The following is a 143863-nucleotide window of genomic DNA, read 5'->3' on the forward strand; positions in this document are numbered from 1 at the left end:
CCGAGCCCAGGTGGGAACTGGCGCTGTGCTACTGTGAGGAGAGTGAGCCCAGAGAAACTAAAACTGTCAAGACCCCTCCACCCCCTAGCACATGACAGCTTTTTTTTTCCAAAACAAGGTGTCTCGGAACTCACTCTGTAGACAGGTAGGCCTTGAACTCACAGACATCCATGCATCTGTCTCTGCCTCCTGAGTGCTGGGATTAAAGGTGTGCGCCACCACGTCCAGTGAAAGCTTTTTTTATGTTCTAGATGCTCCTGCCAATCCAGGCTACTTTCTAGGACCAGGGTGAAGACACAGCACATTTGATTCCCAGTGCCTATTACGTGAGGCGAAACCAATATTGAAATCAAGATGGCTCAGTCGTTAAGTGTGTAACTGCTCTCCAAGAGTCAGTTCCCAGAACCACACCGGGCAACTCACATCTGCATGCAACTCTAGCTCCCTCCCGCGGTCTTGTGACCTCTGACCTTCTAGAGCACCTGCACGCATGCGCACATACCTACAGATGCATCATAAACATGAAAAATAAATCTCAAAAAAAAAAATGGAAAATATACAGAAGACCTGGGGAGTAGCACACAGATAACAAAACTCATCTCCAGAATTCCAAAAGGATTGTATTGTATTAAAGCAAAGAAAAAAATGTATTTTCATTTTTTTGTTGTTTGTTTATTTGTTTTTGGGTTCAAACTCAGGGTTTGGTGTGTGTTAGCAAGCACTCTGAGCAAAAACCTGAGCCTAGGACGGGAGGAGGGGAGGAGTTCTTATTTATTCGTTTTCAAATTGTGTTTAAAGTCCTGGGAGACCTGATGACTGCTTCTCTCAGGGAGAGCCCAGGGACTAAGGAACAGAATTTGGGGGCAATACTGTCTATTGTATATCTTACAAAATTCTGAATTTAAATCTATTAAGCAGAAGCAAGTACCCCCACCCCACCCCACATTCAAAAGGAGGCGTCAGGCAAGTCCTGCAGTCTGTCTGGATGTGGTCTGAGATTGGACCACACACAGATCTGAAGTTGAGTTCTTCCACTCAGTTCAGCTTGATAAAGACATCCTGGCCTTCAATGAGCCTGGGCTCTCTTTTTTTAATCTTTATTTAATTAGCCATTTCAGTTTTTTCCTGCTACTGAAGATTGAACTTGGGCCCTCGTGTCTGCTAGGCAAGCAGTCTACCACTGAGCCATGTACCCCACCAAAACCTGAGCTGTCTATGTGCGCATGGTTCTAAGCCCGCAAAAAAAAGGAAAAGCCAAGGAAGCATTTGGGAGAGGACTGTGGTGAGAAGCTACAGTTCCCCTCCTCCACCGTGCAATCTGTAGATTCATTTCCAGGCCAAGAGCTGCTCCTGGCCAGCAAGCCAGGAACATTTGCATATTTTATCGGGGCCAAGACAGCCCGCAGGCAGCCCCTGGCCCAGGCCACAGTGAACGCTTTAGCACTGTGACTGAGCCACAGCGGGGAGATAGGGCTGTGCAGAACTACGGACGGGACGCTAAGCATTCGTGTAGCTGAAGAGCTGAATGAACAGGAGGCACCAGCTTGGGTGGGTGACAGAATGACCAAAGTTGTCACAGGTTGCCCTGAGAAGCATCTGCTGCCCTCTGGAGCAGAATGACCTAGCTGCGGCTTTTATTCTTGTGCCTTTTTACACAAAAGACTGAAGTACAGCTGCTACACGTGCGTCTGCAGAGAAGACACGGGGGCTACGGGAAGGCTTCCGTCATCTACCACCTACGGAAGCTACCTAGCCCGGCCGCTACATCATACCAGCCTTGTCTGCCACCTTGTGGTTAAATGTCACCTCTGCATTTAGTGACAACAGGTAAGGACCTTGTTCTCTATCCCACAGAAAGCTGGTTTAATGCTCTTGAATACCGATGAGTACAAGTCCATTTTGGACTCCCCAAGGAGTGTAAACTACAACCAGGGTGGTACCTGTGGGAGAGGCCTGTGTCCCCGGGTGGGAGACCCATCGGGCGCCCAGGTGAAGTCAGAGAGCGCAGACTACAGTGAGATGAAGTCTCCTCTTGCCAGATCAGGAAATTCTTTTACAATCTCTTGAATTCTTGGAAGATCTTGACACACCCAGGGGCTATCCCATCTGGATCAAGCCCCTAAAATAGAGTAGGGGAAACCCCATGCAGCGAGGAGCAGGGTGTAAGATCTCTCGCTACCAGCTGATTCTATACAACAGTTCTAGGGTAAACGTATCCCAACAGCAAGCAGCTCTTTTAAAGTGTGAGGACACACACACACACACACACACACACACACACACACACACTTGACAATTAAGCCAAACTGGGCTGGACTATGGGCCTTGATGCTCTGTCTGGAGACTGTGAAAGTTAACATGACTCTTCGTCATTCCCCCAGCAGGGCGGAGCTATATGAAGATTAGGTGAATCCTAGCACAGAATAAACCCCCTAAAGAGTGGCCAGCAGCTTCAGGATGACTTCCTTGCTTTTAAGATGGGGTCATAACAACCATTAAGTTAGCTGGGGAATAGATGTTCTGTATTCATTAAAATGTTCCTGGTCCTTGCCTAATCCTTCAGCCACAGCCCACACTTGGGCTATTTGCTACCCTGCCTTTCCACAACCTCCCATCCTACAGAGCAGTGGAATAATTGAACATTGCCGTCTTAAGGAAGCCTACAGGACCACCATTCCTCTAGAAGGTGACATTCCTACTCAAGGCCACCAAGCTCTACTCCACAGTACCTGGGGACCCTCACTCCCCAGGATCAGGCTTTGGTCTGGAGGCTGCTGCTCCCTCAGCCTTCTCTACTGCTGTTTCCTTGAAGTGGCATAGCAGAGACTTGAGGCCAGAGCATGAGGGGCACCGGTACTCATTGCTTGGGGAGCCCTTGGCCATCTAAGGGGGACCTACTAGGAAGGCACAGGACCCCCTGGAGAGGCAGAGCCTGGAGACTCCACCTCAGCCTCTAGGAAAGCACACCCCAGCCTCCACACAGGTCAACCAGGCCAAGATGGGGTAGACTGTTAATGAGACCTCCTATTTCTTCCAGTTACTCTGTGAGTGCCCTCTAAGGATGGTCTCTGCAAGGAAGGCTGTGGGCACACCACAAACTCACGCAGTGAATACCCAGGAAGCACCATCTCCCTTATCCAGCTGGGGTCCTAATCATGTATGTGTGTATGTGTGGTATATATATATATTCATATGTGTGTATATGATATATACATGAACATACACATACATGTATGTATATGTGAGTATGTTCATGTATGTATATATACATGTGTGTATATATGTATGTTCATGTATGTTATATATAGTTTCATATATATGTACTTATTTTTTAATGTGGGACTTGCTGTGATGCTCAGATTGGCCTTGAACGTCTAGGCTGAAACAGTCCTGCTTTAGCTTCATGAGTAGTTGGGACTTCAGACTTATGGCCACTGCGCCCCGTTATATGCATCTGGGCTTTACTTTAATGATTCTTCTCTTGCCATTTAACTTTAAGGGCCTTGGATTCTCACAAAGGGGAAGGGGGGGGAGAGAAGCAGCTGTCTGTAAGTATTTACAGATGACGGTGTGTGGGGTGCCCAGCCCAGGCTGGCCTAGAACATGAGACAATCCTCCTGCCTCACTCTCTTGAGTGCTGGGCTCACAGTGTGAGCTACCATACCCAGCTCTGAGCTCTTCTTGCTAAGCTCCAGAGTAGAGTTGGCTTTTGCCTCTAATCCCAAGATGGCCTTGGACTTCAGAAAGACCTGGAAAGAAAGGCTAAACCTCACTCTGGGCTGAAGACAGCACAGAGCCTACCGTTCGCATCCGGTGGCTTAGACTGTTTTGCTGCATTGAAGAGGGAAGATAGGCAGGAATTTGAGATCCTCCTGCCTCAGCCGAGTTCTGGGGTGAATTGTGGACGATTGCACTGTGCTAGCATGCTCATTTGACCATTTGTGGGACTTGTTTGTACTGTAGTACTGTGTAACCACACATTGCCTGGAGTCATCTACTTTGCCCCCTTTTGGCCCAATTCACGTTGTTTCTGATGGCCTTCTAGAGGATGTAGCTCAGTTGGTAGATCCAAGCCCTGGGTTCGAGTCCCAGTGAGACATAAAACCGGGTGTGGTGGCACATGCCTGTAATCTTTGCACTGGGGAGATGGAAACAGGAAAATCAAAATTCAAAGGTCATCTTTGGCTACATAGCAAGTTCAAGGCTGCACAGGATGCTTGCCTCAAAAAAAAAAAAAAAGACAAAACAAAAACAAACAAAAGAAAAGAAAGGATGTGTGTGTAATGAGTCAACTCTTGGCCTCCGTTTATGAAAACAAGGGCGAAGGAAACCCCTTGGCTCTGGTGCGCTCCTACCCCAGCTCAGAAAAATCCAACAAACTCATTGGCTTTGCAAAGGATTCTACTATTTCTGAACTTCTAACTCTAAAATCCCCATAAAAAGTGATGTAGTAGCCTGGTGTGGTGATACACACCTTTATTCCCAGCATTTAGGAGGCAGAGATGGAGCTCTGTGAGTCGGGGGCTATCCTGGGCTATCCTGAGTCCCAAGCTAGGCAGATCTATCTAGGTAGACCTTGTCTTGTTTAAAAAACAAACAAAAAAAAAAAACCAAACCAACAAAAAGGATGAGAATAAAGCAGGGGTGGGGTGGGGGTGGGGAGGGCACAGCATGGAAGGAACAGAGCGAGGGTCGCATGGTGCTGAGCTGTTCTCCAGGGCTATGGTACAATAGTCTTAAGCACTGTTCTCACTGAGACTAAACAAACCAGAGGCTGCCGGCTCACCAAGACCTACTTCCTTTGTTTACTGAACACACTTTCCTACCCCACAAAGGTCTTACCACCTCTGGGGATTCTGTGAAGTCCTGACCTGCCTCTTTTGGATTGTCCAGGGCAGTTCTGGGCTCGCTGGGGCTGGGGCAGTCTCTGCAGCTTGTCCCAACCCTCTCTGCCTTTGCTGGACACAATGTAACTTACTTTTTTTTTCTTTCTTTTTTTTTTTTTTTTGCTTAGAAAAACCCTCAATTACCTGCAATCAGATCAGAGAGATGGCTGAAAACCAAAAAGCAGATGTAGAAATGTCAATATCAGGATCTGGGGAAGGAGATCTTGGCTGCCAGGAGTTCCAGAATCAATCTGTCTTTAAATAGACTAAAAGCAGTTCTGAACTGAAAACCTCCAAGAAGACGTCATTGTGAAATGGGACAGGGTTTAGACACAGCTCAGGTTTGTCTCCAGGAACGGCTGTTCCCGACCCAGCAGCAGAAGGCCATATACTTGAGTCCTTTGACCCTCTGAGACTGCATGTAGAAAGGCCATTAGAGAGGTTTGGTCGGGCCACTGTTTTCCTGTGTTATACAACGAGCTACATATGGTGAACCACGTCTGTAACTCCCAGCTCGGATCCCTTATCTACATAATGAGTTATATGATGCTAGCTAGGCTATACACTGCCTCCCTCTCCTTTCCCCTCCCCCCTCCCCTGTCTAGCATAATATCTGACGCATAATGACACTTAATTCACTTTTGTTGGAAGAAAAGATAGTGACATGCAGATGAACAACACAAGGAATACTTTACGTGTCTGTTCCAGTCTGGGGAGTGAGACTCCCTGTGCCGATCTGAAGCTACTGGCATCACGAAAAGAAATGGTATCAGCTCTCATAAGCCAGCCCCAGTCAGTCCTAGCTCACCACTGAAAACACAAGACTGAGTGTTCCAAAAGTGTGACTTAGTGGGAAAGCTGGCACCTGGGTTATTAGATTCCTTGAAAAGCTAAACAGAGTTATCATATGGCCAACGGTTCCACTCCTACTTATTTATTACCAGAGAACAGAGAACAGGCACTCAGGCAGGTATTCATTAGATGTTCTTTATAGGACTGTGCACATTAGCCAAAAAGTAGAGAACCCAAATAGATGTATAGGATGCGGAGTTGCCTCCGTAGTTAAGAGCAGGCACCGCCCCTCGGGTGGACCTGAATTTGGTTCCCAGTACCAGGGGATCTGAAGTGTCTGACACCTGCACATACCGACACACAGATACATACACATAACTAAATATACGTCTTGGCCAGGCGGTGGCAGCACATGTTCTTAATCCCAGCACTCAGGAGTCAGAGGCAGGCAGGTCTTTGTGAGTTGGAGCCAGCCTGGTCTCCAGACCATGTGTGGGAATTGAATCTGGATCCTCTGTAAGGACAGCACATGCTCTGAACCACTGAGCCACCTCTCTAGCCCCTGAAATTATAGCTCAAAGGACACATCTGCCTTCTTCAAAAGTAAGTGCTGGAGGAAGGGATGGGGCACCAATCATCTTACGTGAATGTGGCAGATTGTTGGACAGCCACACATTCCTTTCACACTGGTGTACCCACGTGAACATGCCTGCTGCGGTTTCTCACCAGCAGACAGAGCCCACATTCGTTGAATCTTAAATCTAGCCTAGTTTCATCAGCAGCGTATAGTAAGAAGTAAGATATGGGTTTACTCCAGAGCCTGGGTCTCACAGCTTCCCTTTTGGGAAGGATGCCTTTGACTGTATAATCAGCTGGTCTGGCTTGTTGTAGACACAATATGTATGTATAACATATATGTTAGAAGTTTCTCATAACGTGTAGGAAGTCACATAGTGTCAGATGTATAGTCCTTCCCATTAATACTCAAAACACAGTTTCCCCTACCCATTGCTGGCTCCTGATCAATAGTCACTTACCCTCTGGTCCCGTCGGCCTCCCTGTAAGTCATAGGGACAAAGATAGAATGTCATTAGCAAGTCAACTTGGCTGGGCATGGTGGTGCATACCTGTAATCCCAGCACTCGGGAGGCAGAGGCAGGCAGACCTCTGAGAGTTCCGGGCCAGCCAGGTCTGCATAGTGAAGACCCTCTCTCAAAAATAAATAAACAAACCTACTTCAGACCTAGCTGTGGAACCCTGGGCAAGTCATAGATGCCAGTATGTAACACTGCATTTCTTCCCATCTGATGGAGTGATTAATAACAAACGCATGACATGAGCGCACACACACAAATAAACATAATAAAAAGAAATTTGAAAAAAGAAGCACCTGTTATGGTGTTATGGTAGCAGTCTGCTGGCCCTGAGTGTTATAGTTATATCACTAAAACTTTGTTATATAGCTTTGTTTCTTCTTCTTTCTCTTCTTTCCTTTCCTTTTTCTTTTGTGTTATTGTTGTCATTTTGCTTTGTTGTTTTTTTTGTTTGGTTGGTTTTTTTCTCGAGAAAAGTTCTTCTGTGTAACAAGCCCTGACTGTCCTAGTCTTGATTTACCAGGCTGGCCTAGAACTCAGAGAGACCTACCTGTCTCTGCCTCTGCTGGGATTAAAGGCGCGTGCCACCACGAACAGCCTTGTTTTTGTTTTTTTTTTAACAGTCTCACTATGGATGACCTTGAACTCAGAGAAGTTCATTGTTTCTGACTCTTGAGTGCTGGGATGGAGGCGTGCTGCCACCAGGCCTCCCTAATTATAACTAATTTTAAGCCTTTCCTAATATCAGCTTCTCCTGAACGGCTCTCCCAGAATCAGTCCTTCTGAGTTCGAGTTTCAAACAAGATAACAAAGTCTACTGACCACATTCAAGTGCATACTCTTTCTTTCTTTCCCCCTCCTTTTCTGCCTCTCTCCCTCTCTCCCTCCCTCCTCCCCTCCTTTCTCTCCCTCTCTCCCTCTCTCCCTCCCTCCCTCCCCCCTCCTTCCTTTCTTCCTTTCTAAGTTTTGAAGACATCTGGGGAGATAGCTCAGCTGGTAGAGCACTTGCTCAGCTGCAGCAGGCCTGGGTTTGCTCCTCAGAACCACAAAAAAAGAAATAAATTTTGGCTCATGGTTTTGGTTCAAAGCTACAGAGCCTTGTGTGATGAGGGCCTTTCTCCTGGCAGCGTCGTTAAGAGGACACAGGGCATCGCATGACAACATCTAAGGAGCGCACACATATGGGAGAGCGTGCACAGGAAGCAGCCGCTTTTGGAGGCTTGATAGCTCACTTACAGAGTTGTAGAACTAACTCTAGAACCTAATGATTTCAGTCACCCTGAAAAGAGCCTCATGCCATTAGCAGTCACTCCATGGTCCTGCTCCCCGACCCTGGGCAGCCTCTAATCTTCTTTCCCTGTCTAGATATTTGTCTTTGCTGAATAATTCATCCTAGCATCCTTAGAATCTGTGGTCTTTTGCATGACGCCTAGTCGTGTACCAGTACTTTATCTCTTCTATTGTCAAACACTATTCTACTGTATGTACATACCAAATTCTGTTTATCCGCTCCTATTTAAATTGTTTCTTCTCACTAAGATGAGTAATGCCGCTATGAACATCTGTGTACATGTTTTCTTGTGAATCTGTTTTCCTTTCTCCTGAAGAGATGCCCACAAGTAAACCTGCTGCCTCACATATTAGCACTGTGGTTAACATTTTAAGAATTTTATGGCACATGGATTATATTTTAATAATGCCATTACAAGAGAAAAGCAGGGAAGGAAGAAAAACTCCTAAAAATCCTGGTGGTCATTTGGAGTAGCTCTGCATTCTTTAAATTCCTAGAATAAACAAATTATTTTCCTAAATAGGAAATAATAACTTTGTATCTCATTGGAAATACCTGGAAACCACAGGTCTAAAGCTCTCAGCTCCTACTGGACAGTTTTCAGAGGCCCGTGTGATCACAGGAGTGAAGCAGGCTACGTACCCACCTAGTTGGTGGGTGGCCTGTTCTAAAAACTGTAGATTCTTGCCAGCAGGCAGGATTTTCCAGACAAGGGCTGTCTCCCACTATTTGGTGGAGTCCTCTGACATCTTCCCAAACAACTGGGAAATTGCAGCTACTAAAAAAAAAAAAAAAAAAAAAAAAAAGCAAGGGAGAGGACTGTGAGGAGAGAGCTCCTGAGAGCAAGGCAACCCTTGTTCTTTGGCTGCACGCTAGGGCCCCGATACTCAGAGGCACTTGGGCTTCCACCCCCCCACAGAACTTGAATGTGGAGGAATTGGAGTTCTCACAGGCTGAGCGTGGGGCTATGAAATGGTGCATTTCCACTGTAACGTTTGATAATTTCTTCTCCTAGGGCAGGATGGAATTAGACATCCTAGCACCCACCAACAGCATCAAATTAACAGCAGTATCAGAGAGCATCTCAGGACGCACTTGTGCATGCGACTCACCAAACTGAATCTGCAGCAAGGCTTAGCCACAGTTGACCTAAGCTCAGAACCCCACGGAGTCATTTTCCCCGAGGAAGGCAGCCAGAGCCTGCAGCTCAGAAGAGGAAAAAAAAAATCTCTGTGTATGCCGGGCAGTGGTGGCACACGCCTTTAATCCCAGCACTTGGGAGGCAGAGGCAGGCAGATTTCTGAGTTCGAGGCCAGCCTGGTCTACAAAGTGAGTGCCAGGACAGCCAGGGCTATACAGAGAAACCCTGTCTCAAAAAAAAAAAAAAAAAAAAAAAAATCTCTGTGTTGACAACCGTATTGGCGTCTCAACTGTGAGATTTACTGTTGATACTAGACTGTTACGTAATCTTACAACCAATACGTGTTTGGATTTCAGATCTACATTTGATAGACCATTTCCTGTATTATGCCTTGCTTGTATCTCTAATTGGAAGCAAGACCCAGACACCAACACAGGAGTGTGGCCGGAGACCATATGGTGTGGGGGGGCTTCCTGCTGCTTAAGATGATATGAGTCCTCACATTTCCCAAACCTGTCCATCTGCTATTTCATCTGCAGTTATGTCCACTGGAACTATTTCAACCAGCTTGCACTTACTTAGAAAAGCATATGTCTACATTTATGAAATGCAATTTAAATGAACTGGTTAAACGTGGCCGTGAGCCTTGAAAGAGAAACTTTCCGCAGAACAAAACCCAGCTATAAAGGAAGTTCTCACTGGGACTTCAGGGAAAGACTTGACAGACATGGAGAGACCACAGGGACAGGAATGACCGCACAGCCTGAGGAGGAACCAATGAGACACAAAGCTATAAATCAAATATGATATTATCAAAGAAATATTATCAAATACGTAAGTGTGCTGAACTCACTGATAACGACAGTCTACTGGGAACCAGAAGATACAGAGCTGTGGATTGAACAGATTAGGAACCAGTATTCCTGTATTTTACAAGCCTGGTCTACATACTAAGTTCCAGGATAGCCAGGACTGTTACATGGGCAAACTGTCTCAAAACCACCCACATAAATAAATAAATAAATAATTTCTTTAATGGCTTTAAATATTTATGTATGTATGTATGTATGTATGTATGTATGTATGTATGTATGTTTTCCCAGACAGGGTTTCTCTGTGAAACAGCCCTGACTGTCCTAGAGTTCTCTTTGTAGACCAAGCTGGCCACCAACTCACAGAGATCTGCCTGTCTCTGCCCTCTGAGTGCTGGGATTAAAGGAATGCACCACCATATCCAGCTTCATTTATTTTTATTTTATGTGCATGGTGTTTGGCCTACATGTATGTCTAAATGAGGGTGTAAGATCCCTGGAAGACAGGGATTGCAGACAGTTGTGAGCTGCCCTGTGGTTGCTGGGAATTGAACCCAGGTCCTCTAGGAAGAGCAGCCAGTGCTCTTAACTGCTGAGCCATCTCTCCAGCCCATAAAAATATATTGATTAGGTCTGGAGAGATGGCTCAGCAGTTAAGAGCACTGATTGATCTTCCAGAGGTCCTGAGTCCAATTCCCAGCAACCACATGGTGGCTCACAACCATCTGTAATAAGATCTGATGCCCTCTTATGGTATGTATGAAGACAGTGACAGTGTACTCAAATACATTATATGTGTGTGTGTGTGTGTGTGTGTGTGTGTGTGTGTGTATAATATTGTGTCTGTCCATGATGTGAGAGCACCTGTGGCGAGAAGAGAATAACCTCTGTGGATCTGGCTCTCCTTCAACTCTGGGACTGAGAACCTGACAGTCTTACGTGACAGCCACTTTTATCCACTGAGGCATCTTGTTGGAGTGATGAGAAAGAAAGACTTGGGCTGGTAAGATGGCTCAGTGGGTAAGAGCACCCGACTGCTCTTCCGAAGGTCCAGAGTTCAAATCCCAGCAACCACATGGTGGCTCATAACCATCCGTAATGAGATCTGGCGCCCTCTTCTGGAGTGTCTGAAGACAGCTACAGTGTACTTACATATAATCAATAAATAAATCTTAAAAAAAAAAAAGACTTACGTATTTTAACATTTATTTATTTTTATTTCATCTGCATGTATGTTTTGTCTACATGTATGTATTGCAACATGTATGTATCAGGTACCCTTGGAGGTCAGAAGTGGGTGTTTGTTAGTGAGTCATGAGTCACCATATGGATGCTTCCTGTCATTGACGGGATAATGGGAAGGCTACATCACTCCTGTGCCAGAAACACACACCCTAAATTCCTCCAGAAGGACACATCAACAACACATCAGAGACATTCTGTTCTTCAAAAGTACTGATTCCTTAAGACAGCCGAATGGTACAGTCTTCTCACTAAGAAGCCATGACTGCTGAAAGCGGTGTGTGGCCCCAGGAAAAGGGCCACCAGAAGACAGCTGTTAAATAAGGGTAAGGAGCTGGGAGTAGCTCAGGTTACAAGTGCCTACCTGGTATGTTGACCTCTAACACCACACACACACCACACACACACACACACACTCACACACACACACACACACACAGGTGAGGGAGGGGGAGGGGGAAGAGAGAGAAAAATGAGAGAGAGGGAGAGAGAGAGAAAGAGAGAGGGAGAAAGGGAGAGAGGGAGAGGAAGAGAGGGAGGGAGGGAAGGAGGAAGAGAGAAAGAGAAAGGGGAGAGGAAGGGAGGGAGGGAGGGAGGGAGGGAGAAAGAGAAGGAGAGGGAAGGAGGGGGAGGAGAGAGAGAGAGGCAATAGGGAGGGGAGCTAGGCATGTAGCTCAGTGTGGGTAGATTTCCTAGCTCGCTCATGTAGTTCAGTGAGGTTAGACTTCCTAGCCTGCCTGAGGTGCCGTGTTTGGTCCCTACACAGCAAGAAAGAAATATGCAATAAAGGCCAAGTGTAGCGGCATATACCTGTGATCCCAGCACTTGGGAAGCTGCAGCAGGCAGATCTCTGTGAGTTTGAGGCCAGCCTGGCCTACAGAGAGTGAGTTCCAGGACAGCCAGGGCTACACAGAGAAACCTTGTCTCAAAAAAAAAAAAAAAAAAGAAAAAGAAAAAAAAAAAGGCAGCTTGAGTCAGGCATAGAGGCTGCCACAGTGGACCTCTGTGCTCCCACAAGAAGCCTTTCACAAAGTTCTAGCTGACCACAGGCCCACAAGCCACCCAGCCAGCCAACCGTGGGCTGAAGCCTAAGTCGTCATCAGCCGAGATCTGTCCCTCCTTGAACCAGTTGTCTCGGGTGTTTATCCCAGCGACGAGCAACCCAACAAACACGATGCTTAGAGCAGAAAGGTGACACCAGAGGCACTAGTAGCTGCCAGAACGCTACCAAGCTAATAAAGAAAGGACGAGAAGACTGCCCTCTAGAGGACAGAGTGGACCAAGAAGACAAAAACATACAAATTAGTCATATTGAAGAACACTCCCTAATAAAACTGCCAGACTCAGCCTGTTCACCACAACGAAAGCCACTGGCCAACAACTTCCCCGGAGGTTCGATTAGCATTTATCTCTTACTCTTTTGTTAGTTTTGATTGTTCTGTTTGTAACGTGTGTGCTAGTGTTGGTGTGTGCATGTCATGGTGTGCAAGTGAAGGCCAGAAGACAATTTTTTTTTAATTAACTTACTTATTTTATGTATGAGTACACTGTCACTGTCTTCAGACACACCAGAAGAGGGCATCTGATCCAGTTACGGATGGTTGTGAGCCACCATGTGGTTGCTGGGAATTGAACTCAGGACCTTGGGAAGAGTAGTCAGTGCTCTTACCCACTGAGCCATCTCTCCAGCCCAGAAGGCAACTTTTGAAAGTCAGTTCTCTCCTATCATGGGTTCTGGGGGTCAAGTCAGGTTTGCTTGGTCCCTGTGACCCTAGATCTTAAATAGAACAGAACCAATGATCTTCAGAAGCCTAAACCAAGTATTTAATGTTGGTCAGGGCATGGTGGGATAGTGGGATAGTGGCACATATCTATAATATGTGTATGTGTGGGTGTTCATGGAGGTGTGCGTGTGCATGTGTGTGTGTCCCCAGGGATTGAACTTGGGTTGTCAGGCTTGGCTGCAAGCTCCTTTACCTGCTTGAGCCATTTCACAGGCCCTACTGATAAGTCTTCCCTGCTTCTTCCTCAGTCTGTTCCCACCTCAGTAGCCTCAACACCAGCGACACGCTCACCCACCCCAGCCTCTCCCTCAGTTTCTAGCCCTGAACCTCCCTCAGCCTCTAGGATCCATGCCACCTTATTATTTTTACCTCTTTATCCCTTCCCGGCATCTGTACCTTTTCCTGTCTTGCTCATTAAATGCAGGCTCCTTCTTGGCCTCCATATTCCCTCCTCAAAACCTCTGAGAGAATTTTGTAGGTCCTGGGAGCTCTTTCAGACTCCACAGTCCCTCCTTAGTCCCAGACTTTGATTTGAAGTTCCCAGTGGCTTTACACTATGGTGTCCCTTGAAGGACAATATTAATAAGCCATGCCCACCTTTATATCCCATTCTGCTCTTGCTTCTTTAACTGGCTTCTCGTTTCTTGTCTATTTGCTGTTCTTTGCTGGAGAGTAATGCCTTTCAGTGACTCCTCGAACACTTAGAAAGTCGGTGTGTTAGAGTGTGTGTCTAGCATTCGTGAAGCTGACTCAGACCCTCAGCTTCCTGCATCTACTATCCCAGCTACAATGTCTGTTTCCCTGAAATCAAGAAGTGGAGGCTGGGGGAAGCAGACGTTCAAAATCGAGATGAACTGGAATACCTGAGATCTTGTGGTGCCGCTTCAGAGGCAGAGTCAAGTGAGGCAGGTAAGTCACCGTGAGTTTGAGGCCAGCCTCATCTACATCCTCAAAATAAGGATTTAATCCTAGAAGTTCTAATAAATCCCATCTATTCTCTGCTCTTTAATCATTATCTGACCTATCCCCAAAGAAAATTCTCGAAAGAAGTCTGTTTTCGTTTTCTCTCTCTCACTGTTACTCCCTCCTTTTTTTTTTTTTTTTTTTTTTGGTCTTTTTTGAGACAGGGTTTCTCAATTATGCAGCACTGACAGTCCCGGGAATCTCTATGGAGATTAATCTATGGGATTTGGGAATGTTTGCCACCACTACCGATGCAACTTTCCTTGGACCCATCTATTTATAGTTAAGTCCTCACGCCTAGCTCATCTGTAACTGCCCAGTCCACGCTTAGCCTCCATGTTACTAGCCCGTGCGACTTTAGAACCCAGGCCATGCGATTTCCCTGTGAAGCTTTCTTTCTCTCTCTGGTGCCACGTCTTGGCACTCTCATCCCGGCCTTACCGTACCCGTGGCTCCTCTGCTCCTCAGCCTCTTGGCTCTGTCTGCCTCGCTTCACCTCCAGTTGCTGCCGTCAACCAAAGCTTTTCTTCTCCCTTCTTAGCTCCCCGAGAGACTTTCACTCAGGTCCGTCCTAAAGCCTCCAGACCTCTCTCAAGCTCCGACTTCTCTCCTCTCTAGACTTATACATTTCAGTGCCTATAGACATTTCAATTTGGGTGTATAATGGACACCTCCTAATGAGTGTATCGGGAGTGCTTACATGCACGCACATGTGTGCACGCGCGCATACACACACACACACACACACACACACACCTGTTATCTCTCCCCTATATCAGTAAAAGTCAGACTAACCCACAAATGGCTCAAATGGAAAACCTGGAGGCTACCTTCAGCTCATGATACTATGCTAAAAGGAAATCTTTTCTCCAAAGCACGTACCACAGTCAATTCTTTTAAAAAAAATATTTACTGGGGGCTGGAGAGATGGCTCAGTGGTTAAGAGCACTGACTTCTCTTCCAGAGGTCCTGAGTTCAATTCCCAGCAACCACATGGTAGCTCACAACCATCTGTAATGAGATCCCATACCCTCTTCTTGTGTGTCTGAAGTCACACAAGACTTCATTATAAATATAATAAATAATAACATAATATAATAAATATTTATAAAAAGTATGTATTTAGTGTGTGTGAGTGTTTTGTCTGCATATATATATCCGGACCCAACAAGTGTGCAGTGCCCACGGAGGGACAAGAGTTGTAGATGTTTGGTGAGCAGCTGACATGTGGATTCTGGAAATTGAACCTGGGTCCTCTGGACGAATAGCCAGTGTTTGAAAGCTGAGTCATCTCTTCAGCTCTTCCAGTAAAGGAGAAAACTGACTCTTCAAGTTTTTCTCTGACCTTTAGTGCATGTATGACACATATATTTACACACACACACACACACACACACACACACACACACACACACACATGGGTTAAGGGCACTTGCTGAACCAGAGGCTCAGGTTCAATTCCTAGAACTGACAGGACAGCTCACAAGCATCTGTAACTCCAGTTCCAGGGCATCCCCTGCCCTCTTCTGGCCTCCATGAGCACTGCACACACATACATGGCTCAGAAACGTACCTGCAGGCAAACCACGGATACACATGCAATAATAATAAAATTAGAACAGCAACCAAGAAAAGAGTTGCAACGTGAGACACAGCAGTTAAATTCTCACAAAAAGAAAACCTCATGCAGAGGCTGGCGAAATGGCCTACTGGTTAAGAGCACTGACTGCTTTTCCAGAGGTCCTGAGTTCAATTCCCAACAACCACATGGTGGCTCACAACCATCTGTAATGGGATCCGATGCCCCCTTCTGGTGTGTCTGAAGACAGCGACAGTGTATGCATATAAGTAAAATAAATAAATCTTAAGAATACTTCATGGAATGTCGTCCTCCAAGGATAGGTACCGAGGGTCTCTGGTCCAGCCCAAAATGGCCAAAGTGTTACAGCTCTCAGAAGGGAAGCCCTTCGAAGGGCAGGTAGCCAGAGTCTTAGGTCTCACCCACTACTGTGGCAGTGCCAATGCCAGTGGCAGGGATGGCTGCATCAGAGGGAGCAGGGATATGAGCCCCAGCCTGCCTGCTGGGTCCAAGGTCCAAAGATGAATGCGTTGGGAGAGAAAACCCTTCCCCAAAGTGTTACAGTTCTGTAAAACAGCCACTCTCAGATGATTCTTGGTGAAATAGCGTGTGCACTTTATTCCATGAGGATAGGGACTTTATAAACATGGAGGAGTGGGGTGGGATCCAGGGGTAGGTTCCCACTGGCTCAATCTGAGATGCCAGTGATGCTCTTAGCATCATGGGCAAGGATACAGGTGTTTTCTCTATGTAATCTTTTCATGGTTAAGCAGGTAGGCAGGGAGTTGGCCCCAACCATTCTCAATTCTGAGTTTCTCAGGGTTTGGGGTCACTCACCCTTACCAGTTCTTCTGTCTAGTGCTATGCTCCACTTGCCCCCAGTGGAAGGTCACGGGAGTTCTTTTCTAATCGTTTCATTTGATGTGTGTGCCATTTGTGTGTATGCATAATGTTATTGTGCACCGTGTAAAGGTTATCCTTGTGTTATTCAAATGCCAATTTCTCTGCACTCATGTCTTGTTGCCATCTGGACACGGCACTGTAATGCTCATGTCGAAATCTCCTGTCTCAAGTTTGTGTAAACAATGCTCATCACTTATTCTTTGCCTTGTCAATAAGAGTTGGAAAAGCCAATAACTACTGGCAGCAGAGAGAATAGGGTTCGACTTCTGCCAGTCAGGGGAGGATGGAAGAAAAGCGGAAGAGAGAGATCCCAGAGAGACATCATGGGAGAACACACCAAAAGCCCAGAGTCAGACCAATACTAAAATGCAAGTATCTCGGGGATTGGGCTGGGAGGTAGCCACATTAGATTAGAGGAACAGGACGAATAATAATGCCCAGTCATTGTGCTTAAAGCTGAAGTAAAACCTTGGTTCCCTGTGTTGTTATTGGGGAACTAGCTAGGATAAAGAGAACAGCTGCTCTATTAATTTACCACATATATTTATATTTAAATTACCATTATATTTTCGGGAGGTTGTACCTGGATAGGTGAGTAGGTATCTCACTATCTTGTTGAGAAACAAATTTTCCCAGTGCCAGTTGTTTCTCTTGAGATTGGCTGTTTGGGATAAGGCACTATCGATAGGTTCATGAAGAATTAGGCAGCAGATATATATTTATATAAGATATAACAAATCACTGTGGCCAGCTGCCAAGTAGATCCGACATTAAAGTGTAGGAATTTCTGCTTTTACTTCTGGCCTTTGGATCCTCACATCAGATCTTCCTGATAGATCAGCAAGTTCAAATCCTGGACAAGGGAGGAAGATCATTGTAGGGAGTGACTTCAGAGCCTCGTGGGGGCTTTGTGGGGAGAGGGGACCTAGTTGGCGTTGCTCATCCACCATAGGTTCATAAGACTGTAAGTCACAGCCAGCTTGAGCAGGACTTTAGAGAGAATACAACTGCAGGTTGAAGACAGGGATGCAGGGCAGCACCACTTAGAAGTCGAAAGGATGGTGGGAGGCACTAAAGATAATGGTTTATATCTCTAAGATAATAACATCTGGAGCTTAGTGGCCTGGAGCCAGGAAGATACCAGTCATATCAGAAAGTTAAAGACACAAGGTCAAAGGGGATTATGCCAGTGACAGGACCCAGGAAAAGGAGCCTATGTGCCCTTCCATAAAAGCCTTCCAAGGTTCTCTTATTAAGACACATATCTGCTTGTCTCTTAACTGCTTCTTGGACTACTTCTGAATGATTGACACAGATGCAGAATTCTTCTCCTAGGAACGGACAGGTTCCTTTGGACTGTTGTAAAGATGTTGAGAGCATGACTGTTCTGTAGTACTACTGAGACAAAAAATGAATGGGGCTCTGACAGGTCCCGAGAGAGGCTGAGATGTGGGCTAGTCTCAGCTAATTTCATCAATATATTATAATGAGCATAACAAGCAGATTTGAGTTCAATTAATCTAGTCCCCACATCCAACCAAATGCCTTGCCACAATAAGAGGGATACCATATGAATAGTTCCTTTACATCAAGAAAAACCCAAAAGGTGAGCTGGGTGTGATCACCCACGCCTTTACGCCCAACAGTTGGGATGCAGAGGTTCAGGGATCTCTGTGAGTTTGGTCTACACAGTCAGTTTCAGACTACAGAATAAGACCCTGTCTCAAAAGAAGAATAAGCAAAGCTAGGCAGTAATGCAAACCATTAATCCCAGCACTCAGGAGGCAGAGGCAGAGGCAGGAGGATCTCGATGAGTTCAAGGCCAACGTGGTCTACAGAGTGAATTCCAGGATAGCCAGGGCTACATAGCAAAACCCTGTCTCAAAATAAAATAAAATAAAATAAAATAAAATACAGTAGCAAAAACTAAAAGAACCCATAAAACTCTTTCCAGATTAGGTTACCAAGCAACCCAGAGATGTTTTATTTTGAGAGCTTCACTTGATCTGAGTGATATTAGAAATAAAAGCCGGATCATTAGCAGACTGAAGGGATGGGGAAGCCCAAAATGAATAATATATTCCATGAGGGTAGTGGTTCCTGATAAGGCCTTTGCTCTTTTAGTAGGGAATTTCTCTGTCTACCTGGTCTGTGGGAATAACTACATGCTTGAGTCTCTTGCTCTTGGTTGGGGGCATCGTGAGGGAAATCTGTTTGCTAGTATCCCGCTGGCAGAGGTCTACTGCCTTGGTCAGGCTGTAGGAAGGGAAGGGGTGTGAACCCCACCCCCTAGGACTGGCCCCACATTCTGTGGCTCAAAGTCTAAGGAACTTGTGTGCCTGTGAAAAGAATTTAGAATTTGAGTGAGTGAGTGTCAGATCGCAAATGTATCTTTATGAAAATTGTTAAGGGATCCAGGGCTTGTTTTCAGGATTTTGTACCCCATTCCCCAGAAGTGGCAAAGCCCCATCTCAGCCTTTTAGGTATCCGAGGGTGTACTCAGGATGTGGGAGAGTGTATCCAGGAACTGAAGGCCCTCGGGGAGTGGAAGCTGAGGGGCTGCTTAGCCTGCTAATCTGCTTGGTTGTTGGTAGTTCCCGGAGAGATGCTAGAGCGCTTCCTTCAGTGCGTTTTGCATGGGTAAAGGCCAGACAGGATCTCAGGCCTACATGTTTAATTGGGATACAATGGGTAGTGACTAGGCCCTCTGTCTCCAGATGGCTGTGGGGATGTGGGTCATAGGTAAAATACAGACCGAATCTACAAATGTTCCACGCTTGCTTCCAGCTGCAGAGCCCTAGCGGAGGCAATTAGTTACGCCTTTTGAGGGGACATGGAATTATCCAGGAGTCCAGAGTTGAGGATCTCTGTGAGACTTCCTGTTGCATATGCCAGAAACCGTCCTCCAGGTCGATAGCCAGCTGCAGGTTTAAAAATCCTGTAGATCTGGTCTAGCCTGTTGCAGGAAGGTCAATCCTTTGTATTCTGGAGCATTCTATACCCTCAGCAATAGTGTTGTGCCAGGGAAATGTTAGTGATCCCCCAGAAAACAGACAGGAGCCGATCTGATACAACGCGCAGTAGGGTCTTTATTCTATTCCAGCTAGCTTGAGCTAGTCCCCCCACCCCCCAACTCACTGCCATCACACAGGGCAGTTTTGGTGGTGGTGGAACCCCGAATGTCTATCAGGGCAAGGCTTTATGGTAAGGGTAAGCAGCAAGCAGGGTATACGTGTGCAAGCATCTAATTGGAAAGCTACTCTGGCCTTTAACACAATTGACTGGTGCTGGGAGTCATATCATGAACTTAATTTTTGCTCTCCTCTGTATTGGTGGTGGTTAGGCAGGGGGTGGGCTTGTAATCTGGGAGTTTAGGTTTGTTAGGGGAATAACCTGGAGATGCTGGTCTTGTTGGGGGTGTAACCTGGAAACGCTGGTCTTGTTGGGGAGCAGCCTAGAGACTGGAGCTGGGCTCAGGTTTTGTTGGGGGACAACTTGGAAACTAATGCTAGGTACCAGCCTGTTAGTTTACCTGAGTTCAAACTTAGGTCAGGTTCTCTGAACTCGAGTCTGAATTTAAAAGATTTGGCGTCTCAGTCGGATCTGGAAGTAGGGCTGCAGGATTTACATTTTGGCAAGCTTTTCCCTGAAGCTGTGGAGTAAGAGGAGAGGATTTATTTATTTATTTATTTATTTATTTATTTATTTATTTATTTATTTATTTTGAGAGGATGGTATTTGTTGTCTGAGATCCAGTGGGAGACTCTCAAGCTGAGAAGCTCAAGGGCCTGGAGAGGTGTATGAACCACCGGGGTTGATTTAGAGGATCCCCGTCAAAGATGCATAGCCTCGAGTCAAGGGGGCAGCTCAGGCTCACATCTAATGAAAAGATAAAGAACTGGGTGCAGGGAGGACCCCAAGGTTTGGGTTAACCCTACAGTACTATTACCATTTCCTCATGGCCTCCCTAAGACCTCATGGAGGAATTTAGCTCATCAGGCTGAACTTGGAGATTCAGTATGCAAAATCCTGCTATGGCCGGAAATGTTCTCTGTTGCCTTTTGTGGTGGGGTCTCTATTGTTTTTTGTTTTTTGTTTTTTGTTTTTTGAGACAGGGTTTCTCTGTATCGCCCTGGCTGTCCTAGAACTCACTATGTAGACCAGGCTGGCCTCGAACTCAGAAATCTACCTGCGTCTGCCTCCCAAGTGCTGGGATTAAAAGGCGCCACCACACCTGGCTGGGGTCCCTATTGTTAAAGAGATTCTTTTCTGTGACTCCAAAGGCTCTTTGTGCCTACATAGTGTAAGTCCTGGGAACTGGACTTTTTATAGGGATATTTGGGCCTTTTTGAACATGAGACCCTACCTCCATGTGAGAGCAAGTTTTGAGGATTGGGGCTAGTGTTTTGACCTGAAGTGTGTCCATTTAGACTGCAGACTAATAAACCATTTAGACACTGAAAAAGGCTATGCTCAGGGGGAGTCTTGGAGGTGGGGGGGCGGGTCTCTAGCTAGGGCCTGTCTAAAATAGCAGGGACTCCTGAGAGCCCGGAGGTAAGGCATTGTTAGTAACCAGGGTGGACAGGGTCTGCTATGCAATGACAAATAGTGATGGTAGTCCTGGGTGGACAGGAATACAAATGAAAGCATCTAATATCAAGAACCAGGTGGGCCAGGCGTGGTGGCGCACACCTTTGATCCCAGCACTTGGGAGGCAGAGGCAGGCGAATTTCTGAGTTCGAGGCCAGCCTGGTCTACAAAGTGAGTTCCAGGACAACCAGGGCTGCACAGAGAAACCCTGTCTGGAAAAAAAAAAAAAACCAGATGGTGTGGGAGGATATCACCCCCAAAAGGTGTGAGGATTGGGGACTCGCTGGATCGGGGCCACAGCTTCATTCTTTGTTTCCAAATCTTGGGCTGTTCTCAAGGATGCACCCAATCCTAAATCCTTGGCATCCTTTATTGCCAAGACAGGGATGTTGCCTGGAGGGTTCCATGGGTGCAGTAGCCGAGTAGCCAGCCTGGAAGCCTTCCTTCAGGCTTTAAAGGATATGGAGGCCCTCAGGGAACAGTATCAGGATCTTTGAGGGCAATTGTGATGGTAATCACGGTAAGTGAGTGGTCAGGGATGGTGGTACCCAGACTTTGGGAGGAACACACTGGGTGACAGACGAGTCTTCAGTAGGCTCTGTGGAGAAGTGATCTGTTACAGAGCTGTGGTCCCTAGTATTATTAATTGGACAGAATTGAGAACCACCTGTGAGATGGGCCTCTAGCAAGGGGGTGGGTCTTGATTATATTAATTGAAATGGGAAGACCTACCCACAGTGGGCAACACCTTTCCCTGGCTGGGATCCCAGACTGTAAATGGAGAAGGGGAGTTGGGTAAGCTTTCATTGTTCTTGTCCTGAGTGCTTCAGAGAACTGACCAACCCACAATGTGTATATGCTTTGGTCCTATGTGTATTTTTTCCAGAGAGAGGGTTGGTAGCTTTCATCAGCTTTCTTGTGCGCGCCCGACTCGCCAGCAAGAACGATGCTGCAACAGGATCCTTCTGCACACGTTTATTGGGAGAGCTTGATTGTAGAGGCGAAGTGACCCCAACCCCAGAACTGGTGCTGCTTATATAGGCCTAGGAGAGGCGTGTCTCACACCCGGATTGGTTGTGCTTGGGTTATACTTTTCACCTCATTTGCATGCCTATATCTGATTGGTTAACTTGCCTCTCATCTGATTGGTTAATTTTGGTTAATTCTCAAAACCTCATCTTGGCAAAAGAACTTTACTGCCTATGTATGCGTGGTGGCCAGCGGAAGCCAGCGCCACCCTGCAACGGCACATGTGGCTTCCCACACAGCTTCTCAAAGAGTTTCTGAGACTTGGAAAAGAAATTGAGAGAAAGGAAGGAAGGAAGGAAGGAAGGAAGGAGGCTGGAGAGATAGTTCAGGGGTTAAGAGCACTGACTGCTCTTCCAGACTTCCTGAGTTTAATTCCCAGCAACCACATGGTGGCTCATAGCCATCTGTAATGTATCTGATGCCCTCTTCTGGTGTGTCTGAAGAGTGACAGTGTACTCATATATATAAAATACATAATTTTTTAAAAAAAATAGCTTTAAAAAATATGATGAAATAGCCAAGTGGTAGTGGTGCACACTTTAATCCCAGCACTCAGGAGGCAGAGAGATCTCTGTGAGTTGGAGGCCAGCCTGGTCAACAGAGTGAGTTCCAGAAGAAACCCTGTCTCAAAAAACTAAAGAAAGGAAGAAAGGAAGGAAGGAAGGAAGGAAGGAAGGAAGGAAGGAAGGAAGGAAGGAAGGAAGGTTTTGACACCAAACCTGAGTTAACCCCCAGTGCCAGCACAGTGAAAGAAGAGATGGCTAAGTTGTATTCTGTCCTCTACACAAGTGCCATGGTCTGCATGGGCACTGCTGTGTGTGTGTGTGGGGGCACACACATACACAAATAAATGTATAAAAATAAATATATTTTACTAGTTTATTGTCTATACTTCCCAATCCTTACAATGTAAACTCATAAGATCTGCGCTCTCTCTCTCGCTCTCTCTCTCTCTCTCTCTCTCTCTCTCGTTTTTCAAGAAAGAACCTCTCTATGCAGTTTAGGCTGTCCTGGAGCTTGCTTGCTATGTAGAGCAGGCTTGCCTCAAACTCCTGAGTGCTGGGATTTAATGTGTCACCATGCCCAGCCAACACGAAGGTTTTATGTTATTTAATGACCTGTATGTTTGAGTGTTTTTCCTGTGTGTATGTATATGCACCCTGTGTGTGCCTGGTCCCCTTGGAGCCAGAGGAAGGCACTGGACTTCCTGGAACTGGAGTTATGGGTGGTTATGAGTTACTACATGGGAACGGGAACTGTGTGTCCTCTACAAGAGCAGTAAGTGTTCTTAATCACGGAGACATCTCTCCAGCCCCAGTCTGAAGACTAGTCAGTGGCACAGGAAAGAAAGAAAAAAGGTGTCATTTACTCTTGGCAGGAAAAAAATTGTGAGAATATTAAAAATATTTTTCTTTGGGGATCTAGGGGGAAGGGGAAGACATGAGCAAAACATAGTACATGAAACAGAATTTTTTTTTTCCTGCTGGGTATGATGGCACAATGCTTTTAATCTCACCACTCAGCCTGCAGAGGCAGGCTGATCCCTGAGTTCAAATCATAGTGAGTTCCAGGCTAGCCAGGGTAACACAGTAAGTCCTGTCTCAACCAACCCAGTGACCAAACAACCAATCAATCAATAATTTCTCCTGTAGTGAGAGTTTTGGTTTCTTTAAAAACCCAGTTATGTTATGTGAATATTTTTGTTTTAATCCCAGGTGTGGGATGAGAGGCTGCTTCACAGCGTGGGTGATTAAGATTTGCCTCATGCTAGCTGCAGATAGTGTAATTCTGGGAAGGGTCTGTGGCCGTGGCTGCTCCCCCTGCTGCTTCTGGTTGTTGTTGTTGTTTGATGAAAAGAAGTTGGAGGTCTCCTGGTGATGAAGATTGGACTTGTCCCAAGGAGTCCACTGCCCCTAATCAACAGGATGTAGTTTAAGGAGATATATGTCCCATTTCCCCTTTAACTTTCTTTCTCTCCTACCTTGTGTTGAGAGGTTGGAAGTGTTGGGGTTCAGGAATCACCACACAAACCATACAGACATTGATCTCAATTAAGCAAGAATAGTTTATTGAATGCTCACCCCAAGACTGATCAATCAAGACCACAAAAAGGACTTAGAGCCTAAATGTGGCACCGGTCTGTCCTCAGGGAAGGCTTTTTATAGGAAAAAAAAAAAAAAAACAGGTTCAAAAGTTTAAATGCAAGGAGTGAAGTGGTACAATATTTTTGGCTAATTAGACAAAGTGTTATCAGATATCCTTTGAGCTGATTGGTCGTAGGTGAACTAAGACGGGTGGTGAGTAGGGGAATTTTTGAGAACATTGAGAGAATAGAGCATAAGTAATTCAACCGTAACTTTTTGGCTTATTAGTATTGTTCCTCAGTGACAGCTGTGGATGATTCCTTCTGGGAGGCAAAGTCTGAGAACCTGAACTTAATTTCACCTTAGGAGCAAAATGGAGGCTGAATACAAAATGGCTACAGTGATGTTAAAAGGAACAGGCCTCAACAGGAAGGAATTAGGGTTGAATAAGGGATGGAAGAGTGGTAGATATAAGAACCTAATAAATTAGTCCCCTGCAAAGCCAACATTACCCTATATTCTGCCACCATTTTCCTTAATTCCTAAGGGAAAAGGGTTAAGTTTTTTTTTTTTTTTTTTTTTTTTTTTTTTTTTTTTGAGACAGGGTTTCTCTGTATAGCCCTGGCTGTCCTGGAACTCACTCTGTAGACCAGGCTGGCCTTGAACTCAGAAATCTGCCTGCCTCTGCCTCCCAAGTGCTGGGATTAAAGGCGTGTGCCACCACGCCTGGCAATATTTTTTTTTTTAAGCTTTAGATCACATCACAAAGCCTGATCTTCCCAATACCAAATTTTATTCCAACAGATGCTGAAAAGACCAAGAACTCAGTCAAAATAAAGGAGACAATATTTATAGAAAAGGAATAAAAACAGCATTCAAATGTACTGAACTTCACTTATAGATAAATGCAAATTAAATCTATACCAAGATGCCATTTCTTTTTTCTCGTAACAGACTGACAAAGATCAATTTTGCTATTGAGTGCCAAGTTGCCACTCACAGGGGTTGTATCAGATTCCTCCCTAAGGCAATTTGGCGCTGGCTCACACAGTCACAACTGCGAGTCTTCCCACCCAGCAATCCTATACTTAGAGGAGTTCCCTGCAGACAACACTCCTGCATCAGACAGAATTTACATAGACGAGGAATCTACATCCACCTTGTCTGGAATGCAAAAGACCAAAAGCAACTGAAACATGAGCATGCAACAGATTAAACGACTTTGTTATATAGTGCTGGATACGAATAAAACAACCTCAAAATATGAATGTGTTAGATTACCTGCGGGGCTGTGGGTGTGTGGGAAGAGGGGGAAGGGAGAGAGCCTGCATCTGGCCAGAGTTCCGGTGCTCTGGATGGGCGGGCTCAGGAGGACTGCCAGATGCTTTCTATGCAGCCCCTGGTGGGTATCTGGATGTGTGAAGCCACTGACCCCACATGGTGGGGGTGGGGGGTGGGCAAGGGGCAGCCCCAGGGACAGCCCCTGTACCAGGTTCTTAGTCTCCAGCATCCCACGCTGGATATGGTGGAGGAGCTGAGAACAGAATAGGGGCCCCTGGGCGGCACTCAGCCATGGGGATAAGGGACAAGGGCAGAGGGAGAGAGGGGATGCTGGGTGGTTCCCACGCAGGCAAGTGTCTTTAGTCTGGGCCTTGATGAACAGAGACAGTCTATAGTTTTAGAGCATTATGGTAGAAAGGCAGGGGGAAAGAGAGAAGAGAGAGAGAGAGAGAGCAGCCATGGCCAAGAGGAGAGAAGGGGGAAGGGAAAAAGAGAAAAGGAGATAGAGAGTAAGAAAGGTGAAGGCCTAGAGAGAGGTAAACGTTTAGAGAGAGAAGGGGAAAGCTTAAGAGAGCGAGGTGGGGCCAAGCAGCCCCTCTTATAGTGGGCTTGTTATCTTGCTGTTGCTAGGTAACTGTGAGGGGGAGTTTAGCCAGAAGGCCAGAACATTGTGTACGTGACTACTAGCCCCTAGACTCTCCTGTGGGGGCTGTGGGGGTGGTAACTTTGACAGGAGCCAGGGGTCCAGGAGACACTGTCGAACGCCTACCATCCCATGTAGGTGGAAATTATCACCCATCAGGTACCACTGGGGTTTAAGACCTCAGTTCAACTGGAGACCAGGATGTCTGTGCATAGCCCATTGCCCCACAATTATCAAGTCCTCAAACTGGACTTTTATTTTTTAGACAATGTTTCATGCAACCCAGGCTGGCTTTATCCTCACTATGTAGCCAAGGATAGCCCAAAACTTCTATATTGTCCTGCTTCCACTTCCAAGTTCTGAAATTACAGGCATGTATTCCTGGCAGAAGAAGATTAAAAACAATAATGAGGAGGAACTGGCAAGGGTGGACACGCACATATCTAATCACAGCCACTGAGGAAGTGGAGGGAGACCAGTACATGACAACTCTAGGCACTCCAGCAAGATGTCTCATAAGAAAACATTTAAAACACCCAGGGAAGGAGTTACAGAGACAAAGTTCGTAGCTGTGATGAAAGGATGGACCATTTAGAGACTGCCGTATCCAGGGATCCATCCCATAATCAGCTTCTAAACGCTGACACCATTGCATACACTAGCAAGATTTTGCTGAAAGGACCCAAATATAGCTGTCTCTTGTGAGACGATGCCGGGGCCTAGCAAACACAGGAGTGGATGTTCACAGTCAGCTATTGGATGTATCACAGGGCTCCCAATGGAGAAGCTAGAGAAAGTACCCAAGGAGCTAAAGGGATCTGCAACCCTATTGTTGGAACAACATGATGAACTAACCAGAACCCCGGAGCTCTTGTCTCTAGCTGCATATGTATCGAAAGATGGCCTAGTCGGCCATCAATGGAAAGAGAGGCCCATTGGACTTGCAAACTTTATATGCCCCAATATAGGGGAATGCCAGGGCCAAAAGAATGGGAATGGGTGGGTAGGGAAGTGGGGGGCGCTATGGGGGACTTTTGGGATAGCATTGGAAATGTAATTGAGGAAAATATGTAATAAAAATATTAAAAATTAAAAAAAAAGAAAGCAAAAAAAAAAAACATTTAAAAAGGTTGAAAGTAGACGGTATCTGGTTTGCGTGGGGACCAGTGTTCAATCCTCATCAATGAAAATGAAGAAAGAGGGAGGAGGGGAGAGTGGTGGGGAGGGAGGGAAGGAGAGAGAGAAGGGATGGGGGGAGTAGGGGGAGGGAATGTATTGTAAACCAGTTCTGGGGTGTATCTCAGTGTTCCAGCACATGCTTAGTGTATACCAAGTCCTGGGGTTCTTTGCAACACACACATCCCAAATGAGTAAATGAGAAATGTCTGTTTCTAGAACTCTAAAACAGGTTTCTGGGGGGCGGGCGGCTGGAGAAATGGCTCAGTGGTTAAGAGCACTGGCTGCTCTTCCAGAGGTCCCGAGTTCAAATCCCAGAAACCACATGGTGGCTCACAACCATCTGTGATGGGATCTGGTGCCCTCTTCTGGCCTGCAGACGTACATGCAGGCGTGTGTGCAAATAAAGCATCATATGCGTAAGTAAATAAATCTTTAAAAAATAAAAGATTTCTGGGCTGATGATGTAGCTCAGTGGTAGGACACTTGCCTATGATGTGAGGGGCCCTAGGATCTTTCTCTAGCACCACAAAAGAAAAACAATAAAAAACAAAAACAAAAAAAACCCTAAGTAGCTGGGGATGGCCTCAGTGGTAGAATGCACGCCTAGCATCTGTAAGGTCCTGGGTTTGAACCCCAGCACAACCACTCCTTGGGCTGGAGCAATACCTCAGGCAGTAAAATGCTTGCCACACAACCTTAAGGACATGAGTTTGATCCTTAGCATCCACATATAAAAGCTGGTTGGGCTCCCACCTGTAGTTCCAGTACCAGGGAAGGAGAGATTGGTGTATCCCTGGGACTCGTTGGCCAGCCAGTTTAGTCATAATTGGAAGCTCTGGGTCCAATGAGAGACCTTGTCTCAAAAAGTTAAGGTGGAGGGCCTGGAAAGATGGCTCAGTGACTCAAGCCTGTGCAAGCCTGGTGTCATGGTTTGTATAAGCTCTGCCCAGGGAGTGGCAGTATTAGGAGGTGTGGCCCTGTTCGGGTATGTGTGTCAATGTGGGTGTGGGCTTTAAGACCGTCATCCTAGCTGCCTGGAAGTCAGTATTCTGCTAGCAGCCTTCAGATGAAGATGTAGAACTCTCAGCTCTTCCTGCGCCATGCCTGCCTGGATGCTGCCATGCTCCTACCTTGATGATAATGGACTGAACCTCTGAGCCAGCCCCACATAAATGTAGTCCTTATAAGACTTGCCTTGGGCTGGAGAGATGGCTCAACTGACTGTTCTTCTGACGGTCCTGAGTTCAAATCCCAGCAACCACCACATGGTGGCTCACAACCATCTGTAACAAGATCTGATGCCCTCTTCTGGAGTGTCTGAAGATATACAACTACAGTGTAGTTACATATAATAAATAAATAAATCTTTAAAAAAAAGTAAGACTTGCCTTGGTCGTGGTGTCTGTACCTGGTGACCCGAGTTTAATCTCTGTAAACAGGGAAGGAGAAAACCATTTCCTCAAAGTTGTCTTCTGATCTCCACACGTGTCGTGGCATGTGCGCACCTGCCCACATAATAATAATGAAAATAAACAATGTGGAAAGCTAAGGAGGAAGCCCCTGGTGTTGACCTCTAGCCTACACACACACACACATATGCATGCACACACACCAATCAGCAATCACAACAATACTCCCAGAGTTATACAACACGATCTGTCTCAAAACAACAACAACAACAACAACAACAACAACAAAGGCTGTCAAATCAGCTTTGGCTATGTCAGAGACAAGAAAGACTGTAAAGGAATCGACTAGGCACTCAGTTTGAGAAGTCAGGCAACAATAGAGAGCCCTCAAAGACAGTTAGATGCTTGGGAATAACACGGGATTGATACAGATGATATAGAAGAAATGACAAACTGGCAAAAATCAGTGTTGGAGCAGTGACCCAACAGAAAAATCCTCCATAAATACATAATTCAAATATGAGGCTTTAAAAAAATAAAAGCGAATAAGTGGGGTAGTACCTCAGGAGGAGACACCCAGGCTGCCCCTCCCCATCCCCATGTGACACAGGGCAGCAGACACCACTCTGAGGATCAAATATGTGGTGGAGAGGTGGGAGAGAAAAGCAGAGGAGTGCGTGCCCAGTGGAGAGAGGCAAAACTGGAGACTCAATGGTGGTGACAGTGAGCAAGGACAGGGGTCCACATGCTATCAATGCCCAGTAGGGTCAGCAAGGCAGTGTGCAACCAGCTTATGCATACACAGCTCAGCTCCTCCCCGAAACATGCCTCCTGACTGCCCAACATTGTCCTGGCTTAATGGAAGCCCAAGATGAAGAAAGGTTCACTTTCTGGATTGGACTTCCTGGATGGACCACCATGATTTGAATATGCTTGATCCAGGGAGTGGCACTCTTGGGAGTTGTAGGCTTGTTGGAAGAAATGTGTCACCATGGGGGTGGACTTTGAGACCCTCCTCCTAGCTGTGTGGGAGTCAGTCTTCTCCTGTTTGCCTTTGGAACAGATGTAGAACTCTCAGCTCCTCGGTATTCTTTGCTAACCTGTAGGCATAAATTTTTCCCAACCTACTTTAATAAGGCATTCAACCTCCCCTCTAGCCCAGCAGAGGTAGTGGAATAGGAAAGTTATTAGGGGAAAGAAAGGTAATACAGGGGAAGTAGACCTGTTTAGAAATAGTTCTTTGGAAATGAGTCCAATCTTCCTTGTCAGGATATCAGCAGGACAGCCCAGTAGCAAACACCAAGTACAAATCAGCAGCTGCAGTCCAGTCCACTGGGCAGACACAACATGCGAACCAGCAAGGGCAGTTTAATCCAGAAGAAACCACAAAGGTCACCAACTAGCCCAAAGTCTTGGAAGTGGCAAGAAGCTGCAGAAACCTCAGGAGAAGTTCTTTGTAGAGTTTGTCTCTATGGCGTAAGGTGAACCAATACATGTGTGTTGTTAGCAGAGCAAAGCAAACCAGCGCTCGAGCTCCCACTGTCTGTGGGGTCATATTTATACTCCTTCCAAACATCACACATCCTTTCACACGTCTACTTTAGCAAAACATTCTTTTCCCTGTGTGCCCCTGAAAGAAAGATGAAATTTCAAGACCTGTAAGCCATATAAAGTACTCAGAAATTGCTGGTTGGTTGTGAGCCTAGAGGCTGCCTGGGGCTAAGAAAAAAAGAAAAACAAACCCGGGCATGCCCTGTAGTTAAAACATTCCTGGGAACAGCTTGACCATAAGATAAAGAGGAATGTGAGGACATAACAGGGCTATCTGAACTGAGTCAACAACTCACAGAACTCTGACACCCTGCACACACATGTAATTTTTCTGCTGATGTTTGAATAAGCCAATAGTGTGTCGCAATGCTGAATTCCACACCCCTAAGCCCTTTACCCCATAAAAACCCCTAGCTTTCGAGCCTCGTGGCCGACATCCGTTATCTCCTGTGTGGGATGCATGTTGCTCCGGAACTCCGTTATTAAACTGCCTCATGTGATTACAGCAAGATGGATTCTCGTGTTTCTTTGGGTGCTCTCTCACTCCCAAGACTAGAGTGGGGGTCCCCGAAAAGGGGGTCTTACACCCCAGCAAAACATCATTTGATATAACTGACTTTCCAAAGAAACCAGAAGTTTCCACTTTTGGTGGTGTAGCAGAAATCAGAGGCCTTGAACCAGACCAACAAGTCATTGCAAGAAACATTTGCAAGTAGAGCTGTGTGGTCAAATCGAGATTCTCCAATGCCACCACAGCAATTTATTTTTATTTATATTTTATATTTTATTTTTTGAGTTGGTTGAGGTTACAAGGGTTGGGGGAGAAGATGGACAGACTGGGAAATGAGTGGGGTTGGGGTGCATCATGTGAAACTCTGAAAGAATCAATAAAAACAAATTACATTGTAAAAAGTCAAAGAATGTGATCTAGAAAGCAGGGGGATAAGGGAGGACTTCCAAGAGGATAATCTAAAGGATGATCACCACAAATCCGTGCAAGTCCATGGAGGGATCTAGGATAGAGAGCTACCACTGTATCAGGCTTCTATGTTCCTGAGACCAAATGCCTAGGAAAAGTAACTTGAGGGAGGGGAGATCCATTTGTCAGTGGGCTCATGAGTGTGGATAGACAGGCACTCATGAGCAGAGCAGTTCACATCATGACATCCGGGGAGCAGAAACGAGACAAAGACGGAAGAAACTGTAATAGCTGATGGACGTATCAAAATGTTCACGCTTACCACCAACAAGGAACACGCAAATGAAACCACCACCAGATCTCAGCTACAATCTTCTGATGGGCAAAAATTCGTTTCTTTAAATCAGGTCTTTTAAACTGGGTGTGGTGGTGTAGGTGTGAGTTAACCTGTAAGCCCCGCTTGCCCAAAGGCTGATGACTTCCTGGCATTCCTGGGGGTTTGTGAGATAACCAGCCACATGTTTTCGCTCCCCTCAACTGCACCGATGTACTTGATTGGACATCTGAGGTACGCAGGCGGGAAGTACGGCAGGATGGATGCCCGATTGGACCTGAACCAGTAGCCTTTGGGATTTGCCTTAACAAGCTTCGGCAAAACGTGACTTGCGGCAATTTTCTGGGAGTCTTGAAATGGTCTCTTGACTCTCAGGTTTAACAGTGGCTTACCTGTGTAATTCTAAACACCTGTGAGTCTGAGGTAGGCAAATCGTTAAGGATTGGGTCACATAGCAAGTTCTAGAACAGCCAGAGCTACACAGGAGAACTGTCCCAAATAAGTCAAGCTTTAGTGGAAGAAAAAAAAAAAAAAAAAAAAACCCACTGCAAATGGAGTCGAGCCCTCAGAAGAACAGGCTGGTGATGCCCTTAGTAAGGTATATGCTCTTCAATCTAACAGTTTTGGTCCTGGCTGTGCTGTTTTACAGTTCTAGAGACAGGCATTTCTCATTTACTCCTTTGGGATGTGTGTGCTGCAATGGACAGGCTAAGCACATCTGTGCTCTGGAGGTCTTCAAAGAGTCCCACATCAGACATGGCATGACCAGGAGTGCTGGAAGAGAAAACATCACTTCTAAATAGCGCTTTTAGAAGTAATTTATTTTTATTATATGTGCATTGGTGTTTTGCCTGCCTGTATGTCTGAAGGTGTCAGATCTTGGACGAATAGACAGCTGTGACCCGCCATGTGGTTGCTGGGAATTGAACCCAGGACCTCTGGAAGAGCAGTCAGTGCTCTTCACCTCTGAACCATCTCCCAGCCCTGGGAAACCATAATTTAAATTTACCCTTTTTATCTAACAGAAAACCAAGTAAGGTTTAATAACATTTACTAAATAGAGTGACACTGGTCTGCACCTTGGAACTTTTGGTCATACCCTGGAATAGGGGAGGCAGCCGTGACATCTACGCAGGGGTCCCTGAGAGCTTCTTCCAGGGAGAATTGTGTGTGCTTGTTCAAAATCCTGCCGTGTGGGTTACTTTTTGCCAGCGCATCAGGAACCTAGGAAGAAAGGCGCCTCTGCTGAGGGTTGGCTCCATCAGATTGGCCAGAAGGCGTGGCTATGGGATGCTTGCTTGATTGCTGGTTAGTTTGAGAGGGGCCCAGCCCACTGTGGGCAGATCCGCCTCTGGGCAGGTGGTTCTGGGAGGTATAAGAAACTCAGTTGACCAGCAGTGTTCTACCATGGTGCCTGCCCTGACTCTCTCTCTGATGGACGGGACTCATAAGCTAAATGAACCCCTTCCTCCCCTCGTTGCTTTGGTTACAGGTTTTCCACCCCCACCATCCACCCCCCACCCCACCCCCCACCCTGCAACGGAGAACTAACTAGAACAGCTTGCTTTTCTGTGTTCTAGACTTCATATTTGCTCCGATAAATGGATTTATGTTACTTTAACTTTCCGAATCTTGCAAAATAAATGAGAGGCTCGAGATGCCTGTATTGAAGCAAGCTGGCGATTAGAAATGATCCTGGGGAGTCACATCTTCCGTGCACTGAACTCTTCAGTTCAGTGACAGTCCAGTGGGAAGAGGGAATTGGCCGAGGAATGAGGACACCTTTTCAGGAGAAGCTACTCCAACGCGCGTTGTTCTTTTGTTTTGGGATAGGGCTGCCATGTGGAGTCCAGGCTGGCTTCAAACTCATGGCCCTGTGTCAGCCTCTGGAATTCTGGGGTTACAGACGGCCAGAAGCGCACATTTTGAAGACAGGTGCTTGGAAGTGTTATGATCTTTAAGTGACTCCATTTCTAGTAACAGTGTATGCGACATCTTTAAAACCGTAATCTCCTACCAGATGCGGTGGTCTTTGTAATCCTAGCATTTAGGAGACAGAGTCAGAAGGACTCTTAGCCTCATCCTTAGCCACATCGGGAGCTCAAGACCAACCTGGCAAGGCAGCCACGGACCAGTCCTGTCTCCACAGAATGAACAAAACAAGAACAAATCCTTACCTGCACATTTAAAAATCCCCTGGCTGTTCTTGCGGGTGACTCTTGTGGGTTTGATTCCCAGCACCCACACGGTGTTTACAAGTATTCATATCTCCAGTTCCAGGGCATCTGATGGGCTCTTCTGAACTCCCCTAGCACCGAGCATGGACACAGTGCACATGCATACATGCAGGTAAGACACTCACACATAAAATAAAAATGAACACATCTCATTTTAAAAAGTGTATGAAACAGAATTTCCAGAGCCACTAAAAATATTCCAAAAAAGTTTTCAGTGGGTTTCGAGTCTGCCAAAAATAAAAAATGCAGTACTTTGTGATTATTTTACAAAAACAACTGATAAACATCAGGAAAGATAGGAACTTATTCACCCAATTTCAATAAGAAGTATTCAAATATATAACTGAAAAATGACTAGTTTTATTGAGTGCAAAGCCATAGATTTGAAAATGGAGATAACAAATATTCATAAAAGCTGACATGCTGTAATAAACCTCTGTGTATCCATCATCCGGACTATTCACATCTCACCCACTGAAGACCATTCATCTTGACAGTCCCCAAACACAGGAAATAAAAAGAATTTAAAACCAAGAATTAAATGACTGCTATATAAAATGTAAAATCACTTTTGAAAAATAATGAATCTTTAGCACTGATAAACTGAGCACTTAAAAATGGCTGGGTTGCCGGGCAGTGGTGGTGCATGCCTTTCATCCCAGCACTTGGGAGGCAGAGGCAGGCAGATTTCTGAGTTCAAGGCCAGCCTGGTCCACAGAGTGGGTTCCAGGGCTAAACAGGGAAACCCTGTCTCCAAAAAAACCAAAAAAACCAAAAAAAAAAAAAAAGGCCGGGTTGGTAAACATTATCACTAAAATCAAAATTAAAAATTAAAAACAAGGGCTGGGGCTGGAGGGATGGCTTCGTGGTTATGAGTACTGGCTGTTCTTCCAGAGTATCTGATTCCCAGAACATATACAATGTCTCCCAACTCCCTTCAACTCCAGTGCCAAGGATCCAACATCCTCTTCTGACCTCCACAGGCACCAGGCACACACACAATGCACAGACATGGATGGAGATAATACCCATACTCATAAAGAAAAAAAATAGCACTAAAGGGGTAAAAGTGAGCTTGGCTCTCTAGCAAACAAACAAAAGCCATTGGTGTGGGGAGAGGCAGCAGAGACAAGCTGATCTTCAACCAGTCAACCAACCTAGCCAATTGGTGTGCTCCGAGCTCAGGGAGGGGCCCTATTTCAAAAATAAGCTGGGCAGCAGAGGAAATGGTTCAGTGGATAGGAGCACCCACAGAGAGACCACATTTGATTCTCAGCACCCGTCTGAGAGATGCGCACTTCTGTAGCTCCAGCGCCAGAGAACCCAATGTCTTTGTGGGCACTTGCTTACACCCACACCCAGATATGTACAATTCAAAATAAAACCTAACAAACCAAACCACAATAAGGTGGAGACCCAGAGAGGACGACACTCAGTATCAGTGTTTTGGGGCCTCTGTGCACATGTGCACAGTTACCAAAAAAACAAAATAAAAAAAAAAAAAAAGGACTCATGTGCACACTTGCCAACACACCTCCAAAAAGAAATATAAGTAATAAACATCTTTAAATGCTTTTTTTTATGGTGAACAGCTGGACTCAGTTGGTGATCCTATTTTGTCGGTAGCTTAAGGCCATACTAATCACAGCTATTGAATGTGCCTTACCTGCCTGTTCACTCTGATCACATCAGTGTCAGAGGAGTCTCACAGGCTGTTGGACCTGCGGGATATCGACCTTGACAAACACAACAGCTGCAGGTGCTGTCTTCTGTCTCGTTATCTCTCTGCTGCCTGAGGAACCCCATGATGGCGGAGCCTCGATGCCTGTTTTATTCCCAAAGGGCTCAGAGCTGTCCTCAGTCTTCCAACCCTTTTTACTTTCCTTTGGCTAAGACGGAATCTTTTTTCACTTTCATCGCCATCTTGGTGACCGTGATTTTTTAGTTTTTATTTTTTGTTGAGTTTTGGTACCATAAATAAGTAGATAAAAGATTCCATCTGTGGACTTACAGAGTGCCTTATCCACCATCATGGTATTCCACACAGTATTGCTTCTGGTACCAACTTCTGTCTTAGGGTTTTACTGCTGTGAACAGACACCATGACCAAGGAAATTATTATAAAGGCCAACATTTAATTGGGGCTGGTTTAGAGGTTCAGAGGTTCTGTCTATTATCATCAAGGGGGGAGCATGGCAGCGTCCAGGCAGGCATGGAGCAGAAGGAGCTGAGAGTTCTACCTCTTCATCTGAAGGCTGCTAGAAGATGGCTTCCATGTGGCTAGGAGGAGGGTCTTAAAGTCCCCACCCACCATGACACACTTCCTCCAACAAGGCCACACCTCCTAATTGTGCCACTCCTTGGGCCAAGCATATTCAAACCACCACACTCATGTGTTACCCATTTCATGTTTTATGAGTACCTTGGCTATGCTCATCCTGAAATCAGGATTCTCTTCTTAGAATCTCAAATGCTGGTGTCACATGTGTGGACCACAATGCCCCAACCGCACTTATTTTACTATGTTCTTATTTATTATTATTTCATGTATGGGTGCTTTGCCTGCATGCATGTCTGTATGCCACATGCATGCTTGGTGCCCACGTTGGTCAGAAGAGTGCTAGACTAAAGTCACAGACAATTATGAGCTGCCATATGGGTTCTGGGAAACAAACTTGGGTCCTCTGGAAGAACAGCAAGGGCTCCTAACCTCTGAGCCATCTCACCTGGCCCTGCACTTCTTTTTATGCATGTGTGTGGGGCACATGTCTGTGTGCAGCACACATCTGTAATAAAGCACTCTGGAGCTCTAGACCAATGACAGACCCTGTCTCAAAGGAGCTGGGTGGCATCCCTGAGGCCTCCTGAGGCTGTCCTCCAGCCTCCACATGTATTCACACATTTAGGCTAGTTCCATATACACATACACACAACAACAATGAGTTGAGGGGCTGGAGAGATGGCTCTGTCACTAAAGTGTCTGCTATACAGTCATGAAGACCTGAATTTGGACCCCTTGATACTCACATAAAACAAAACAAAACAAAAAGCCAAAACAATGTTGTAGCTTGTGACTGTAATCCCAGAGGCTGGGGGAGGTGGATACAGGAGGATTCCAGGGCTTGCTTGTCAGCCAATTTGGCCAATTGCTGAACTCCAGGTCCAGTGAGAGACTGCCTCAAAAACAAAACAAAACAAAAAACAAAGAACAAGCAACTGAGATAGACACCTGAGATTCATCTCTGGCCTTCATGCACACTCTCATGTGTTCCCAAACCCACAAAAGAATGAATTAAAGCACGATTTGGAAAACTAGAAAAATAACATTCATCAGCAGACTGGACCAACTAGGATATATGCACACATGTCCAAGCAACGGGGTGCTGATGTAGAAGTGTAACTGAATGGAGAGAGTGGCATGTTATCAACTTGAATAGATATTTTAAATAAATTTACATGAAAAATGCCCTTGAAGATGGAAAAGTACATGTAAAACTATGTGATACAGTGTTTATGGATATATAGGTATGGCAGGCATTCAGTAACTCACTGTTAAACAAAACAAAATAAAAAACCTTTCAGGAGGAAGGTGCGTACCAAATTCAGAAACATTGGAAGAAGCATTTCAAAATGTGTGTATGAAATGGCACACACACACACACACACACACACACACACACACACACACACACACACACAGAGTCTTTTTGACTCAGTGGTTGTTCTAGCTTCGTTTCTGTTGCCGTAATAAAACATCCTGGAAAAAAGACAACTTAGAGGAGAAAAGCTTATTTAAATCTCAGGACTCCAGAGTACAGTCCATCCAAGCAGGGGGCTCACAGCAGCATGAGTGAGAGACAGCTGGTCACATCATATCCACAGTTAAGAGCAGAGAGGAATGAATGTTTGCTTGCTTGTGCTCAACTCAGTTTTTCCTCTTAGATGGCTGCAGACCCCTGCCTAGGGAGTGGTGCTGCCCACAGTGGGCTTGGTTGGTCTTCCTCCATCAACTAACAAGCCCATCTCCGCACAGATGTGCCCACAGGCCAACCCGATTAATATGGTCCCTTATTAAGGACTCTTCCCAGGTGATGCAAGGAGGGTTTGACAGTTAAACTAATCAGAGTGGTACAGTGTAAATTTGACATTTACAAGTCTTAGAAACAAAAGGAAGAAATCAAAAGCACGTGACCAAAAATTATTAAGCAAATAAATATAGATAGGCTGTGTTTTTTTTTTTAAAGAGTGTGTTTCTGCCTGTCTGTTTGAGTAGAACCTCATGCATACCAAGAACAATGTACGATTGAGCTACATCCCTAGGCCCTCAGGTAAAAGTTTTTTAAAAAAAGATACAAAGTAAAGAAATAGAACACTTTCCTCAAGAGTAGATCTGTCCGTGACCTTTTCACATCCTTGTGGGTCTTCTCAGGCAGTCGATGCAAGTCCAGAACAAATACTCTTGGCTGATGTTTCAGCGTTCAGGTCCCAGTGTTCATCCTGGCTGGCTCACAGGATCTTTAACACCTTCAGGGGATCCAACTCCCTCTCTGGCCTCCATAGACACCCACCCCCACACATACACACATTTTTTTCTTTCATTATTTTATTTTTATAGTACCGGCCATCAAATCTACGAAAGCTAGGGTCTAGATCTGGGCAAGCACTCCACCACTGAGCGTAGCCCTCGAGTTTCCTCCTATAAGCTTTTGTTTCTTATTTGTTTATATGACTATTTTCTGACACACACCACTGATGCTTTTGTAGCGAGACAGTCAATCAGGGTATTCTTAATATTTAAGGTGTAGAGAGCCTGCATGGTTTGTAAGAAGCTTTTTCAAAAAAATGTTTGCAAGTAGCCATGCATGTATACAGAATGAGTGGGATCCTGGGTTCAAGCCCTTTTATGAAAGTAACAATTACAATACAGGGCTGGAGTGATGGCTCAGTGGTTAGGAACACAGGCCCCTGGTTGGATTCAAATTTCCAGGACCTACATAAGAGCTTACAATCCTCTGTAACTCCAGTTCCAAAGGACCCATTGCTCTATTCTAGCCTCTATGGATACCAGGAACAGGAACACATATGGTACACAGATATACATGCAGGTAAAACACTGTGGTGGTTTGAATATGCTTGGCCCATGGGAAGTGGCACTATTAGGTGTGGCCTTGTTGGGGAAAGTGTGTCACTATGTAGGCTGGCTTCGAGGGCTCCTAGTGCTCAAGCTCCTCCTGTTTGCCTTCGGATCAAGATGTAGAACTCTCCATGTTCTTCCAGTGCCATGTCTGCCTGCATGCTGCCATGCTCCCACCATGATGATAATGGTCGAATCTTCTACACTGTAAGCCAGCCCCAATGAAATATTGTCCTTTATAAGAGTTGTCTTGGCCGGGCGTGGTGGCCCGTGCCGTTAATCCCAGCACTCGGGAGGCAGAGGCAGGCGAATTTCTGAGTTCGAGGCCAGCTTGGTCTACAAAGTGAGTTCCAGGACAGCCAGGGATATGCAGAGAAACCCTGTCTTGAAAAACCAAAAAAAAAAAAAAAAAAAAGGAGAGTTGTCTTGGTCATGGTGTCTCTTCACAGCAATAAAACCCTAAGACAAACACCTATACAAATAAAATAAGTAAAACAATTAAAAAAAAATAAAAAGAATAATAAGTATTTGTGCATTTTATCAATACCAACTTCTCAATTTTCACTTCTTTTTATTTATTTATTTGAGCATGTTCCAAGGTTCAGGTATAGAAGTCAGAGGACAGCCAGTGTTCAGCTCATTCTCTCCTTCTGCCATGTGGACTCCAGCTATGAAGCTCAGGTCTTGGCCTCAGGTGCCTTTGCACACCGAGACATCTCACTTGCTCTGTTTTTCTTTTTCTTTTTTTCTTCTTTTAAAATATTTATTTATTTATTTACGTGAGTATACTGTAGCTGTACAGATGGCTGAGTGTGAGCGCCCGACTCGCCAGCAAGAAAGACGCCACAACAGGATCCTTCTGCACACGTTTATTGGGAGAGCTTGATTGCAGAGGCGAAAAGACCCCGAGCCCCAGAACTGGCGCTGCTTATCTAGGCCTAGGAGAGGCATGTCTACACCCGATTGGTTATGCTTTTAGTACCTCATTTGCATGCCTCGGGCCAGGCAGTGACTCGGCAAAAAACCTCTACTGCACATGCGCACATTGGTTGTTTACCCAAACTTATGGGTGGTGGCCAGCGGTAGCCAGCGCCATCTTGTAATGGCGTATGTGGCTTCCCACAGCTGAGAGCCTTCATGTGGTTGTTGGGAAATGAATTTTAGGACCTCTGTTCGCTTTGGTTGGCCCCTCTCACTCTGGTCAACCCCACTCTCTCTGGCCCAAAGATTTATTTATTATGATAAATAAGTACACCATAGCTGACTTCAGACATACCAGAAGAGGGCATGAGATTTCATTTCGGGTGGTTGTGAGCCACCATGTGGTTGCAGGGATTTGAACTCAGGACTTTCGGAAGAGCAATCAGTGCTCTTACCTGCTGAGTCTTCTCGACAGCCCTCTATTCCCTCCCCCCGCGATGAGATCCTGATTCATTGTTTCTGCTGTCTTCTAATTTCCGGAGATGGACTTCTGCCTCAGCCAACCCAGCAGCCTGAACTAAAGCTGATAGACACCTCACCCAACTCTGTTTGTTGATTCTGATGCTGTAATATGGTTACGGAAGAGGATACTGTTAGGTAGACTGGACAAAGGCATTCAAGACTCTGTGTTTGGGGCAGGAGAGATAGCTCAGGAGCTAAGAGTGTATCTTGCTCTTCCAGACGACGGAGTTCAGTTCCCAGTACCTACACTAAGTGTCTCATAACCAATGGTAATTTCAGCTTCAAGGATCCAATGCTGATAGATTCCTCAGGCACCCACACCCATATTCTCACACTAAAGAAAATCTTTTTTTAAAAGTCAGCTCTTTGAAACTACATCTGTGAGGTTTGTTTTCTTTTTCTTATTTTTAGGATTAGTCTTAGGTAGCTCAAGCTGGCCTTGATCCAATCCCCTGCCTTTACCTGCCAAGTGCTGGTACCATGGGCAGGCATCGTCATCATGCCCAGCTTCTGCTTTCCGAAAATAAAATGTCTGTATGTGGTACTCCCCTGACTTGAGAGCTCAACGTTGACCTCAAACGATGATGTGTAACTGAGGTGTCTCTCAGATGACTTACTGATAAAGACCCACTGTTAGTGGATTAGAAGAAGTGTATGTGGTTAAGACGTAGTTTGGTGTAAAAGCAAGGGCTCACCATGTGTGAGGGCCTAGATTCAACCTCAGCACCCAAAGAATAAGAAAGAGGTAACGGGGACATGAAAAAGGGTGAGCCTTTGGGGACCAACTCCTTTAATGCTGTCTTAGTCAGGGTTTCTATTCCTGCACAAACATCATGACCAAGAAGCAAGTTGGGGAGGAAAGGGTTTATTTAGCTTACACTTCCACGTAGCTGTTCATCACCAAAGAAAGAGGACTGGAACTCAAGCAGGTCAGGAAGCAGGAGCTGATGCAGAGGCCATGGAGGGATGCTACTTACTGGCTTGCTCAACTTGCTTTCTTATAGAACCCAAGACTACCAGCCCAATGATGGCACCACCCACAATGGGCTGGGCCCTTCCTCCTTGATCACTAAGAAAGTGCCTTACCACTGGATCTCATGGAGGCATTTCCTTACCTAAAGCTCCTTTCTCTGTGATAACTCCAGCTTGTTTCAAGTTGACGCACAAAACCAGCCAGTACAAATGCCATATTCTTTCCTTCCTTTCTTCCTTCCTGTCTGTCTGTCTTTCTCTTTCTTTTCTTCTTTTTCTCTCTTTTTTCTTTCTTTCTTTTTCTTCTTTCTTTCTTTCTTTCTTTCTTTCTTTCTTTCTTTCTTTCTTTCTTTTTTTTGAAATAGGGTCTCACTATGTAGCCCTGGCTGTCCTGGAACTCACTATGTAGACCAGGCTGGCCTCAAACTCAGAAATCCACCTGCCTCTGCCTCCCAACACTGGGATTAAATTCATGCAATGCCATAGTCTTAGCATCCAGAAGCCATGAGACTAAAACTTAAAAATTCTGTATTTCTACATTTGTATTCATGACATGCTATTTAGTGCCCATTCGTTTGCTTTATCTCAATACTAGTAAGAGTACAGAATTCTTTGAAGAGGCCCTTTACCACCCCCTCCCCCTCTCCTCTCATCTCTCTTGAATAGCTATTTAAGGCCTGTTGTTCCAGCTGCTGGGATCTCTAGAGGTACCCTAGCAAGCCTTTTCATAGTTTTCCGTCAGGCTGGGCTGGCCTCAGATCCTTGTTTGAGCCTCCCAAATGCTGAGGTTAGAGATGCTGCCATGCCTGGCAAACTTATTCATTTTTTGAAGAATGTTAAAATCCCCCTGGTGTTGCGAGGTAACTCCTGGATCCCTGAACTCTCCCTTCCCAGCCCCCAACACCCTTCAACAGGACAAATGAATGGCTTAGGGGTCCAGTCATACCTTCACCAAAACCTTATCTCAATTTGGGTACGGTGGTGCTAGTCTATAATCTCAACACTTGGGAGGTAGAGTCAGGAGGTTTACAAGCTCAAAGAAAAGAAATAGATAGAGTCCCAGGCAAGTCTGGATTACATAGCAAGACGCTGTCTTAATACCACTACCTCCACATAATCACCCATTTACTTCAGGGCTGGAGAGTTGACTCAGATGCTAAGAACACTGGCTGCTTTTCCAGAGGACCCTTGTTTGATTTCCAGCATTCACATGGTGGATCACAAACATCTGTGTTTCATGGGATCTGCCTACCCTTCTGGTCTCCCTAAGGGCATCAGGCACATCGGTATATAAACATAGATGCAGGCAAAACACCCATACACTTAGAATTATGTCACTAAAGTGTCGTTATTTCTGTTATTTCTTTAAAGACCTATTCCCATTGGACTGTTTGGCCTCTTAGGGAACTCAGATCTTTGAGCCACTCATCTTTGAATTGTCAGTCTGTAACAGTGTTGTGGTGAATGTATTCAGTAAGTATCCAGTGAAGCAAGCAGCCGGAGTAAAGGCCCCTGCACAGCCTCCCCCTCCTCCTCTGTAGTTTGGGTCTAGCCCACCTCAGGCCAGAGCTGGCATTCTGCTGGTAGAGCTCTGTCCCCTGTTAGGTTCTCTCTCATGGTGTGTCATTTCCTTACCCACCCACCCCCCCCTTTTTTTTTTTTTTTTTATAAATGTCATTGATGTTTTGCCTGCATGTATGTCTGTGTGAGGGTGCCAGATCCCCTGGAACTGACAGACAGTTGTGAGCTGCCACATGAGTGCTGGGAATTGAACTGGGTCCCTGGAAAAGCAGCCAGTGCTCTTATCAGCTGAGCCATCGCTCCAGTTTTCTTATCTTTTAATCGAACATAAAAGCATCTCCTCGCTGGGTTGTTGGGAAGATGGCAACAGATACTTCATGGGAACCTCTTAGCACAGTACCTGGCAGAGGACAGAACTTGTTCCTTGGGCTGGCTGTCATGTATCTACATGACACATGCTACAGTCATTTGGGAAGAGGGGAATTGAGAGAACGACCTCCTATAAGATTGGCCTGTGGGACATTTTCCTGATTAGTGATTGTCGTGGGAGAGTCCAATGTATTGTGGCTGATGCCATCCCTGGGCAGGTGTCTCCTAGATGGTGGAAGAAAGCAATCTGAGCAAGGCAAGCGGAGCAAGCCACTAAACAGCGATCTTCCAAGGCTCCTGCTTCCAGGTTCGGGCCTTGAGTTCCTGTGACTTCCCCTTAGTGATGGGGCGTGACCTGAGAGTGGAAGCTGAAATAAACCTTTTCTCTCCTAGTTGCTTTGGCCACGGTGTCTTATCTCAACAGAAACTTTAAGACAGTCCTCAAAGGTATACCTGTGGAAACACGGAAGCAATAATTAAAAGGAATGACTCCGAGGCTGCTTGTTTAACTGTTGAGAACCTACTATGTGTCTCTGTACAGAGATGAGTCAGGGAACGTTTTCTGAAATTTGGGTTTTCAGGGAAGGCGGCTTGGAATGGCAGTGACGGCGGTATGCCGGAACACAAGACTCAGTGGGGCATCCTGGCTTCGCATCCCACAAGAACCTGCCGGGCGCAGAGCAGAAGTGCTGGAATCCGTGGTGAGCAGACAGTCCTCTGAGCTCTCTGTCGCGTGGCTGACAATGACACTGAATCCGATCGTTGCCAACTATAACGAGCCGGTTCAAAACTCACCTGCCGGTGTTCCTGGGGGCTCACGCGACCACGCTTACACCAAGATGCGCTAGCTGCGAGGACATAAAGATACCCCAAACCGCGATCACAGCCCAGCGCGCAGGGGTGGAGGATCCCTCTCCGGGCATGCGCGCTGGCCCAGTGGCGCGGCCCGTCAGGCACTGCGGTAGGCACTCTCGGGTCCGGCAGGACCCTGTCCCCAGCATGGCGGCGCCCAGCGAAGTGGCCGCGGCAGTCCTCGGTGAAGGCGATGGCGGGGCTTTTGGATCCTGGCTTGACGGACGGTTGGAGGCGCTGGGAGTGGACCGAGCCGTTTACGCCGCTTACATTCTTGGCGTCCTACAGGAGGAGGAGGAGGAAGAGAAGCTGGACGCCCTGCAGGGTATCCTCTCTGCTTTCCTGGTGAGTAGAGTAGTCGGGACACATCCTATCAACCTCACGGAGAAATCTGGGGACCTCTTTCGTTACTTCACATCTCTCTTCTCCTTTTGCTGTCACGAAGGCTTAGTGGTTTCACCGGAAAGAAGCATAACTCTGAGGGAGAAGTGGGCTGCTGCTCCCTCGCCAGATTTTGGGTTGCAGGTGTACAGAGAGGACGGGATTCCCATATTCCGGGCAACAAGGCTCCCTGGGTGCCTTTGGATGTGCTAGAGAGTGTCCTGAAGCCATTAAGATGTGTAAATGGCAGTTCGATCATAAACGTCTAATAGTTGCATTTCTATGGTTTGCGATGTTCAGAGAGGGGAGTAAAATGTTTTTGAGATGTCTGCCCATTAGGGGGTAGTCTCAGGGCTGTCCCATGACAAAAGCCTGTGGGAAGATCCCTCTTGGCTCCAATTTCAGTAATTAGAGTCCTCAACTGGTAAGGTAAGGGAGATCTTTTCACGATGAGCAACCTTGGGAAATTCAGTAATTATTAATGTGTGTTGGGTGGGGCGGTACCCTGTGATGAAGATAGACTGGAAACAGATAAGGTATTTCCATGGAATGGTGGCTGGTGCACATCTTTAGTCCTAGCACTCAGGAGGCTGATCTCTGTGATTTTTCAAGGCCATCGTGGTCTACACAGAGAAACCCTGTCTCAAAACACAAAACAACCAAAAAGAAGCAGGTTCGTGGGTGGGGCACAAACCTTTAATCCCAGCTCTCAGGAGGCAGAGACTGGCCTTTGTGGTCTACTTAGTGAGTTCCTGGACAGCCGGGGCACAGAGAAACCCTGTCTCAAATACTCAAAAGCAGATTCGTCACAGTATGCTGTGATGTGATGCGTGTTTATAATCCCAGCCCTGCCAAGGTCAGCAAGTGGGTGGCCAACTTTGGGCTTGCCAAATGAGACCCTGGCAAACCAGAACAGGGAGACTCACTAATTTAGAAATTTGTAATTTAAAGCTGTATTTATGTATCAGTTGATCAAGACACCCACTTTTCTAATCTGATATTTGTGTGGAGTTCATCCCTCCCTGTTCTACTCCCAACGGAAACACTTAGATTATATGCGTAGATTAGATTCCCTACCTCTTTTGCCCTGGGATTGTCCTGTAGAGACTTCCTTTTTATTATAATTGAGTTGGGGGCTGGAAAGATGGCTCAGTAGTTGAGAGCACTTGTTGCTCTTACATTGGACCTGAGTTCCATTCCCAGCCCTCACACAGTGGCTCACAACCATTTGTAGTTCTAGTTTAAGGGGATTGGACAATCTGTTCTGACCTCCATGGGTAACAGGCACGTATGTGAAAGAAGTGCAAATCTAATAAATGAATACAATCTGCTCAAAAGTAAACTTTGCTGCATCTGCACTAAATACCAGAGAAACTGTTATCCTCCCACACGGTGGAGGTGTCTCTTGAAAACCAAAGTGCTACTGTGAAAGTCAACCCCCCATCAAAGGCTTTATTCTTTGATGTCTATCACAATGAGCAGGTTTGGAGAATGGGCTTATCTAGTGTCCTTAAAGTCAATATTCAGGGACTAGTAAGGAGAATCAAAAGGTATGGTGAGCATAGGTATAAATATGCATGTACATTCTTTTTTTTAAAAAAAATTATTAATTTTATGTGTATGAGTACACAGTAGCTGTCTTCAGACACACCAGAAGAGGGCATCGGATCCCATTACAGAGTGGTTGTGAGCTACCATGTGCTTGCTGGGAATTGAACTCAGGACCTGTGGAAGAACAGCCAGTGCTCTTAGCCACTGAGCCATCTCTCCAGCTCCTGGATGTACCTTCTTTATGTAAAGAAATGGAAGGTTTATTTTTTATTTTTTATTTTTTTTATTTTTTCAAATCCAAAAGTAATTTTGGGGGATGGGATACATGCTAGAGACGCTCACACTGAAGTTAAGTTCATTGAGAACATGCTGGAAATATGACACACTGACGCAGCTGTCCCTGATCCCACTGGCAAGAACCACTTGGTCTATAAATGGAAAAGAGCTAACACAGCTTGTGAGGAGCTCGGGGGTTCCGTGGGAATATAGCACAACCAATTCTGTCGTTTGACTCCAAACTTCAGATTATAAGAAGAAAGAATAAGAGGCAGGACTTTGGGGCTTTATTTGCAGCTGTGAGGTTCCTGGGGACTCCAGGAAGCAGTTGAGTTTGATACTTAGTGTTTTCCGCGGTGATGTTGATAGAGTCTGTAGCTGTTGCTAGCTAACAAGAAGCAAGTGCTTGCTCTAGACTCTTCATATGGATCGAGGCCAGCCTGGTCTACAGAGTGAGTTCCAGGACAGCCAGGGCTACACAGAGAAACCCTGTCTCCAAAATAACAAGAAAAAGAAGAAGAAACATCAAGAATTGTATTTGCTTTTATTTGCCTCTTGCATAAACTGCAGAAGACAAAATCATTTTAAGGATGTTCCACCCACCCCCGCATGTGCATGCACATGTATCAAATTCAGATATCATGTTTCATTTTTTCATAGTTTCCTGAAAGCCCATCTATATGTAAGCTATCTTTGGGGAAGAAATGCCAGGAACTGAATAGTGAGGCAGGAGTCCTGTTGGTGAAGCAACTGAGAACATTTCTCTACAGAGAGAAAAGGACCAAAGACTATGGTCTATATCCAATCCATCGTTCACAGTTCTGTTTGACTCCATGTCATGTCAGAGGCCCTTGACTTTTGTAGCAAATCTCATTCTTGGAGAAACAAATTAGATTCATTGTTGAGGATTATGAAGTTTGTTAGCAAGACTTTGAGGTACGATTCAAGGTAGTGTGCCCTCTGGAGTAAATAAAAGTTTCCCTACACCTTTTGTCTCTCCAGCAGGACCTGCAGTAGATGATCAACTCATGCATCATATATTATTTTTATTATTGATAGAACTATTTTCTCCTTGACACTGCTTGAAGTGTTTGGAGGAACAAAATAGACAGCCTATTGTGGAGTGCTGTTCTAGAAAGGAAAGCCTTACCACTTAGTAATCGTCCTGTGTTAGGACTTTAAGTAGTGAAGTCTAGCTAACATTGATTTAATCACAGACTCTTAGCTCTCGTCTTTGTACCTTGAACACGGCAGACCCTTAATGGGGGGCTAAAAGGAAATGATGAATGGGCTCCTTTGGATCAGGTGGGGAGACTGGAAGGACAAGCTGGCGTGTCCTCCGGGGCTGTCCTGCTTGCTTCTCCTTTCCTTATTTTAGGGCTGTTTTTCTGTGCTTGGTGGTGGTGGTGGCGGGTATTGTTGGACCAAAACTGTGTAGGGATGTTAGCATCCCTGCTAAAAAGATGAAGGGTGGGAGAAGGGATTTCCTGTTAATAAGTGAGTATCTGCACCAAGTTTGTGTTTTGACTCCTCACAGCTCCGTGGGAGATGGTGTGTAATTGTTAAGAGCTGGGCTGGGAATAGTGGTGTGTGTTAGTAATCCCAGCACTTGGGAGGCAAAGGCAGGAGGATTGCTGGAAGGTCAAGGCCAGCCTGGGCTACAGGGTATGACCCTGTAGCCACCAACGGCAGCAGGCATTTAACCCCAGTGTAGCCGGGCTTTGGCTACTTTGTGGGATCTTTTTTCTTCCGTCCTTTCAACCCCAAACACTAGGTAATGGAGAAGAAAGGAAAGAGATCCCTGACTAAAGTCAGGGGTTGGGAAGGCCGAGATGTCGCCCTTAGACTGCTTCCTGTTGATTAGGAGTGCTGAGTTCCTTGGGGCAAGTTTGATCTTTGCAGACAGAATATCTAATTTCTTATCCTTGTTTCTTCTTTGCACATGACAACTTCTTAACAAACCAAGACCAACAACAATCCACTACCTACCCTGCCTCCTGGGGACCCTTGCTTGCATTTATATACGCTCTGAAAAGTCCCCAGAATTCCAGACATCACAACAATTGCAGAAACTATCTGCACCTGGCAAAATCACACCCCTGCTAGAGCATGAGGCAAATCACAGTCAGCTGCTGTGGACAATCAGACGCAGCCCCACATCCCACAGCTGGGATTAAGACGAAAACATGTTCTTATAATATTCCTTTGTTTTCTAAAGAAACCAAAATTCCCACGAGACCCCGGTACTTGAAAGTCAGCCGTAAGAGGTTCATGGGCAACCTTATCTACTTAGCAAGCTAGCCTGGGCCACTAAAGCCAAAAAGATACCAAACCAACAAAACAAAACAAGGCTAGAATTTTGATTTCGGCAACAAGTTTTCCTCCAGAAAATTGAAGTTAGGCAAGGGAAAGGGGGAGACACTTTAGTAATCTATAACATGAAATGGAGACTATCATGAATAAAAATGTAATAATATAGTGTGCTTCAAAGATGTATATTTTAACTGTTTTCCCACAGGAAACTGCTAAGTAATGAATTAAGGCAATAATTAGATTGATTCTACAGTATGTACATAATATATGACCGACCAGTCAGTGATGTGGCTCAGCAGGTAAATGTGTTTTCTGCCAATCACTTACGTTGAATTCCTGAGACCCACATGGTAGGAGGAGGAATCCAACTCCCACAGTTGTCTCTGACTCCACAGGCACGCCATAGTGTTCACAACACACACACACACACCATGTATCACACACACCACGTATCACACACACCACACACATCACACACGAAACAAAAAACTAAACATTGTTTACTGTATCCTAAGAGCAGACAGTGGATACAATTATTAATTAAACAAACAAAGCATTTCCTTCTTTAAAATGAAAGGTGAAGGCTGGGTGGTGGTGGGGCACGCCTTTAATTCCAGCACTCTGGAGGCAGAGGCAGACAGATCTCTGTGAGTTTGAGTCCAGCCTGATCTACAGAGAGAGTTCCAGGATAGCCAGGGCTACACAGAGAAACCCCTGTCTCAAAAAAACATAAAATAAAATGGAGGATGAGGCAGGGCAGCGTGGGTAATCTGGACAGCAGGCGTGGGTTCTGGGACAGTCAAGATGGCTTCTGTGTCTGGAGCCTCCAATGAGATGCACTCTCGTCTGTCATCTGTGGCCCAGGTCCTTGCGCCAGTGGGGAGAGTGATGGCCTTCCTCGGGTTGCTGTTGTTTCTGGGGGCTTTTCAGGAAACTCACCGGCGTGCTTTCCAGGAAACTCACCGGCGTGCTTTCCAGGAAACTCACCGGCGTGCTTTTCAGGAAACTCACTGCGTGCTTTTCCTACCAGGAAGAAGAGTCTCTCCTGGACATCTGTAAGGAAATTGTGGAGCGATGGTCGGAAACACGGGATGTCACCACCAAAGTCAAAAAGGAAGGTAGAGTTGGCCTTACTTTTTAAAACACATTGATTCTTCTATGTATGCCTGTGCATGTGTGGTGTGTGTGTGTGGTGTATGTGTGGTGTGTGTATGTGTGTGTGCGTGTGGTGTATGTGTGCGTGTGTGTGGTATGTGTGTGGTGTGTGTGTGCGTATGTGTGGTGTGTGTGTGTGTGGTATGTGTGTGGTGTGTGTGTGTGATGTGTGTGTGTGGTGTGCATGTGTGTGTGTGTATGTGCATGTGTGGTGTGTGTGTGTGTGTGTGTGTGTGGTGTGTGTGTAGTATGTGTGTGGTATGTGTGTGGTGTGGTGTGTGTGTGTGTGTGTGGTGTGTGTGGTATGTGTGTGGTGTGTGTATGTGTGTGTGTGTGTGGTGTGTGTGGTGTGCGTATGTGTGGTGTGTGTGTGTGCCTGTGTGGTGTGTGTGTGTGTGCCTGTGTGGTGTGTGTGTGTGTGCCTGTGTGGTGTGTGTGTGTGTGTGTGTGTGTGTGTAGTATGTGTGTGGTATGTGTGTGCCTGTGTGGTGTGTGTGTGTGTGCCTGTGTGGTGTGTGTGGTATGTGTGTGGTGTGTGTATGTGTGTGGTGTGTGTATGTGTGTGTGTGTGTGGTGTGTGTGGTGTGTGTGTGTGTGTGTGTGTGTGCGCGTGTGTGTGTGTGCCTGTGTGGTGTGTGTGTGTGTGCCTGTGTGGTGTGTGTGTGTGTGCCTGTGTGGTGTGTGTGGTATGTGTGTGGTGTGTGTATGTGTGTGGTGTGTGTGTGTGCCTGTGTGTGTGTGTGCCTGTGTGGTGTGTGTGTGTGTGTGTGTGTGCGCGTGTGTGTGTGTGCGTGTGTGTGTGTGTGTGTATGTGCATGTGTGGTGTGTGTGGTGTGAGGGTCAGGACAACTTTGAGGATTTGGATCCGTGTTTCCACCTTGAGGAAATTCAGGTCATGAAGATGCCAGAGCTCCTGTACTCAGTAAGCCACCCCTGTGCTGCCCTCAGAGCCTCTGGTCCAATCTCCGGGGTCTTTGCCCGTCAGCTGTTAAGGGGCAAGGGTGTCATTTTCTTCTTTGGATATTCAATCTTCCTAAGATAATTTGCTTCAGTGAGTACCCAGATGTTCTCTTTAAAGTTTTAGCAATCCTGATTTCCTTTTATTCTTTGTCTTTCCAGTCCACCTGGACCACAGCCATCTTCCCTGTGCTGTGGGTGGGTTTTGGTTTCCTTTCCTTTCTTTTGTTGTTTTTTTTTGTTGTTGTTTTGTTTTGTTTTGTTTTGGAAACAAACTTTCTTTATACAGTTCAGGCTCGCTCAGCCTCCCAAGGGCTACAAGTGTGCACCACCATGCCTGCATCGTTTGCAATTGCTTTTGCTCGAACCCTCTGCCCCTAGTAGATTCGAGTCACATGTCTTGGGTCAGCTCTAGTCTTCTGGACTCCGGTGGTCAGTCTTGAAGGCTGGAGCCGTCGCCCACTGAGCTTCCACCGTTTTCATATTTTTCATTACATGGCATACATTATGTTTGAATTTCTACTTCATTTGGCTGAATCCTTTTCCTCTGAAAATGAAAGAGGAATGGGCTCACATGCTCATTAGGATGGTAAATTAGCAACAGAGAACTCAAAACACAGAAGCCAAACTTATAAAGAATCTAACTTAAATTATACAGCGTTGGTCCTCAGTCAGTATAATCGCATAATATACTTGGCTTGGGGCCCGGGTATTGGTTATTGCTGTTGTTTACCTGGAAATAAAAGCAAAGCTGGTTTGCATACACAGACACACAGACACACACAGGTTTGTTAATATTTTTTTTTACTTTTAATGTACATATGTTTGTCTGTGTGTGAGTGTGTGTGTGAGTGGAGGTGCCCACCAAAGCATCGGATCCCACCAAGCTGCAGTTACAGGGGACTGTGAGCCACCTGACAGGAGGGCTGGGAATTAAAACTCCAGTCCTTTGCCAGAACCACCTTGATTGAGAAGCAGGCACTGACTGGTAGTCTTAATCACGGAGCTGTCTCCAGCCCCCCCCCCCCCCCCCCGTGTTGGTGTTTGTAAAATGTTCCCCTAGGGGTGATGAGATGGTTTTAGCTTGGCGCTTGGTGCAGGAGCCGGGTGTCCGGAGTCCTATCCCTGGGATCCCATGAAGGAGGAAACTGTCTCCCCACAGTTGTCCTCTAGACTTCGGTGCACCTCCTCCCCAACAAATAAACATAATCTAAAATATTTTTCTAGAAGGCTTAAAGCCTAGCCTTCATAGCTTTTCCTTGACTCCTGAATGGCCGGGGTCCTCAGCTTTCAGGGCCCAGCAAATGTGAACAGAGCGGTTACTACCAACACTGACCACTAGGGGGCTTAGTGGTTTGGGAGCTTGTTTTCTCTTACCTGCTGCCCTTGTCTCTCTCTCCTTCCATCTGCCACACAGATGAGGTGCAGGCCATCGCCACCTTGATTGAGAAGCAGGCACAGATTGTGGTGAAGCCCAGGGTGGTTTCAGAAGAAGAGAAGCAGAGGAAAGCAGCCCTGCTGGCCCAGTATGCCGACGTGACAGACGAAGAGGAATATCCTTTTTGGAGGCTCAGCCCCGTTCCCTTGAGGCTCGTGCTGGGAATGTTGGACAGTTTATATCACCCCTGAGAAGTTGCAGTCCCGCTCTGTAGCCTAGTTTCCTCTTTCAAGATGGCAGCGGCCATGGGCCCTTGTGGGTTCCAGAAATGATGTTGGAATAGTTGACATGTGACTTCTAATTCAACACATAACTGTTCCAGATAGAATTAGGAAATACTGTAATTCCTTGCGCTTGAGGGACACTGTATTAGTTCCTCTTGTTTTGAGCCGGTACCCTCCACCATGGTGGGGAAAGCAGGGCAGCAGGCAGCAGCTGGTTGCATTACCTCCAGCAGGAAAGCAAAGGAAGACAATGCTGTTTTCAGCCTCCCTTTCCTTTTGATTCAGTTCAAGACTGTAACCCAAGGGAAGGCTGCCTCCCACATTCAGGCTTAGTCCAGCTAGACACTCTCACACAGGCATCCCAGAGGTTCGTGTCCGATGATTCTAAATCTCGTGCAAGACGGACCATCGTGGCTACTCTTATCCGTGCTGTAATGTCATACTTGCTTTCTGCCCAAAATAACTTTTTTTGAGACAGTCTCATTATGTAGATCAGGCTGCCCTCAAGCTCACAAAGATCTTCCTACCCCCATCTTCCACCACTGAGATTAAAGGCATCATAACCACGCCTGGCTTCCAAAACACCAGCTTTTAAACTATGAGTTCTCCTGAGGTTAAAACAGGGATCTCTGGGCTTTTTCTGAGTTTCTGATATAAAGTAGCCTTAAGATAAAGACCATGGGGTGGGGGTGGGGTGGGGTGGGGGGATAGGGGACTTTTGGGATAGCATTTGAAATGTAAATGAAGAAAATATCTAATAAAAAATTGGTTTTGGGAAAAGAAAAAAAAAAAAGATAGAGACCATGGATGATGTGGGCTTCTTGAAAGTTCCTGGAGGCTCTGAGAATCACACTGTGTGTGCCATGCAGCCGAGGTGGCTTTGAACTTGCTGTAAGAATGGCTGGCCTTGACCTCCTGATCTTCCTGCTTCCATCTCCTGCGTGCTGGTGGGAACTGTGCTGTTTCAGAATGTCTTGTCCCCGGCTATTAGGTAATGTCAGTGTGGCGGGCTTTGCAGACCACCTGACCCTTCTTCTTAGCCTCTAAGAAGATTTTAGAGAAGCTGCAGGCATTTCCTGCCATGTTAAGATTTTCAGAAATGAGTCTCGGCGATGCCCCATCCTCACTGCATCCAGCCTGCTTCGTACCCTTGTCGATGAAACACTTTTCACGCTTAGTCTGAGATGTGTGAAGGCCTTTTTTTCCCACCTGGTTTTCCTTAACGTCCCTCACTGAAGCAGATAAGAAAGATGATGCGGGTGCCTCAACAGCAAACGTCAGTTCTGACAGAAGTATCCTTCTCTTTGTCCATCCCTTGTGTTTCTCATGGCCCTCCTGGAGATCAGTTGTCATGTTGCTGTCACTGCTACAGGCTCCCTCTCACCAGGGAAGTCCTGTCCTGTCAGTATTGGGAGCCCTATGCCTAGCACAGCCATGGATAGCCAACTTAGCAAATACTCTACCCCCAAACCAAGTTAACACGGCCTAGGCTAGCCTCCAACGCGCTAGGGTGGCTAAGTTCCTGATCTCTGTCTCCACCTCAAGTACTCTGTTTAAAAGCATGTCCCACACCTAGCAAAGGAGGTGGCTTTTAAAATTAATTTGTATCATTTTCTTATTAATTTATTTTTTATTATGAGACAGGGTCTTACTAGATAGTCATGACTAAACTGGAACTATATAGACCAGGCTGGCCTGGAACCTACAGAGATCTGCCTGCCTCTGTCTCTTGAGTGCTATGATTAAAGGAATGCACCACCACACCTGGCTTCTTGTTGGGTTTTTGTTGAGGTTTGGTTTCTTTGTTTGTTTGTTTGTTTGGTTTGGTTTGGTTTTTTGAGACAGGAGTTTCTTTTAGTCCAGACTAAACTCAAACTGGCTATATTGGAGGCTGTCCTTTAAGGTATGAGCCATCATACCCAACTAGAGGGATATATATATATATATATATATATATATATATATATATTGATATTGCCTGGAACTCTGGTTGCCTGGGGGCTGTAGAAAAGTTTTAAATGTGAAGATTTTATCTTTATTCTTAAAAACCTTGTAATTGAAAAAAGAACAGAGGCTAAATTCTTGAAGCTGAAAATATAAAATATGTGTTGAGGAAGAAGGTCCCACTAACAGGTCACTCTGAGATGTTTCCTAAGCAGGTAAATGTAGAACTCCCCTTTGAAGTAAGAGGTTACAGTGCGCTATCAGGGATTATCTCAGGAATTCACTTGTGGCGTGACAGACTGACAGGAAGGCCTTGTGTATGCTTAGGCTAGTGCTCTTATTGTATAGCGTAAAGTAGAAAAGGTCATATTTTAAGAGTATAGAGGAGATTAATTGCCTAGTGCCTTTTTTGTTGTTGTTAAGTTTTTTTTTTGTTTGTTTTGTTTTTTTAGTGTTTTGTCTGCGTGTTATGCGTGTGCACCATATGTGTGCATGATGCCCCCAGAGACCAAAAGAGGATGGCAGATCCTTTGGAACTTGAGTTACAGATGGTTGTGCGCGCCACCATGTGGGTTCTGAGAATTGAACCCAGGTCCTCTGGAAGAGCAGCCAGTGTTCTTAACTGCTGACCCAGCCCCTGATATTTTATTTTGAAAGTTAAAAGAAATAAGGAATACATTTTTTGGCTGTTTTCTAACTTTTGTTAAACTCAGGAGTTTCGTGTTGACAGCATAACTTGGTTTTTCACTTAAACTTTAGGGAAAAGATCAAATTAAGGTTTATTTGTAAGAATAAACCTTAATTACTTCCAAGCATTTTTGTGGTCCAAGTGCATGGGCATTTTTTAAGCCACAGGGATACTCCTCCACTGATGTGCCCTAGGCTCCGCAGCAGTTATTTTGCCTTAGGCTATTTGGAGTGAGAATATTTTGTTTTTGTTTTTGGATCGACTTTATTTGCAAGTATAAACAGTATTTTTCAGATGTCCTTGTTAATGAACTTCATTTTTATAAAATATTCCAAAGTTCAGGCTTAGTTTTCCAAATGAGATTTTTTTTTTTAATCCAAGGAACATTTTAGGGTGAATTGTAACATTAAGACTTACAGTTAGGGCTGGCGAGATGGCTTAGTGGTTAAGAGCACTGACTGCTCTTCCAGAGGTCCTGAGTTCAATTCCCAGCAACCACATGGTGGCTCACAACCATTTATAATAAGATCTGATGCTCTCTTCTGTCTGAAGACAGCTACAATGCACTCACATAAATTAAAAAAACAAAACCAGTTAAGACCCTTACCATTAAACCAAAGATTGTTTGGTTTTTTTTTTTTTTTTAATGAGTGTTTTGCATGCATACTTGTGTACTTGTGCCTAATGTCTGGTGCCAACAGAGGCCAGAAGAGGGCACTGGATCTCCTGGAACTGGAGTTATGCATAGGAATGAGCCACTGTGGGTCTGAACCCAGGTCCTCTCTGTAAGAGCAAGTGCCTGTGACCACTGAGCCATCTCTAGTCCAAACCAAAGATGCTTCCCTGTACTAGGAATAGCTAGAGTGCATTTAGGACTCAGTGTGTAGAGACAGTCATCCAGACTGAGGAAGGAGCAAGATTATTGCCTACAGGACTTGGGCCTGAATCCCTTAACTCACTGGTAGCCTTGTTCCGAAACACCAACGTGGAAGATGTTCTCAATGCTCGGAAATTGGAGAGAGACTCACTTCGGGATGAGTCCCAGAGGAAGAAGGAACAGGACAAGCTGCAGAGGGAGAAGGACAAACTAGCCAAGCAGGAACGCAAGGAGAAGGAAAAGAAAAGGACACAGAGAGGCGAACGGAAGCGATAACCTTGGCCCACTCTGCTCCTTCCACCCATGAATTGTGTGTCTGTGTATTTAAGAGAACTGAGACTAATGTATTTTCCAAAATTTCCTAAGGCTTTCCCCCTTTGTTTACATGTTGAAAAGGAAAATCACAATCACTTGTAAATGTGCCATGTTTTGGTGGTGTGGGCAATCAATTATAGTTAGTATCTTTACCAAAGATCTGGAATTAGGGTAACCTTTCTATTTTAGTACTGAACTCCTGTGCCCTTCTTTTTTAAAAAGGTCTTCCCTCATTTTGTATATTTAGCCAGATACAGAAAGCTCACATCCTGAAGGAAACACGACCATCCATTCTGAGTTAAAAAAAAGTACAAATTACTTCTGAGGCAATATTTGCCCTAAAATATAGTGGGCTTTTGAGACTGGGTTTCATTCTGTAGCCCAGGCTAGCCTTGAACTTGTTACAATGTCCTTTTTTCTCAGCTTCAGGATTATGGACCTAAATCTCCACACCTGGCTTGTAACTATTTTGAAGCTGAAATAGCTAATGAAGGGCCCTACCTAGATCCAGATTTTCTGACATCAAATTAGGGAAGTGGAGGAAATTATTTGGAATGTGATCTAAGTTTTTTCTTTTTTTTAATGTGTCAACTTGGGCTCAGGCTATAGTTGTGTTGCGTGCCTGCTTAGCAGATACAAGGGCCTGGGACTGAGCCCCAGTATGGAAGAAAGACTTAACCTGTGGGAAAAACAATTATCTTTTTAAATAGAGAGCTATGTATTTTTCATGTAATCTGTGATTTCAAGAAGATGATTGGAGTATAAGGATATCATTTTGTTAGGTAGAGTTTTCTTTTTGTAATCTTGAGTTCCCTTGAATCCCCTCTTGATTTTCTATCTTGATTTATCCTGCAGGCATGTCCTACCTTTTGACATTGTGACTTGGCTTTGTTAAAAACTTGCAAAAAAAAAAAATCATGTTTTAAATGTTATGATTTTGTGTTAGGCTGAGTTTATAGCTGTCCTTGACCACGGGTTGGACACACCTGCAACATGAATAGTAAGACCTAATAATTCCTGTCTTAGAGAAAATGAAGGACTTACTCTTTTAGAGAAAAACACTGGAAATTTTGCTAACACAATACTTAAAAGTATATAGTTGGTGGTTAAGCTTATGAAATGAGTGAATGGAAAAACTGGGAGAGTAAAGGGTGAACAGAACTCTCCAAGTCGACTTCTGTCACAGCCACATCTAGTTGTAAACGAAGCCCTTCTTTACTTGACTATGGGCAACAGGTATCAAAAGCCTCAAGAGAACAATTTCTCTGATAAGATTATTTTATACCAGGGGTCAGAAGACTCCACTCACGGGCCAAGTTTGGCCCAGTCTTTTTTGTATGGGGCAAAAACTAAAAAGGTTTTTTACATTTTTAAGAGGTTATAAAAGGAAGACATTCATGACTGAGACCACATGTGGCCTATAAACCTACTGTTTGGAGAAAGTTTGTTGACTTTTGTAACATTAGCTGCCTTTGTGCAGAAGAAAAAAAACATGGTTAGGGAAAGGAGATCTGCTGCCTCTGTCCTACAACCATGGCATTGCAAAAATAACCACCTTTTCCTTTTTTTTAAATAAACTTTATTTAAGTCAGTGTCTTCTGTCTTGTTCTTTCCAACTCCTGGTGGAAAGGTGCTGTGGCTGGTCCCTTGGGAGTGGTCTTTATTGTCTGCTCGTGTAGTAGCACACTCTGCAAGTGGAGTGTCTTTTCCCTTAAATGTATAAATCCTTTCAAAGTTTTCTGTGAAGTAAAGATTAGCTCAAAGAAGTACCTTGGTTTTTGGAACATGAGTAAGTTGACTTTGAAGTTTTTGGAGGGACTAGTGGTTTTAGTCCTTTATTTTGTAATGGCTGTGAGCTCTGCAGAGAAACATATGACATGTCTTAGTAATCCTTACTTTAGGACTTGGATTCTCACCTTCATTTTGGCTTCTGAAGGAGTCAAGATTATATATATCCTTTCCTTAAGGGTCCTTGTTTCGATTTGCCAGTTTGTTTTTGTTTCTTTTCTTTTTTGAGACAGGATCTTGCATAGCCCAGGCTGCCTCCAGCTAGCTTTGTCACCTAGGCTTCCCTTGAATTTCTGATCTTCCTGCGCCTGCCTCCTAACCACTGGGATTATAGGCATGTGTCACCATACCCAGCTAATAGTCAATTCTTTTTTCTGGGACTCTATGTTATAGTGTACACCCAAGTAATGCTTAAATAAAAAAACAATCGGCTCATTAGGTTTTGGTAAAGTTATCCACTTAACAGATGCTAATTAATTTTTTAAACCAGAAATGTGCGAGGGCTGGTTTAAAATTGTGCCTTTTAGATTGAATTTTGGCCAAATGGGATTTTTTAAATTGTTTAAAGTAGTGGAGAGATGCTCAGCATGTGGCCCCAGAGGTTTGGTTCCCAGCACACACAGTGTGGCTCACAATTGTAACTCCAGTCCTAGGGTATCCGACCCCCTCTTCTGTCCTGTTTGGGCACAGCCATGCACATGGTGCACAGATGAATGTTAGTAAAATATTCATATACTTACTTTTAAATCTAAAAATTGAATTTTTTTTCCTTTGGGGTTTTTTTGTTTTGTTTTTTTGCATGCACTTCCATGCATAGCTAAAAATTAAAATTTTATTTTTATGTGTATGGGTATTTTGTCTGCATGTCTATGCAGTGCTATTGGAAGCCTGAAGAGGGCATGGATCCCTGGGACTGGAGGTACAGGTGACATGAGCCACCGTGTGGGTTCTGGGAATCAGCCTGGAACCAAACTCTCTGAAGAGTAGCCAGTGGCTACTCCTAAGTGCTGAGCCATCTCTCCAGCCCCTCAAATGGGATTTTAATCACAGTAGTAATTCCTCCAAAACTTTATTGTAACTATTTTATCCAAATGGAAAGGGTACTGGTAGAATGATGCCTCCATATAAATTTGTGTCTGGTGTCTACATGTTTGTGTGAATGTGCACATGCTGTATGGAAGCAAGGGGGAGATGTTGGGTGTCTTCCTTGAATCTCTTTCCACCTAATTTAGAAAACACTTCTTTTATTCTGTGTTTATATGTGCTTACTAACATGGAGACATATACATTACTCTTTTAAGGAAAAACAACCAAAATGAAAACGTAGGCTAGGTTGGCTGGGTGTGTAAAAGGATTCAGCTATTGGAGTTTGACCTCCAGAACCCACATGCTGTCAGGAGAAACAAAGTTATCCTCTGACCCCAACACCCACTGTAGTTTATGTGTGTGCATGTATACACACATTTTAAGAACTAAGAAAAACCACTGCCAGCCTGAGGTCCACATAACCAGTTACAGGACAGCTAGGGAAAAGAACCGTCTATACCAGTAGTTCTCAGGCTTCCTAATGCTGTGGCCCTTTAAAACAGTTAGTTCCTCATGCTCTGGTGAACCCCAGCCATAAAGTTATTTTGATTTTTACTTCATAACTGTACTTTGCTACTGTTATGAATTGTAATGTAGATATTTTTTAAGATAGAAGGTTGCTGAAGGGGCTGTGACCCACAGGTTGAGAACCACTATGGAAAAAGCCAATAAAGCAAAATTTCAAAGATCTTATTTGTAACAGAATAGCCCCAGCTGACCTTTAACTTCTGATCCTCCTGCCTCCACCTCCCAAGTTTCCCAAGTGTTAAATCTGTCTCATCCTGTATTACTGGCTAGCCTCAAAGATTTTTCTGGTCCTCCTGCCCTTTCCCCCTCTAATGCTGGGTTTACAGACACCACACTATTTTATACCATGCCCAGGAGCAACCCAGGGTCTCCTCCATACTCGAAGCATTCACCCAGTTGAGCTACATCCCCAGGCCAGAGTTTGTTTTTTTCTTAACTGATGGTATTTCACTGTGACCACTGTCCTGTAAAGGTCTCCCCAGAGTTTTTATTCAGCAATGGAAAGTATCATTTTGAAAGAAGGTCAGGTGGGATCTAAGTTTATCTGAATCACAATCATCTGTCAATATTCTTATGTATTAATAATGAAATTTAAATCAGGAAGGCTCTTAGCTAAATGAATTTCATGTGGTTTTCAGACATAAATACAATGTTAAAAATTAACACAAATGTAAAAAATGAAACTAAACATTTCCAACAAAGTAATTTATTTTTTCCTGAGAGACTAAATTCAGTACAATATTTGTTTTCATAACATTCAACATGTTTTATGTCAAACTTAACCACTTTCCATGCAGTGACTGTGGTGGGGTGGTCTATTTTATTTGACTACCCTCAGTGTAATTCATTTGATAGTTCTAAAGCTTATCAGTGATCAAAATGTTTCTCCCTACAGTTACTCCTGCATTCCCAATCAGTTTCTTCTGCACATCATCTAAAGAAAATTTATGTGGTGTGATTACACTCTTTTTAATACCAGGATTTCTAAAGCTAAGAAAAAAACACTAACATCAAAAACATCAGTGTTTCTAGTCAAGGATATTTCAATTAAATTTCATCAGTACATTATATTTTAGTTTAACTCATGCTAGAAACTTTAAAACCCGAGATCTTCTGAGTCACATAATACCAACATTTCATATTAATGAATTATTCAGGTTCTAATACAAAGATACTAAGTGATGAAAACAGAAAAAGCCAAGCTTTCAAGTGCTCTTTTAAAAAAATACAGAAGCAAACAAATGAACATAACTACACAAAATATACACTAACTAATTGAGAAACTAAACTAGTGAAAGATTAACCTAAAAATACATTTTAGAACTTCGTGATACCCTCATTAAAGACAGCAAACTAAGGGTATTAAAACAAGAGTCATTATTTTAGTTACTAGGCATCAAGTCTATAAGATCCAGATAAAGGAATGTTTTATTTTGATTCAATTTAAATACCTTAAAATTGGAAATATTTAATAATTGATAGTATAATTAAAATTTAAGGAATATACACTAATGATTTGAACAGGTTTTATATTCAGTAACTCGCATGGTTTCACACTGGCACTTTCATCACTAATTTAGGAGAATCAGATGCATTTCCCTCCATAGACTTAGGCACCAAGATTTCAAATTTATAAATATGGTAGTATTTTAAATATTAAATTTTTACATGAATATTGGGTTTATTATCCCTGTTTTCCTTTGTTTCCTAGGTATTATCCAGTTTTGTAAGGAAAATACTTTTAAATCACAATCAAAAACTTGTCTTGGTTACTAAACTGTAGCCATAATTGGGTTACAGTCACTTAGACTCATTATTTGGAATTATACTTACTAAGGCAGAACTAAATGAAACTTATCTCCTAGAAGAATTTCACATTTGCATTTACCTGCACTGAAGAATGGATTTAAGCAATTTTTAGCTGTAAGGGGATATTTTATAAAACAAACTTGCTATCTTTGACTACTCAGAACTCCTAGAATAATCAACTTTACCTTTGAGTTCCCTTTAAACTGTATCTGATTCATTCCAAGCAGATTTTTAAATAGAAGTTAGACTTCATTAAAGTATTAACTTTAAATCTGAAAGAAAATTAATGGACTGAAAGTTTGACAAGTTCATTAAAAATTTTAGCACATCTTGATACATTTACTTAACAGCTTTTAAACTCTTCCTTCTGCTGGCATTTCCTTAATGTTTACTTGTTTCACCTCTCTGGTTCATTGAATTGCTACTATTTATGCTTTCATGGACTTTCTCTTCACAGTTTACTAGATCTTGGAAAGCCTTTTCCATGTCAGCTTGGCCCGCTGTACTTGCTGTTTTGGGCAAGGTCATCTGCAGTGCACACCATAGGGTAGTGCGTGCTTTTCGAGTAGCTACACACATCTCTTTAATTGCTGTAGCAAGGGCAAACACATCTGTAAAATAAATAGGATTACTTATTATTATTCGCTTAAATACTCCTTACATTTAAGAAGCTCAGTGCTGTTGCTACCAAATGATCAAACATGATTTTTACAAAAATGGTGATAGCTAAGATAATGAAATACTTTGTTTTTCTTTTTAAATAGTTAAAGTATTGTTACTTTATCTTTGATTTGTATAGCAATAACTATGATTTGGTTTTAAAAAAAAGACTACATATATATAATTAAATGCATAAATTAACAATATACTTTGAGAATAAATAATGTGGTGATCATTTCTAATTTGTTCAGATAAGTGTTAATTTTAGAAATTCAATCTTTTAATTCCAGAATCTGATTTTATTAATATTCAAATTATTACACTACTGAATCAAAAGAGTTTGAATTAATGTTTGTACCTCTGTCATCTTGGCACCTAGGCACTCCTTGTCTTTGCCGATTTGAAGCATTAACAATTTCATCCTTTCTACGTGACTGTACAATGTGAATTGACTCCAAGTGTCTATCAAGAGCAGTAGAGATATTAGCATGAAGGGGAGAGCTTCGAAGACGTTCCATTTTGCCCAGTAAAGTCACAACCTGAGGGAAACATTTAAATTTTGATAAGGCAAACAAGTCTTTAATGAAGCATAATAGAGAACAACAATAATCATTCAATAAATAAATGGATGCTTACTATGTCCTAAGACTATGGTAGTGGAAAGAAAACTTCAAGGTCTTTATATATTTGTTTGTGTATGCTAATTCTAAAAGTTATAGTTGACTACTGAGAATAATAATGAAAAGATCTAATATTCAAACACATTTAAATCATTGACAGTGCTAAGATCTGGTATTGGGTTTTTGTCAATAGCCCATAAGCAGAATGCTGTTAGTAAAGATCACCTAAAGAAGGGTTTCAGCTAAAATCAGCGGGGCAGGATTAAGGATCACTCCTTAATCCCAGAACCTGGGAGAAAAAGACGGGGATCTCTATGAGTTCGAGGCCTGGTCCACATAGCAATTTCCAGACCAGCCAAAGCTTCATTGTGAGACCCTGACTCAAAAAGATGTTGAGTGGTGGGGGTTGCTGGAGAGCAGCAGTTAAGAGCACTTACTGCTCTTCCAGAGGTTCTGAGTTCAATTCCCAGCAACCACAAGGTAGCCCACAACCATCTGTAATGGGATCTGATGCCCTCTTCTGGTGTGTCTGAAGACAGTGACAGTGTATTCATAAGCATAAAATAAATAAATCTTTAAAAAAAAAAAAAGACATGAACTATTTTTGATTAATCCTGACCTCAACAAGTCTTCTTTCTGGGTCTCCAATATTTTCTTTTTGGCGATCAGAAATAGACCAAACTAAAAGATTTTTTTTTCCTAAGAGATTTTGTGTGTGTGCGTGCGTATGTATGTGTGATTGTGTGTCTTGTCTGTGTGTGTGTGTGTGCATGCCTGAAAAGACCTGAAGAGGGTATGAGAGGCTCTGAAGCTTAGTCATAGGCAGTTCTGCAGCCCACTGTGGGTATTGAGAACCAAACTCATGTTCTTTGGAGGAACAGTAAGCACTCAACCTCTGAGCCACACCTGTTAGTTTTAAGGAATCTATAATGCAGACAATAAAGATTTAAATTTACATTGAAATGATATAAATTATTATAAATGCCAAAACTGCTAATAAAAATCAGCAGTGATTTTAGTGCTGGGATTACAGGTGTACACCACCATACCTGGTATATATGGCAGTAGGGCTTTGTGTGTGCTAGACAAGCATTCTATCAACTGAGCTACATTATTTCCAGTCCCAGGAAAGTTCCCAATATTTTTGTTAATGAACTTTTAAGAGGATACCAGGGCTGGGGAGATGGATTACTGGATAAAGTGTGTGCCACACAAGTGCAAATACCAGAGTTCAGATTCCCAACACTCATGTAATCTTGGTAGTCTTCCTTGTAATCCCAATGCTCCAGAGGTAGAGACAGGATCCCTCGAGCTAACTGGCTAGCTACACTAGCCAAACTGGTGAGTTGTGGGTTCAAGTGAGAGATCCTGCCTCAATATATACATTGGAGAGTAAATAAGGAAAATAATACCAACCTCTGGCCTCTACAGGCATCTGCACACACATACATGTACACCCTCATGTGTGTGCCCACAGATGTAAAATACGCACACACACATACACCACACTCCCATGCACACGAAAAGCTAAAATGTCATTATATTAAATTCGTATGGGGAGTTATATTTAATATTCTCAACATGTTTCAAGATCTAACCAATGTAAATTAAAGAACTTTTTAATTAACTGACATGTGACTATCAAGTAAGATAAATAATTAGCACTGGGAACTAATTATTAACAAGTCTGTTCCAAGTGTTGAATATTTTCCTTCCTTTGTACACCAGTCAGATCCTTGAGGGCTAAGCAGATGAACAATAACAATAAAAAACATATGCAAAACTCCAGTGAGGTAAAAATTATATTTCTCAATAGGGGAGGGCCAAGAGGGTAATGGATTTTAATATCATATTTACAGCCAGGTGTGATGGCATATGTATGAAATGCCAGCATTTGATCAAGATTAAGGCCAGCCTCGGCTATATTAGTGAGTTTGAGGATAGTCTTAGGCTCAAAACAAACAAAAAATATAGTAAAATCACTTACATATAGCTGAAAAAATCTTTTGTGTGTATGTGCACATAGAAAGACACATAGCTAATGTTTTTTATCATGTGGAATCCAGATGTAAATGTATATACAACATCCAGATTAAATGTATATACAACAGAGGGAACAAGAGAAAGTAATGGGAGGTTAAGAGCCAAAGTATGGTGAAGAGTACTATCAAAATGCCATCACTTTTGGTTTTTATTTTTATTTTACAGTTTTAAAAAGAACTATTTTATAATCAGAGGATAATGTACAGGAGTTGATTCTCTCCTTCCACCCACCATGTGGCTCCTAGGAATCAAACTTAGGTTGTTAGCCTTGGCATTCAGCACCTTTACCCACTGAGCCATCTTTCATGCCTTTTAAAGCATTGTAAAATGTTGGTTTTAAAAGCATTCTTTCTATAGGGGGTTCCTTTGCCAATGTGTATTTGAAGAGAAATTCTTTAAATTACTAAAAATATTATGCTATGATGCTGGGAATGTAACTCAAGGCTTCATACATATTAAAAATTACTAAAAATATTATGCTATGATGCTGTGGATGTAACTCAAGGCTTCATACATGTTAAAGGTAAGTCTACCAGTGATTGATAACAATCTCTAGCCCACTCAAATTACTTATTAAATGACTATGGAACTATTTTTGTCTTTCCCCAATATTCAGAATAGTTAAAAGAACCAAACATAAATTTATTTGAGCTGTGTTGGGAGGTGGTTCAGTAACGGGCTAGCTGAGCAAGCATGAGAACCCGAGTTCAGATCCTCAGCACCCATGTTCAAAAATGAGCCAAACACAGTGATGTCCACTGTAATCCCGGGGCTGAGGAAGTGGAGATAAGAGGGTACCTAAGGCAGCTAGAAAGTTAGCCTAGATAAATCAGTGATCTCCAGGTTCCGTAAAACCCTGCCTAAAAAACTAAGGCAAAAAGCAATTGAGGAAGACCCTACTGTCCACCTGTGGCCTCTATGTGCACATACACACAAAAGATTTTTTTCAGCTATATGTAAGTGATTTTACTATATTTTTTGTTTGTTTTGAGCCAAAGACTATTCTCAAACTCACTAATATAGCCGAGGCTGGCCTTAATCTTGATCAAATGCTGGCATTTCATACATATGCCATCACACCTGGCTGTAAATATGATATTAAAATCCTTTACCACTCTAACTTACTGAAATTCTTTAAATTTTATATCAAGTAACTTTTAAAAGTCCATATTGGATGTTTTAACAGCTTACTCTGGCTTGTTCTCGAAGTTCATCCACAATTAACCGATCAACTCTAGATGGGTTGGAAGTCAGTCTTGGAATTGGAGTATTATTAGTACTGGATACTTTTTTTCCTGGATAATTCTTGGCAAGGGCTAATTCAGTCTGTGAAATATAATTTTTAGAGACTAAATTTTAAAAACATGATTCACCTGTGAATATTTTTTACAACTCTAAGAAATAGAATTTACTTGGTGTCAAAAGGCAACCAATATAAACCATATTTATAGCTAACTTAGAAAGTGAAAAACTGAAAAAAGGAAAATGACAACCACAGTACCATAATTTTTCTAATACTTATTATATTTACTTTAAAACTCTCCAACAATTTAATACTTAAGAAAAACTTCTGTAAACCAGTAAGGAAGAAAATCTAACTCATAGAAATTTTTTTTCCTAGTTTTTTTTGAGACAGGGTTTCTCTGTGTAGCCCTGGCTGTCCTGGAACTCACTCTGTAGACCAGGCTGGCCTCAAACTCAGAAATATGCCTGCCTCTGCCTCCCTAGTGCTGGGATCAAAGGTGTGTGCCACCAATGCCCGGCTTTCATAGGAACTTTTAAAAGAGAAAATAACAATTGATTCAAAACTCTAATCTTTCAATCTTTAAGTAACCTACTTAAGTCCTTTATAGCATTGAATTAAATACTGTACAGTATTTACAGAAAAATCCAGCTAGAAATATTCTTAGGCTGGGCAATGGAGGCTCGCACCTTTAACTCCAGCACTCAGGAGGCAGAGGCAGGAGGATCTCTGAGTTCAAGGTCAGCCTGGTCTACAGAGTATCATGACAGCCAGAGCTATTCAGAGAAGTCCTGTCTTGAAAAACCAAAAAAAGTACTCTTAAACCAAGCAAAGTAAACAAAGATAAATGGACGGAACACACTGTTACTTCTAAATGGATAATTCTGTGTTACCTTTTTTCTCTCCTTTTCCAATGCTCGCCATTGTTCATAGCACTCTTCTAGACGAATATGAAGCTCACTAGCTGGTCCACTACGGGTTTTAATTGGTCTTTGAAATCCAAAAGTTGGCACAAAACCAGAAAAGGAATTATCACCATACATCATGTCATTAAAATAAGGATATAAATGGCTTAAGTCATCATAAGAAAACAAATCATAGGAATCCAACAGTGGAACAACTGAGTGGCCAAATGGGTGGGTAGATCTTAGGGGAAACCCATTTGAACCAAGTTGTTGAAAACCCTGATTATGTCGTAAATCTCCCATCATATAATTATTAGAAAAGCATGAGGCCTGTGTGCGATTCACACGGCTATTAATATTGTTGTCTCCACTTCCTTGTCTGTGGCTATTAAAATGACCCTGTGACTCTAACAGATCTTGATATGTATTTTGAGGTAAGCCATCAAAATGCTTTGGAATGTCCTCAGGATCATAATGCCCACTCTGGGGCTTGGCTTGAAAATTATGTTTGTTTACATTTTCTATTATCCCATACTGTGAAGCTGAATAGCTATCACAAAATCCATTTGGCTGCTTTATTTTTTTCTCTGTAACCGATTCAAAGAGATTGTCTTCTCCAGTTTTTGTTAGTCCTTCCATGTGATTCACAGATTGAATTCTTTCTGCACCATTGTAACTAAAATCAAAACTAGAAAATGCTGAAGGGTTTTCTTGGCAATACTTCTGAAATAAGTTGCTATTTGAGGTTAAATTTGTAGATGAAAGTTGGGGAAAATCTGAAGAGTGGTTAGAACCTTTTGAAGCTGCACTTAAATGACTATTCAATTTCATCAAGTTACCTTGATTTCGATAAGGAATAGGAAGGTTATTTTTTGTTTGAACATTCATCCAAGTTGGTCTGTTTAAACTGATACCTCCTGAAGATGTTGCTGAATTTGAGAATAAATTCACTGATTTAAAATATTCAGAGTTTAGGGGGTCAGGCTTAGCAAACTGTTGCTTTTCAGAGACATTAGCAAAATCATTATTAGTTGGACAAGCTGTGTGAGGCTTTAGTCCATATTCTGATTTTAAGCCAAAATCAGCAGTGAATGCTGCTTCCTTTGCAAACTGTTTTTCTGTCAGATGTGGTGTTGTTTTTGGAAATGCAAAATTCTGCTGGTCAGGTATTGTCTCCTCCATTTTTTTCTGATTTGCTGGTTTAACTTGAAATAACTTCGTATAGGCATCTGCTTCCACAGTTGGTGTCTCAGGTGTGCCATTGGCTAACTTTTTACCATCTTGGACACTAAAATTTGAACATTTGTTAAGCTTTGCCTTATTAGGATGAGCATATTCTGGATATCTACAATAATCTGCATTTTCATTATATCTATTAAATTGGGAAAGAAATATCTCTGCCCTTTTATGCTGTAATGGTGTTTCAAGACCTTTAGTACATATTTTCTCTCTTCCATAGGCATAAGTATCAATTCCTGATTCTTTCATGATATCAGACAGGCCAGTCTGTGGTGTAAAGCAGTTTTTGACAAATGGATATTCTTGGAAAGTTGCCTTAACTGTATCATTTGTCTGAATATTGTAACAGTTAGAATGATCACTTCTTGAAAGGTACAACCATTGTTCTTCAAGGTCTAAACCAGTATATCCATGATAAAGTTCATCTATTTTTTGCTGTGGTGTGAGAGTACTATTATGCAAGTATTGCTTTTCCACTGCTGACACAGATTCACCACTATAAAACGCTTGCTGAGAGATAGATGTATCTATTGGCCTTTTGGTTTCTGTTAAGAGGTCATGGTGATCTACAAATCTGCTTGTGTTCATTGGCCAAACTGACTTTAAATTGGAGGAGCAGGTCCTAGAACAAGTAAACATATTTAATTACAATTTAAGTCTTAGAGACTATTTTCTCTGGAAACATTAGGAAAGAATAAAAAGAAAATCTCTTGCCCCACTTCACCATTCTCAAGTCTTTCCCAACCCTTATTTATAAACTGTTTCCAAACAAGTCAATTATATAAAATGTGCCATCTGCTGTAAGAGTTGTGTGCCAAATAAAGGTGACCACATATATATGATGGTGTTTTAAGATTACCAGTGGAATTGGAAAATTCCCTTTGCCATAGTGGCATAGCACAAAGCATTACTTATGTTTGTGGTATTTATATAAACATTATTACTGTACTGCCAATCCTTTAATAGTACAGGACACAGCTATGTGTAATATATAATATTAGGTGATGATAATGACTTACAAGGTTATACATTTACTGTAGTATATTTAAAGTTTTTAGATTTATTTTCATTATTATTAATTATGTCTATGTATATGTGTCTGTATGTGGGTATGTGCGTGTATGTCCAGTTCCCTCAGGGACCAAAAGCATTATATATGCTGGAGCTGGAGATACAAAAGGTTGTGAGCCATCTTACATGGATACTCAAAAATGAGCTTGGATTCTTTAAAGAATAGCAAATACTCTTAACCACTGAGCCATCTTTCCAGTCCCTGTATATTTTTATTGCCTGTTTATTTATTTTTAAATAAATTGTAAAATGGTCATTACACCAGCAGCAACCTTGTATATTCTTAAGGTTACACTGTCTCTCATTTCTCTCTGTCTTTTGTTGGTATATTTATAGACAGGGTCTTGGTATAAGTCAAAGTCAACCTCAAAACTTCAAACCCTCTAGGTAGCCAAGGATGTACTCCAACTCTGGATTGTACTACCTCAGTGAAACTGAGATTATAGACATGTGTACCCACTTGGAGCACTTTATGGCTACTGTGTCTTTTTGACTACATCAAGGAGTCACACTGAATGATTGGCCTATACCCTTAGCTTTGGGTAAGTACTATGTTCTCGACACTAAAATAGTGTAATGATGCATTTGTTGGAACCTGTCCCCATCATTAAGCAATGCATGACTATATGCATTTTAATTTTACTATCTTCACCACAGGTGAGTAACTTTAGGGTCTTACATGAATTGTTTATACTAAGCAAATAGTTTTTCCTTTGAATAGATTATTATATAATTCAAAAGTCTGTTGACCAAAATTTTTAATGAAAAAAGATGTGTTTTGCTTAAAATATTTTTGAAACTCAAGTATTTTAACTGGTTACACATGTATGGCATATTTTCTTATTAATAGGACACTTGGATAATATGGCTCCCACACCCAAATAAAACAATTAAAATATTTTAAAACCTCTACCACATGAATAAAATCCATATGTATTCCTGCAATGAGTTTTATCCTTCGAGGTCTAAGTTTAAAGCCTCTTATAACTTATGTTCCTTAAGCCAAACTTCAGGCTCATGAATTTAAGGGAAATAACTATGATTTATGCAAGAATTTTTTCAAATCAAAGTTCTTAAGCAAGTAAAACATTATACTGAATGTTCAAGTGTCTAGCAAGTACTTTAGCAAAATCAAGGCTCCTAGAAACAAATATTTGAAAATACCTATTAGCTTGTGATCCATTTTTAAATATAAATATTAAAAAACAAGGTAACCTATTAGCCTGTGATCCATTGTTAAATATAAATATAAAAAAAACAAGGTAACCTAGTATATGTCAATTAAAAGAGCTATAAAACACCATAAAGCTTATATACTAACCCTTCAGCAAAATATGGCTGTGACTTATCCTGTTCTTCCAAAATGTTAGACACGAGTCCATATAAGTCTGTTTCACTGCCATAGTCATTTCTTTCGGTCTGAATCCTAAAAATGAATATCATATATGAACTATCTTATTTATTAAAATATATCAATTTCTCCCTCCATATTCCATTCTTTTTTGTTTTTATTCCTTTTTCCTTTGTGGTGCTAAAGATCAAATCCAGGACCTCATGCACACTAGATAAGTGCTCTAACACTAAGCTACATTCCCACCCCCTTTATCATCTTTTCTGTAAGATACATCAATACTATACATCATTTCAAACAAAGGAAAGACAAGAACATTTTCTAATTTAGTATATTATCTATTATATAAATATTTCTCATTTCAAATCCTATACCTAGTTTACAAAATATGCTTACCTCTTATTTCTCTATAATGTATGCTATTGATTTAAAGTGACCAAGATATAAATTTCTGGCCAACAATGTCACAGAAATGCTTGGTACCACTCCTGAAAGCATGTCCAGTACATTTATGCATCATTCTAAATCTGTTCAATGTTTTTCATTTGTTATTTGAAAACCAAATGAAGCTAGAGTCATGGTAGTACACTCTTTTAGTACTAGCACTCAGGAGGCAGAGCAGGCAAATATCCATGACTTTGAGGTTAGCGTGGTCTATTCAGCAACTTTCAGGCCAGCCAAGGCTACAGAGTCAGACTGCCACAAAAACAAACAAACAAACACCAAACAAAAATAAAAACAAAAAACAGGAAGGAAGTAAGAAAAGAAAGCAAAGCAAAAATAAAACAACCACAAAACCATGAAACTGCTGTTGCTTTTAGGCCCTTGTATTAAATGTATTAAATATTGGATAAAATGATGAAATGGGATATGGACATCATAGACAGCATGGTAATTTTACAGTTGTTCATTAAATATAGTAGTTTATTGGCTATCCCTATATCATTGCAAAGCAGTGATTAAGCTGGAGTTTCATATCTCTGAAATGCTACACAGAAATTAATAGGATCTAATACGGCTGGGTGTGGTGGTGCACGCCTTTAATCCCAGCACTTGGGAGGCAGAGACAGGCGAATTTCTGAGTTCGAGGCCAGCCTGATCTACAGAGTGAGTTCCAGGACAGCCAGGGCTACACAGAGAAACCCTGTCTCAAAAAACCAAAAGGTTGAGGTATGAAAATTACTGTAAATTTGAGCCTAACCAGGGCTACACAATGCAATCCTGTCTTTAAAAGAGAAAAAAAACAAGGCCAGGCTCAGCAGACAGAGGCAGTCAGATCTCTGTGAGTTTGAGGCCAGCCTGGACTACAGAATGAGCTCTAGGACAATCAGGGCCTTCACGAGGAGAAAACAAACAAACAAACAAACAAAACAAACAAACAAAACCAACCAACCAACCAACAACAACAGAAAATTAGCCAGGCTTGGTGGTACATTCCTTTAATCCCAGCCCTTGAGAGACAGAAGACAGAAATAGATGGATCTCAGAGTTCAAGGTCAGCCTGGTTTACATAGTAAATTCCATGACAGTCAGAATTATGTTGAGACCAGACCCTATCTCAAAAAGCAAAAATCAATCAAACAAACTCTAAAACTGAGTTGTTTGAAGCCAGTTTAGGTAACCTGTCCGAAACAACAAAAGAAATCATTTTTTCTTATTTTCTTTCCAAAACTTCAGATTGTTGGAATATTTTAGAAATAAATAATTGAGAAAGGTAAATATTAGTAGCCATTTAGTTATCTGTTGAATGTATAATCATAATAAATATTAAAATTGTACTTTACAAGGGTATGTGACTTACCAAACTATACATTGAACAAACTACACCATCAAGTCTAATATCTTTCCACTATATAGTGTTAGTTCATTAAAGATTCAATATGAAATTTTCTTTGTATATAAAATCTAGAAAGTTTTCAATCTAATATTTGCCAAGCCACTAATAATTATCATTTTGGGAGAAGAGCCAGAGTGGTCAAAGTAAAGTTTTACTTCTCTTTAATACATATTTCTGTAAAGTTTGAATTTTTTCTGCTTTCCTTTTTTTGAGCCAGGGACTTACTATATATAACTCTAGCTGTCCTGGAACAATGTAGACCAGGCTGACCTTAATTCATAGAGATCTGCCTATCTCTGCCTCTAGAATGCTGGCATTGAAGGAGTGTGACCAGACTAAATTTTTTTCAATAGCATCTGTCAACTTCAGTTATTTTTGGAGAATTGTGTATTATATAGTCTAATACTTAATTACCCATAATTTTTAATTTTCAGTGTTTTTATTAGTAGGACTCAACAAATATGTTTCCTTATTAAACATACACCAAGCCTCCATTAATAGTTCCCTTATATGTAATTAAATGTAAACATCACTCTGAGTAAGCTTCTCTTCCTAACAGCTTTCTGTAATGTTTTATTTATACACATACATATGAATACCAGGCTGTCCTTGAACCCATACCAGCCCCGTTCTCTTTTAAATCCTCACTTGCAGTCCTTGGTATGTTATTATTGTCATAATCCTCTTTACTATATGACTATAAAGACAAGAATAATATTTACTATATTAATTCTATTTTCCCTATGTAAGAGAATATTTGACATGCAGTAAGCTCTTATTGTTTGCAGGGTAGAAAATACTTTAAAATATTTCAAATTGCATAAAACCTTGTTTTCTGTATAAGAAAAATTAGTGAAAACTTAAAGTTGGATAAAAATAGATCTATAGATTTTAATTTTATTTCTGCATGAATGCTATCTCTGTATGTATGACTGCACCCCAGAAGAGGACTTCAGATCTCATCATAGATATTGCTGGAAATTGAACTCAGGACTTCTGGAAAAGCAGGCAGTGCTCTTAACCACTGAGCTATCTCTTCAGCTCCCTAGATCTAAACATTTTAAATTTAATTATGTTTAGAGTTGATAAGTTGATGCCTCAGCAGGTTATAAGCGCTTACCACCAAGCCTAATGATGTGAGCTCCATCCCTGAGACATTAACATATTAGAAGAAGAGAACCAGCTTCCTCAAGTTGTCCTTAACACAGGCACACAGAGAGACACAAACAGACTCACACACACAATTTATGAAATTTTAAAATGTTATCTTTAGAAAGAAGAACTTGGGCTGGAGAGATGACTCAACAGTTAAGAGCACTGACTGCTCTCACAGAGGTTCTGAGTTCAATTCCCAGCAACCACATGGTGGCTCACAACCATCTGTAATGGATCTGATGCCCTCTTCTGGTGTGTCTGAAGACAACTACAGTGTAGTCACATACACAAAAATAAATAGAGTTTTAAAAAAAAGAAAGAACTTAAGACACCTGAGATTTGGGACACAAGAACTGATTCAGTGCTTAAGAAAACTTCTTGCTCTTGTAGAGGATGCAGGTTCAGTTACCAGCACCCAAGTGCAGTTTCAGGGGATTCAAAATCTGTCTGACCTCCACAAGCAAAAGGCATGCACATGTTGTACAGAGTCATACATGCAAGTAAAACACCTGTGCACATAAAATAATCTAAAAACATTTTAAAACGAAGTTGAGACTTGTGTACTACTGCAGATCCAGCACTCAAGAGATAAGGCAGAAAGGTAACAAATATGAAGCCAACTTACATCTAAAAACGTTAACCAAAAATTATAAATAACTGCCTAATAATTTGTGCTTTCTTAAAACATTAACATAAAATTATAATGTCACAATATTAAAATAGAAGAGATAAAAATCTAATATACTTTGATAGCTGTGAAACCAAACTTTAAAAACTCATTGAACCTGAGAAAACTTACCTGTTCTTTACACTGATCTGAGAACTGGGAGGTTGTTTAATATCGTCTCCGTAAGTAGACCATGGTGCATAGAAGAGTGAGGAGTCTATAGAACTTGCATACTCTGTTGATGAGGAGAGTGGAGTGCAGGTCTGCCTTAGGTCTACATTGTCTTCATTCTAAAAATTTAAAGAAATATTTCCACATTAGAGATCGAATTTTCATTTATTACAGAGTACTAGCAAAATAGTAAGAAAACATAATAATGCAGGTGTTAGAAGTTGGGATAGCTACTCAAGAACTCTGTCAAAAGCTGGAATACAAACATCTGTGGGGTATTACAAATAGGCTGCAATTCCTCAGCTCTGTTCCAGCACTAATGCTGAAGCAACTACGACAATATATTAACAAATGAACATGATTTTGTTGCAATAAATTTTATGTACAAAATGTTATTGATCAGATTTAGAGATTTTGTTAAACTAAAGATATATCAAGGGCTGGTGAGATGGCTCAGTGGGTAAGAGCACCCGACTGCTCTTCCGAAGGTCCAGAGTTCAAATCCCAGCAACCACATGGTGGCTCACAACCATCCGTAACGAGATCTGGCTCCCTCTTCTGGAGTGTCTGAAGACAGCTACAGTGTACTTACATATAATCAATAAATAAAGCTTAAAAATAAATAAATAAATAAATAAATCTTTAACAAAAAAAAAAAGAAGTAGACATCATTCCCTTAGGTCTCTCTTTGCAAAAACTTAATGATACCTGTAATTGCTGTAGTTTTAATATCTGAAACACAGAAGACTTTGTGTGGATTCTGGTGGTATTATTTTAAGTAAATTTTACACAAAATTTACTTTTTTTTTTCCTAGACAGGTTTGTAGAAGTTTGGTCTGGTTCTTCCTTCCTGCCTTATGCTCCCAGAAATAAGACTCATACTCAAAACATATTTACATATACCTTGGCCATATATAGCTAGGCTCTTTTGTAACAAGATTATAACTTAATTATAACCCACTTATTCTGATCCACATTCTGCCACATGACTGGTTACCTGTGCTTAGGTACTATGTGTACATTTTGTCACATCTTTCTGAGTGAATCTCTCATGCCTGGCTCTGTCCCAGAATTCTGCCTGCCTCCTGGATGTCCCACTTCCTATTTCCTGCCTAAGCCATAGGCCATTAAATTTATTATTGACAGATGTCATATCCATACAGACAAAAGATATTCTCTCTATACAGGAGCTCATGTAGACCAGGCTGGCCTTGAACTTACCAGGAATGGTCTAAAATTTCTTAACTCCCTGTCGCTCTTTCAAATGCTACGATTTTAGAAGTGCATGCCCAGCTTTATAAAATTTATTCAATGAAAAACATAAAACTATGTAAAACTCTTTCATTTTCATAGAAAATCTACATATATTATTTTATTTAGTCAACTTAGGAAATGAGTATTATCTCTTTGTTGTTGTTGAGACAGGGTCTTGCTCTGTATTTCAGGCTGGTTTGGAATTCATTTTATAGCCCCAAGCTGGCCTTGAACTCACAGCAATCCTCTTGCCTCAAATTCCCAAACACTGGGATTTCAGGCAGAACATCATTTGGCTTTTCTATTCTAAAAAACAAAGAAACTGAGTCTGAAAATATTGCTCAGTGGCAGAACACTTGACTATTATCATAAAAAATAAAACAAAACAAAACAAAAAAAACAATGTTACAGATTACTCAGCAAATACATGACAAAATTAAGCTAAAACTCAAAATCTTACTCCTAAACAAGGACCTTTTTCACAAATTTTAAAATTTTGAGACTACTTTGTGTTTCTAAGAGATATTGAAAAATACAAAAAGATAAATATTGTCATCTCTTTGGAGAATTTAAAGCTATTTATACAATTAGAAGGAAACACAAGGAATCAGGTGTGACAGCACTCATCTGCAATCGCAGCACTTACAAGATAGAGGCAGGAGAATTAGTTCAAGGTTAGCCTCAGGTATATGACAAGTTCAAGACCAGCTTGGTCAGTATAAGATCCTTTCTCAAAAACTAAAGATGGAGCCGGGTGGTGGTGGCAGTGGCGGCGCGCACCTTTAATCCCAGCACTTGGGAGGCAGAGGCAGGCAAATTTCTGAGTTCAAGGCTAGCCTGGTCTACAAAGTTAGTTCCAGGACAGCCAGGGATATACAGAGAAACCCTGTCTCAAAAATACCAAAAAAAAAAAAAAAAAAAAAAAAAAAAAAAAAAAAAAAAAAAACCCAAAACAAAACAAAACAAAAAACCCAAAAAAACCAAAAACCAAAACTAAAGATGACTTTGAATTTCAGATCATTCTCCCTTTACCTTCCCAGCACTAGGACTCTAAGTTGGTACCACCATACCAAGTTTATGCAATGCTAGGATCATACTCAGAGCTTTGTGCATGTGAGGCAAGCATTCTACCAACTTAGCTATATGCCCCCTGGCCAAGTACTTTTTGATAAAAACAATCAACTAAAGTAATATGGTAAGAAATACATGGATAGCTTCCTGATAAAATATTTATAAAAGTTTGGTAATATATAAATATTTGGGTAAATGTTAATTATACTGCCTATATACTTTATATACATAAAATAATTAAATGGAATTAGTTCCAAGTAAATTTTAGGAGAAAGACACTATAGGCAATAGCGAAGGAGTCTGGTCTAGGGAGTGAAAGAGCTGGATTTCAGGAATTGGGAATATACCTCAGTTGTCAGAGCACTTGTTTAGCATATACAAAACTCTGAGTTCAAACCTAGCATTCCTTAACCTGGTGGTGGCGACACCTGTAATCTCAAGTCTACAGAGGTAAAAGCAGGAAGATCAAAAGTTCATCATCATGTTCAGTTAAAGGCCAGCGTGGCTTTAATGATACTGGAAAGAAAGAAAGAAAGAAAGAAAGAAAGAAAGAAAGAAAGAAAGAAAGAAAGAAAGAAAGAAAGAAAGAAAGAAAGAAAGAAAGAAAGGTAGATTTGGATTCTGTATACGGCATAAATCAAACTTCAATTTCTCAATCTGTACAGTAGATATATTAAGTTATTATTCCTATGAGTTGTTATAAGTAGAAATGTATCAGTATTGATGACCTGCTTAAAAAAATTTCTAACAGAATTTGCAGGGGGCAAGAGAGATAGCTGAGCAGGTAAGAGTACTTGCTACTCTTGGGAGAATACCCAGGTTCAACTCTCAGCATCCAAATGACGGCTTTCAACAATCTGTAACTGCAGTTCTAGAAATACTGCCTCATTTGTCCTTTACAGGGAAGCACATGGTGTACATAAAGCATGCAGGTAAAACACTCATACACACTCTTAAAAACTTTATTCTATGCCTGATTTATAAAAATTTTGTCTTGCCAGGCCTGGAGGCGCATGCCTTTAATCCCAGCACTTAAGGAGGCAGGCAGATCTCTGAGTTGGAGGCCACCCTGGTCTACAGAGTCAATTCCAGGAGAGTTAGGGCAACACCAGAGAAATAAAACTGTGCTTTGAGAAGCCAGAACAAATAAACAAAACAAAACCCCAAACCAAAGTTTTAGTGAGGTAAACAGCGTGTAATTAAAGACACTGTAAAGAAAATTAAAGCCGGGCAGTGGTGGCGCACGCCTTTAATCCCAGCACTTGGGAGGCAGAGGCAGGCGGATTTCTGAGTTCGAGGCCAGCCTGGTCTACAGAGTGAGTTCCAGGACTGCCAGGGCTACACAGAGAAACCCTGTCTCGAAAAATCAAAAAAAAAGGAAAAAAAAAAAAAGAAAATTCAAGGTATAAAAAAAATTTACCTTTAAATTTTCAAGTATGTTTGAAATTAAAAACTAAAAAGCATTACAATACATGCTTAAAATAAAACAATATTATTTAGTCTTGCTAAATAACTTTCTTACTTGCTAAATTAATTTTTACATTACTGACATGTTATATACTAAGGACAGAAAGGGAATGAGCCAATGAAAAATCTTTTCTTGGAAGGCTGGAGAGGTTGCACATCGGTTAAGAGCACTGGCTGCTCTTCTGAAGGATCAACAATCAATGGCAGCTTGCAACGCCGGCAAAACTACCATACATATACAAAAAAAAAAAAAATTATCTTCGTTTTCTCGAGACAGGGTTTCTCTGTGTAGCCCTGGCTGTCCTGGAACTTGCTTTGTAGACCAGGCTGGCCTCGACCTCAAGAGATCTGCCTGCCTCTGCCTCCCGAGTGCTGGAATTACAGGTGTGCACCAACACTGCCTGGCTTAAATTTCTTTTTTAAATTAAAAAAAAATTCCCCATGTTCAAAACCAAGTGTGTATTGTGCAAACTCTAAAATATTCTCCTCTGGACCAGTCAGTTGGGCGGCAGGGTGCTTGCTGCTGATCCTGAGGACCTGAGTTCAAACCCTAGGACCCACGTGGTGGACGCTGAGAACTGAAAAGTTCTCCAACCTCCATCTGTTATCATGCCACGTCTCCGTGCCCCCTCCACCATAATATATATATACATATATATATACATATATATATATATGTATATATGTATATATATATATGAAATTTCATATATATATAATTTAAAAAATTGTGGTGTCTATATAGAACTAGATAATAATAATAAAAAGAGGAGCCCGTTTCCCCCAGCTTCTAATTCTGACTGGAGTTTTTTCAACATGTATGGGACTGGAGCTGAAGGTCCTGGGTTTGCGTTTGGTGGCGGGAGACTACAAAGGGAGCGGGGTGGGGAGAGGATTGGGGGGGAGGGCTGGGGGGGGGGAGGACAAGCAAAGTCTTGAATTTGGTAATGGACCTGCGACTTGTAGCAATCATAGAAGGGCGCCGAGCCGGTCAGCATCATGCTGTTGAAGACGTCGGATAATCTATTGCTGGTGTCGACGCTGAGGTTCCAGCACCGATTCGCGCTTCCACGGAACGCCGCCGCGGCCGCCGCCACCTTCGGCTGCTCGGAAACGGGTGAAACGCCGGGTCGTCACGGAGCGCCGCGCAGCTGGGGCCGCAGCCGGGGCCGTCTAACTGCAGATCCTTAGGGGGACACTAACTCGGGCCCCACCCCCACCGCGGTCCCTCGTTTCCTCTTCAAGCCCTCCTCCCCACCCCGTCACTGCGCCTCAGCTCTGAGAAGCGCGCGGCGGCGGCGGCGGCGGCGGCGGCCCTCGACGGCCCTGACAGACGCCTCGGCGCCATTGCGCCTCGACAGGCTGGCCGAGGTGGCGCCTCCGCTCTGAAGGCCTCAGGGAGGTCAACCCTCGCCCAGACTCGCGACTTCGCAACCCTTCCCCACTCGCGACTCGGCCCGACGACATGTTGGGGCTCCCCCACCCGCGACCCGTAATCTCCCGTGTCGCCGCCCGCCACCCCGCCACCACCCGGCCTCCTTAAAGAAGAAGCGCGCAGAGGGACGCGCCTGCTCCTCAGCGTCTCTCCCGGGGGCCGCCATCCTCGAAGTCCCCCCTGACCCCCGCCAGTTACCTCAGCTCCCTCCCTCAGGCCTTGGGGGTGACGGGGCCGGCAGGTGTCTCCGCCGCTCACCTCCATGGGGGCCCCCCCAGCTCCTCCTGAGCTAGTTAACAGCTCCCGGGGTACGGGGATGAGGGAGGACGTCGAGGCCCAGCTCCCTCAGCCCGCACCCCACCGCTGCCGCAGCCGCCGTCGGCGCTGCCAGGAGCCGGTCTGTGGGTGGGGGGCCGAGCCGAGACGGTGCGACGGAGAAGAGGCCGTTACATTGCTCCCCGCGCCTCGCGACTAGGCACCGGCCGCCGGCGCCCCGCCCACGCCCACGCCCACGCCCAGGAGGCCCCTCATCTCGCACCCCTCATTGGCCCGCGGTCCAGCCAATGGGCGACCGCCTCCAGGGTCTGTTGCCCCCCAGAGACAAGGCTAAGAAGGAGCAGTTAGCCGACTTCGCCCTAGGCTTGCTCTCAGGCCACGGCTGAAGATGTTTCCCGCTCAAAGGAAGCTCGCTCGGGATTGGCCAGAACGGACGAGCACAGGCCCGCTGATTGGCTGATGAGAGGCACGCGCGCCTACTGGCTTGGTAGCGGTGGTTGGAAGATTAGAGAAATCGCACAGCAACAGGCCGATGACCCGAAAGCCCTCTGCCCGGCACCCGAGGCCACCCGAGGCCACCCGAGGCCACCCGAGACCACCCGAGGCCAACATCTTCTTCATTTTGGGTCTTGTTCTCCGCCCCTAGTTCCCAGAACTCCACAGAGCCGCCAGCCCAAGAGACTGTTGTAGCCTTTTTCAGAGGGCAAAGAAACGAAACCCTTGTAGAGCTTAAATGGCGAGAGCTGTCCTCTGTCCTGGAACCAGGTTTCCTTTAGGGTGAAGATGTTTTGACTATTAAATATGAATATGACTTTTCAAGGAAACTTCACCCTGAATTTGTTTGTTTTGTTTTGAGTTTTTTGTTGTTGTTTTCTGTTTGCTGTTTTCTAGCTATTCCGGCAACCTTACGAGATGATGACAGTCTGATTAGGGTCTTAGAAAAATGCAAAGTCCTCAAAATGTGTGTAGGCACGAGCACGGAGAAGGGGGGGACACTGAAATTTTAAAGGAGTAAACACAGGCGTTTTAGGGTGTTTGCACTTCAAATCAAATTTTGAGACGCACCGGGATTAATCAGATGTTCATTTGGCTCGGGCACTAATGAGGTTGATTAGGGGGATGAGTTTACTGGCCCACGCAAGCCTGACAGTTTTTTCAGATGCATAACCATCTATAACTCAAGATAGGGAATGACCGAGGAAATACACCATATCAAACTCTGGCTTCCAACACGGACACAAATGGGCAAGTACGTGCGCATGGGCACACACACACAAACTTTAAAAAAGAGATTTGGGGTTGGGGCGATAGTAAATTACTTGCCATCAAGTATGAGAACCTAAATATCGTCCTCAGAACCCCTGGCAAAAAAATCCCAGGCGTAATAAATGTGTAATCCCAGCGCTTGGGAGGTCCAGTTGGATCACGGGACCTCACTGGCCGGCCAGCGTACCTCCTCAGCAAGGACCTATCTCCAAAGACAAGGTGGAGGACAGTGAGATGGCTCAATAGGTAAAAGCAAGACTGATGGTTGAGTATGAGCCATCATGCAACGTGAGAATTAACTCCACCAAGTTGTCTGCTGGTCTCCACATGTGTTCTGTCTTGCATGTACTTCCATACACATATACATCCATATGATAAGCACATGATAGATAAACATATATGTCCATATAATAGATTTGTTTTGTTTTGTTTTGTTTTTCGAGACAGGATTTCTCTGTATAGCCCTGGCTGTCCTGGAACTCACTTTGTAGACCAGGCTGGCCTCGAACTCAGAAATCTGCCTGCCTCTGCCTCCCGAGTGCTGGGATTAAAGGCGTGCGCCACCACACCCGGCTCTTTTTTTAATTTTTTGTTGTTTAGAGAGAGTCTCTACATAGCCCTTGCTTTCCAGGGGCTCACTTTGTAGACCAGGCTGACCTCAAACTCACCACCTGCCTCTGATGTAAGTGCTGGAATTAAAAGCATGCATCAACTGCCTGATTCTGATGTAATTCTTAAACTTAAAAAATGATCGATGGGTGGGGCAGTTCACTGAATTTGAGGCTAGCCTGGTCTATGGAGCATATACCAGAACAGCTGGGGCTACACAGAGAAACCCCGTCTCAAAAAAAAACAAAACAAAATGTCTAAGTATAAGGTGGCTAGCATCTGAGTTTTGATACCTGAAGTAGGTGTCTGGCCTCCACACGGAAGCTATTCCATAACAGTTTCCTCAGAGATTGAAACATTCCATCCTGCAGGGAAGCCCCTTAGGCAGGAAGGCTGACAACTCAGAAGAGCTGAAGGAAGTCCCGGAACCTGACCAGAATCACTAGGCCCTTCCCCACCAGATTAAGCCATAAAAGCTCAGAGTCTCTCTCAGAACAGCCAACCTGCCAAAAATAAACAACGATTTTTTAAAAAGCCAAACCCACACCAGACTGCTGCCTGGGAGAAGCAGAAACCAGCTAAGATGCCTGGAAGAGGTTTAGACCAACTGGAAAGGACAGTTTTCAATTTGTTTAGCTGCCCGCAGGCTGCATTGTGTGCCCACGTTCCCAGCTTTGTAAGCTGTCACACATGCTGGGGTGGTTCTCGGTGAATCAGCTCTCTTTAAATAATTTCTGCTCCCATAAGTAACCCCTCACCATATTCTTGTAAGTAACCCCAATAAAACTCACTGGTTCAGCAAGTTGGATTTGGTGGTATTGGTACTTTGGACTGTCAGGAGTTCCCTATCTGTGGTAAGTAGACATGTGTGTTGCATCTCCCCAGGAAAGTTTTGTCATACAACACACACACGCAGCTTCTCCCAACGCCAGCATCCTGCCCCGGACTGCTCCCCTGCTATCAATCAACAGATCTCTGATGCACCCTTCCCACTGCCATCCACAGCCCACGGAGAGTTCACTCTTGCTGGAGCAATTTCAGTGGGATGACATGTGTCCCTGTTTGAGGTAACATATGAAATATTTCACTGCCTTAAAATAAAGTCTCATGTTGGGCTGCAGAAAGTGTGGACAACCCTTGCAAGAGGACTTGAATTTAGTCTCAGTCCTTTGTTAGGTGGCTCACTACCTCCTGTAACGCCAGATCCAGGGGAATCCACAGCCCTCTGGCCTTCACAGGTGCCTGCACTTGTGCACACACCAACACAGACACACATACCTACAACATAATTTTTAAATAAATAAATAAATCCTTGTCCCACCTATCCGTCACGAATGAATACGTGCAGCCTCCCGACATGCCCCTGGAAACCCTTGATCTTTTTACACTATTCATAACTTTGCCCTTTTCCAAAATCTCACCTAGGATTATACAGTATTTGCCCTTTGGAGATTGGAATCTTTCCCTTGCTTCTCTGCTCTGGGGATTCCTCAGCGCCTTTTTGTGGCTTTATAGAAAGGAGTGTTTTTTGTTTTTTGTTTTTTTTTCTTTTTTCTTCAGTTTTTGAAACCTGAACCTTTATTTGACAACTGATTGTTAAAACCCAATCAGCCCAGCTGGATGCCACCACCAGCCGCCCCGCCCTCACAGATCTAGGTTGTGCTCCTTCAGGGCCTCCAAGCCTGGATCTTCAACACAAAGCTTTCAGGCTCATTAGCCCACTCTGGCTTCACTTTCCCTTGCACTCTGCCACATTAGCCACAGGTTGACTTCTGATGGTGATAGGCCACAGAACCATGACCATGGCACACACTTTCCAAATGATGACATCTTGGAACCCACCGAGATCCACCTGCCTCTGCCTCCCGCCGAGTGCTGGGATTAAAGTTGCACACCCACAAGCCTCTTGCTCATTTCTCTCTCTCTCTTTTTAAAAATATTTATTTATTTATTATATATAAAGTACACTATAGTTGTCTTCAGACACAGAAGAGGGCATCAGATCTCATTACAGATGGTTGTGAGCCACCATGTAGTTGCTGGGATTTGAACTCAAGACCTCTAGGAAGAGCAGTCAGGGCTCTTAACCGCTGAGCCATCTCTCCAGCCCTTGCTCATTTCTCTTTAACACTCATCATTCCACTCTCCTGATGTTCCATGTGCTATCCACTAACCTACTGAAGGGTACATTTGACAGTTAGGAATTACGCTGCTATGAACATCAGTGTTCAGGTTTTGTATTCCCAGGTTTTAAAGTCATGTGATGAACACCAAGGATGTCAACTGCTATACTGTATGGAAAATGATAGTGTTGTAAGACACTGTCAAAGTGATACCATTTTACTTTCTCTCTAGCAATGAGCAAGAATGGCAGCTTGGTGTTGTCAGTCCTTTGGTTTTTAGCCATTTGATTCAGCATGTTGTGACATCTCACTATTGAACAATGTTCTTTGGCCATGCTGGGAATCAAACCCAGGGCCTCACACATGCTAAGCAACTACAAAAGAAACTGCAAAAGAACATTGGCACTTACTGCCAAAACCAGCGAGCCGAGTTCCATCCCTAGGACCCACTTGACATAAGGAGAGAACAACCTCCCCAAAGTTGTCCTCTGACACTCATGTTTGTGCCCTGGCACACAGCTCACCCCTCACCCGACATAGGAAATAAATATGTATATTTATGTAAATATAAAAAGTCAAGTGCTCTGTCACCAAGCTCCACCCTCAGCCACCACGTTCACTTTTCACCCCTTGTTTAAGTATCTCTGACTTCTTACTGCATTTCTGGGTTTGTTTGTTTGTTTGTTTGTTTGTTTGTTTGTTTTTAGTTTTCTAGTTACTAGATGAGCAATTTACAACAGGTGAACATTAGACCAACAGTGTCGGCACCACATGGGAAAATGGTTAGAAATTCATGGGTTTGGGCCCCACCAAGACTTACTAAATGAGAACCTGTGGAGATGTGGCCCAGTGGTGTGTATATTACCAGCCTTCCTATTGATGCAAACTAAGGCTCGGAAACGATCTTATGGATCAGCTTCGTTGCTATGGTAACCTCCAACCACCTGTAGCTATGAGATCTTGTAACGTGGCTAGGAGGAATACAGATTGTACTGTGAATGGTAAGTATACCCCAGGATTCCAAAGAAAAAGACTTAGTTGAAAACAAAAAGTGAACTATCTCATTAATACTTTTTATATTGATAAAATTGAAACTAGGGCCGGGCGTTGGTGGCTCACGCCTTTAATCCCAGCACTCCGGAGGCAGAGGCAGGTGGATTTCTGAGTTCGAGGCGAGCCTGGTCTACAGAGTGAGTGCCAGGACAGCCAGGGCTACATAGAGAAACCCTGTCTCGAAAAACAAAACAAAACAAAAAAAAATGAAACTAGGATATTTTTGCTATGTGGAATTGGGTAAAACAATGTTAAAGGTAATTTTACCTGTTTCTAGTTTTTTTAAAAACATAGAGTAGGCTCTAGAGAGGTGGTTCAGTGGTTGAGGTCAGTTACTGCTCTTCTAGAGGACCTTGCAAGTTCGGTTCCCAGCACTCACATAGCAGCTTACAACTGACCGTCATTCCAGTTCCAGGAGAAGGAACACCCTCTTCTGACCTCCTTGAGTACCAGGCATACATACAGTACATGGATACAGGCAAAACAACCAAACATAAAATAAAATCATTTTTTAAATAAAAGGGCTTGCTAAACATGGCGCTGGCTAGCGTGTTGCAGCGGCCGATGCCGGTGATTCAGCACGGGTTTTTTGGACAGGTGGTGCAGATTTGCTGGACTTGGGTCCGGGGAGTCCTGGTGATGGGCTGAGCCTAGCGGGGCTGAGCCTAGCGGTGCCAAGCTGAGGTGTCCAGGAAGAGCCGCGAGTCGAAATGCTTCACGGAACCACCACCCTGGCCTTCAAGTTTCTCCATGGAGTCATTGTTGCAGCGGATTCCCAGGCCACAGCAGGTGCTTATATTGCTTCCCAGACGGTGAAGAAAGTGATAGAGATCAACCGGTACCTTCTGGGCACCATGGCTAGGGGTGCAGCGGATTGCAGCTTCTGGGAGCGGTTGTTGGCTTGGCAGTGTCGAATCTATGAGCTTTGCAATAAGGAATGCATCTCGGTCGCGGCAGCCTCCAAGCTACTCATTAACATGGTGTATCAGTACAAAGGCATGGGGCTGTCCATGGGCACCATGATCTGTGGCTGGGATAAAAGAGGCCCTGGCCTCTACTATGTAGACAGCGAGGGGAACAGGATCTCTGGGACCGCCTTCTCAGTGGAGTCTGGTTTTGTGTATGCTTATGGCGTTATGGATCGAGGCTACTCCTATGACCTAAAAGTGGAGGAGGTTTATGATCTGGCCTGCCAAGCCATCTACCAAGCCACCTACAGAGATGCCTACTCCGGAGGAGCAGTCAACCTCTACCACGTGCAGGAGGACGGCTGGATCCAGGTGTCCAGTGACACTGTAGCTGACTTACATGACAAGTATAGTAGTGTATCTGTCCCCTGAGGGAAGGTGGATGCGGCTGTTTGCATCTCTAGGGTGGCTCTCCCTGGTTATAATAAATAATAGTACCCCCTTTAAAAAAAAGGAAGACATGGAACGGTTGGAGAGATGGCCCCATTGGTAGAGCCACCTATGCATAAGAATCTGAGTCTGGATGCTTAGCAGCCACATAAGAGCCAAGCATGCCTTAACCCCGGTAAGCCAGATGGATCCCAGGGGCTTGCTGCCCAGCCAGTCTAGATGAAATGGTAAACCCTAGCTTCACTAAAGTATCCTTTCTGGGATGGAGAGATGGCTTAGTAGTTAAGGGCACTGGCTGCTCTTCCAGAGGATCCAAGTTCAATTCCCAACACCCACACGGAGGCTCACAACTGTCATTAACTACAGTTCCAGGGGATAAGGAATCCTCAGACAGACAGACAGACAGACAGACAGACAGACAGACAGACATCCAGGCAAAACACCAATGCACATAAAATAAAAATAAATAAATCTTTAAAAAAAAGACCCTCTTTCAAAAACTACATGAGATTAAAGAAGACAGTAAATATTCCTTCACACAAACCTACACAGGTACACACATATGTACTCTCAAAAAATTTTATAAATAATACAAAGTTTCCAGAATTTTTTCTGCTATTGTTTTTCTTTTCTGCAGGGACTAGAACTCAAGTCAACATGAATAAAATGATAGGTAAGTACTCTACCACTGAGTTTCACTTTTAGCCCTAGAAACCTTGCACTCGGTACTGACTCACTCTGTAAACCTGGCTGGCCTGGAGCACCTGCTTCTGCCTCCCAAAGGCTGGAATTAAAGGTAAAGTATTTGGGCCCCTTCATGTTTTCAAGTTCATCATGATCAGGAGTAGTAATAGTAGTAGTGTATGAGTGTGTGTGCATGTGCGCGTGTGCGTGTGTGTGTGTGTGTGAGAGTGTGTGTGTGTGTGTGTGTTTGTATCAGTATACACAGGCACAGGTGCAAGCATGGAGGTCAGAGGGCAACTTTCAGGATCAAGCCTTGCCTGACATTTATTTCTATATAGTCCATAAGCTAAGAATGGTTTTTAACTTGTAATAATTGAAAATAAAAAAAAATTAAATAGAATAAAGCAGGTGCCTTGTCATGGAGATATAAGCCTTTAATACCAGAACTTACAGGGGGTGATATGCACAGGCAGAACGGATCTCTGTGAGGTCCAGGCCAGCCTGGTCTACATAGGAGTGAGACATCTGTCTCGAAAAGAGGGGGGCAAGGAGGAGAAGAGGAAGAGGAAGAGGAGGAGGGGAATAGTCTTTGATCTTCCTCATGTAAGTATTTTTATATGTGTGATACACACCCAGCACAAATGTGACGGAAGGCGCATCTCAACCCAATCTGCCTCCACAGGACAGATAGAATAATTGAATGCAGTAAGTCATATTTTAATATGGCATAATTTAATATGATAATAGTCAGCTTCTATAGCAGGACTTCCTTGGATCTGCCAGCGGTATAAGTAATGACGAAGAGTCTTAATATTGTTTAAAGCTTAGGCATTTTGCTACGGCATTCTCCCGTCTAGCTCACCTAACTTCACCCAACTATCTTGCTGCATGGCTAGATCCATACTTTTTTACTCCACCATGGTCCATGTCTGTTCCTTCTGTGTCCATTCTCTGAATCTCTCTGAATCTCCCGCATCTTCTTTCTTCCCTAGTCATTCTCCCTGCCAGGAAGCTCTGCCCTCCGTTTCCTGCTCCAGTTATTGGCCGTCAGCTGTTTATGACAAGCCGTCAGTAGCGAGACAATCTCTCACACAATTTTAGATTGCCTCTAGGCATAGAGGACTGTCTGAACTTCAAGTACCCGAGACCATGTGGAGGGACAAGTCTTTACAAATATAAGGCCAGCGATGGGCCATAGAAATGACAATACCAATATCCTGCCAGCATTTAGAATTAACAACTGAAAATGCAGAGACACACCTTCATACAATGTAAAAAAAAAAAAAAAAAAAAAAAAAAAAAAAAAAGGTTAACCCAACATATATGGTAATAGTCATATTTTAATAAGGCATATCTGATTATGGTAATAGCCATGTTTTAATATGGCATGGCTTAATATGGTAATAGTCAACTTCTCCATAAGATGGTGCTCAAAGGCTAACTGTAATGTTAAAGACTAATTGCAGTTTATTTGTATAGGGGGTGCAGGTAGTCGTGCCCATGCCACAGTAGACGTGTGGAACTCAAGGCGGTCGGTTCTTTCCTTCCATCCTGTGGGTTCTGTGATCCAACGTAAGCCATCAGGCTTGGGAGCAAGGACTCTCACCTGCTGAGCTGATTCTGCCCCTCCCCTCCCTGTAAGACATCTTTATTTTCAAGACAGGGTTCCTGTGTGTAGCTCTGGGCTCTGTAGACCAGGCTGCACTCAGACTCAGAGATCTACCTGACTCTGTTTCCTGCATGCTGGGATTAAAGGCCTATATCATCTCCCTCCAGCCCCCAACCCCCTATTGCACCCCCACATATCATTTAATTCTTACAGGGGTCTTTGAAGTGGTTTGTTGATGACGTTCATAGAGATAAAGTCACTTGCCTAAAGTTCTTGCGTCTAAGGGATGAATCAAAACGTTTACTCCAGATTTGCCTGACTACAGCACATTCCACAAACCTGTCCTGTCACCATTACTCTCCCCCCTGCCACCCCCTCCGAGTTATCCCAGCATGGGTTTTTACTTCATTGTTATAAGCAAGTATGTTTATACAGAGTTCCTGCTGGCTTATATAAGTACATGCTCGGGGTATTAGTCACTGTCATGTTGCTAGGATAAAATAGCTGACCGAAGCCATGGAGTGGACAGAAGCGTTATTCTGGTTCTGTGTGGGAGAGCCTGTCCTGGCCATCCTGTTGGGAGAGGCATGGAGGAGTGGCTCACTTTACAACAGAGGGAGTACTATTCCCATCACAACAGAGGAAGCAAGTGGTGCAGGCTATTCCCATCTCGGTGAAACAGGACCCTGAGAGACCATCTTTAATAAACCAGGACCAGGCTATAGTCAAAAGCCTGGCCTGATTTACCTACTTCCGCTAGCTAGGCCTCCCTTCTAAAGGTTACACAACCCCCTGTCATGAAGTGTAACCCTGTGCTGGGGTACCTGGCGGGCCCATACCAAGCTGTGTCTCCGAGTAACTACACCACACAGCAGATCTGGTATAAGGGGGTTTATTGGGGGAAGAACCTGGGAAGGGGTAGGGGCAGACCAGTGGACATACTCAGGCAGACAGGCTGGAGCAGAGGCAGGAGGGCAGAGAAGGGGGCAGCACAGAGGACAGGGAGGGAGGAAGAGAGAGAGTGAGCACGCACGAGAGAGCCCTGGAGTGGCCAGCAGTCCTTTTATACACACCTGGCACACCTGGCAGAGATGACAGGTGATGAAGGCAGGTGATGGCAGCAGGTGACTGTGACTTAAGTCATTGCTAGGTCCCTGGGAAGAGCCTAGTGGAATCCCAAGTAAACTAGCACCTCCCATAAATAATGCTGCCAGCCTGGGGGGGTGGGGGGTGGGGTGGAGGGAAGACCTTCCAAACATGAGCCATTGTGGTATAGTTCAGATTCAAAGCATAACAGGCAAGGGCAGATGTGGTAGCACAGGCCTTTAATCCTAGCACTTGGGATGCAGAGGTAGGCAGACCTCTGCGAGTTCAAAGCCAGCATGGTCTACATAGTGAGACCCTTTTTGTTCTTGTTGTTTATGTAAACTTAAACCCCAACAGACAGGAAGCACCAAACAATAATTGCTTCTTCTCTTACACGTGACCTGACTGCACACCCCAGCCAAGTTTTCACAGATCAGATTCACTCGTTGTTTTATTATATTCTTAATGCTGGCTGGCCCAGGTGTTATAACTGCCCCCTTGCTGGAGCTGGCACTGGAATAAGAAAATAAAGCCAGGCTCAGCATCCACTGTAAGGTTGAGTGACATCATTTCCTGAGCAGGAGAGCCCTAGGAGTACCTGAGGTCTCTCACACCCAGTTACCCACACGTGGCCTCTCTCTATTTCCTGTCATTTGAATATGTGTGAAACTCTGTGATGTCTGCCCCCCCTCTTTTTTTTAATTTAGAGAAATTAAATTTAAATGAATCAAAAACACATGGATTGGCTTTTCCTCAGAAGGACACTCACATTTTAAAGTGGAAAGGAAAATACATGGGACAAAGACCAGATGGATGTTTAAATATGGAAGCAGGGTTGGAATATCTGGGGAAAGTTGAAGCAGTCAGGCATGCCCAGCCCAGACTCTCTCTCGCAGCTGCAGAGAGACAGGCCACCTCTGGGATGAGCAGGCCTTGCTCTGTGGATGACTGGTATCAGAAGGTATGAATTCATGATACACCAATGCCTCCTAGAGGTTATCGTGATCTCTGGTACTGAACAAGCCACTTGGTCCTTAAATTTTTAGTTATCTGTTAAAAAAAAGAGGGAGGCCAGGGGCTGGAGAGACAGCTCAGCAGTGAAAAGCATTCACTGCTCTTGCAGGGAACCTGTGTTCAGTTCCAAGCACTCACATCTGGCGGCTTACAGATTCCTCTAACTCCAGCTCAGGGGGAATCCATGACCTCTGGCATCTGCAGGCACCTGTGCTCATGTGCAAGTATCCATATGCACACATCACACCTAAACATATAAGAAAAAATAAATACTGTGACTGGCGAGATGGCACAGCAGTTCTGAGGGTGTGGAGCTCTTCCAGAAGGCCCGCACTCAGCTCCCAGCACCCGTGTGGACATGCACCTCTCTAACTCCAGTCCCAGGGGATCTGAAGCCCTCGTCTGATCCACTCCAGGCACCAGGCATGCATGTGGTGCACAGACATATATGCAGGCAAAGCACCCATACACATAAAATAAATACATAAAATGAAAATAGATCTTTTTTTTAAAAAAGCTGGAATGAAGTTAGGGCATCTAGTTGTAATTAGACTTCTTCTTCTTTTTTTTAACACACAGCTAAGGGTGAAAATAAAGCTGAAACCCAGATGTTAATCCATATTCTGTGGGGGTGGGAGAGGGAGGGGAAGACCCACCAGAGGGTCCTCAGCTAACAAACAGCGATCTTGGCTTTTGCTTTGGTCTGCAACCCGGCACACAGGAACACGACACATCCTTGGGGTGGTCTTCCTACTGCACCATACTGCCTTCTTTGGGAAACGTTTTCCCAGGGAGGATGGTATCTGAAAGCTCCCCCATCCTTGATGGTCTCCCAAGTTCTGAACCCCTCCTTCTGACTCTGTTTCCCATTAGCAGCATATGTCCACCCTGACCCAGGATGCCCTGGGGCTCTCATGGATTCTGTCGCTCTTTGTATTGTCTCCCATTAAAGTTCTTCTTCCTCATGCCCCAGCTTCTGTGTCCTCTGTCTATCCCTGCTTCAATTCATGCTGTGGCAATTATGAACTATATTTCTAGGGGCCGGCGAGATGGCTCAGCAGGTAAAAGGTACTTGCTGCCAAACCTGAGTTTGATCCTTGGAACTCACAGAGTAGAAGGAGAGAGTCAAACCCACAAAGTTGTTCTCTTTCCTTCACATGTATGCTGTGACATGTATACACACACACATATGTGTACACACACACACATGTACACACACACACACCACACCGCACACACCACACAGAGAAAAAAAAAGAAGAAAAAGGAAAAAAAGGAAGGCAGGAGGGAGAGAGGCAGGGCAGACTGTAGAGATGGCTCAGCTTTAAGGACTTGTGTACCTTTTTTTTTTTTTAAGATTTATTTATTTATTTATTATATGTAAGTACACTGTAGCTGTCATCAGACACTCCAGAAGAGGGCGCCAGTTCTTACCAGTGGTTGTGAGCCACCATGTGGTTGCTGGGATTTGAACTCAGGATCTTTGGAATAACTGGCAGTGCTCTTAAGCTCTGAGCCATCATCTCCGGCCCACGTGTGTACCTTCTGCAGAGGACCTGAGTTCAGCTCACAGGAACCATATCAAGTGGCTCACAAGCCCCTGGAATTCCAGCTTCTGAGAGATCTGCCACCCCTGGCCTCTGCCTTCGTGGGCACCTGCAATCACATGAACTTACTCCACAGATACATATACCTATTTTAAAAAATCATTTATTTTTATTTTAGGTGCATTGGTGTTTTGCCTGCATGTTTGTCTGTGTGAGGGTATCGTATCCCTTGGAACTAGGGGAGTCACAGACTGTTGTGAGCTGCCATGTAGGTGCTGGGACTTGAACCCAGGGCCTCCACAAGAGTAGTCAGTGCTCTTAACCTCTGAGACATCTTTCCAACCCCGCATATACATAATTTTATTAAAAAGTAAATAAATAATCTTTTAGAAAGAAAGAAGGAAAAAAGGAAGGAGGATTCTTTTTGATGCCCCTCTAAAATAGAAGGGGTTTTTTGAAAAAGAATTTTTAGTTATATTTTTATTCAGAGTTTTTGAGACAGGGCCTGATGTAGCCAAGGCTAACCTTAAACACCAGCTCCTCCTGCCTGCACCTTCAAAGTGCTGGGGTTACAGGTGTGCACCAACCTCCACTCCCAGCTTAGAAGAATTATTGCTATTCACTAACTAGTCAGAGGGTTTGGGCCAGGCCACGTCTCCTCCACAGGCTTCAGTTTCTTCTCCGATAAGATGCTAGTGTAAGCTAGCACCTACCACACACCTATTTGCAAAAGTACGTGGACCTTGCACACGGAGAAGACAGCAGTTGCAGACTCCGACAGCAGCGTGGGCCAGATCCAATACCAGGTGCTTTAAAGATCCCTCCACCAAATCCTATGAAAATGTTATTGTCGGGGCTGGTGAGATGGCTCAGCAGGTAAGAGCACCCGACTGCTCTTCCAAAGGTCCTTAGTTCAAATCCCAGCAACCACATGGTGGCTCACAACCATCCATAATGAGATCTGACTCCCTCTTCTGGAGTGTCTGAAGACAGCTACAGTGTACTTACATATAATAAATAAATACATCTTTAAAAAAAAAAAGAAAAAGAAAATGTTATTGTCAACCCTAACTTCGCATATGTAAACTAGAGGTCACTAAATTGAAGAATTTACTCTAGATCCCTCCAGATGGTGGCTGGTGGAATTAACCATTCTGACTCCTGAGTCCCCAACTTTTCCGCTGCCCGATGCTACCTACCTCTTACTACCTGGTAAACTGAGGGGGGTAGTTAAAAGTAATCCCTTAGCATTGTAACGGCACTTTCCTCGTTCTGAAGCACTGTTCATGTTCGTGCCTTATTTGATCTTCACAGCGACCCTAAGGGTAGGTATTAGTAACCCAATTTATGGGGCAAGAACAGAGACTTCTTAAGAGGGTCACGTGTCCCAAGGCATGCAGCTGGCAAAGGCACTCAGCACGCCATGACCTAGGACTGCCCTTTCCCAATGTGTCCAGTGCGTCCCATCCACCCCTCTCCTCTAGCTCCAGCGTAGTCCACCATTCTTTTCTCTGCATCTTTCTTTAAAGAGGCACTGCCTCCTCACCGTGAACCCGGCCCTGCATATACACGCAAGCAACAACAGGGGGCGCTGTGGACTAACTCACCAGTCTGGCGCTTCAGGAGCCCCGTTGGCGGATCCAAACTAGTTCTGATAGATCTTTTTGGTTTTATTTATGTTTTGATGTGTATAACTACTACTTGCATATGGTGTACATTCTTAAAGGTATAAATGAGCATACAATGTACCTGCTTCCTAGCTCCCCAGTTCTCTCAGCATTTGAATGCTAGAAGTGTATGCAATTATGTAAATAATTGAACATATGGGGTTTTTTTCCCACCCAGATGGTAGCATAAAAATGCCCACACGTTATCTTTTCTTCTACATACAAATTATATTATACGGTAGCCACTATCCTTACTCCAGGCATTTCAAGATTGTTTATCTTTTATGCTTTTGTTTTTGTTAGTGAGGCAGAGTTTCATGTAGCCCAGGCTGTCCTCAAACTCACTGTGTAGTTGAGGATGCCTTTGAAAGTCTAGCTGGGTGGTGGTGGTGGAGGAGGACTTTGATTCAAGCACTCCGGAGGCAGAGCAGATCTCTGAACAGGAGACCAGCCTCCACTACAGAGCAAGTTCCAGGGCAGCCAAGGTTACACAGAGAAACCCTGTCCCAAAGAAAGAAAGAAAGAAAGAAAGAAAGAAAGAAAGAAAGAAAGAAAGAAAGAAAGAAAGAAAGAAAGAAAGAAAGAAAGAAAGAAAGAAAGAGAAAAGAAAGGAAGGAAGAAAGGAAGAAATGAAGGAAGGGAAGAGGGAGGGGGAGGGAGGGAGGGAGGGGAAAGAAAGAAAAGAAAAGAAAACAAAAGAGGAGAAGGGAAGAAGGGAAGGGAAGGGAAGGGAAGGGAAGGGAAGGGAAGGGAAGGGAAGGGAAGGGAAGGGAAGGGAAGGGAAGGGAAGGGAAGGGAAGGGAAGGGAAGGGAAACAAAAGAAAACAAAAGAAAAGAAAAAAGAAATTCTACTCCTCTTGCTTCCACCTTTTACCCAGTTTCTGTGGTGCCGGGGATCGAACACACAAGATAGGCAAGCATTACTCCAACTGAGCTAACATCCCCCAGCCAAGGTAACTTATCACACAGATCAACCCATGTCAGAATTTCCAATACCCAATCAAATGGACGAGCCAGAAGCCATTTGATCGACTCCTCTTGTACAGTTATAACTGAAGCTTTAATAAAGGCAGCGGCGTCTCGGTGGCTTTGTGCATGCGTGGTTCTGAAGGCTGGCTTCTCAGAATTGGAGTTGTTTGTCTGCAATTTGTAATGTCAGTCAATATTGCTAAGTTCCAGACCCAAGCAGTGCTTACAACTGCATCCATGTCCACGTGGAATGTTTCTCACACCCTTGCCAACCCAGAGACTTCCACGGTAGAGTCTGATTTTCGCTTGTCCCCTAGGTGGGAAGATGGCTTCTCACTGAGATTTTCATTGACTCTGATAATGAGTGCTCCCTGAGTTCTGAAATTCATATATACATAATGATTAGCAGGTACCGTTCCATGCCAGCTGCTCTGGCTCCTCCCCTTTACCCAACTTTCTTTTAAATGTTAAGTATACTTGTCTCATTTATCTATCATCTATCTTTCTTTTTTTTTTTTTTAAAAGATTTTATTTATTATATGTAAGTACACTGTAGCTGTCTTCAGACACTCCAGAAGAGGGCGCCAGATCTCGTTGCGGATGGTTGTGAGCCACCATGTGGTTGCTGGGATTTGAACTCTGGACCTTCGGAAGAGCAGTCGGGTGCTCTTACCCACTGAGCCATCTCACCAGCCCTCATCTATCTTTCAATCTACCTATCTTGTATCATCTATTCTATCTTTCAGTCTGTCGTTCTATCCACCTATCTATCTATCATCTCTCTACCTGGGTTGAGGGAAGGTACACACCATGACCTCTGTGTGGAGGTCAAACGACAACTAGTACGAATCAGTTCTCTCCCTATACACTAAGTGGGGCTTTGAGGAGTGTGGGATGGTTAGAGTTGGTCCTGAGTCCTTCTGTTTCTGAGACCCACAGCCCAAGTGTCTCCACACCCCAGCCTACATGGGATACTTGAAAGGTAGACATGTTGCAGATACTGTGACCTTATCTATGGTCAAGAGACCGTTTAGCAAGGCCCTGGTGGTTCACAGGTTTGACCCTTGCACTCAGGAGGCAGAGGCAGGTGGATCTCTGTGAGTTCGAGGCCAGCCTGGGCTACAGAGTGAGTTCCAGGACAGCCAAGGCTACCCAGGGAGACCCTACCTCACTGTCTTCGAAATAAAATAAAATAAAATAAAATAAAATAAAATAAAATAAAATAAAATAAAATAAAACAAACAACAACTACAAAAAAAGGGGGGGGGGAGAGAACTACATAGACCGTGTAGACCACGTAGACCACGTCGACTGAGTAGCCATGCTATCTTGAATCGATAGAGCTCTGCCTGCTTCTGCCTTTCTACCTCTTGAGCACTAAGATTAAAAGCACATGCCACCATGAGCCACTATTCTTTTCTTTTGTGTGGAGCGTGCCCGTGTGTGAGCACTCATGTGGAAGGCAGAGGTTGAATAACTTCCTTGTCCAATCCCCACCTAGTATATGGAGGTAGTCACTTTGAGTGCCCAGGTCATTAATCGGGCTAGACTAGCCCGCCCCATCTCCATCCGTTGAGCACTCTGGGGTCATAGGCAAGGCATCTGCCAGCATCATTTGCCATGCTTTCAGGTTACCTGGGTTTCGTTCCCAGCATCTACAAGGCAGCTCGTAGCATCTGTAACTACAAGAGGATCTGATGGCCTCTTCTGGTCTTTGTGGGTACCAGGCACATACGTGGTGAGTATACATACATACATGAAGGCAAAACATTCATACGCATAAAATAAATCTAAGAGAAAAATATATTTCAAATATTGACTTATTTTTATGTGCATGGTGTTTTGCCGGAATGTATGTCTGTGTGAGAGCATCAGATCCCCTGGAACTGGAGTTACAGATAGCTGTGAGCTGCCATGTGGGTACTGGGAATTGAACCCTGATCCTCTTGAAGAACAGCCAGTGCTATTAACCTCTGAGCCACCCCTCCAGTCCCTAAAGGTAAAGTTTTAAGTGGAGCTTATTTAAAGAAGAGGTTAGAATACCAATTCCCTTCTCTGTGTGAAGGCTCTGAACCATTTCTCAAGTCTCTCGTTCTCTGTGGCCCAGAACACTTTACTCCACAGGTGAGTCCCGACCTGTTGCAGACATCTGTCTGCCCCTTAAACCGCCTCCTCCGTTAGCTGTGAAGCACCCAAAGGCCCCCTTTTTGCCCCTCAGACCAAAGAAGGAATCAATGTAAAAATGTTTGTCTATTTATTTGTTTAGGTAGGTTCTGTTTTGGTTGTTTTGCTTTTTTGGGGGGTGGGGTGGGGTGGAGGGTGGGGGTGGAGAGGTTGGTAGCCCAGGCTACCCAAACTCATTGCGTAGCTGAGGGTGACCTTGTACTTTTTGACCTTTTTGCCTCCACCCCCAAATGCTGGGGCTACCAGGATGTGCCTGGTCTATACAGTGCTGAGGGTTGAACATAGAGCTTTGTAAAGCCAGGCAAGCGCTCTACCAACTGAGCCACCTTCCCGGTCCTACTCGGGACTTTCAATGGGTTTATTTTTGCCTTCCAGCTTCTGAAAAGCCATCCTCCAGAGGCCCATCCCCTTCGGTAGTAGCTTACCTCACCAGGCGTGCGGTTCCCGCTGCCTACGCTGTTCTCCACCCGTTCACAGTGCCCTGGTCTTCTCCCACAGAGTACCTCTAATCCCATCGTCTGTGGAGGTTTCCCCCAGGCCCACTAAATGAAGTGCAAATTCTTTAGCTTGGAATTTAAGGGACTTGTGATATGGCTCCCGTCTACTTTGCTGGTCCTTTTTCCACTACCTCATACTCTAACCACACTGAATTACTCCACACATCTCCTGTGCCCGCGCGTCCTGTGCTTTGCCTGCGCTGAATTGCCTCAGCCCGAGCACACCGATCTGCGCACGCATCCATCTTGCTCTTCCTGTCAGGCCCTTGTTTGAAAAGGAGCGGCAGCACATGTTTTGTTTTGTTCTTATTTGGGTGTTATGAGACAGGACCATAATTACGTAGCCCTGGCTGGCCTCAAACTACCTGTGTAGCCAAAGATGACCTTGAACTCCTGATCTTCATCCTCCCAAGCGCTGAGAATACTGCTAAAAGCATCAAGCTAGGCTCAATGCTTTTTTAAAAAATGTATTTATTGTGTGTCTGTCTGTCGGTCTGTCTGTCTGTCTTTGTATCTTTGTGTCTGTGTGCATGCACATGAGTTCAGATGCCCGAAAAGAACAGAGACATCAAAGGAGCTGTAAGCTGCCCAATGTGGGTTCTGGGAACAGAACCCCCAGCATCTGCAGGAATAGCAAGTAAGGTCACTTAGCTGTTAAGCCATTTCTCCAGCCCTTAAGTTTTTTTTAAATATGTTTTTATTGTATTATATATATACACTGTATATATATAATACAATAAAATATTATATATATATACACACACTGCATGTGTGCAATGCCTACAGAGGCCAGAAGAGGGCATCAGATCTCTTGGAACTAGAGCTGCAGATGGTTGTGATGTAGCTGCCCAGTGGATGCTGGGAACCCACCCATGGGTCCTATGGAAAAATGACCAGGGCTTTTAACTACCTAGCCATCTCTCCAGTCCCTGTTTTGATTTCTAATTATATTTGTGTATCTATGTGGAGTTTATGTGCATGGCCGGCTGGGCAGCCCTCATAGTGTTAGGATTACAGACCCATTCCACTGTACCTGACTTTTACACAGAAACTAGGAATCAGAGGTCCGGTGCTCACGTTTGCCTGGTAAGCACTTTGCCAACTGAGCCTCCTCTGGGTTTTGCTTTCTGGATTTTGTTTGTTTGTTTGTTTGTTTGTTTGAGACAGGGTCTCGTTGTGTAGCCTGGGTGGCCTACAACTCACTATGTAGATCAGACTGACCTTGTACTGGAAGAGATCTGTCTACCTTTGTCTCCCAAGTGCTGGAACTAAAGGCAGGGGCCACCATGCCTAGCTATTTTTAATATTTTAAATTAGGTGTATGCGTCTATATGTGGGTTTGTCCGTGTGAGGCCAGAAGTGTCAGATCCCCCCGGGAGCTGGAGGTACAAGTAGTTTTGAGCAGAGCTGTCTGAAGTAGAAGCTGGGAATCAAAGTCTGGTCCTCTGGAAGAACAGTCCCTGATCTTAACAGCTGAGCCCTTTCTTCAACTCCACACATTTTAAAACTTTAAGACAGCATCTTATTAGTCCTTGGTAACACATGCCTTTAATCCCACACTCAGGAGGAAGAGGCAGGTGGATCTCTGAGTCTGAGACCACCCTAGTCTACAGTGAGTTTCAGGGACAAGTCAAAAAAAAAAAAAAAGGACAGACAGCATCTTACTAAATTGCTGAGGCTAGCCTTAAACTTCCAATCCTCCTGTCTCAATCTCCCAAGTAGTAGCTGGGAGCATAGGCCTGTGTGACGTTTGATTTATTTATTTTTTTCCCCTGTGTGGTGATGAGGATGGAACTGAATATCTCACCCACAGTAGGCTACTACCTCTAAGTCACACCCCCAACATCTTTCCTGATTGGTGTTGGTCACTTCCACTGCTACCGATGCCCTTTCAGACTCTTGGAATATCAGGAGATAATTTAACTCTGTGCACACACACACACACACACACACACACACACACACACACACTTCCCTGTAAGTACTCTACACAGCAAGTCTGCCTAGGCACGGAGACAGCTACCCATGTGTGAGCCAAGACACCATGCAAACATGTCTAACTGATCAACAGGCAGAGCGTTTGTTTATGTGAAGGGCTTGAAATACATGCAGCTGGAAAACGAAATGGAAAGCTACTCCTTTTCCCCATGGCCCTGGTGTGCCTGGAGCTAACAGATGAGCAGAGACACTTGGATGCCAAGGACCTGTCTGCATGATGGGTGGTGATCTGTGTGCCGACAAAGCTGGAAGGAGGAGGAGGAGGAGGAGGAGGAAGAGGAGGAAGAGGAAGAGGAAGAAGAAGAGGAGAAGGGGAAGAAGAGGAAGAAGGAAGAGAAGAAGATGACTTCCGACACATCTGCAGTGAGGAGAGTGAGATCCCAGAGTTAGTTAGGAGGCTTGCTTCCCCCTCCAACAGCCAGATGATCTTAACCAGGCTCCTTAATCTCCCTTACCTAAAAATAGAGATAGCTGCACCTTCTCTGTGCACTCCGTGTGAACATCAAAAGAGAAAATGTACACAAGGGTGCCTTGCAAATTATATTTTTAAAATATTTATATCTTGCCTTGCTGGGGGATGGATTTACAGTGTTTAAAGGAATGTAAGATGTAAAAATAGCAAAAATTAAGAGTGGGCCTTTTAAGAAGGGAGCAAGAACAGAATGAGTTGGAAATGCAGACAGATGCTTGCGTTGTGTAAATTTCCAGGGCGATGCATGCTGGGAAGTATATTCTGAATCAGTGGAAGAGGACACTTGGGGTGATAGTGTTTTGGGGTGCCTGGAATAGAGAGTGAGGGTTCATAGCAAAGCTGCCTAATTTGGAATAGGCTGTGGATATGAGAGCAGGGGCTGAGACCAATCTCACCCTCTGCCCAGATGTTACTTCTGCAGTCCAAATCCAGATGTGTTCAAACCTGGGGGCAGCCAGGTCCCTCCTCCTACTCATACATACAGCAATATGACTTCCCTATGGGAGTCAACTTGCCTACCTTCTACCCAGCTCTAGGACCTGGGATGTGGCATGCTTGGTTGTGTGCTTACATAGCACACTGAAAGCTCTAAGGGATTCTCGGCACAGTGTGGACAGGGTATGCGGACCACACACCTGCAGGCTCAGCATTTGCAAGAAGACAGAAGGATTGGGGGTTCAAGGTCATCCTTAGCTACATAATGTGCTTGAGCAGCACCTAGGTTGTATGAGGCCCTGCCTCAAAGCAACAAAAAATTAGTTTTATATTGATATACATATGTATGAGTGTATAAGAAACATCATAAAGGGCTAGAGAGCTGGCTCAGTGGTTAAGAGCACTGACTGCTCTTCCAGGGGTCCTGAGTTCAATTCCCAGCAACCACGTGGTGGCTCGCAATCATCTGTAATGGGATCCAATGCCCTCTTCTGTTGTGTCTGAAGACAGTGACAGTGTACTTATATTCATAAAAATAAATAAATAAATAAATAAATCTTTTTAAAATGTCCTAAAGCTAATTGTTCCATTTCTTTTCTGAGATGAGTTGCTGTGTTGCCCGGGGTGGCCTAGATCTCTTGGCCTTAGGTTCTATTCTTGCCTCTGCCTCCTTAGAAGCTAGACTATAGGAGGGTAGCTTAGTCCTTAAACAAACAAACAAAAACTTTAGGACCAGACATGGTGGCCTTTAATCGAGGCACTAGGGAGGCAGAGGCAGACAGATCTCCATGAGTTCGAGGTCAGCTTGGAGTACAGAGCAACTTCCAGGACAGCCAGAGCACAAAGAAACCTTGTCTCAAAAACAACAACAACAACAACCCAAAAGAACAGCAACAACAAAAAAAAAAGCAAAGAAACAAAAGAACAGAAAACAAACAAAAGCTTTTTAAAATGTTTGTTTTATTTAATGTGTGCATGTGTGCGCCTGTGTGAGTTATGTGCACCATATCCAAGCAGGTACCCTCAGGGGCCAGAAAGCATCAGATCTCCCTGGAACTAGAGATCCAGGCAGTTGGTTGTAAGCCTCTTGAACGTGGGTGCTGAGAACTGAACCCGAGTCTTCTGCAAGAGCAGTGAGCCCTCTTCACTGATGAGCCATCTTCCCAGCCCCGACTCATCCCTTTAAAGCACACGTATCAGTGATTTTAAGTCTCCAGACATACTTCAGATCTCTGTCAGCGCCACCTCAGTCCATTCTTTGCCACACAGCCTCAGCCCTTTGTCCTCAGAGCTCCTCCTGCCTTCCTTCTTAATCTTCCAAGAATCCGGGACCTAAATTGCGTAACAACTGCCTCATATTCCAGCATTTTCCATCTCTGTTCCCTCTCGTTGCCAGTGCTCCCCCTTAGATTAACCATCTAGGAAGGAATGGAGATCTCGGACTATGAGGCCTCCAGAGACCGGAAGGTCAAGGGGCGACCTATGGGAATCCAGGCCGCATGAGGCTGTGGACAAGGGCAGCCCAGGGAGCGGCAGCACTTGACAGATAACATTGTTAGACTGTGACTCACTCCTGTGGCAGTCTGGAAGCTCAGGCCTCAGCTTTCAGAGCCTTCAAAGGACTGCACATGACCCTCTGCAGTACTGTTGGCATGCCGGAGTTCAGACCTCTCCATTCCAGAGGCAGACTGCACCCTGTTCCTTTACTCCATATGGAAGAGGCCCACACTTTAACAGTTCATGTATTGGAGTTGGCTGTGGTGGTGTTCCCTATAATCTCAGCACTCAGGAGGCTGATGCAGGAGCATTAGGGCTTCAAAGACAGCCTAGACTATGAAGTCTTATAGAAATAAATAGGGAAGGAAATATATACTTTTTATATATTATATATACATATATATAAATGTGTGTGTGTGTGTGTGTGTGTGTGGTGTGTGTGTGTGTGTGTTAGGAACCTGAAAGGAGAAATAACCCTGTCCTCTTGAGGGAAAAGAAGGGGTCATTCTCATCTAACCAGAGGTTTGGCACCTGAGACTCGCCTCGTCATGGGGACCCTAAGTCAGGCTATGGAGTTAGAATCAAGCAGGACTCCCTAAGTGTCACACAGCTCTATTCTCTCATTCTTTTTTTTTTTTTTTTTTTTTTTTATTATTATATGTAAGTACACTGTAGCTGTCTTCAGACACTCCAGAAGAGGGCGCCAGATCTTGTTACGGATGGTTGTGAGCCACCATGTGGTTGCTGGGAGTTGAACTCTGGACCTTCGGAAGAGCAGTCGGGTGCTCTTACCCACTGAGCCATCTCACCAGCCTTATTCTCTCATTCTTTTTAATGATTTATTTATTATTATATCTAAGTATACTGTAGCTGTCTTCAGACAGACACACCAGAAGAGGGCATCAGATCCCATTACAGTTGGTTGTGAGCCACCATGTGGTTGCTGGGATTTGAACTCAGGACCTTTGGACAAGCAGTCAGTGCTCTTAACCTCTGAGCCATCTCTACAGCCCCTATTTTCCCATTCATGAGCCAGGACCTGACTGGAGCTGTTGAGAAGGTGTCCCAGAACTCCCTCTGTGAGGGGAGGCAGCACTTAGGCTTAGAGAACCCGCCATCTGGTGAAGGAATTTAAGTTAAAACAATAAGGAAGTCTTTGACAAAGCGTATTGTTTCCAGTTGCAAAGGCTACAAAGACAGCCTTCCCAGAGGCTGGATGGCATTGGGGCAAGACTCTCCAGAAGCCTATGCTGAGCCGCTCGTAATCACAGAGGGTCCCACAGCGCTACAAACACTCTTTTCTAGGGTTGGGGTATAACTTGGTAATAGAACACTTGCCTAGCATTCTGAGGCCCTGAATTCCACTTTATCATTGGGGCAACTCTTCCATATAACCTTTCGGAGAACCTTCGCAGGCATATGGCTCATATACAAAGCCAAGAGTCAATGCTGGGCTCAACTAGGAAACACTGCCTCTGGCTTATATGTCCTTAGATTCCTAAAGACCCCAAAACCCAGTGTCCTACCACCCCCAGCCACTGCATTGACTTCATTGAGTATCCCTGGGCTGGAGGTCATGATATCAGGGATGGAGACAGTATGGGTATGGGGACATCTGCTCTACCTAATGAAGACACGGGGACAAAGGAGCCAGGTGCACCAAGTGGAGCAGAGAGACAAGCCAGGGGAAAGCAGTCACTCACTTGCCAGCCATGACATTAGTGTGACCATCAACTTTCCCATTGTTTCCAGGCCTCTGCCCCAAATAGTCACCCTGCAAGCTATTATTGCCATCAGTAACATTTTCTTCTCCTCCTCTTCTTCCCTGGCCCCCATGCATCTCATCTTGTATAGATGGCCTACATAGGGGTACCACTCTTGTATATAGAGGTAATTTATTTTATTGTGTGGATGTGTTTTGCCTCTGTGTAGGTCTATGTGCCACTTATATGCCTGGTACCTGCGGAAGTCAGAAGAGGGCATCAGATCCTCTGGAACTAAAGCTACCAATAGTTGTTAGCTGTCATGTGGGTGCTGGGAATTGAACCCAGGTCTTTGGAAGAACAAAAGTGCTCCTAACCACTGAGACACTTTTCCAACCCTTTCTCCTCCTCCTCCTCCTCTTCTTCCTCCTCCTCCTCCTCCTCTTCCTCTTCCTTCTTTTCTTATAGTACCGAGGATTGAACCTAAGCCTTGTCCCTTGCTAGGCAAGCACAGTATTACTGAATCACATAACTGGCCCTTTCAAAAAATTTTTTTAAATTTATTTAATATGAGTACATTGTAGCTGTCTTCAGACACACCAGAAGAGGGCATCAGATCTTATTACAGATGGTTGTGAGCCACCATGTAGTTGCTAGGAATTGAACTCAGGCCCTCTGTAAGAGCAGGCAGTGCTCTTAACCTCTGAGCCATCTCTCTAGCCCCCTTAAAATGTTTTTTAAGGGCTAGAGCAATAGTTCAATGTTTAGAAGTACTGGCTGTTCTTCCAGAGGTCCTGAGTTCAATTCCCAGCAACCACATGGTGCCTCACAACCATCTGTAATGGGATCTGATGTCCTCTTCTTGTGTGCATGAAGATAGTGTATTCATATACATAAGGGAAATAAACAAATTTAAAAAAAATAAAAATATCGAGTGATTTCTTTAAAAAAATCTTTTTAAAAACATTTTTTCAAGCCTCCTGTGGGTCTGTGTGTGCTTGAGCATGGGTGGCTTTGGTGGGGTTTCTGTGTGTGTGTGTGTGTGTGTGTGTGTGTGTGTGTGTGTGTGTGTGTGTGTGAGTGTGTGTGTGTATGTGAGTGTGTGAGTGTGTGTGTGAGTGTGTGTGTGAGTGTGTGTGAGTGTGTGAGTGTGTGTGTGAGTGTGTGAGTGTGTGTGTGTGAGTGTGTGTGTGTGAGTGTGTGTGTGTGAGTGTGTGTGTGAGTGTGAGTGTGTGTGAGTGTTTGTGTGAGTGTGTGAGTGTGTGTGTGAGTGTGAGTGTGTGTGTGTGAGTGTGTGTGTGAGTGTGTGAGTGTGAGTGTGAGTGTGTGTGTGTGAGAGTATGTGTGTGTGAGTGTGTGTGTGAGTGTGTGAGTGTGTGAGTGTGTGTGTGAGTGTGTGTGTGTGAGTGTGTGAGTGTGTGTGAGTGTGTGAGTGTGTGTGTGAGTGTGAGTGTGTGTGTGAGAGTATGTGTGTGTGAGTGTGTGTGTGAGTGTGTGTGAGTGTGTGTGTGAGTGTGTGTGTGTGTGAGTGTGTGTGAGTGTGTGTGAGTGTGTGTGTGAGTGTGTGAGTGTGTGTGTGTATGAGAGTGAGTGTGTGTGTGTGTGAGTGTGTGTGTGTGTGTGTGTGTGTGTGTGTGTGTGTGTGTGTGTGTGTAGAAGGTCCTCTGGTTTGATTTGTTTTCCTTTGTGAGATTCAGTCCAGCTTGGGAGACCTCATCGACCCTTTTTGGATCCCATTACCTAAGACTTGATAATTAAATGTAAAACAATATAATTAAGATAAAAAATTTAAAAAAGCCAAACCAAAAAAAAGCCAGACGGCAGATGGCCTTCAGGGAGAGGACAGAAAGGAGACATGGAAGCAAAGTTAGAAAGAAAGACAGCTAAGTGGAGGTCTCTGTGCACTGCCTTGGAACTCCTTGAAGTGTTGTGTTGGCAAAACCCCAGTTTCCTTTCCTCTCTGCTAAAGGCTGTCACAAACTTCCAGAGTATTTCAGAGATGTTGAACCGCCCAAGGCCACGGGGGCAGAGCGGCCCTATTGCCTTCCTATCTGAACCTTGGCCCCAGAAGGAGAATCAAGGCTTTCCTCAAAACCCCTCTGCATTCACAAATATAAATGTTGATAGAAATTGGAGGCAGGGTAGCTGAACCATCATTAGATGTGACAGACCTGCTGTGTTTTAGACCCTGGACTAGCTGCTCTACAAATAGATTGGTGGGGTTTTGTTTTTGTTTTTGTGGTACTAGGGGATCCTAATCAGGGCCTGGAGAGTGCTAAGCAAATACTTTACCAATGAGCTATATCCCCAGACCCAGTTTATATACAGTTGTGTGTATGTGTGTGTGTGTGTGTAAAACAGTTATGACTAAGCTAGATATTACTTTCCTGCAGAGAAAAATGGAGGCTTCTGAAAGCAAAGGCCTTAACCTTCTCTAGTCCCTCCAAGTGATCATGCATCTATCTATCCATTCCACAACCTTGCCTGGGGCCTGGGGATGTAGATTGGTTTCTGGAGTGCTTGCTTAGCATGCATGAAACCCTGGGTCAGAGCCCTGGCATCATATAAACCAGGTCTGGTGCTACCTACCTATAATCTCAGCCTTTAGGTGGTAGAGGCAGCCAAACCCAGACACTATTGTGGATACCAACAAGTGCTTGCTGACAGGAGCCTAATATAGTTGTCTCCTGAGAGGATCTGCCAGTGCTTAACAAATACAGAAGTGGATGCTCACAGCCATCCATAGGACTGAGCACAGGGTCCCCAATGGAGGAGCCAGAGTAAGGACCCAAGGAGTTGAAGGGGTTTGCAGCCCCTTAAGAGGAACAAAAATATGAACTAACCAGAGCTCCCAGGGACTAAACCACCAACCAAAGAGTACACATGGTGGGACTCATGGCTCCAGATGCATAAGTAGCAGAGGATGGCCTAGTTGGACATCAATGGGAGGAGAGGTCCTTGGTCCTGTGAAGGTTCTATGCCCCAGTATAAGTGAATGCCAGGGCCAGGAAGAGGGAGTGGGTGGGTTGGTGAGCAGGGGGAGGCGGGAGGGGGCACGGGGAGGGTTTTTTTTGGAGGAGAAACCAGGAAAGGGGATATCATTTGAAATGTAAGTATAAAGAAAATATCTAATAATAATAATAATAATAATGAGGTAGAGGCAGGAGGGTCAGAATCTCAAAGATATTCTCAGCCATATAGTGAGCTGGAGACCTGCATGGGACAGCTATGCGGTATTGTCCCCAAAAGCAAGCAAACAGGCAGGCAAAAGAAAAACAAAAATCAATCAAACATACGAAAAACCCGTGGGCATGATCTGACGCACAAAGCTGAGTAAGATGCAGGCTGGCCCTCACAGAATCACTCTGCAGGGAGGGCTTCACGAAGGAGCTTAGCTTAGCTGGGGTGACTGTTCTCAATCCAGACACAACTGTGCCTGGTCTGAGGTCCTGAAGCCCTGACAAGAGTTATTCCCCAAATCAATGGCTCCTTATAAAAAAACCTTGAGGGAAGGCCCGGGCCTGGAGAAGGCTACATGAGTTGGGAAATGGGTGGGTGTTCTGGGGAAGATACAGCCATGGCCTGACTGTCCTCCCCGACTGCTTCAGAGCTTGGCATTTGCTGGGTGTCTTTAGATGGTGGGTGGGAAGCAGGGAAGACACCCACACACATTTGCTCTCTCTGGGCTAGTCTCTGCCATTCTGAAGCGACTGGTTGGGGGGGGGGCAAGAATCCCCTCCTCATTTGTAACAGCCTGACTCAATTCCCCAGAGGAGCCGCCAGCCTTCCCCAGCTAAATCGCTTCCAGTTTGTTTAGTCAAACCCTTGGCCCCAACATCAAAGCTCCTTTAGAGTTTCTGGGGGTTGTTGTCCTTCCATGGTGTTTACTCCAGAGATGGTTTGGCTGTCACTGACTATGTGGGGTGGGGCAGGAGAGACTGCCTGAGCCTTTAGAGTTCTGAAACTCCAGGTTGGGAAGGTGGAAGAACAGTTTCATGACAGCGACCCCTAGGACACTACGTGTCCCCGTGCTTGCCTCTAGCTGGGACACAGGCACAAGAAACAGGAGGCTGCCTCATCCCCTGTCCAGAGAGAGAGCCCTGCAGCTGCCCAATGGGCCAGCCCCAACTCCTTCCATACCTGAATGCCTTCTGCCAAGGGCCCTCGTGCCTCTCTCTCTTTGCCCAATTAACTGAGCATGTGCTTGGCTACCGCGCTTTCCTTCGGTATCATTTGGCTCTGGGCTCTTGTAACCTTCTTTTCCTTGGAACTGCTGCAGGTTCCAGCAGATCTCCCTTGTAACCATCCCAGGTGCCTAGCTTGGGGTGAGCGCTCAGAGAGAGGAGCTCTGTCGGGGCTGGGAGGGGTGGATGTGGTGGGAGGGGGGGCGGGGGGCGCGGGGCGCGGGGGGGGGGGGGGAGGGTGGTGCTGATGCAGGTCCAGGTGGAAGCCTTGTTCCTAGGACTCTCTCCAGGCAGGGGGAAAAAAATCCACCCTGGGTGAAGTGGAGACAATTCTTTGGCCTGAACCATTCTTTAGAACCAGAACAAAGGAGAAAATGAGACAGACGCCAGTGTGTGTTTGTGCAAAGGAGCCAGGGCTGCCTAACCAACTGAACAGAAAAGGTTACAGCTATGAGCTGCAGCAACAACATGGGCCTCGGCTGACTGCTGTTCTCTACACGGGGTCTATAAAAAACCCAGAGGGGTCTCCAGATTCCCCTCACCCTTTTCCTCTCCTTCCACTACCTCATCTGCTTCTGTTTATTCTTTATGTTGTGTCTCCTCCTGGACCACGCTGTTTCGAGGAACTTGCCTCTCCGTTTGCTGACTTAATGTTGCCAGACAAAGGGAACTTTTTATGCTTTTCCTGACCACCTTGTAGCCTCCCCCATCTGATAATCCTTTAGAAATACTTGCGAGAGAGAGAGAGAGAGAGAGAGAGAGAGAGAGAGAGAGAGAGAGAGAGAGAGAGAGAGAGAGAGAGAGAGGGGCCAGGGTCTGGAGGGATGGCGGAGCAAACAAGGGCAACTGCCTGTCCTTCCAAAGGTTCAGGTCCCAGCACCTACACGGCAGCTCACTTCACACATCAACCCTCCGCAGTCTGTTAACTCTAGTTCCAGGGGATCCAACACTCCTGTCTGGCCTCCATGGACACCAGGCATGCATGTGGTGCACAGACACACATACAGGCGAAACACACATGTGCATTTGAAAAAAAAAAATTAAAGTTAAAAACAAAACAAAAACAAAAAAACAAGAAACCAGCTGGGAGAGATGAGATTGAAGATTGGCCATGAATTTAGCTATTGTCCCTGATAGGAGACAATGAGAAAGGCCTGGAGCACACACTTGTGAGACAAGAACTGGGTCTTTACGAGACGCTGCTGTCTAGACACTTGGCTGAGCTAAGGTAAGCTTCCTGCTATGTGTTAGGGTGGGCCTGGCCTGACTTGGCGTGTCCCCCACATGATGAGGGCATGAAGAAGACCTGGACAGAGTCTCTCCATCTTTAAGCTAACTCCTTCTCCTCTTCCTCCCTGGTAGCCATCAAGCTCAGGGTCTCAAGAATGCTAGGCAAGTATTGTGCCAGTGAACTACACCCTCAGCCCCAAGCCACTGTCTTTAATGCCTTAAGGAGCCGGTCCAGATTTGAGTTAGATGCCCGCTTTGATTCAGTGAAACAGATACTTCTGTCAGCAGAGGCCTCCTCCCGTGTCCATCACACCTTTGCTGAGCAGTTATTTGTCAGCAGCATTAATGTGGCTGCAATTGGTGATTAAAACCATTGGTCCGACGGAGGGTGAGCAGACCCACATCCCTGGCACAGATGCTAATCCTTTGAAAATATGTTTTTAATAAGCATAGGAGAGGAGGTCAGGGTGGGTGGTCCCGAGAGCTGTGATCCAGCCATCTCTGCCCCCTCCCATCCCCGGTTCCCATGGTTTCCCCCAGGCAGACACTCTGGGGTGTGCTGGGAAGACTGGCCAACTCTCCGACAGATGGAAGTGGCGCCTGGTCCGCAGCTGCTGCGAGCATTCAGGGACGGGACTGTGCCAAGGGCGTGGCTGACTGAAGTGCCCAGGGTCAAGAAGCTTTTGCCACGTGGAAGGATTAAGTCTGAGCCTGGCACTGTTCTCACTCCTGAGCCAAAGGCCTGAGGAAGAAGTGTGGGCTCTGAGAGTCCCCTCACCACAGCCACTCCGCCGTGGGCTTCTTCAGTCTCTGTTCATAGAAGAGCTTCAAGTTGAAGGAGCCCCACTCCTACTCACCTAGGCTCCGTGAGTCTCCCAGTTGTCCCCAACCACTTGCTTAATAATATAGTGGCAGGTACATACTAAATATAAACGATGTATTACTAGAATATATATATATATATATATATATATAATATATTTTTTTCTGGCATATATCTTATTGATTGGTTTCGAGGACCTAGACAGGGGTGGTGGCATTCATCTCTAAACTCAGCACTCAGAAGGCCAAGGCAGGGGCAATAAGTATAAGTTTGAGGCCAGCCTGGTCTATGTAACAAGTTTTAGGCTAGCCAGGGCTACATAGCAAGACCTTAGCTCAAAACAACAACAACAACTACAACAAAAAAAAGCAAACAAGAAATATACTTTTTATTTCTTCACAACAAGCTGCCAAACACTCTTTACTATCCTGTGTTATCTTCAATGTTGGGGATCAAACCCAAATCTCCTGCTAGCCAAGCACTCCACCGTAGAGCTCTATATCTAACCCTGTTATCCTTTGTTAGAGGTGAGAAATCTGAGACTCAGAAAAGCTAAACTACCCAAAGACACAACGCTAGTAAGACACGGGGTCAACACCAACCCTAGGTCTCTGGCCAACTTCAACCTTGTACTTTCCTAACTTCGATACAATACTATAGAGAACATAGAGACTAAAAACAATATCAAACTGTTGCTGCCAAAATTCAGATCATCATCATCAGGGTGGGCATTGGTGGCACACATATGCCAGCACTCTGAAGGCAGAGGCCAACATGGTCTACATAATGAGACCCTGTCTCTAACAAAATAAAACCAAAAACCAAAACAAACAACAACAAAAACAAAACAAAACCAAACAAAACAGATAACCTGGCTCCTCAGATGTGATGTATACACACACACACACACACACACACACACTAAAATACCTGTTCAAGGTTGCTTCCCAGGCATTGGAGATAAGAGCCTTGAGGTTCAGAGTCCTTTAAGAACAACAGAAGTTGCCGCTGGGCAGTGGTGGGGCATGCCTTTAATCCTGGCACTTGGGAGGCAGAGGCAGGCAGATTTCTGAGTTCGAGGCCAGCCTGGTCTACAGAGTAAGTTCCAGGACAGCCAGGGCTACACGGAGAAACCCTGTCTCAAAAAAAAAAAAAGAGCCACCAAAGCCATCAGAAGTTGGTGTGATGTTAAATCAGAAGGCCCTCTCACGCTTGTATTTTGAATACTTATTCACCAGCTCTAGAAGCTCTAGGAAGCTAGTCCAAGCTGGAAGAAGGTGGTCAGGGCTACAGACCGGCCCTGATTCATTCTGTGCCCTCCAGTTCCTGGTCTGCCAGGCTGTGAACAGCCTCCACCACATACATACTCCTATGACCACAGACTGCTGGCTCTGCCATTGCTTTCCTACCACAAAATGACCAAAATTAGCAGTCTCTCCTCCCTTAAGTTGCTTCTGTCACGGAGGGGAGAAAGTAACACAGATAAGTTGGACTTCATGGTGGTGAGTAGATCAGGCTGGCTTACTGAAGCCTGCTGACTCTTATGTCCTGTAAGAAGCATATCTCTCTCTCTCTCTCTCTCTCTCTCTCTCTCTCTCTCTCTCTCTCTCTCTCTCTCTCTCTTTGTTTGCTTGTTTTTTAATGAGTATGGCCATTTTGCCTGATGTCTGTGTACCATGTTAATGTCTGGTTCCTATAGAGAAGAGAAGAGAGAAGAAGGGAAGGGAAGGGAAGGGAAGGGAAGGGAAGGGAAGGGAAGGGAAGGGAAGGGAAGGGAAGGGAAGGGAAGGGAAGGGAAGGGAAGGGAAGGGAAGGGAAGAAGGGAAGGGAAGGGAAGGGAAGGGAAGGGAAGGGAAGGGAAGGGAAGGGAAGGGAAGGGAAGGGAAGGGAAGGGAAGGGAAGGGAAGGGAAGGGAAGGGAAGGGAAGGGAAGGGAAGGGAAGGGAAGGGAAGGGAAGGGAAGGGAAGGGAAGGGAAGGGAAGGGAAGGGAAGGGAAGGGAAGGGAAGGGAAGGGAAGGGAAGGAAGCATCAGATCCCCTGAAATTAAAGTTAGAGATGGTTGTGAGCTGCCATGTGTATGCTGGGAACAGAACCCAAGTCCCTGGAAGAGCAGCCAGTGCTCTTAACAGCTAAGTCATCTCTTTAGCCCTGGCCTAGTGGTGACGTCTATAGGACTTAGGGCAAGATTCCAAACAGAAGATCATAGACAAAAAGTTATAAATATTTAAAGATTATAAACCAAGAAAATCATCCAATAAAACATTTACCTAGACACTGATGACCCAGGGGTTTGAATTGGAGCATGGTGGTGCCTCCCCCATCTTTTGGCATCCCCATCTTCTCTTCACCAGCCTTTTTTAAAAGAAGAAATCAACTTTTAAGATAACAAGACCAGGGCTGGAGAGATGGCTCAGCGGTTAAGAGCACTGACTGCTCTTCTGAAGGTCCTGAGTTCAAATCCCAACAACCATATGGTGGCTCACAACCATCTGTAATGAGATTGGATGCCCTCTTATGGTGCATCTGAAGACAGCTACAGTGTACTTACATATAATAAATACATCTTTAAAAAAAAAAGATAACAAGACCAGGGCTGGAGAGATGGCTCAGAGGTTAAAAGCACTGCCTGCTCTTCCAGAGGTCCTGAGCTCAATTCCCAGCAACCACATGGTGGCTCACAACCATCTATAATGGGATCTGGTGCCCTTTTGTGGCGTACATGCATACAGAACATTGTATACATAATAAATAAGTAAATCTTTAAAAACATAACAAGAATAATATTACATTTGTCTTGTTTTCTATTTATTTATTTATTTTTTATTTTATTTTTTTTTGAGACAGGGTTTCTCTGTATAGCCCTGGCTGTCCTGGAACTCACTTTGTAGACCAGGCTGGCCTCGAACTCAGAAATCTGCCTCCCGAGTGCTGGGATTAAAGGCGTGCGCCACCACGCTCGGCTTTTATTTTCATTGATTAATTTATTTAGCCTCAGATTCAGTGTAACTTCATCCTCTGGTGCAGGACCCCAGAGCATAGTGCAGAAGGGAGTACCGGCCAGAGCAGGATGAGAAAAGTCGGACAGTACCTGGAGGCTGCCAGTGTAATGATGTATAGAATGTATATGATGTTATAACGTGACCTTGGGGAAGGAGCGGGTACCTGACGGGCCCATGCCAACATGTGCCCCTGAGAAGTCGAGAAGAGGGAGAGGCAGACAGATGGGAGCAGAGCCATGAGACCAGAGAAGTGGGGGACAGAGAAGGACAGGGAGAGACCAGCCAGGAACACATGGGGTGGGAGGGGGAGAATAAGGAGAGGGGAAGTGGGAGGGAGAAGGAGAAGGAGAGAAAACCGGGGTGTGGAGCAGTCCTTTTTATATGCCGCCCACACTTGGCGGCAGGTAATGGCAGCAGATGATGACGTAAGCCATAGCTACGTCCCTGGGAGGAGCTTAGTGGAATTGCTTGTAAGCCAACCCCTAGAACAAAGCTCTCTACGGGGAATCCTGTCTTGTGGAGCCTCAGCATGGTGGAAAATGAAAATGAAAATTGCACAAGCGCTTCAGCACCCAGCAGAGCACCCGACATTTCCTTGGCCCTCAATGAACAATTCTTGAGTAAATAAATGAATAACACTACTAACTTTTCAAGTGTTTTGATGTTGGCTGGGCCAGGGATGGGAGCAGAGACAAGAATGCTGGTCAAGGCTTAGAGAAGCAGGATCAGCTATCCCTGGATAGACTCGGGGGTCGGGGTCTCAGAAACTCAACCAAAACTGGGTTAAGAAGACAGAAGGAGCCTGGGAGTGTGGCTCAGTGGTGCAGCACTTGCCTGACTCGCAGAAAGTCCTAGGCTCCCTCTGAATAATACATAAGAGGAAAAGAGGAAGGGAGCGGGATGCGGGATCATGGTGGGTGATGTTGGAAGAGGAAAGAGCTGATGGGGAGGACCGCGGGGCGGGGGGCAGAGTGGGGTGGGGGGCGGGGGAGAAAGGCAGGGAACTAGAGATTAAGCAGGAGTGGCAAGCAGGAAAGGGAGTTGTGGAGCCCGGCAGGAAGAGCGCAGGGGTCTGGAAGGAGTGCCTGGGTCGTGTTTCTACGGAGTGAATCAGCAGGGGCCTGGAGAGGGGCAATCAAAGGCTCCGCATGGGGATCTCAGAAGCCCAAAATGGAATGGGTCAGTTCCTCAAGAAAGGCCCGCGCAGTTCCCTCCCAGCTAACTCAGGTTACACATCGGTATTTCCTATTTCAGGCTTAAGCCCTCACCAGTTACCCATCACCCTTTTGTCTCTCCCTCTTTCCTCCCCCATCTCCCCAGGGGAAGGACAAAGACTTTGACTATGAAAGTCTTTCTACTTAAATGCTTGGGAATCCCACAATGGCTCAGTGTTTGATGACCCCATCCTCCCAACTCCTTCTTCCTTCTGTCTGGGAATCTGGGAAGGCCTGCGTGCCTTCTGGGATGTCCTAGAGAGAGGGACATGTGGTGGGGACAACCCTTCTCCCCGTGAAGTTTGGGGCTCAGGTGATTATTTCTGGGGTTTGGACCAATTCCTTCTTTGCTGCCTAAGTCTCTCCCTTTGGTCCAAGGGAGGTTTGAACACACCCCTCTCCTAAGGATGTAAACTCAAAAGAGAAGGAAATTTGAGTTTTCAATTTTCCAATGTCTCCACCCACTCGCCCATCCTCACCCCCACTCCACTCTCACCCTTGGTGCCAGGCACTGGGTGAGGCTTTTACAAAAATAAACTTGATTCCCCTGGGAAGGTTTTTGTTGTGTGTTTCTGTCCAGTAAAGTGCTTTGTTGTGACTGAGAGGGAGCGGCGGGGGGGGGGGGGGGGCACAATGCATCTGGACATGAGAATTGGGAGACCAGACTTCAGTGATGGCTATCTTCCTCAACCAGGCTTCACTCTTGCTTTGGGAGACAGGTTTCCTTGCTGAATCTGGACTGGGCCTCCATACCTATCCAGCAAGCCCTGGGCCTCCATACCTAGTGTCATAAGTGTTTTGTTTTGTTTCATATGTGTTCTGGTGATTGATGTCCAGTCCTCTTGTTTGCATGGTAGGCTCTTTACCCATTGAGCCATCTCCTCACCCTCTGTTGGTTTGAGGTAGATACTCTCAGAGCTGAAGGTATACTGAGGCGAGCAAGGTAGGAGGCCGTGTGGCTCACATTCAAGACTTGGGTTGCAGCCAACAGACTTGAGACCCAATCCCAGCCCTTGGCTTCCTTGTCTCTGTGGATGGAACAAGTTGCTGCACTCCTCCCCATAAGCCTCAGTTTCCCCATCTGCTGAGAACGGTGGAAGGCTCTCCACCCAGTAGTTAGAGGAATGAAACAGAATGTCATACCTAACACATCTGGCAGGTGGCACTCACTCGGTAGGTGCTGAATTTTATCCTTGCTAATCTTGGTGAGGTCTAAACGTCCCTGGGCACTCCTCAGAAGATTTCTCTTGAAGGAAGGACCCTGGGTCGGGTGTGGGCTTCGGCCCAGTGGTTAGGAGAGCCAGAGGAAGTGTGTGTTCAGGGGAGCACTCCTCTCGGATTTCCCAGGAGCCTGCTAGGGAAGTACAGATGGTGCAAGGCTAACTATTAAAGAGCCTGAAGTTAGGGGGCCCTGAGGACACAGACATCTCTCCCACCCACAGGGGTGGGAGGTGGGGGGGGACAATCCACTCCACCTCAGTGGGTGGTCTCTCTTGCCTAGTGGCTTTTTCTGTGACTCAGGGAGAAATTGCTGTTGGCCCCAGACTGCAGCAGGGACTAAAACGTCCACTCTCACATCATGTGCCTGGCTGGTTCTTCTTGTCTCCAATAGTCACCCTTAGGGCTTTGGACCAGTGTTTCCTCAGAGGAAGTTATTCACGCACCGCGCACACACGCGCAGCGCACCATGTGGGTATCTATGTGCATCTTATTCTAGATGAGTACATGTATGTCTATGTCTGTGCACACGCCACTCCTGTTCACCCTAGGGTTCCTGGGTGCATGTGTGTGCCATGTGCTATAAGGTCTCCGTTTGTGTCCACGTGTGTGACTGCTTGTCAAACAAAAGCTCTGGAGCTGGGCTCTGCAGGAAGGGTCAGTCTGAGACACTTTTCATGTGTCAGGAAAGCCAGGCTCCCCTTTCAGGAAGCCCTCCCAGGGAAAATAAGCCAGCTGAGCCCCTGGGGCAGAGCAGAGGGGGCTAAGAGGAGGGGGGCAGGGGGAAGAGTAAGAGGGAGTGGGGCGCTGAGCAGAGAAGTTCGCAAAGGAAGGCAGTCAAATGATACCCTTTGACCCTTTGACCTCCCCATAAATGCATTTCCGAACCCTTCATTCCTTTCCCTCTGCTGCAGCCTAAAAGGCCTTTGTCCTCTTTCCCTCTTTTAGAGTCTTTGCTTTGTTTTAGGGTTTTTTGTTTTGTTTTGTTTTGTTGTTTTTTTTGGAGACAGAGTCTTACTATGTAGCCCAGGCTGGCCTCTGACTCACAGTCCTCCTCCTGGGTCTCAACTTCCTGGGTGGCGAGATGACAGGCAAACACTACTGTGCATTTATTTACTTAGTGACTTTTGTTCTTTGGTGCCAGGTGGGTCACAAGCCCTCACTGCTGACTCCGGACTCTGGCTCTTTCATGTGGCGATGGGTCGGCTGATGAATTATATCCCGTGCTTACGTACGATGTCCCCGGTTAGTGCCAGGCTAGGTGCTTGGCTGTTGGACTACATCAGAAAGGGTGCTCACCTTGTGGAATTTATCAGTCTGAAAAGGGAGGCAGAAACCAATCAAAGCCACACAGCAAAATACAGAGGTGAAGCGACTTAGGCTGGTGAGATGCTCGTCGGTAGGTGTGGTTCCTTGTCACCTGACAAACTGATGACAATCCCCAGGACCCATAGAAGGAGAGAACAGACTCTGACATGCTCAGGCGCACACACACACACAGTAATTATAACTTTTAAAATGTAGGACTGGGGCTGGTGAGATGGCTCAGTGGGTAAGAGCACCCGACTGCTCTTCCGAAGGTCCAGAGTTCAACTCCCAGCAACCACATGGTGGCTCACAACCATCCGTAGTGAGATCTGGCGCCCTCTTCTGGACTGTCTGAAGACAGCTACAGTGTACTTACATATAATAAATAAATAAAAATAAATAAATAAATAAAATGTAGGACTGGAAGAGATGGCTCAGCAGTTAAGAGCACTTGCTGCTCTTACAGAGGACCTAGGTTTCCTAGCACCTACAGTTATTATATTTCTAGTTCCAGGGGGTCTGACTCCCTCTCCCGGTGTTTATGAGCATCTGCACAAACATAGCGCACATCTTTATATTCAAACACACACACACACATCAAAGAAAATAATTTTTTAAAGAGAGGGAAAAGCAAGTGTTTTTCTTCCTTTCTTTCTTTGTTGTTTATTTGTTTGTTTTCTGTTGTGTTATTTGTTCTTTTTCTCAGACACGGTCTAACTATGCAACCCTAGCTGGCCTCTGCCTCCCATGTGCTTAAAGGCACGCAGGACCGCACCCAGCAATAGTCAGGGTTTCACTATGCTGCTGCTTAGGTTGCTCCCTGAGCGCCTGAGTTTAAGTCCTTTTGCTTCAACCTCCCAAGTAGCTGGGACTACAGATGCGCAAAGCCACAGCCAGCAGAACTGTTTATTTTTTGACCAAACCCAGGCTGTGGCTGCTGTCATTATTTTATCAGTGCTGCGGATGGAACCCAGGGTTGTCAAGCATGCTGGACGCAACACTTTGTCACTGAGCTATTAACTCAGCGTGATGCACTATGTACGTGTGTATATGTATATGATGTATACGTATATATGAGTTTTATTGTTGATTTGTTTTGAAACAGAGACTCTCGGTAGCCCTAGCTATGTTGGTATTCACAATGTAGTTTAGGTTGGCCACGAACTTTCAGCAATCCCCCTTCTGAATGCTGGGGTTACAAGTATGAACCATCATGCCTGACTGGCAATGTTTTTAAAGTTAAGAAAGCATACATTTATAATTTTTTAAAAATTTACAACAATATCTCCCACACATATTGAAAAACACTACAGGACGCCGACTTGGAGACACTGGAAACACCCATGGATGACACTCTGACCATTTACAAATCTCCAGGACCCTTATAGACTGAGAGTCACCATGCTGGGGAAGAGAGAAAACGGGCCCACAATCACCCCACTGTGTTACAGGGGCCTGGGCACCATAGAAGCATCCAAGCTGAGCCCAGCTCCGCCTACTCCTACTCCTGTGGGGCACTGACCCTGGCCACTACTGCCATGCGATAGTCTTTAACAGCTGGCGTGGCTTGTGGATGGTGGGGTGGGGAGAGGGGTTAGACAGCTGAGCAGGGAGGCTAGGGGGATGAGCGTTCATGGCCTGTCCACCCTGAGCAGCAATAACTGAGAACTTGTTGGGAATTTGAATTTCCAAGATCCAAACCAGATCTAATCCAATTCCTAAAGTGAATCGACAGATAAGGGGGTGGGCGAGTGGCCACCCAGGACAGGCATGGCACACACCTGTAACCCCAGGACTTGAGAGGCCAAGGCAAAAGGATCAAGAATCCAAAGTCATCCTTAGCTATTTAGGGAGTATAACAATATATCCTTGGGCTGGAGAGATGGCTCAGTGGTTAAGAGCACCGACTGCTCTCCCGAAGGCCCTGAGTTCAAATCCCAGCAACCACATGGTGGCTCACAACCATCTGTAATGATAACTGAATCTCTTCTGGGGCGTCTGAAGACAGCTACGGTGTCCTTACATATAATAAATAAATAAATCTTAAAAAAAAAAAAAAACCTATATATCCTTAGCTATGTAGTGAGTTTGAGGCCAGTCTAGATGACAGGAGACTCTATCTCAAAAACAAGTAATATATAAAATAAGATAAAATAAAAAACAAGCCACCCAGGCAATTCCTCAGCAGAGTTTGAAATCCAGGACCATGGGGATAAAGACTGGTGGGAAGTATCCCAGGCTAGACCCATAAATGGGATTTGAGCTCTTTACTCAAGCCGTCTCAAGGCCACTTTTTCCATCTCTGCAGCACCAGAGTGCTTTTCAGGTAGGCCCCCTCCATCTCTCTCTCTCTTTATGTTTGAAAGAGGGTCTGCTTCATGGAGGCTGGCATCAGACTCACAGAGTAGATGAGGCTGGTCTTGAACTCCTGACCCTCCTGCTTCCAACTTCCAAATGCTGGAATTAAAGGTATACACTGCCACACAGAGCTCTCTTGCAAGTCTTCTGGATGGAACCACGTAGAGGGGAAAGGAACCTGACTCCCTCAGGCCCTGCTTGCATCTGCTCTCACGGGTCTCTGTCTAGCCTCTAGCTCAGGGTGGGTGAAGAGCATGCCTTGGCCCCAGCTTGGGGGGCAGGGAGCATCTCAGGATTGGTGGTGTTCAGCTCTGTTTCCTGGACAACCCAGCTGTCCCTTCGGATCCATACGCTATCCCCAGCTCCTCAGCAACAAGCACACCCACCCAGCAGCTGCAGGAACCACCCAGCCTGGCCTGGCTTGTCCCAGTGTCCCCAAACTCAAGGAAAGTGGATTTCAACCTTTGCTTCTGTGCCTGCCCCCTCCTCCACCTCCCCAAGGGAGACAGACCTACCGCAGCCTGCACCATGACATCTCTTCCTCTCCCTCACACACTTACCGAACAGGTCCTTACTTTGGTCAGGAGGACAGCCCGAATCCTCTCAAGCCCCCAACCTGTACCCCAAATCCCAACTGGCACCCTCAGCCAGCAGCTCCTCCTTGGGTCCCAACCCACTATTACACCGAGTACCACCCACACTGTGAGTGGAACCTCATCACCACACAGGCCAAACAGCTGGCTGGACCACCTGCCTCAAGAGAGACCAAATGGAGGCAAAAGGAAGGCCAGCCATGGGGGAGGTTCTGAGGGAGAGAAAGCAGGATGAGAGGCCAGGAAGTCTAGGATATTTGGGCTTAAAGGGGTTTTAGGATTCAACTGGTAGCATCTTACCATTTTCCAGGCCCAGAGAGGTCGTGTCTTGCACAATGCCACACAGCAAACTGGAGAGCGAAAACCTAATCCCTCAGTCCAATGCTCTGTCCACTGTCCTTCCTAGTGACAGGCACCGGGGTACCTGTGTCTAGAAAAGGGTCATTTTTCTGTTCCCCTGCAATACAGAGGATCCTCTCTCTATAGTACATCATTTAGTCAGTGCCTCTAATCCCCAGCATCCGTGTTTGGGGAACAGAGAGGAAGGCATCAAAACCAGTCTTTAGAGAACCAGTTAGCTTTGAAGGATTAGCCTTACATAGTTGAAATCTTGATGACCCGACACCTCATGGGAGTTGAGGTGGGGGGGGCTGAAGCATGTGAGAGAGAAGGCTAGTGAGGGGCCCTGGGCAGCCATGGAGAGAGCTCTCTTCTTCACTGAGCCCTAAAACTTTGGCCACGGCCACAGCTGCAGAGGCTTGTCTCCCCTTCCTGCTTTGGGACTTTGTAGTACAAAATGTCTCCAGTGTCCAAAGGGTCCCTTCAAAATATCAGAGAATTTTCCATGAAGTGGGACAGGAACACCAAGGTTGGCTGTTGCTGTGACAGAAAGGATTGGAATCCTGGGGATGAATGAGGAATGGGGACTTCTGTCCGAAGTTTCCCCAGTTATGCCTCCAAATGCCACCTGTCCTCTTCCCCACAGCCTCTCAGCTGAGTACTTCTTGTCTAAGGGTCTTCCACACTTGCATCACAGATCACATGGGCAATGAATTAATATCAGAACTGCTTGTTAAAGAAAGCTGGGAGCCGGGCGTGGTGGTGCACGCCTTTAATCCCAGCACTCAGGAGGCAGAGGAAGGCGGATTTCTGAGTTCGAGGCCAGCCTGGTCTACAAAGTGAGTTCCAGGACAGCCAGGGCTATACAGAAACCCTGTCTCGAAAAAACAAAAATAAATAAATAAATAAAATAAAATAAAGAAAGCTGGGTTGCCGGGTGTGGCAATGCATGCCTTTAATCCTAGCACTTGGGAGGCATGCAGATCTCAGTGAGTTTGAGATCAGCCTGGTCTACAGAGAGAGTTACAGGACAGTCATGGATGTGACACAGAGAACCCCTATCATGAAAATTCAAAGAAGGAGGAGGAGGAGGGAGAGGAGGAGGAGGGAAGGAAAGAAGGAAGGAAGGAAGGAAGGAAGGAAGGAAGAATGAGAGAGAGAGAGAGAAGGAAGGAAGGAAGGAAGGAAGGAAAGAAAGAAAGAAAGAAAGAAAGAAAGAAAGAAAGAAAGAAAGAAAGAAAGAAAGAAAGAAAGAAAGAAAGAAAGAAAGAGGGAAAACTGGGATTTATAAGAAGTAGGCCTACATAATTCTGGAAGCCCAAGACCTGCCTTGGACATCATCTAATCTGCATAGGATACAGAAACTTCTCATTGGAAGAGAAATGCCATCTCTTCTAGGCATACTTAGTGTGAAGAGAAAGACATCATAGCCTCTGATCCAGCCAGCCCTCTACCCATTCCTGGCTTCCCAGTGGAGACAGAGAACATGCACACACATGGGTGTGCATACACACACACACACACACTTGCATAAGTTTCTAACCTGCAAAGACTCATATACATGGAGTGCAATTGAACTGAACTAACAAACCTGCAGTTCTCCTTCACTGGCGATGTGACAGAGCTGACTGGGTGCCATAACTACAAGGGGACCCCATAAGACCTGCATTGCTGCCTTCCCAAGCATCGTCCCAAGACTGCTGATGTACGCACGTCTCCCCTGCACACTCCATAGCACCAGGCTCAAGCACATTTCGCATTGATACTTCATTTGTGTGTGCAACTGACCCAGCCCACACCCAACACGTACAAGCTGCCTAATGGCCAGCGTCCTCAGCGACCAGAGACTGTGGCGTGCAGTCATTTAAGCTTGACAGATGGCTCAATGCATGGATGCATAAACGGGTGACGAGCATGAACGAAAAGCTTAGCGTGGCTGGGGATAAAGCCAGGGGTGGAGGACTTATCTAGCATGCCCTGGCAATCCAGCCAAACAGCGAGATGCATAGGACAGACTATTCCAATTAGCATATGGGGAAGGAAGACTCAGAGACACGTGGTCTCACAGCTAACCAGTAGAGATGGAACCCTTGCCTGAATTTTTTTTTTTTTTACTTACAGTTTACCAATTTAGAATCAAACCCAGGCCCCTGTTATCGCAGCCTACACCCAAGAGTGTTGTGTATGGCCGAGCAGATCATACACTGCACAATCTTCGAATGTACTCCTCCAATTGGAGCCCCGGTAGATACCAGTTCCTGGAGCTCTTGCGAGATGTCACCCTCTTGACTGTATGCAGACACCCTGCCTCCAGTCTCTTTCCTGAGCTGCTTTGTGAACACATTTCAAACACTGGAGATATGAACCCCATACCCCCTTTCTCCACTACCCAGGATGCCAGCCAAAAAGAGCTCTTGAAAGGCAAGAGAGGGTGCTCCAGGAATATACAAAGTCCCTCTCAGGACCAGTAATGTCCCCTGCCTCTCCCAGTAAAAGCTCTTCTGTCAGACCTGGTCCCGTCCTGTCCCCCCTGCCCCCAGAGGCCTCTGACATGTGTCCACACCTGGCTCTATGATTATAGACATCAGTACTCTGAGATGGGAGGTGTAGATGTCCAGTCTCCTATCTGAGACACAACCGCGCAGGGGCCTGAGGGCTGGGGCCCACCTCTCCCAACAAAGCCCCCTCCCCCTTCACTCGTGTGCGGGGGCCCTGGCCCCACCCGGGGAACAAGGCTGGGATTAATAAGCGCCCAGCTCCCTCCCCTAATGGGCTCCAGCTGCACAAACATTCCCAGAATTCAGAGCCGGCTCTGTCTGGGGCGGCCCAGGCCTCAGCCCCAGCATTCCTGACCCCCTCCCCCCAAGCCTGGGACAGCTGCTCCGGAACTCAGCAACTGGCTGGGGATCGAATCCCAATTCAGCTTTTCCAGAGGTAGGGGGCACTGAGATGGCTGGGGCTGGGGCTGGGGCTGCTGGCTGGGGGTGGGAGCGAGGAGAAGGGAAGAGAGAAGGAACTTTAAGGGACTCCACTGATCCTCAGGGATCACGGCCCCTCCCCACTCCCCGTCCGTCCCCCCCCCCCCCCGCACCTCTCCCCTCCTCCAGTGCTGAATGCTCTCTCAGCAGTAGGTATCAGGGGTCTGCACAGTGTTACCTAATTTGTCTCACCAGGCAGTGCCCTTGGCTGGCATGGCCCAGAAGGAGGTAGCAGCCTGTTCTGAGAGGAAAGATAAGCATCTGGCCTTATGTTTAATAAAGAGATCCGGCTGTGTCTTCTCAGACCCTGTGGCCAGGCAGGAACTTGTACAAACAGGTTCTTATCAAGAATGAGAAAGAGGCCAGGGATGCAGTTAAGTAAAGTGCTTGCCTAACTGTGCAGAGGGCCTGAGTTTGACACTCCCTCCCTCACCCCAAAAAAGGGGGTGTGAAGATGCAGGGGGAGCAGTGAGGTGCATTTGGGGACCCAGGGACAGGAGTCCCAAGGGGACACAGGTATACTGTATTGATAATATAGACCTGTCTTCTTTCCACCTCTCGATCCAGGGCCAGAAGAAGTTGTGCATGTGCCCTGTACCTGTCACCCAAAGTTATGCTAGCTGTAGACAATGGTGAGGGTCCATCTAGGGAACTGGGGGACCACATAGGGACTAATGAAAGTATAGGTATGAGCGTGTGTGTGTGTGTGTGTGTGTGTGTGTGTGTGTGTGTGTGTGAGAGAGAGAGAGAGAGAGAGAGAGAGAGAGAGAGAGAAACTGCTTAGAAGTGTGTCTATGTTCCTGTTCCTCACACACTCCATAAATGAGTGACATACACACTCACCAGGGAAGGCTCCCTGTTAGGGTTTTATTGCTATGAAGAGACACCACCATGACTACAGCAACTTTTTTTTTTTTGGGGGGGGGGGTTCGAGACAGGGTTTCTCTGTGTAGCCCTGGCTGTCCTGGAACTCACTTTGTAGACCAGGCTGGCCTCGAACTCAGAAATCTGCCTGCCTCTGCCTCCCAAGTGCTGGGATTAAAGGTGTGTGCCACCACGCCCGGCTGACTACAGCAACTCTTACAAAGGAAAACATTACATTGGGGCTAGCATACAGGTTCAGAGATTTAGTTCATTATTGTCATGGTGGAGCATGGCAGTGGCAACGGGCAGGCAGACAGGGTGCTAGAGAAGGAGCTGAGAGTTCTACATCTGGGTGGGCAGGCAGCAGGAAGACAGAATGATAGTGAGCCTGGCTTGAGCTTCTGAAACGTTGAAGCTCCCTCCCTATGACACACTTCCTCCAACAAGGCCACACCCCCCAATAATGTGCTTCCTGTGAATCTGTGGAGGCCATTTTCATTCAAACAACCACACCCATTATTACCCCAAGTCCTTGCCACTCTATGCTAAAGGGAAGCTGGGGAAGGAAGAGTGGGAAGAGAAGGATTGGGATGGGGAAGGGGAAGAGACACGGGCAGGGGGTTATGGGATGAAATGGACCTGACTTCAGCTCAGACAAGACACATCCTCTCCCTGACCTTGGTCTCAGTCTTATTATCTTGAATATGAGAAAGTTGCCAAGAGTCTCTTCTGAGTCCCTCCTTTGACTCCATTGTGACAAGAGTTGAGTTGGGGACATAAGATCCTTCATCTCAGATCTACAAGAAATAGGACTGTGAAGGAGCCTCCAACAAGAACAGTCTACAGGGACTATGTAGAGGGTCCCCAGAGGGACCTGGGAGGGAATTCAGAAAAAGGGGTGAGATCTCTGCCCAGACTGTCTAGAAAGTCTTGTATTCCACAATTTAGGCACAGAAAAAGGTTGGTTCCTCCACCTGGCTGAGCTGGCAGTAGTACCGGGTTATGGGAAGGGAGGGCAGTTGGGTCAAAGAGCCCAAGATCATCGCCTTCTTCAGGTGCATACAACAAGCAAAACCACTCCTCTTAGTGCCTAGGCTGGGAAATGGGGCAGGGGCTCTCAGAATCTTTGTCCCCATCAATCACACTACCCTTGCATGTCACTTCATCTTGCTTGTAGGCTCGGCCATTTCTCCATGACGACACAGAAGTATGGTGCTCTCAGGTCCTTACCTCATGGTTACATATCTGACCACCCCACTCTACCACCAGCTCCTGGAGTGAGAAGATAGGGGTGACCTTCTTCTCATAAATGGGAAAAACAGGGAACTTTGATGGGAACCAGAGCTGAGGGATTGGAGCCTGCTTAGGATTCCATCAAGCGAGCTACTTGGCCATGCATCTCTGGCATTTAATAAACAGCTACTTGGTATGGGACCCTGTATTCGAAACAGGAAGCTTCCTGGCATGGTGGCTCACATCTTTAATCCTACCCCTGAGGAGACACAGGCAAGAAGATCTCTGTGAGTTAAGAGGACAGCCTCTAATGTGGTTCACCCGCGGTGGCTCACAACTCTCTGTAATGGGATCCTATGTCCTCTTCTCTTGTGTCTGAAGACAACGACAGTGGACTTACATATGTAAAAAAAAAATACAATCTTTAAAAACAAAACAAAGAGAGAGAGAGAGAGAGAGATCCACAGGAAAAGCACATTCGCAGGAGTCTGAAGTCAGGGAAAGTAAAATAATTTCCCCTAAACTGAAGCTAGAAAACAAGCTGAGGCTGACCCAAGGCAGCCATAATCCACATGCAACTGGATTACAGAGCGTTTATGGGATACAAGAGAAACAACAGACCAAGACCCTTGAACCTCCCGCAGAGAAGCTCTGGGTGACAGTGATGTGGCAGTGCACCAGGGCACTGGGAATAACTGGCCTTTCCCTCCGCTCTCTTTCAGTTACCCATTGAGTGACAGTTTGCCCCACCCCACCCCCAAACCGAGAGGCTTAAAACAATAGCAATCTAAAAGATTCATCTGCAATTCTGCAGTTTAAGCCCAGTACACTGTAGGCAGCTCTCAGCATTATACGGCGGTGTGGCTGCATTGACTCTTGCAGTTCCGAGGCATCCAAGATGACATCTCAAGCTGGGCGGTGGTAGCACAGGCCTTTAATCCCAGCACTTGGGAGGCAGAGGCATGCGGATTTCTGAGTTGGAGGCCAGCCTGGTCTACAGAGTGAGTTCCAGGACAGCCAGAACTACACAGAAAAACCCTGTCTCAAAAAAAAAAAAAAAAAAAAAAAGATGACACCTCAAATGACTGGACTTCTCTTTCCCTAGGCAGTTGCATCCTTCAGGGTGTCTCTCCCTGTGTCATTTGCTGGTTTTTCAGGGCTGGGGATGGAACTCTGGGACTCCTGCATGTTGGTAAGCACTCTGCCACTGAGCCACATCCTCAAACCTCTCTCCCTTCCTAGGTGACTTTTCCCTACTTCCGTACAGTTAGACTTCTCTGTCATCAATGGCTTCTAAGAGGGCAGAAGTAAAATTTGCCAACTCTCAGAGCTGGAGAGATGGCTCAGCAGTTAAGAGCACTTGGCTGCCCTTCCAGAGGCCCTGAGTTCAATTCCCAGCAACCACATGGTGGCTCACAACCATCTAAAATGGAATCTGATGCCCTCTTCTGGCACCCAGGTGTACATACAGTTAGATAGAGCACTTTTTTTTTTTTTTTTTTTTCGAGACAGGGTTTCTCTGTGTAGCCCTGGCTGTCCTGGAACTCACTCTGTAGACCAGGCTGGCCTCGAACTCAGAAATCCGCCTGCCTCTGCCTCCCAAGTGCTAGGATTAACGGCGTGCGTGACCACCGCCCGGCTCAGACAGAGCACTCTTAAGACCTGGATCTGAACAGTCAAGGTATTGGTTTAACTACATGCTGTCCATAAAAGCAAATCACAAGCCCCCATAGAATTCAAGGTGAGAGACAATGGACTGAAGAGGAAGCCACTAGTGATGGTGGTAGCAGCCTAGACCATGGCATTTCCAGTAACTCACTCTGCTTCCCCTTGACTTGCTGACAGGCAGTGCCATTCTCCCCCATGGAACTCTCCCCTGTCCACAGTCCATGTCCAGTGAGCACCCAAGTCCTCCTAGGGTCTTTCAAGTTACCGGGCAGCATCACTGTGACTCGGCTGACTTGGTGTTTCATCTCCACTGTCTGTTTGACTGGGCCGAGAGTATCATAGGTGATGTACTGTATCTGTATGTGTTTCCAGAGGAAGGAAGACCAACCCTGAGTATGGGAGGCACAGTTCCGTGGGATGATGCTCTAGACTGAATAATGGAGAGCACCAGTGTTCATCTCTGTCTGCTCCCTGGAAGTGGATGCAACAGGGCCTGCTGCTTCCCACTCTGTAGCCACCCACCCTGTCTGTACCATCAGCGACTATATCCCTCAAACTGTGGACCGAAAGCCCTTCCTCTGTTAAGTTGCTTTCGGGGGAGGTGTTTTGTCATAGCAATAAGAAAAGTAACCAGCAGGGCATGGTGGTACACACCTTTATTTAGTCCCAACACTTGGGAGGCAGAGGCAATCTGATCTCTCTGAGTTCAAAGACAGCCTGGTCTACAGAGTGAGTTCCAGGCCAGCCAGAGACCTTGTCACCCAAACAGCAAAATAAAATAAGTCATTAATACCTAACTAGAATGTGGACTGGGTTGCTAAAAGGTCTCCATTCTAATTCTTGCTCTCCACTGGGCCAGAGCTATGATCTTAAATCCTTTACCTACAGAAAGCTTAGTGGCTGGGAGATAGGAGAGAAATGGAGATTTGAGGGGTTGGGGATTTAGCTCAGTAGTAGAGCGCTTGCCTAACAAGCACATGGCCCTGGGTTCAGTCCTCAGCTCTGAAAAAAAAAAGACAAAATAACAAGAAATGGAGATTTGTATTGATTATGTGCCCTGTGCCCTTATTATTATTATTATTATTATTTTAATGTCTATGGGTGGATTGCCTGTATGTGTGTCCATGTTCCTTGCAGGCAGTACCTGAGGAGGCCAGTAGAGGGCGAAGGATCCCCTGGAACTGTAGTTAATGATGGTTGGTAGCTGCTATGTCGGAGCTGGGAACCAATCCTGGGGCCTCTGAAGAGCAGCAGCCCTCTCAGCAGCCAAGGCAGATGCTTGTCCATGCCTCTCATCTCCAGCCTCTCATTATGTGCCCATGTAGCACCTTTGCACCTTTCTGGAAATTAATGTGCTTTAAAAACTGACCTAGGGGGCTTGAGAGATGGCTCAGCGGTTAAGAGCACTGAGTTCCGAAGGTCCTGAGTTCAAATCCCAGCAACCACATGATGGCTCATAGACATCCATAATAAGATCTGATGCCCTCCTTTGGTGTGTCTGAAGACAGATACAGTGTACTTACATATAATAATAAATTAAAAAAAAAACTGACCTAGAGGGAGCTGGAGAGATGATTCAACAGTTGAGAGCACTGTCTGCTCTCACAAAGGACCTGGGTTCAGGTCCCAGCACCCACATGGCAGCTCACACCTGCCTGTAACCCCAGTTCCAGGGACTTTGACACTGTCACACAGACATACAGGCAGGCAGAATATCAGTGTACATAAAATAAGAATTTTAAAAACATATTTTAAAAAAGTTGGCCTAGGATAAAATTTAATTAGTAAATAAAATAACCCAAATTACCATTGTTTTCTTCTTGGACTAAGAGCTCCTCAGGCTTGGTTTATGGCTCCTTGGATGAAGTGCAGAGTCTAGCTTGAATCTTGAGTATTCTCCACAGGGTGATGTGTTACTAAATCAGTGGTTCTCAGCCTTCCTAATGCTGTGACCCCTCATATAGCCCCCCATGTTGTAGTGACCCCCCCAGCCATAAAATTATTTTTGTTGCTACTTCACAACTGTAATTTTGCTGCTGTCATGAATTTTAATGTAAATATCTATATGCAGGATATCTGATGTGTGACCCCTGTGAAAAGGTCATTCAAGAGGTTGTGACCCACAGGTTGAGAACCTCTGCGTTGCAGGTTTCATCCTCAGCTTGGAGTTATGGGGAGCTGGCAGATCCCTTAAGAGGTGGGGCCCAGTGGGAGGTTTCCAACTATGCGATATCTTTCACATCCTTTCATGAGGAGAGCCATTGTCTTCCACCAGCCACTCCTCGATGTGATATCCTGCCTCTTCACAGGCCCCAAAACAAAGGCGTGGCTGGGTGCAGTGACACTTGTCTGTAATCTCACCACTTGGGGGGCAGAGTTGAGCGGATTTCTGAATTCGAGGCCAGCCTGGTCTACAGAGTGAGTTCCAGGACAGCCAGGGCTACATAGAGAAACCCTGTCTCAAAACAAACAAACAAACCAAGGGCTGGAGAGTCAGGGCGGTAGATAAGAGCACTTATTCTTACAGAGGACCAAGGTTTGATTCCCAGCACCCAAATGGTGGTTCACAATCATCCATAGCTAGTGTCAGGGAATCCTACATCCTTTTCTCAGTTCCATGGGCACCAGGCATCCAGGAGGTGCACTGAACTCTCTCTGTGTCTCTGTCTTTGTCTGTGTGTGTGTGTGTGTCTGTTTGTCTGTGTCTGTCTATCTATCTGTATGTGTGTGTCTATCTATCTGTCTGTGTGTGTCTGTCTGTCTGCCTGCCTGCCTGTCTGTCCATCTGTCTTTTATAGTACTGGGGGTTGGACCTAGATCCTTGTACATGCCAGATAGTAAGTGTTCTGCCACCCTAAGTGTTACATTTCCAACCCTTTCTTTCTATTTTGAGAGAAGGACTCACTGAGTGACCAGGGCTGGCCTTGACCTCTGCTCTGTAGCCACGTCACGCCCTACACCACCTCACCCCATTCTCTGAGTTGCTAGGATAACAGTATGTATCACCAGGCCAACTAACCTTTTCTCTTTATAAATTAACTGTCTCAGGTGTTACAGTAACCAAAAGCTGACCAACACAGACACCTTCTTAGAACTTACAAGAAGGTGTAAGTTCTGCCCCACCTGGTCCTGCAGGCATTTCCCCAGTGTTGACCTCTCTGTGCTCAGCCAAATGGAACTCCTTTGGGCTTTTTGTAGTTCCTTGAAAGCACACCCTCTCTCCTGCCTTATATCTTGGGCCCAGATGACTGCTTACAACATTATTCATCCTTCAGGTCTCCCTTTAGACGTTATTTCTTCCATGGAAGTCTTCCATGGTCCATAAAGTTGGGGTTTGACTCATTATCTCCACATTCCCTCAGCATCTCTGACATCCCTGAATGTGTGTGCCCGTGTATTTTCCCCATAAGCTTGAAGGGTCACAAGGAAATGGGCTGTGGTCTTATAGGGCTTCTCAATCCGGATGCATGAGTCACATAACATCATGTCTACCGTGTGCAGTTGGTTAAAGTAGACCGAGGGAAGGAGACATAGCCCTTCTATAGGACCATGCTATCTCTATTTTGCATGTGGCAGAGGTAGGGAATGGCACACATATGCCATGACTTTCCTGTAACGGTCAGAGGACAGTCTCTAGGAGGTGGTACGCGCCTTCCCCAGTGTAAATCCTGGGATCACGCTCAGCTTGTTAGTCTTGGCGGCAAGTGCCTCTACCCACAGGGCCATCTTGCTATCCTTTCTTGGCTTTTGGACACAGGGTGCCCCAGGCTGGCCTTAATTTATGTAGCTGAGAATGACCATGTTTGAACTCCTGTTCCTCCTGTCCAGAATCCTAAATTGTGGATTACAGTTATGCACCCCCAGCTAGGGAACACTTCCTTTTTTTTTTTCCTCTAAAAGAAGTTTTCCATATGAATTCTAGAAGGACGCCAATGAAACCATATCCCTCTTCTCCTGAGACTTAGGGAACAGCAATGTCCTCCCTTCCCTAGGGTCAACACATACAAACCCACACATCGACAACTGTGCCCATCAGGAGCACGTGGTCATGTGGTGAGAACTGCTACACACATGTAACTGAGTCTGCCCACAGCCTTAGCCAGATCTCAGGAAAGGAAGAGCCAAAGTCCTCCCCTAGAGTTCTCGCCTTGGCCATGAATTTGTTGAGCATTCTTCTTTCTTCTGGCATGAGTACAGGGCTGGGGGGAGGGGGGGTATGAGATCCAGTCCCTCATTGACAGGGAGAGAAGGCATGGATCCGACTTTCTTCATGCGTGCCTTTGACATGCGGGCGTAGGTGCAACTTTCCCCTGATCTGTTTTAAAAATTACAGTTTTTGACTCAACTTTTTGTTATTTTAAGGGGCTGAGAGAAGGCTCAGTGGTTAAGGGAACTGGCTGCACTTCCAGAGTTCCTGAGTTCAATTCCCAGCAGCCTCATGGTAGCTCACAGCCATCTGTAATGGGATCTGATGTCCTCTCCTGGTATGTCTGAAGACAGCTACAGTGTACTTACATATAAATAAAACAAATGAAATTTTTTTCAAAAATTATTTTAAGATTTTTTTAAATTTATACTTCCTTTTCATTTTATTTATATGAAACCAAGTAAGTCTGTAACCGAGTGTATACAGGACCCTCAGAGGCCAGCGGAGGGTATCTGGTTCCCTGGAACTAGAGCTGTGAGCTGCTTTGTGGGAGCTAAAAATCCATCCCAGCTCCTTGGGATGAGCAGCCAGTGCTCTTAACCACTGAGCATCTCTCCAGCCTATGTGTACTTTTGTTGTTGTTGTTGTTGTTTGTATTTTGTTTTTCAAGATAGGGTTTCTCTGTGTAGCCCTGGCTGTCCTAGAGCTCACTCTGTAGACCAGGCTGGCCTCAAACTCAGAGATCCACCTGCCTCTGCCTCCCAAGTGCTGGGACTAAAGACGTGCGCCACCACTGCCCGGCTAAGATTCATTTTGATATATGTGTCTATGTGTATTTACACACTCATGCAGGTATCTAAGGAAACCAGAAGAGGATGTTGGGTTCTGTGGAGCTAGAGTTACAGGTGCAGTGAACCAAACTAGGGTCCTTCCTCTGTAAGAACAATTGTTCGCCACTGCTGAGCCATCTCTTAGCAGTATTGCTGCTGCTGCTGCTACTCTTCCTCCCAGAGCAATTCTGTGGAGTCTCCCAAATAGGAAAGGCCCAATGTTGTGCTGTAGAGGTGTGGTTAAAAGACTCACAGTCAAATCCTCACACCCTAAGAGAATAGGCTAAAAAAATTCCAAAAGGCCTCTCCAATGTGAGGCAAGATGGTTTCAAGCCCTCATGCCTCACTTGAAACAGTCCGTGAACACACCTGTTTCTGCTGGGGTGAGAGTCAGAGTCTGCCGGGAAAACTTAGACCTGGGTCTCGGCCAGCACCTTCCCGGAAGATGACCGGCAGCTGAACTGAGGCAGGGCAGATTCAGCTGAGAAAAAGGCACCCCAGGACCAGGATTCTTCTTCACCCTTGAATGTATCAAGTCCTTGGAATCTTGTGAAGATGCAGCTGCTGATTCTGAGGGTTGAGGTCAGGCCAAAGAGTCTGCTCTTCTTAGGAGCGCCCATGGAATGTATTTCCACTGGAGATGGAATCACAATTTGAGAAACAGAAGCCCGAAAGCTAACGATCCAGGAACTGGAGAACATCTGCTTTTAAGAAAGGCCTGTTCTAGGCATGCTGGCCACACGGCTTTGACGGCAACATTTGCGATACAGAGGCAGGCGAATCTCTGAGTTTGAGGCTAACTTAGTTACGTTGTAAGACCCTGTCACAGAAAGAGAGAGAGAGAAAAGACCATAAAAAGTGTTAAAAATTGGCCAGGAAACTGCATGGTATTAGCCAGACTGACAAATACCCAACAGACAGGAAAACTATTACCGTCTATGATTCTGTGGCCAAGTTAGACATTACTAATGGATCCCAGCACTGTGTCCTGCTAACCCAAGTGATGTCTCAGGATCTTTCTCCAGGGAGCCACAGGACCCCTGTGTAAGAGTCCTGACTGTCCTGGAACTCACGCTGTAGACCAGGCTGGCCTCGAACTCACAGAGATCCATCTGCCTCTGCTTCCCAAGTGCTGGTATTGAAGACACACACCACCACTGCCCAAGAAATAACTTCTTTAGCTGTTTCTGGTTAGTAGTTAAAAGTCAGAATGTCATGTGCCAGGCAGTGGTGGCGCACGCCATTAATCCCAGCATTCGGGAGGCAGAGGCAGGCAGATTTCTAAGTTTGAGGCCAGCCTGGTCTACAAAGTGAGTTCCAGGACAGCCAGGGCTACACAGAGAAACCCTGTCTCAAAAAGCTAAAAAAAAAAAAAAAAAAAAAAAAAATCGGAATGTCTTTGTTCTGCTCTGATTCTCTCAGAGATCTTGAATCCAGCTTCCATGAGCTTGTACTTAAATATATATAATTTGAAGTAAAGAGAGTACTCATTTCATAGATATTTATTGTTATTATTATTATTGTTATTATTATTATTATTATTATTATTATTAGACAAGGTCTGTCTATGTAACCCTGGAACTCTCTATAGAGACCAAGCTGTCCTCAAACTCACAGAGATTCATCTGTCTTTGCCTCTCAAATTCTGGGATTAAAGGTGTGTGCTGCCACCACTGAGCTTAATATTATCATTAATATTATTAATGATATAGATATATAGTGTTTGGTATGTATACAGTAAGTGGTAACTACTATGAAGAAAAATGTCTTGGCTGTACATAGAGTTCAAGGAGAAATAAAAGGTGATGTGGGAGAAAGAAAAGCAAGGAAGGGGTTGGAGAGACGACTCAGGTTAAGCCCACTGGCAGCTCTTCCAGAGGACCCGAGATGGACCCAGGACCCACAGGGCAGCTCACAACCACTTGTAAGGCCAGTTACAAGGGATCTGAAACCCTCTTCTGGCTTCTAAAGACACCAGGCATGCACATGTTACACACACATCCATGTAGGCAAGACACCCATAAACATAAAAGAAAGAAAGAGAGAAAGAGAGAAAGAAAAGAAAAGAAAGGAAAAGAAAAGAAAAGAAAGAAAAGAAAGAGAGAGAGAGAGAGAGAAGAGAAGAGAAGAGAAGAGAAGAGAAGAGAAGAGAAGAGAAGAGAAGAGAAGAGAAGAGAAGAGAAGAGAAGAGAAGAGAAGAGAAGAGAAGAGAAGAGAGATATGAACCAGAGATCCAGGCTGAGGGAGGATAAGGGTCAAAGGCTTTGCCAGCCTGGGAATGATGGAAGGTTTGTCAGCACTGTCTGGATGGCTCTGAACTCCCAACTGAAACTAAAGGTCTTTGGTGGGAAGGAACAAGTGGCACTTGTCATGGAGATGTCTGTGCTCAAAACTGGGGGAACCAGGAAAGGCTTAGCAATAGACGAAAGGTACTGCGTGTCCTTGCATGTTTTACTGACCTTGAGCAATTTTACAGCGCAGTCAGCTGATAAGAGTGGAGGTGATTCTCCTCCACAGAATGCAGAGAGTCTAGTGTGGATATTATTGATTACAGTCCATGGGTCTTACACGGTCTGGCACCCAACACAGTTCTCATTTCTGCATTCTAGATAGCCTGGGCATGCCTTTGCTTTGGGTTCTCCTTCCAGCAGGTTATAATAGCTTATTAATTCCTTCATCCATTAATAAGCTATTTGGAAAGTCTTACATGTTGATCGCATATTTGAATAATTACTCTTGCTAATAGGAAAACTTTTTTTTAACATTCTCATTAGCAATGAAGATTGTGTAGGCTTCCAGACTGTCCTAGGTATGCTTCGCCAACATATTTTCAGGTATGTGTATGTGTGCGTGTGTGTGCATGTATGTATATGTGTATACACACGTGTCAGTGGGAACATGAACACTCAGAGCTGGAGGGGGACACTGGGTGTCTTTCTCCATTGCTCTACCTCCATAAGACAGAGCCTCTCACTGAGCCTCACTCTACCTTCCCAACTTTTCTTCTTCTTCTTCTTCTTCTTCTTCTTCTTCTTCTTCTTCTTCTTCTTCTTCTTCTTCTTCTTCTTCTTCTTCTTCTTCTTCTTCTCCTTCTTCTTCTTCTTCTGATTTATTACACACACACACACACACACACCAGAAGAGGGCATCAGATCCCATTATACATGGTCGTGAGCCACTATGTGGGAATTGAACTCAGGACCTCTGGGAGAGCAGTCAGTGCTCTTAACCTCTGTGCCATCTCTCCAGCCCCACATGTTCTTAATACATGTGACTTTTTAAGGAAAGACAGCTTCATTGCCTGGATGTTGATTTTCTAGGAGAACATAGCAGTGGCTTCCCTCCACCATTCTTGGTATCTTGGCTGGGCTATGAATTAGACCAACATCATATTGAGTAGCAGAATAAACTGAATTAGACGTGTACACCTCTATGGTCAGGTGACAGAATATTATATGCCACCCTGAGCCAGGAGGGATGAGGTGCTAGAGAATAGGTCACAAATAACAAAAGGACCCGAGGAGGGGCTGGGGAGGTAGCTAGGTTAGTAGAGTGATTGCCTATCCTGTACAAAGCCCCAGGTTCAGCCCTCAGCACACACACCTGTAATCCCAGCATTGGGGGGTGGGGGGCACGAAGACTGGGAATTCTGTGCCAGTGTGGCTTACTTGAGCCCCTAACAGAACAACAAAGGGCTCAAGAGAGAAATTGTATAATAGAGTTGATTCTGTTATATAGACACAGTTTTCATGGACTAAGAGTCCAGGATTGGAGATTTAGCTCAGTGGTAGAGCGCTTGCCTAGCAAGCACCAGGCCCTGGGTTTGGTCCTTGGCTCTGGAAAAAGAAAAAAAAAAAAAAAAAAGGACTAAGAGTCCTTTCCAACACACACACACACACACACACACACACACACACACAGGCGCTCGCGCGCGTGCTGCGTGAATGCTAACATCTTGAAGCTCCAGAGCCTGTGGTCTTGGGCCTCATGGTAGCCTCTGGCATTCAGAAATAAAGACACACCAAACATAATTAATAAGGTAGGAGTCAAGAAGACTGGATGGGGTATGACTGCTGTCTGCCAACCTGAGGCAGTTCTGAGGGCTTTATGGACTACAGGGAGGGGAGAGAGAAGAAGAGGGGAGAGGAAAGAAGGGGATTTAAATCATAGGGAGTGTAAATTGCAAAGCCAAGAGACAGGTTGGTTTGAGCCCATAAAATCCAGCTAGTGCTTCACATGCCGGGGGAGTGAAGGACTTCAGACACTCCTTGTTGGTAGGGTTGGGTTTGGTTTGGTTTGGTTTTGTGCTCAGTGCTAGGGATTGAAGTCAGGACTTTCCCCATTCATCACAGTAGGCATGCACACTTTTCTATTGAGCCACACTCTCAGCCTAGCCTGGCTTGGAAGGACCTAAGCGAGGGAGTTGTGAGCTGTCTCCACACTGCCTGAGGCTCTCCCAACCACCTTGGCACAAAGCACCAAGGCCTGTGGGTAGAATTTCCTACAAGTCACCTCTCCTGGAGAGTTGCTTGAGATGCTTAGACAGGAGGGACATGCCCCGTGTCACCTGGGAACAGTTTCTGGGAATTCCCTCTCTAGCCTTTTCAGCCATCATCCCTGCTGTCCCCTCTAGCCCCGGCTTTTCTACCTGTCACCCAGGAGGTCAAAGATAAAAAGAAGTCACCTCCTTTGCCACCTCCTCTCCCAGACCACACTCAGACGCCAGCAGCTTAGGAGGCTACGGAGCCTGGCTTCCCCGGGCCCCTAGGGAGAGGAAGAAGGATGGCAGCCAGAACTTCCTGGGGGACCCGGGGACTCTGGCCTGCACCCTTCCCTCCCACTGGGCTGAGGTGGTTGTGTTAATTATACCCAAGTCATTTCCGGCTGGCATAAGCCCACCCACCCACAGAGCCTGCCACGTGTCAGGATGCTGGAGCCTTGGGGGGATCAGCTACCCTGGGAAGGTATCCTGATCCCTGCTATGGCCAAAGAAAAGGTATTTGTCACCCCCCCTGGAACCCTCTTTTCTGTTCCTCTTCCAGGGCTCCTAGTCCCCACTTTCCACCTCCACCCTCTTTCTTGCTTGCCCCCACACATAGCTCCCTTTCCTTCTCCTCCACCCCAGGTTTTGAATGAAATCAAGGGGCTCTGAGTTCCGTCCTAGCCTCTGACATAAACACTCTGATTGGGGCTAATTATAAGGGCCAGACTGGAAAGCTGGAACTTGGAGAAAGCTTTGGCTTTCAAACAAAGGGCTCAGAGCTCAGCCCCTCAGCCGGGGTTAGCTTCTCACTAGGCCGCACCGGGAATGAACAGACATTCTAGGCAACTGGCGGTCAAGATTCTAAACTGTAAAGTATGAACGAGTTCTCTGTCCCAAGTCCCAATTTCATCTCACTTAGTTTTGCCTTAGCCCTTCTGTTTTGCAAAATCTGGTGCCTTTGCAGAGAGTTTGTAAGAGCCTGTCTGGAGAGGCAGCAGGCAAGGCAGCTGGGGAAGGCTCTTAGGCCGGGAAGCTGGGGCAGGAGGTTCAGAGGTCCGGGAGGAGCAGGGGGAGGCACAGGGGAAGCCAGCTGTGACAGACCTAGCCCTAATTAGCTAGCTTCAAAGCTGATGGAGAGGCTGTCCCACCCTGGTGTGTGCCCTGCTCACTCAGGCAAGTAAGACATTTGTGTCCTCATCAGAGAGAGAGAGAGATATGCTGCCCGCCATCACCCTAACAAGCCTCTGGACATTAGGCTACCATGTAGAATCAGAGATGGAACCTGGGATCATGGGAAATTATGCTAATCTGTGAAAAGAACCAGGAACAACAGGTGACACGGCCCTCGGGAAATGTGTGTTCTTTGAGCCAGTAATTCTATTTTCAGGAATTTATCCTAAGTAGTTGGAAAAGTGCTAAGGTTTCTTGGACATGTGCTCCAGGCTGGCTCTGTCTCTATCACCTGACCCACTATTACCTCATGGCAGTCTTACTTGACAGGAACAGTGACCTTTCTACCCCTGGGGACACCAGACAGACTAAGAAAAGCTGCAGAAGTGTATAACTGGCCTGCCTTGCCTAAGCCTCTCTCCGCACATAGCTGCAGGGACCCGCCTTTTGTCCCCCCCAAAACACACTGTACTGCCCATCTGGCACAATCTACTGTGGCTGATACCTGGTTGTCTGGGAGACAGGAGAATCCCATCATCCAAAGAGAACCATCTAGTGTGGGGCTGTTTCTGCTTTTGTAGGTCCAGTCAGTCACCCCTCCCCAAATTGTATGCGTGCATATGCGTGTGCAAAATTGTGTGCGTGTATATGTGTGTGCAAGGTCCTCAGTCTTCCTCAGGCTTGGATTTCAGGTATGAGCTGCTGTGTCCATCATCCTGATTTCTGTCCCACAGCAGAAATGAGAGAGCTAGCTGGGGCTGGGGAGTGGACCAAACTGCCCAGAGCCCTCATAAATTTAAATGCAAGATTGTACATTCATGTGAGTGGGCCTCTTTCCACCCTCCCACCCTGCAGAGAGCTAAGGATTCTCCATATTCTCTGAGTCAGTGCATTTTTGCCAGCAGAAGTTTAGCTTTAGGAGCCTGGGGTGTTCAGGGAGCAGAAACTTCTCAGAAGGGACGATTCAGCTCAAGAGGCAGGAGTATAGCCCTGGGAACTCACTGCATGCCTCAGAGAACCCAGGCAGGTATAGCTAGAATCCGACCCAAACTATGAATCCCAGCACCTCTTGGAGGACCTCCCCCAACCCCTTCTCAATAATCCAGGAGTTAGCAGGCTATTCGTCCACTAAAAAGAAGCCAGCGCTCAATCTTCCAGACATCCATTTGTCTCAGAGAATTTGTCTCAGAGAATGTAAGGGGCCTTTCTAGAGGATAACTTTTTAATATTCTCTTAAAGGACTAAGAGTTCGTAACAATGGGAATGTGTCTGAGGTAAGGGTAAGGCCAGGATTTGGGGGGCAGGGACAACAGTCTAAACAGTCTCAAGGAGAGACCTGGCCCCAGAGAAGCAGCCATGTCGCTCTAGGACCTGAGAGAACAGAGAAACAGCACCTGTGGCCTGTGACCTACCAAGTTTTCCTTTTCTGTCCCACCTTCCATCAAATGCAAGGCCTCTCTGCAGAAGAAAGGGTTAACACATTTATAAGATGAGTAGTTGGTTCCTCCAGTGGACCTCCAAGCCCACGAATTTTAATTTGGTTTTCCACTCAACAGGAGACACTGATATTTGGTGCAGCCTATCCTTCTGAGGCCTTTTCTAGCCTACAGCTCCCTCACCATGGTCTAAAACTCCCCTTCCTCTCAGAGCTAAAGTCAGAGTTGGGTGTAAGGAGGACTCCTCTTACATCCTCCTGCTTTCTCTCTAGTACCTCAGTTCCTTGGCCACCTCTTAAAGGTGGGGGTGGGGTTGGGGTTGTATCTTTAGGATCTGTGGCTCTCCAAGAGGCTAATTTATCTTTCCTCTCCCGCCCCTGTCACGAAGCCACTTTGTCTATTGTTGTAGGCTCTGTACCCCTATGTTGGCAGAAGACCTTGAGGTGGGGGGAGGGAATTGGGAAGAAAAGGCAATTGTCACCTTTTCACCTCTTTCTGGGCCATTCCTGTGAGGGTACAGAAGCTGATGTCACAGAAGCACACAGAGCCAAGACCCTGGCAACCTTAGGGGTGGGGGGGAGCTCTCCCCAAATCTTCAGCAGAAACCACCACCCCTTTTTCCTATTGTACAGGATCCCAGGCACTGAAATTGCCTTGGTTGCTGGAGTTTCACCTTTAGAGGCAATCATAATTTGTGCGGAATTCAACCCTTTCCTAAAGCCTTTGTGGGGTTCTTTAATATGTGAAAAGGACCTGTGGAGGTGACACTGCTTCTTGTCCCCCCCCCACCACCACCACCACTTTGATAGTTGAGGTGAATTTATATTGAGCCTTAGTGAACTTGGCACAAATAATTTGGAGAGAGACTATATATTTTGGGAAGGGGGGCTCCGCTGAAACGCCCAGGCAATTGCAAGCAAAGCCCCACATATGACTTCAATTACCACCAAACATTTCCACTTCCCTTCCCCCAACATAAACTAACACACACAAACACTTGGAAGTAGGGGTTCCAGCTTTCTCCCTTGTCCCCAAGTCAGCCAACAAAAGATGATAAGAAATCAATGTTCCCGTAACTCTTTAGTCAAACAATTGAGGCCTGGAGCCCACTCTCCCCAAGCCCCAACCAAGTAGGTGAAGGGGAGAGGGGAGGAGGGGGGGTGTGGCTTGGTTAAGGGCAGTGGTGTTACAACCCTGTTAAACACAATTAAAGGGCTAGATCTGAAGATAATTAAATGCACTTTATTATGATGATTATTAGGTTTTAATTTGCACTATTTATTATCAGAAACAGGAGAGAAGGTTCAGAGCGGAGCTCTGGCACACTGGTCTTCAGATCGCTTCTTTAGCATGCAAGCTGTAAAGTACTCCAGACTCGAGGGAACCCATGCCTGCTGGAAACTGGGATTCTCACACCAACAAAGATACTTTATAGAACATCTCTCAGGCAGCTAACTTACTCAAAATCCTTACTTTTATTTGTGTGCAGGGGGGGGGGGCAGAAACATGTTAGAAACATTCTTATCAATATCTTATGATATAGAATGTCACGTAAACACTCAACCCCACCCCCACCGCCACAAAGAGCCTGCTCAGAGAGACCTTCTAAAGCAAACTTACCCATTAGTTTTTGTTGTTTCCCTGAACAACTTTTTGTTTTTGTTTTTTTAAGGCCAGTCTTTTGTCAAAAGAAAACTAAAAATCCCACCAGCCCGTCCATTCCCTCCCTCCAACCCAACCTATTTTTACTGCTTTTGGAAAAGAAAAACAACCCGAACAAAAACCCACACATAACACACAACCCAATCCTACAAACAGCTAACCTGGATCCCACCGCGGAAGAGCAGCCTACCGGGAAAGAAGGGAACGGAAGCGCCAAAGATCCCAGGGTTTGCCAGTACAGAGGCTAGCGGTACCCCCAAAACCCAGGGAAAGAAGGTCGTTCTTAAAGTGGTGTGTGCACTGGGGGAGATGTCAAAACACACTACACAAAGCGTTTTGTTGCCCATTCTCTGCGCTTGGGCCAGAGCTGAAACCACAGAAGGATCTCCATGCCCACGGGGAGTGGGCTAGGGGTGGGGGGTGGAGGCCATTCCTCCCCACATCTCCGCCCTCTCCCTAAAAGCGCTATGTTTTTTTCCACGTCTACATCTGGATTGGGAGGTTTCCAGATACCGAGCGAGCGGGGGAGACAGAACAAATGAGGAGGGAGAAAGAGGGGGGATGGGGGTGTGGAGCGAGGAGAACGGGAAATAAAATAAAACAAAAACGAATCCAAGTCTTGTTAAAAAATATCCAACAGCTTCCACAGGCCCCGCGTCGGTGAGGAGGCTTGCAAATTTAGCTTTTATAGAAGTTGAGTGGAACTAACTCCCAACTCCTTTAAGCCAACAAAAATAGCGAGCAGGCTAGGTGCCTCTCCCAGCAGGCCCAGCCCTGCCAAATCACTAAAAAAAATTCGAACCAGAGCACAGGGCAGCTTTTAAAAGGGCACTTAGAAAAGTCGAGACCTCCTCCCCCACCCCCACACCATTCTTCAGCCCTGGCGTCCTCGATCTTTTTTTTTTCTTTTTTCTTTTAAATAGAAAATATATAATTAAATTTACAAAGACTATTTACAGTTTTAATTACAAACCTGGTAGGGGGATGTTGGGCAGAGTTCTTTTTAAAAAGCGACCTAAAAATAAAATGGTTTTTTACCGTTCTTTATTTAAAAAAATAAAATAGGAGTCCGTAGGGTGCACCCTCCCCCCCTCCTGAGTGAAGGAGGGCACGGTGCAGTCCGGACCTGGGAGAGGGGGACGCCCGGCAGACGAGACCGCTTCACACAGTGGTCTCTCCATGCCGGCTGTTGGTGAGACGCGTGTAGAACTTCCTCCACGAGTGCAGTGTCTTGCCGGACCAGATCCAGAAGCCCGACGTGATGCCCACGATGAGCGTCATGAGGTATTTGATCATGTAGACTGTGAAGTCGGGCGACATGCGGGGCGTGTAGTGGGCCGGGCAGGGAATGGCTAGGCTCTTGCAGTGCTGGCTTACCCAGGAGCGCTCCCAGTGCTCGCGGAAGGCCTGCTCATAGAAGTAGCAGGCGATGACGATGGTGGCCGGTACGGTGTAGAGCACCGAGAAGACGCCGATGCGCACCATGAGCCTCTCCAGCTTCTCCGTCTTGGTGCCGTCGTGCTTCATGATGGTGCGGATGCGGAAGAGTGACACGAAGCCGGCCAGCAGGAAGGATGTACCGATGAACAGGTATACGAAGAGCGGCGCCAGCACGAAGCCCCGCAGAGGGTCCAGGCTATTGAGGCCCACGAAGCACACGCCGCTCAGCAGGTCGCCGTCGATCTGGCCCATGGCCAAGATGGTGATGGTTTTGACGGCCGGCACAGCCCAGGCGGCCAGGTGGAAGTACTGCGAATTGGCCTCGATGGCCTCGTGGCCCCACTTCATTCCGGCTGCCAGGAACCAGGTGAGGGACAGAATCACCCACCAGATGGAGCTGGCCATGCTGAAGAAGTAGAGCATCATGAAGAGTATAGTGCAGCCTTCTTTCTTAGTACCCTGCACCACCGTGCGATAACCGTCCTCTGAGAAGCGCTCGTTGCATACCACGCGCTCCTGGAGCACGAAGCCAGCAATGTAGGCCACTGATACCATGGTGTAGCAGCCGGACAGAAAGATGATGGGCCGCTCTGGGTAGCGGAATCGCTGCATGTCCACTAAATAGGTGGTGACCGTGAAGAAGGTGGAAGCGCAGCACAGCACCGACCATGTGAGGATCCAGAGACGGGCAAAACGAGTCTCCTCTTGCGAGAAGAACATAGAGCCGTCGGGCCGTGCAGGCTCGCAGGGCGCGGCACAATCGCGCTCACCCAGAAACTTATAGCTGAGATAGGACGGCACCTTGAGGACGCGGGGACAGTGGAAAGGGTGCTCCAGAGTGGCGTAGCGCGGTGGCGCGCCACCACCGCCAGGGCCGCCCGGGGTGCCACCCGCGCCGGGCTGCAGCCCAGAAGGTGGCGCGGTGGTGAGTAGCGCAGGAGCTCCGTCCTCCGAGTGGTTCTGGCCCACGCAGATCTGCTCCGCGCCGTGACGCGGGAAATGCTCGCAGCGGAGGCGCTCGGGCCACTGGAAGCCGAACTTGTTCATGAGCGCCTCGCAGCCTTGGCGCGCGCGCTCGCAGATGGAGCGGCACGGCGGGATGGCCTGCTCCAGCACTGTGCACACCGGAGCGTACATGGAGCACAGGAAGAAGCGCAGCTCGGGCGAGCACTGCACCTTCACCAGCGGGTAGAACTGATGCACCTCCAGGCCGGCGTCTTCCTGGTTCGTGTGGCCAAGAAGGTTGGGCATGATGGTCTGGTTGTAGGCGATGTCCGTGCACAGCGGGATGGAGATGGGCTGGCAGAAGCCGTGGTCCGGGATGGAGATGCCCTTCTCCCCGTGGAACTGGGCCGGCCCGGCGGCCGGCAGCAGCAGCAGTGGCAGCAGCAGGCGGGGCAGGGCGCTGCGGGGCAGGGCGCTGCGGGCCCGCATGCTGGCCGCCGCCCCCCACTCGGCTCCTGGGCGCCCCCCAGCCCCCGCCCCCAACCCAGAGACCGCGCGCCTTCCCCGCTGCCGCCTAGCTGCCCGGCCGCCTCCCGCGCCTCCTTGCAAACTTTGCTCGGGGCCGCAGAGTTGGGGAGGCTGGGCGGCGGGGGAGGGGGCGGCGCACCCGCCTGCTGGCTCGCCGCGGTCGGACTGAGGGTCGGAGACGCGGCGCACCGCTGCCCTAGCTCCTCTTCCTCCTCTAGCCTCTGGGCTTCCCCTCTCCCCACCCTCCTCTACCCAGCGACTCCTTTGTGCCTCCTTCAGCCCTCACCTCGGCCTCTCCGATCCCAATTAGTCGGTTTCAAGGGGGCCCCCACTGGCGGCCCCGCCCTCTCCTCAGCCCCCCCTCAAAAGGGATCCTTGAAACCGCCCCGTCGAGCTTTGCACCATCCCAAAATGTGCTCTCGGCCAATCAGATTTAAACTGGAGGACCAGCCCCGAGGGCTGGATTGGTCGACCACAACATAATGAGATCAGAAACCAGATGCCAAGAAAACTCTACCCCCCTCCTTCTGCTTTTTTAAAGAGACAAGCTATTATTATATTAGGAGCTGTTTGCTCAGTCCGCGATTGCTTCGGAGTCGCCCAGGCAAGATCC

The 143863-nt window shown here is 45.4% G+C and overlaps 3 protein-coding genes and 1 pseudogene across 4 annotated transcripts; 2 read left to right on the forward strand and 2 right to left on the reverse strand.

Annotated features, from left to right (window-relative positions):
* Positions 1–44131: 44131 nt before the first annotated feature.
* On the forward strand, positions 44132–57745 carry Ccdc43 (coiled-coil domain containing 43). Its single transcript, XM_021176842.3, has 5 exons — positions 44132–44379; positions 49586–49673; positions 52085–52220; positions 53563–53621; positions 55927–57745. The coding sequence occupies exons 1-5, from the start codon at positions 44182–44184 to the stop codon at positions 56112–56114; spliced, it is 669 nt and encodes a 222-aa protein (XP_021032501.3). The 5' UTR covers positions 44132–44181; the 3' UTR covers positions 56115–57745.
* Positions 57746–60252: 2507 nt separating this feature from the next.
* Positions 60253–80589, reverse strand: Meioc (meiosis specific with coiled-coil domain). Of its 2 annotated transcripts, none has more exons than XM_021178151.3 (8): positions 79812–80589; positions 79072–79221; positions 74288–74445; positions 70467–70571; positions 66824–68696; positions 65879–66013; positions 62383–62563; positions 60253–61975 (listed from the first exon to the last, which is right to left on the reverse strand). In XM_021178151.3, exons 1-8 carry the CDS (start codon positions 79815–79817, stop codon positions 61746–61748), a joined length of 2838 nt encoding a protein of 945 aa, XP_021033810.1. In that variant the 5' UTR covers positions 79818–80589; the 3' UTR covers positions 60253–61745. The 2 variants fall into 2 exon arrangements, with proteins under 2 accessions (XP_021033810.1, XP_021033809.1); XM_021178150.2 differs by having other exon boundaries at positions 79752–80589.
* A 4955-nt stretch (positions 80590–85544) lies between these two features.
* LOC110306052 (proteasome subunit beta type-5 pseudogene) lies at positions 85545–86220 on the forward strand (annotated as a pseudogene).
* Positions 86221–139921: 53701 nt separating this feature from the next.
* On the reverse strand, positions 139922–143517 carry Fzd2 (frizzled class receptor 2). Its single transcript, XM_029483088.2, has one exon. The coding sequence runs from the start codon at positions 143209–143211 to the stop codon at positions 141499–141501; it is 1713 nt and encodes a 570-aa protein (XP_029338948.1). The 5' UTR covers positions 143212–143517; the 3' UTR covers positions 139922–141498.
* Positions 143518–143863: the final 346 nt, after the last annotated feature.

The sequence above is a fragment of the Mus caroli genome, unplaced genomic scaffold (assembly GCF_978045245.1).
Source record: "Mus caroli unplaced genomic scaffold, Mus_caroli_1 scaffold_13, whole genome shotgun sequence".
NCBI lineage: Eukaryota > Metazoa > Chordata > Mammalia > Rodentia > Muridae > Mus > Mus caroli.

Bases quoted from the DNA above. Each gene is read 5' to 3' on its own strand.
- Meioc (XM_021178150.2), bottom strand. From the start codon at position 79,817: ATGGAGGTGAGCGGCGGAGACACCTGCCGGCCCCGTCACCCCCAAGGC. The intron at 70,572-74,287 runs GTAAGTTTTCTC...ATTCATTTTTAG, and splicing joins CAGATCAGTGTAAAGAACAG to GATTCAGACCGAAAGAAATG. The intron at 68,697-70,466 runs GTTAGTATATAA...TACTTGTTCTAG, and splicing joins CAGCCATATTTTGCTGAAGG to GACCTGCTCCTCCAATTTAA.
- Ccdc43 (XM_021176842.3), top strand. From the start codon at position 44,182: ATGGCGGCGCCCAGCGAAGTGGCCGCGGCAGTCCTCGGTGAAGGCGAT. The intron at 44,380-49,585 runs GTGAGTAGAGTA...TTTTCCTACCAG, and splicing joins GTATCCTCTCTGCTTTCCTG to GAAGAAGAGTCTCTCCTGGA. The intron at 52,221-53,562 runs ATATCCTTTTTG...AACGTCCCTCAC, and splicing joins GACGTGACAGACGAAGAGGA to TGAAGCAGATAAGAAAGATG.
- Fzd2 (XM_029483088.2), bottom strand. From the start codon at position 143,211: ATGCGGGCCCGCAGCGCCCTGCCCCGCAGCGCCCTGCCCCGCCTGCTG.